The sequence below is a fragment of the Sinohyriopsis cumingii genome, unplaced genomic scaffold, assembly GCF_028554795.1.
Source record: "Sinohyriopsis cumingii isolate HCF-2022 unplaced genomic scaffold, ASM2855479v2 utg001510l, whole genome shotgun sequence".
Taxonomy (NCBI): Eukaryota; Metazoa; Mollusca; class Bivalvia; order Unionida; family Unionidae; genus Sinohyriopsis; species Sinohyriopsis cumingii.
In genome coordinates this window covers 1560721-1704899 of record NW_028316007.1, presented here as the reverse complement: position 1 = coordinate 1704899, position 144179 = coordinate 1560721, and the positions used below count along the sequence as shown (strand labels likewise).

General features: G+C 36.9%; 1 protein-coding gene and 1 long non-coding RNA gene across 3 annotated transcripts; one reads left to right on the top strand and one right to left on the bottom strand.

The window, feature by feature from the left end:
- The first annotated feature begins 25362 nt into the window (after window positions 1–25362).
- Window positions 25363–106966, top strand: LOC149772407 (catenin alpha-2-like). Of its 2 annotated transcripts, XM_089947877.1 has the most exons (22): window positions 25363–25463; window positions 29355–29479; window positions 32881–33070; window positions 38777–38943; window positions 40894–41013; window positions 47574–47663; window positions 50095–50268; window positions 52224–52427; window positions 53438–53473; window positions 62827–62907; window positions 64811–64963; window positions 66530–66622; window positions 76001–76157; window positions 79795–79995; window positions 82519–82670; window positions 83286–83346; window positions 84816–85044; window positions 88277–88382; window positions 91659–91793; window positions 92660–92752; window positions 98943–98963; window positions 102042–106966. In XM_089947877.1, exons 2-22 carry the CDS (start codon window positions 29381–29383, stop codon window positions 102204–102206), a joined length of 2727 nt encoding a protein of 908 aa, XP_089804003.1. In that variant the 5' UTR covers window positions 25363–25463; window positions 29355–29380; the 3' UTR covers window positions 102207–106966. The 2 variants fall into 2 exon arrangements, with proteins under 2 accessions (XP_089804003.1, XP_089804004.1); XM_089947878.1 differs by lacking the exon at window positions 53438–53473.
- Window positions 106967–116415: 9449 nt separating this feature from the next.
- Window positions 116416–118160, bottom strand: LOC149772406 (uncharacterized). Its single transcript, XR_016417709.1, has 3 exons — window positions 117841–118160; window positions 117344–117571; window positions 116416–117084 (listed from the first exon to the last, which is right to left on the bottom strand). It is a non-coding gene; the product is annotated as an uncharacterized LOC149772406 (long non-coding RNA).
- Window positions 118161–144179: the final 26019 nt, after the last annotated feature.

Sequence of the window (144179 nt, the reverse complement as noted above, 5' to 3'; positions counted from 1 at the left end):
GCGAGAAAACCGTCCTTGGAGAATTGTTCTCCCAGGAATTCTTCGGGTATATACTTTACTGTTCTATCCCGTGGAAATATTGTGATCACGGGCGTCCATGCGTGTTCGTTATGATCGATAATTTTGATTGGGGTTCCCTTCGATTTATACTTCGATTCGTATAATACTTCACCGGTTATCGTTGTAACGGTTATTGGAAATCTCAACGACGTTTCTAATCTCGCTATGTCGCTGATGGTTGCTCCACGCTCTTTTACGGTTAGTTCCCACTGGTTGATTTTGCTACGTCGTAAATCAGTCAATTTGTTTCCTCGACATGCATTTGTAAAATGCTCTATTATTCGTTCTGCTACACAATTTATCCCAGTTGACTGTTTCATCGGTTTCAGTTTTCCGATATCAGGTTTCTTATTTAACGGGTATATTCCATAAACAACTGCTGTTTCAGGATACGCTCGTTCATAGTATGGTTTGTCAATTCCGGTTAACAACCCCGGCTTGGAGTCGCGGCTGACAGTGACTGTTTTCTTGTCGCTGAGAACTGGTTCAAATTTATCACGCATGATCCAATCGCCTGATTCCACCCGGACAATGAATTTTACTCTGAAGAAATACCTTTTACCGTCAAGTTGTGATATTATCATTGCTGCGCGGTTGTCGTTCATGGTAGCATCAACAATGCCATCAATTCGAAATGTTGACCAACTGTGAGATGCACCATCACGTTTGAATTCATTGATACAATCGCGTATTTTACTCAACAGGGTTTTATCGTTTATTAACGCTTTTGGTGTGTCCTTGAGGACTCTATCGAGATTAAACCTAATATTTTTCCGGGGCTTAATTACTGCTAATCTCTCAAACTCATCCATATAATTAAAACAAGTATTTAAATGAAAGAATATAGTATAATGAATCACTGCAAATGGTTGATGATTGGGTCGACAACCCCGTGCAATAAATCATGTAGAGGTGAATTCTGCGGATATCATTTACAAAGCGTTCGTAATGGTTCTCTTGGCCCCCTACCGTGCTTGGTTTGCCACGTCGGTGTAAGAGGAAAATCCCAGTTGTGTATTAATTGTGGCGGAAAGCGATACAGGGAACTAAAACGCTATTATGACAAGCGAATTAAAAACGCCGTCATTGACCCCACCGCAGACTTCGTCATCAAAACTCCTCAGGACTACATTGCAAGGTTTATAATTAAACCAAATAATAAATTAGACAAGTAGTATTATTATACAAATGGACCAAGAGTTCAGACCTCACCCTGTGTTTGTTAATTACGAGGCATCTCGCGACGGTATTGTTAGAAACCGCAGACTGAAGAAGCCGGTTGGTACCGTAAATAATCACGGATACTTGCGATTTAATGCTGGGAAAAAAATCTGTCTTATTCACAGGATGGTGTATGAAGCGTTTAACGGACTGATCAACGACGGTCTCGTTATTGATCACATTGATGGATGTCCTCAAAATAACAGACTGTGTAATCTAAGAGCTGTTACACCGAGTCAAAATTCCAAATTTGGAAAAACAGGAGGGATGAGAAAGGCAAAACCCGTAAAGTCATTTGATACAATAACGCACGAGGAAAAAATATTTCGCTCTATGAATGCGGCTGGTAAATACTTCGATATTTGTAGTAAATCAGTTCTAGATGTTGCGGAGAATATAACTAAAACAGCGATCTCAAAAAAGACGGGTCATAGAATTCGATTTTCATATATAACATCAAAGGGAGATAACTCGTTTTGTGATAGCGTCGCATGACAAGAGTTACGTCCCTTGAAGTCTAATTAATGTTGCGTCCCTTGAAGTCCAATTAATGTTGCGATTAATTAATCATTTTACGATGAAAACTAATGAAATACACGCTGTTATCTAACAGCTGTATTCTTTTTTTTAATGTTTTATTTGAGTATTTGGTTTCATTTAAATGCCGTGAAACACCATTAATAAGTATTTAAGGATTCGAACGATTCAAGGGAATTCAAATTAACACACACCTTGTGACTGACGCCGCTGTATTAGTCACTTTATATATAAGATGACTCGTTATAAGCCTGGGGCTTTCGAAAGCCAATTCAACTAATCAAAACTAACCCACGCTCTTGACCCGGGCGTGTGGTTGTCTTTTGTTCACAATCATGCAACCGGGTTAATTTAATTGGGTTGCTTTTGATTGGTTGAATTGGCCGTAGAGTTCCGCCCCGCCGTTTTATGTTTGTGCTGTCTTGTGCCGTCCCATCATCCATCAATCATTTCATTGTAAATATATTCATCCTTAATTAAGTACATGTAGTGATGTCCCCCAAGCATATCTTCTGGGCGGTCTACGATGACGTTTGTCACCCTAGGCCTCCCTCCCGGAGATGTATGCTTTGGGGTTCCAAGATGTGAATGTCCTTAATTAAGTATATGTATATGCCTGTAATCTGCCACAACACTCGAGTGGAGATCTACGGCATTGTACTGTCCATGTATGCCTGCAATCTGCCACAACACTCGAGTGGAGATCTATGGCATTGTACTGTCCATACAAAAAACGGGGTCAAAAATGGCCCCAATAATTTTATTAAAATTTTTGATATTAGAAATAAGATGTTTTATAAGAATAATGAATATCGAAGACATCAATAATATATTAACTGAGATTTCAAAATTAAAAAATCAAGGAATTGAATTATCTGATGGTCTCGACAGTGAAAAAATATTATCCGATTATGAGATTATTAACGAACAGTCGAAACGGGGGCGTTTTACCCTGGCCCGCGAGTATTTTTTTATAAAACGATTACAACATACGATTAATGAGAACCTGTACCACAATGACGCAAATGCATTCATTGGACTATTTACTGCCGTTGAAATAATACGAAAAAAACTCGGACGTGTTTATGAACGACGCCGGGAGATTTCTAGTAAGATCAAAAACATTAGAAGGATTATAGACGAAAACTCCGTGGAGCTCCCGATGGTACACTCGGCGGAAAATTAGAAAATTGCGGATCAATTTACAATAATGGTAGGTGAATCACTTACTACTCGGCTAGCCAGAGAGCGGCTAGCAGCGCTTAGAAAGTTTATACCGTTACGAGACAGGGTGAGAGAGAAACTTCAAACGCGACAACAAATGCAAACTGATTTTGCTGTTGGAAGTGAACAGTTATTTGCCCCGGTAACTAAAGCGACTAAGGATGTTACGGCGGCAACTGTACCCGTTCTTGGTGCGCTTGAAAAGATAGCGGCTCAGACCGAACAAACAAAAAGGTCTTTAGAAACACTTCCTGCAAAAATAGCGGCTGCTACAACACGGAGGCCACCACCACTCGCTATAACCGAACCACAAGAACCTTATGTTACAATGGCCGACGAAGAAGAACTAGGTGCTACTGCGAAAGAACCAGAAGAAGAAATACCCGAAGAAACACCAGAAGAAGAAATACCGGAAGAAAAAGAGGGGAATATACCCCGTATTGTACTCAAGAAGAACACAATAGATCAAATTAGAGGCTTCAGCAACAGGGAAGAATTAATTAATTTTACTGCCAACAATTTTGCTAAGAACATACGAGATAAGAAGCATATCAATAGCGGTTACGAGAAAAATATAAAGTCGTTAAAGGACTGGGCAAGAATAGTGTATTTAGCAAGTAAACATAAAGATGCATTACCACATCATAGTAAATCCGATTACGACGCATTCCACAAGGAAGTTAAGATTATAACACCAAAAAAAGGAAAAGGATACTCTGTTGGTAAAGAATCCTATGGCGTTACCTGTCCTAATAGTGTTCTCAGTGATATATCACGGCTGGAAGTACTAATCGGAGGAAAACGAGCCGGAAATAACTCTACGGAAATAATCAATGAGGCCGCTGATATTTGCAAGCGGTTATTTGCAGGCGGTATTATGGACATTAATGTATATCGAACGCTCATAGACGAACTCGTGGATGATTAATTGGAAAACTGGTGTTTTTAATAAGGATGATCATACACTACAACCATGATAAACCAGTACTCGTCTACGTGGTAAACTCGCGATTGCCTGTTTACCGCGCGTACTATGGAGATGGTCTCGGTAGCACCATTGCGGGGTTATTCACAAGAATGGCTCCAAAAGTAGCGCCGTTAGCCAAACAATTAGGAATGAAGGCTATTGATGTTATTCGTGATAAGGGTATTAGTGCTATTGGAGATGTTGCCGGAAGGGCGTTTTCAGCCGCGCGGGACAAACTAATGTCATTGGTGAAATTCAGGAGAAAAAAACAGATGCCATCAACGACAGTGATGCCTGCGAATATCAGTAAAGTAATAAATAACGCCGTGGAAGAAAAACTAGAGTCGTTGGCGGCGACTCAGTCGTTGGCGACGACTCCGTCGTTGGCGACTTCGCCATCCGCCGATGCGGCAACCAACGCGCTCATGAACGCGATAGCGGGGAGTGGTTTAAATTCAAAGAATTTACGACGAAAAAATCGCAATTGAAAACATCAACATGATAAATAATAGAATGTTTGCGCGTACCGCTGATCCCGCGTTTGATATGGACGCCCCAGTACGCAGGGATGATTCTGTCCGTGATTATCAATATTATTCTTATTATGCAGCGCAACCTGACCTACGATCGCGAATTGAACTTCAAGTCCAAGATACCAGTAAATATTTTTTGCCGTGTGAAGCGTTTATCGAAATCGAGGGAGAACTCGTGACAAATGCCGCCGATAATGCACCATACGCAGATGACCATCGTGTTCGAGTTGGCTTCGTCAACAACGGTATCATGGCGTTATTTGAGAGCGCCAGATATCTTATTGACGGGCGAGAAATTGAATCAATAGAACGCGAGGTTGATGTTGCAACGACGATAATTGGGTTAGCGAGGTATTCAGATGATTATACAAGATCGGCGGGCCCATCTATGATGTTTGCGAAGGACTCCACCGATAACGCTGATCATCTTCAGTACATTAACGTGCTGGTGGAAAGAGATACCGCATTTGACCCACAAGCTGAAGCAGCCAATCCAGACCGCAGAGCAAGACCAGGCGCTGAGTTCAATATCATAAAAAGTACTAACGATAATTTTAATCTAGGATTTGCAACACGAGTAGGAATGTTGCAAAGACCACGCCGAAAGTTTTCATGCGCGATTCCACTCCATCACATATTCGGATTCTGCAGAAATGTCAGAAAAGTTGTCTATGGGGCTAAGCATACAATTGCCCTGACGCGAAGGGGCGATGATAACAATGCAATATGGCATGCTGCTGGCGTCGCTGCCGGTAAAGTCATTTTAACTAAAATGGCATTGTGGATGCCGGTGCTGACTCCATCAGTTACCACGGAAGCACGATTGTTAGCATTTATGGAACAGGGAGGGAAATCGTTGTTGAGTTGGCTAGCGGTAACAACTGATGCTAAAGAGGATAACGTCGCCGATACGTTTACATGGCACCTAGCATCAAAACAGGGTGTTTCAGCCCCGCGTCATATATTCATAGCGCTACAGAATAGGGAACGATTGGGTAATCAAGAACGCAGCCATATGATATTTGATCGATTAGGAGTCATGGAGGTTTCGCTGAGAATAAACGGACAACAGGAACCATCCGAGGATATACAGCTTAATTACGGCGACAACCATGTCGCACGTGTGTATCATCGATTGCTGTCATATATGGGTCGTGATCAAAACGTCGACACCGGTTTGCAAATATCACAACTTGATTTTAAAAACCTGTATCCGATTTATTACTTTTCGTTGGAACATCTTGATTTAACGAGACAATCCGTCGTTGATATACACTTCAGAGCTCGTATAGCCCCGGCTGGTGTTAATTATAGAGCGGTTGCTGTCATTCTCAGCGATAAATCAATGCTGCTAGAAGGTGTTGGTGGACGAATGAGAATCGTTGATGCGCCAGTGGAAAACATGTAATTGAAAGCATAAACGCGTTTACAATAAAATGTCGTATAGTGTCGTCAGTGTAGAGTTGACTGATGGTCAAGTCAAGAAATTACGATCAAAGTCGGCTAAACAATGCGGGACCACAATAACGCTGAAGCCGTCGCAGATGGCGGGTGGTAATCATAAGATATCGTTGACGGCGCGTCAAATAAAACATTTCAATGATGCGATGAAGAATAAAAAGGGTGTTCAAATAGATTTTTCAGCCGCAGCAATTAAAAACATGGAAAAGACCGGTGGAATATTTCCGCTGTTAGCTGCGATTCCGGCATTGATTGCCGCGGCCGCACCAGCAGTGGCTAAGGCGGCGGCGTTAGGAGCCGTTGGTACCGCGGCGGGGATGGCATTGAAGAAGGCAACCGGGAAAGGCTACAAAAAAAAACGACCCGTGGCCGGAAAGGGTCTAAGACTACCGGGAACCCCGTATTCATGGTACTCGGGAAAGGGTCTAAGACTACCGGGAACCGTTTATTGACTCGGGAGTCAATGACTCCTGAGTCTATGACTCCAATGTCTAATTTTGATTTAATAGATGCCGCAAACGCGCTAGCGATAAAAAACTTCAGAGGTGTTTTTATGAGGGATCAATTACCGGCGGCCCCAAGGAATACTGAAACCGGCATAATTAACCTCGATGGGTCCTCCGGAGCGGGAACTCATTGGGTTGCATACGCAATTGATCCGCGTGCGATCGTCTATTTTGATTCATACGGGTTAGCCCCGCCGAAAGAGTTCATGCGGTATGTCCGGGCGTGTTCAGCCCGGGCGTGTTCAGCCCGGGTTTTTTATTCCACGCTGCCAACACAGCAATTGAGTGACCCACCGATATGTGGCCGCGAGGTATTGAACGTACTTGCGGCGATTTCATCATCGCGAAAACCACCTCATGTGGTTGTAAACGAATACACTAGTGGGGTCGTAGAAGCTCAACGGATTTTAGAGAATAACATTTACAATAATAATGATTGATATCTGGGGACGACCGGTTTCGGCGCTGAAAAAGCCCACGGAAACGCCCGCCACCGATGACATAAAAAAACTAATTGAGGATGAAATCGCTGATACGTTGAATCTAACAAGTGTTGACCCGGGCGAAATAGTTGTATTTCAAGACCGCCAGGGTAAATTGAAATCCGGTAATGTGTCACTGAATGACGTTTTAATACGACAGCGTGATGCCGCCGAGGACACTATCGCGCTGTATACCAGCGACGGACGACTCAAACCGGGTGGACATATATCAGCGGTGACGGATAGGGTAACATTAGTCCAGGACGGTTTTACAAGGTTAGATAGATCGGTGACCGAACTTGACGCGCAGGTGAAAAAATCTGTCGCCGAGGTGAAAAAATCTGTCACCGATATACAACTCACTACCGCTAGTTTTTTTGGAACCCCGACGGTAACCGAACCGAATCTTGCAACAATAAAAAATACTATTTTGGAGTTTACGACGCTGTCGGGCCAATTTACCTCGTTACGAAAAAATGTTAACAGGATCGATGACAACTTTGATAAATTCCTTGGTAAAAAAAATGCCAAACCGGATGAAATCACAATAACTATAAATGATATCACTGCGTATGGACAGGAAATAAAAACAATCAAAACTGATGTTGCAACAAACAAAAGGAGTGTAGACGCGCATGAACGGGAAATAGAAATAATCGGCGCTAATGTTGCAACGATCATAAATAATGTAGACTCGCATGGACGGAAAATAGAAACAATCAAAACTGATGTTACAACGATCATAAATAATATGGACACGCATACACAGGAAATAGGAACAATCAAAACTGATATTGAAGCGAACAAAAAGGGTGTGGACGCGCATACACAGGAAATAGGAACAATCAAAACTGATGTCGAAGCGAACAAAAAAAATGTAGACGCGTATTGGCGGGGAATAGGATTAATCAAAACTGATGTTGCAGCGAACAAAAAAGGTATAGACGTACATACATATGAAATAGGAACAATCAAACTTGATGTTGCAGCGAACAAAAAAAGTATGACCGAGAATACACGGGAAATAGAAACAATCAAAACTAATGTTGCAACGAACAAGAATAATATAGACGCGAATTTGCGTAGAATAGAAATAATCAAAATTGATGTTGAAGCGATTAAAGACGGACTACCGAGAATAACAGAGCAACTCGAAACTAATATTGAAGCGAACAAAAAAAATGTAGACGCGTATGGAGGGGAAATAAAAACAATCAAAACTGATGTTGAAGCGATTAAGGACAAACTACCTAGAATGACAGAGCAACTCGAAAAAATGAAAACACCTCATGGGATCATCGGCAGTGGCGTATACACGGTTCAATACGGATCATTCGATTGGACTCCTACGCGTAATGCAATAGATGTCACCGCAATTGTTAAGGGCATTTATCGATTGACATTGATTTCGGCGATGCAGTTCAGTATATCATCGCCGAGTTCATCCGGGTTTAACAATACAATATCAACAATCATCGACAAGGATACAATCGAACGGTTTATAATTAAAGCCGTTGATAGCAGTCTATTTAGGGCAAACATCACATGGTATGCGGAATTTGTAGTGGATCTAAGTAATTAAAAACACTAGCTCTTTTAAAATAAAAATGACCACCAAGGAAATTGAATCAGAGGTATCACCGACGTCACATCAATATCGATTCGATACCGCAAAAGAATTTTCCGCGAACTTGAAAACGCTTTCCGAACAATACCGTGTAAAAATAAAAAAATACCGTCGTAAAATAACCGCCATCGACGCGGTCGTGTACTCGGTGTCGGGTATAATAGCCGGTACCGGTGTTATTTTATCCACGGTAACCACGATAGCCCCGATCGCTGTTCCAATCGCTGTCTCCGCAATGACAACAGTTGCTGGAGTCGCCAACGCAATCACTAAAAAGATATCATCGTGTTTTCAGAAAAAACTCAACGAGTATACAGTAAAACATCAAATAGTATCCGACGCATACTCGAAATTATCCGGGTTGATCTCGTTATCGATTGATAATTTGTTCGTATCCGATGTTGAATTCTCCACGATGGTCCAGTTGTATAGCTCCGCGATGTCAAAAATCGAGGATTTTCAACTGGAAGCCGGAACCACCTCAATGGGCTCTGGTTATTAATATTAAACACTAAAGACAACAAATAATAATAATGTCACTGAACCCCGAAGGGTTTCAATTACTTCAGCGGATCGCGGAGAACACCACTCCGGTACAAACAAATATGATATCGATAACATCAACGAAACCCGAATTCAGTGTAAACTTTCCATCACCGGTTCCAGTGAAGGAAATAGCGCTGGCAAAATTGCGAGTATATCACAGTTGGCCTAATATTCGAGCGGACGCATTTAACGGACAACAACCTAATAACTCGCTGGTTTTTGCACGGAAAAATAAACCCGATGGAACCCCAAACTGGGAGGAGGTTACAATACCAACTGGGTCATACCAAATAGAACAAATCAATAAAGAATTTCAACGCAGGATAAAATCGATCACAGGAAAGGAATCAAAAATCGCTATTACGGTTCATGAACCGACGTTATCGTCGACGATTGAAATAAGCACACCGGGGTATATGGTTGATATTTATAACAGTTCAATAAGAACCATACTAGGATGGCCTAAGAATCCACCTTATGAAAACCCCGAGGGCAAACAATCGTATCATGAGATTAATCCCAATTATCGAGATGTTTTGTTTGTTATGAAAAACTCGTCACCCCCCGACTGGTTTACATTTCAAGACAGGAATACCATGTATTGGTATTTTAGGTACGAGAAAACTCCTGGATCGGTCGTCGAGGTCGAAGTTAATTTAAATGATATCGATAGGTTTTTTATCGAGATTAATCGTATTTACCAATCACAACTAGAACAGCTACGGGAAACAAAAGCACAAAAACACGTTGAGGTGTTAAATCAACTTATATTAGACATGGAATATATCAATGAAAGAATCATCGGGGTAATATCCACTAGCAGAATTGATAATAAACAAAAATTCCTAACCGAGTATAATATCGCAGAAGCCGATTTACCCGATTTTAAGTTTCCAAGATACAACACGCCAGAACTAAGAAAGTCTCTTAATGATTTTATCGGTCCATCAACTTATATCCTCAGACACGATAACGGGGATGATGGTAGGCATATTGCTCCATACAACGTAAATATCGCATCGGTGATAGCAATCAATCTAGTGTGTGATGTTATCGAAGGGAGTTACCAGGTAGATACCAATCAATCAAATCAAGCTCAACAGGGATATATCCTTTATTCATTTTCACCAACAGCCCCTCCGGGATTTTTAATCGTTGAGAATCCGATTAATCCGGTCTATATGCGATGCCATGATCGGTTTTTAACGAGAATTAATTTTAAACTCACCGATCAGTCAAATAACCTAATTGATCTACAGGAGGAGGAGTTAGTGATCACTCTGTTTGTAAGATCATTGTAAATAACCACTTAGCAGCAGGGGGGGCGATGACATCGACGCGGTCGTCGATGTGCTTACCGGACGCTGACGACACTGGGGATCGGCGCGCAGAAGGTGTTAATTAAACCAAATGACGTCACCATCGTGTAGGATGGACCGTCGTCGTTTTTTTTTTACCAGGCGCTGACGACACTAGATCGTTGAGTGCAGAAAGTAATAATTAAGCAAAATAACGATTGGACAAAATGTCCGATTCGCCCCCTCTGCTGCTCTCCCACCAGTCCTCCCAACATGGTTCCCAAGACTCCTTTCAGTATGGGGCCTAACAAGAGAGGTAAAATGCCTCCACGTTGGACCAACATCTTCTTTTTTTGACGAATGGGAATTTTCTTTTGAACCATTTTCCGAAGAACGTGACGATGTTTGCCTAAGCATTGTTTCTGGTGTTTGGACAAAGGGATCGTGCCTTTCAAAACGTTCAAACAACATTCGCACACGGTATCGATGACCTCTTTGGAGGCCGTTTGAATGAGTTTTTTTCGTAGAGGTGGAGAAGCTTTGGACAGGACAGATAACATGTCCCCATGTTTGGCTAAACGTGGTGGTAGTCCTTTTCTTTTCTTTCCTTGGGGTTTCTGGAGGGTGACATCTTTGCTTGTGGGTTCCGGGACATTCACCGAACAGACACTAACGTCGATGACTTAACACACACCCTTTTATCTTTTTTTTGGGGACTATCGCTTTGTCATAAAGGTGACAATGTTTTTCCCAAAATCGCCAAGGAATCCTCCCCTTTGTTGACGCCTCTTTTTCTTGGAACGACTGTGTCTTTTTTTTAGGGTAACGTCGATGCTTGGCTAAGCGCTTTGTCGGATGACGCGTCTGCCTTTGTCTCTTTCTTTTGTGGCTTCTTGGAGGTGACATCTTTTACAAGTTCACTGATACCCCGACTTGGTCACAGGTCTTTTTTATACTGGAACGCGTCGCCACTGATTGTCTTTACGTCGTATCAGTTTGAGGACAGGCATGACACGTCGTGCAGGGGTACGCAACGGACTAAATCGAGCCAGTTCTTGCTTGGACAAATCCAGTAAACTTTGTAACATGCCCGATCTTTCATGGACTTTGATTTTGGGAGAAGGTACTTTGTGAGCAGCAGCCACTGCCGCTAAATTGGAAGGTCCTGCCACTGGGGAAGTTCTTTTGGGGGTCATCAACGGAGAAGTTCTTGGTGTGATCAACGTCTCCAAGTACTCTTCAGTTCCTGGTGACATCAACGGAGAAGTGGACAAACGTGAGGCTGCCGGAGACGCAGTCACTGCCGTGGCAGGTCGTGGTTTGCGAGTGTAAGGTTGCGTCCTGGCCGAGGTGCCTCTCTTTCGACTAGTTTTCTTCTGTGGACTTTTCTTTTTCTGGGGACTTTTTCTCTGTTTCTTTTTCTGGGGGCTTCTTTTCTTTTTCCGGGGTGGTGTCTGGTAAGAAGAGGGTCCTGCCACTGGAGAAGTTATTCTTCTTGGGGACTTGGACTTTTTCTTTTTCTTCTTGGGGCTTCGTTGGACCTTTGTCTTGGGGATAACTTTGGGGGTATTAGGATCCCATCTTAAGAGTGAGCGAATGATGACCCCTCCTAGAGTACCGCTCCCTCCAGGTTTCAAAATGATTTGCTTTTTGGTTTGAGTGTCGATGCGGGGATCGGCCAGTTGGACCAAAGCGACTTTGTTTCGATCGAAAAAGCGTTGGGTTTGATGAGGAATCTGAATGATTCCTTGGAGTAATTGACGTGCCGTCACCGTGAACCATCGTAAGACTTCTTTGAGACTAGCTTCTAAGACACGAGCTCGTGTTTGTGGATCTTTTTCTCGACTGATGCCATACAAGGCACGAATCAATTTGACGGGAAGATGCGACTGAAGGGACGTCATGTTCACACTGTGTGAGGCAGACGAGAAAGGGTCTGAGGTTTTTATAGATTTTTTCATGGGGAGTGAAATGAAGTCGAGGACGGAGACGTGTACAGGACAGGCCCTCCGTCTTGGCACCAGTGGTGAAACAAGTGGGTACGAAATCGCAAATCCTCGGGAGTCGTAGGTTTCAAATCGACGAGTAAATAGGCGTGTGGCATTTGAGTGGCATCGTCGTACGCCTGAGTCAGCCAAGGCGTCCCTAACTGTTTGGCTAAGACTTGCACTTGCGATTTATCTCGAGGGCTTTTAAACAAGACCACGTAATGCGCATTGAGACTGATGGTGCGATGGGCTTTACTTTGTTGAAACAAATTTTGGGTGATGTAAACGACACTGGCATTACGGTGATGCCCTTTGCGCGTGAACCACAGTTTAATTTCTTCTTCGTCTTCTCCTAACATGTCGTCGAAAATGACCAAATGGGTTAGACGGGAGTCAGAGACGATGCCATCGTCTTCTTTAGGAATGCCTTCCACAAACACGATGGAATCGCCTTGACTTTCTCGCAAGAGGCTGTACGCCGATTGCCACTCTTTGTAACACCTTACGATTCGTTGAGGGGGTCGATCGATCAAATGATGTTTATGTTCGATCAAACGTTTGACGAATTCGGTTTTGCCTGAACCGCTAGGTCCAGCAATGAGCATGTTAAAGGGATGGCAAAGATACAAAGCCTCCCAACTGGCACGATCTAAGTGTTCTTCGATGACTTTGACAGTAGAGGAAGAGGGAGCAGAGACAGCAGAGGTAGCCATTGTGTGAGAAATGTCACTTGTGACACGAAAAACAAACAAGACAAGAGTTTATATACTTTTTCAGAACACGTTTATTGAATGTTTTTTTTTTTTCAAACATGAATACGAAAGACAAAAATACGTAAAAGCCAAAGACTTAAGTACAACAATAAAAGGCACATGATAACGATGAACGTGGAATAAACACAAGTGTCTGTACAACAATCACATGTTTTGGGTAATGTTCTAACCAGTTCTATAGTAGGGGGTAAGGTCACACAAGTGTCCTCCCGAAAGGGTCTTTCAGGCCTGTCCACGACAGTCCTGTCCTGGGTGACGGGTTCTTCTGGCACCGTCACTAACACGGGTTGAAAAGTAACTTTTTTCCTTGAACAACTCTCGTGCATACTGGGCCACTTCTTGGGTCCAAGCCTCAAAACCCCATTCTTTCCAGGCACGGACATCTGTCCAATGGGGATGTAAGTCACAAGCTACACACACATCGTCATACACGTCTTGGGTAGCTAAAAGTTGACGAATCTTTTTTTCCTGTTGAGGTCGAGAAGTATCCAGATGAAATCGCAAAGCTTTGAGCAAAAGGAGTTTTTCGTGACCATTTAAGGCCATTGAGGTGGTAAGTACTGATCGTAAAGAGTCCACAAAGAATCGGCTGGTAAACGAAATCCCAAAAAACAAGTCACTAAGACACACACCACTTGTCGTCCAAAATTGAATGGATACAGTTCTTGTAATAATTGATGGTAATGATCCACGGTTTGAATATGGTCATTGAGTTCCTTCCACGGAATCTGTTGGATGACATGTGACATAAACCGTGGCATGGCAGCCTGTTTTTATATTCTCTTTTTTTTGGATGCAATACACGTACTTTCTAGCCAGAGATCTTCGTTCTCCAGTAGGGAATCTAAATCTTGCATACTGTAACCGAAACGTCAGAGTTCGTTTAGGTGTTTCCTCTTCCGCTAAGTAGATTCCACGTAACAAATGTTGGTAATCCTTTACCTTGTCTTCCTCAATGTATTGCTGTAGGTGAATCTCGAAGTAACCATAATTATGAACATGTCGATCATTAGCGACCTCAAAGTTTTGAACAATGTCTGACCATTGAAAGAATTTCTGACGAATCAGTTTTCTTATACCATTCAGGTACCAGTGGTTAAAGATCTGGTGACGTAACGGATGCAGTTGTTCTTTACGTTTCACTTGTATTTTGACCAGCTCTCGGTAAATCCTTTCTCTCAACTCCTCAGGCAAGCCCAAAATGTTCTCTTGTAAAGTATCCATAAGTATATACACTGTTTTTGGAATCGTTGGGTGGTGGCCAATAGCCTCGTTTAACTTTGTGCCTAATGTAATATCCACTCATAATCAGTCTTCTTGTACTTTGGAACATAGCATAATTTAAAAACGGACGAATCACTTTGAGTTTGCGTTTCACTTGTATTTTGATCAGTTCTCGGTAAATGCGTTCTCTCAACTCCACAGGCAAAGCACGAATGTTCTCTAGCAAAGTATCCATGAATAGGTCATACTAAATCCTCTTTGGTCTGACACAAGAAATGTACTCTTTGCACAAACATGGTTTTACTTCAGTGTCGAATTTAAATCGTTGAGTCACTAATTTGCACATTACAATTCGTTCAGAAGTTTCCTCTTTCACCAAGTTGACATTGTGTTCAAGATGTTGGTAATTCGTTAACTCTTCCTCTGGAATTCGATGCAGTACGTTTACAATGATGTAGGTAGAATCGTCCATACCAAACCAATCCTTTTTAAAACTAGAGGATCGTTCATCAATGTCTATCCGATGGAACACTTTCAATTGAATCAATCCTTGTATAGCTTTCAGGTACCAGTGGTTCAAACACCGGTGAGTAACGGATGCAATTGTTCTTTACGTTTCACTTGTATTTTGACCAGTTCTCGATAAATGCGTTCTCTCAACTCCACAGGCAAAGCACGAATGTTCTCTTGTAAAGTATCCATGAACAGATTATTATGGTAAGAAGTTACTTCAATGTCTCGGTCCCACTAAAGGTAAGTAATGACAATTCGGTGACCATCGAGCATGTTCAACGTAGGCCGAATCTTGCGGTTCCCAGTGGTGAAGTGACACACCGCAACTGAAGCACTTGACTTTATCTCCTTCGCCCAAGTAGAAAAATCCGGCTCTGGCTAATTCTTCAGTGGTCGGTCCTCCCAGATACTTTGGCCATTTTCCTTTGAACGATTGAAGACGATTTTCAAAGTCGCAGTATTCCGACAAACGCACAGGAAACGAATATTCGTCTTTCACAGGTTCGTTTCGATGAGGGTTGAGTGACATGGGTAGGAGTTTGCTCAGGGCTGGATGACATCCGTAGGGAGGTAAACGTGAAGGTCGACATTCCCCTTTAAACCCGGTAAAATGTTTAAGAGGACGAGCGGCATCGCTTTCGCATCCCTCAGGTTTGACACGCACAGCATCACTTTCCATGATAGGGGCAGTGAGAACAAAGTTCCCATGATGCTTTACGGCATCGCTCAGGTCACAAGGTACAGCATCGTATCCATCGCAAGGCTCACAATCGCACTCGTCTGCAAACTCCGTTACGCAATTACAATGGTAACCACATGGACAATCGCAGTTTCCTTCCGGACATTTTCCGTCGCAATGCATGGGTCTTATCCATCCAATATTAGTCACACTAGAGGAAGATACAACTTTTTTACAATCCCCAAACTGGAACGATGCCTCTTTCAAAGTATTCATCTTGTTCGCTCGGTCTTGGTAGTCACAATGAACTATCGATCTTGCCTAGGGTTCCTTTTTTATATACAGACCAATACCGACGTGTCCATACGGTAAGGTGAAATGATTGGGAAGTCGCACTCGCTTCTGGTATACAATTTGATAGACTTTTTCCAAGGGTCGACTGACGATGTGGTGAGTGGGTAAACGTACAATCTTGTTCGGTTGATAGGTGGTCACTTTAAAGTTTCCATCCTCTCCCGATTGCAAGGCTTCTTTCAATACCCCAAAGTTGACCACTCGACTGGTACGATAATTCAGAGTCAGTCCTTTCACTTTGCACGTCGTGTGCACTTCTCCTTGTTTGTCCCGGTATTCGTAGCCGTAATTTTGGGACCGCCACTGACGAAACTTAGAATCTTGTCGTCGGGATGCTCGTCTGTCCAGGCTCCTAAACGGTCTCCTTCGATGTCAGGGTGATGCTGAATCGGGTGATGGATGTAAATGCAACTGTCCGTGTCAAAGTACAGGACGCGTTCTTCTAACAGTTCTAAAGCTTCGTACAATTTTAAGCGAGCATGGGCTGTCACGTAAGCCGCAATGATGACGTTTCCAAAGGGGTCGTCTTGTACAAAGTCCAGATCTTCTTCGTAATTGACCAAGATTAAATTCTCTCGAACGACGTCCACGTGTTTCATGTATTTGGTTTTGTCGTGAATCATCTGGAAGTAGCGGGAAGGTTCTGTCAAATATTCCGTCTTGGGTAAACACGGTCGTTGTGCCATTTTACCCCACAAGCAATTTAACATCACTTTGGCAAACGATCGCCTGCCTTCGTTTTTCTCGATGTGGTCTAAAGAGATGCCTTCTTGTTCATAGTATTTCTCTTTGAATTGTATTTGGTCTTCGGGAGTGTGACACCAGGAAGGATAGCCGCTGGCTTCTTGTTTCAGTTTCAAAAAGGCATCCACGTAGTCAGCGAAAATGCCTTTCTGACTGGGATCACCCTTGCGGTATTGTTGCGTCTTGGGAAAGTGGCAAATTTCGTACACTTCTAACAGTTGGTATCCCATGTCCATAGCTTTGAACAATTCTACGCTGACCCAGGTTCCCGTCAAGGCCCGTTCTTCCTGACTGTGCTGACAAGGTTGGTCTTGGTTGCACGTTTCGGCACAAGTACGGCACAATGGAAACATCAGTTTGCCTTGACAATGGTGAGGTAAGACGGGATGGTATAGGTTCGTGGGAGGCAAAACTTTGCACTTGATCAAGCCTTCGTATTGTCGAATGTTTTTCAGGTCGATGTGTTCCGTCAGCAATTGCGGGTGCCCTACAGGAAAGCGACAATATTTGCACACGTAGGGATACAGCGAACACACGTCAAAGTATTTGATTTCTTCTCCTTTCTCTTCGTCGGCTTGGTACAGCAAACAGGTGGCATTGGTCCTTCCTCCGTACAAACTATCCCTCGGGTTCAGCGGGTCCATGAACTGGTAACTTTCCACGAGACGTTTAAACTCGGGATCGGTTTTCATACGGTGATCGTATTCGTGTTCCCACATTTCCACCACTTGGTATCCTTGCTGTTCTAACTTCAAGCGCCGCTGACAAGTGTCCTGGTACAGGTCTTCCATGGTTCGTTGCAAAAACTGATTTTTAGTGCCACGGTCAGGGTAACAGACGGGACATCCGTGAAATAAGCAACCGTTAAACTCGTACACGATCTTGGGGTTTTCTAAGTCCCAGCCATCGACCGAATACGTTCCGATGGTCTTTTCGCCCCCTCCGTTGCGGGCATGCTGAATCCACTTGTCTTCCTTGTCGCACAAGTAATGTAACCAACGTAGGGCTTTGACCGAGTATTGACGTTTGAGAAAGTGGGTCGTTTGAGGACTGATGACAGCCACGGTGTTTTCAGGCATGAATCGTTGTCGATACACTAAGGAACACGCTTTGGCAATGGTGCAAGCTTCTTTCAAAGGATCGACCCCTCCGTGTTCCATGAACAGTTCTCGAAATTTTCCACAGCAACGCCGTAAAATGTCCACATCGGAACGACAATACTTTAGCTTTTCTTCCTGAAAGTCGAAAGGGTCCGAGGCGTGAGCCTGGTACCAAGCGTAGAAAGCTTCTCGTTGTTCGGTACGCATGTTGTCGGGGTCGTAATAGTGAGCCTCAGGCAAATGGGGTAGAACGGCGTGTTGATTGGCTTCCGTATTGAAAAAAGTGTGGAAAGTACCCTTTAGCCATTTCTGTCATTCCAAACGTTTTAGGCATTCGACTCAAAGGCATGGCCAAATAGCTCATCGAATCTTTAAACTGTACTTGTCCCACTTGCATGAAAATGATTTTGGCTCCGTTCAAAGTCACTTTAGGACGCTCGGTGCCTTGTTCCGTATAGTACCTCAAAAGAAAGTGTCCATCGTATCCGGAGAAATTGTGAGCCATCACCGTGGCATGACGATGACAATCTCCGTAACGTTCGATGTCCTCTTGGCTCCACGTCTTGTCGACGGGGTCTAAGACCCATTGGGCAAAATCGGCTAACGTGTTTGGTCCCCGAAAGATTTTTTCACGCCCTCCGGGAATCTTGCTGCAGTGAGGGCAATGACTGAAGATAGGTTCTTGAATGCACTTCTCGCACGCTCGATGAGCCACGCAGAAATTAGGAATGTGAATGCCAGTCTCTTGCATGCATTCGAAATCGAAAAAGATGAAATTGCCTTTCTTCTTGTGACCGTCCTCTTTCTCTGGTGGGGGTTGGTATTTTTGCACGTAACATTGGTGTTCCAAGTCCACGATGTGGTGACAAATGTGACATTTTTTCTTTCCTGAACATAAGTGTGCCTTGGTATTATTGGTACGTATGACTTGTTCACACGTAGGGCACAATCTCAGCAGTTGACAAGCGCATTTCTTCTGTGAACCTTGCGTTTTCAGATGTTGTTGGTAACAGGTAGGGCTGACAAACGTGCGCAGACAAGTTGAACAAGGCACTGGTTCTTCGCTCAGACAGGGTGAAGAGGCCAAACATCCTGAGCATTTCAATCCACAATGCTTGTGTTGCTCTCGATTGTTATAACCATGGTCACATTTCTCACAATAATAAACATATCCCAGGAATCCAGTGATACTGGTAATGGTATCGAAATGTTCATCGTGATGATAAAGGTGAATGTATTTTCCGTCCTTAAAATCTTGCCCTCGAAACAACAAAGAGCCACGCATTTCTTGAGGGTGCACTTTCAAAGGTGTATCGTGGAGCTAGGACATCTTGCAATTTTTGCATTTCAGGAATGCCAAAGGGTGTGTCTTTGGACAGGCCAGCTTGTTGCAACAGGAGTTCTGCTTCGTTTCGTTGTTTGGCTCGGTCCGATTGTCGAATAGTTTTCCAGGCTCTTTTCCATTCTGCCGTGTCGTTCTTGTTGGTATAGGTTCGTCCCACCACGATGGCTCGGGCTAAGCACATCTGGTCTTGAGGGTTGTTAATTTGGACGAGACTCTTTTTGGTGCTGCGAAGGTCGTTCACCAATAACATCTTTTTGCGTCCTGTCCCTTGAGGAGGAGAGACGTGGGTCATGTCTAGTGTGGCTTTTCCATCGGTGATGTCAAACTGGTCATTAGATTGTTGTACGTGTTGAATCTTGTCCATGACTTTGGAAGCAGTCAATTCTGCAGGGGTGCTAAACTCGATCCAAACAGGGGATTTCAAACCGTCGTGTTGTATGGAAAGTCTCAAGCGATCGTCTTCTTTGGGTTGACATTGTCGCTTGTGTGCAGTGAGCAAAGAATCCCACACCCCAGTGATGAACACTTCTGCTTTCTCTAACGGCACTTCAGCCTTGAAATCTTTAAACTTCACTGTGTATTTGTAAGCCGTAGTTCTAAATTTTCTAGAGGAGCGCTTTTCCGTCTCTCGAATGGAATAGTACTTTTCAGGGTTGACTAAGGGTGGTGAACTTGGTTTAGAGGGTTCTGATTCTGGTTCACTCATGTCCTCTTCAAAATCACTGGCATGAATTTGTGCCAAGATTTCAGCCCTGGTACGAGGCGATAGATCACGTTTCTGCCTCTTACTTTCTTCTTCTTCTTTCTTCTCGAATGAATTAGATCGTTTCATCTTGAAAGCAAAAAGTCAAATGACTCAAGTTCAAACACCATGAGCTACTTTATAGTCATAGCAGACCAGCGTATATAAAAGGGTGTGTGTCTTGTCCTTTCACTATTCATTTCACTCTCAAGCCGAGCACAACGATGGAAGAGACTAACCAGATGGAACGTTTCGTCAGAGCTTTGCGAGGAGTCATTAGAAAATTCTCTTCAGACCAGCCTACGGACTACTCTCCTTCCTTTAGAGATAAAAGTCAAGATACTTGCTATATCTGTCAGAAGAAAGGACATTGGTCTTCAGAGTGTCCAGACCGTCAAAAAAGAACAAAAACAGGGACTAAAAAAGACAAAAGTCAAGATACCTGTTATTATTGTCAAGAAAAAGGACATTGGTCTCCAGATTGCCCAAAAAAGAAACAAGAGGAGTCAGAAGAAAAGAGGGATTCTTCAGAAGAAGAGAGGGATTCTTCGGAAGAAGAGAGGGATTCTTCAGAGGAAGAAGAGGAAGAAAAAAGACAATTCTATTTACAAGAGGCAAAGAAACAGGAGAAGAAGAAAAGAAGAAGGGAAGAAAATGAGGAAAAGACGGTGAAGAAATTCAAAAAACAGAGAGACTAAACAAGGAGAAAAGAAGAAATCAATGAACTTTTAATTAAAGTGTTATGTTGTGAATTGTGAATTGGATTGTAACAATGGATAAAAGAATAAATTAATGATAAAAGGTAAGTGTCTTTGAGTTTTGATTTTAAAATAAGAACGTACACTCACGCACTCATACACAGACACGTACTATAAGGGTCAAATGGGTGGGGTTTTTTTTATTGAGTTATTGGCAAATTGAAATTGCATTTCTTTTCGAGAAATGTGGGTGGCCCTGAAAAGGGCCTTTTTTCTTTATGGTGTAGGGGTGAGTTTAAGCAATCAACTTTAACTGCCTTATGCCTTTGCCACGGCCAAGGCCTACTTCTGAACTGCGTAATGTTGATGATGATTGGGTTGAAATCACTAAGGGTGGTACGGTAGGCTTAGTCACAGGGTTGACGTGTTTAGCTCGGGAAGGTCGTATTCTCTTCGGTCGTAATAAAGAAGTCTGATACATTTGTTTCAGACTTCTTAACTCCGCTAAAATGTCCAACAGTACCGTGACCGTTTGATTTTCACCCTCTTGTTTCTTTGCTGCTACTTCTTCTTGCTGTTGTTGCTGTTGTTTTTTTCTTACCTCTTCTTCTTCTTGCTGTAGGAGAAAAGCTTGTTCCGCTTCCTTTTGTCGTTGTATAAATTTCTCCAATTCTTCTTTCTGTCTCTGTCTAAAATTCTCCACTTGCGGTAATGAAGAAGGTAACGAAGGTTCCGGAACAAATTCTTGCGAGGAGAGAAAATCCACAAAATCCCAATTCACCTCTTCTGAAAGTAAGTCCGGGTTCCCTTGGGCGGTCTCCCCTGTTTGTGCACCCCATTGGATCGTTTTCTGAGTTTCCGTCATGTTGAATCACTGTCGCATAGATTGACTGCACACAAGCGCTAGCGAATCTATATAGACTACGTGACGTCACAGACTGCTCTCTTCGGATTGGATGCTGGCTGACTGAATTTTGTAACGCGTGTTCGGATTGGTGAATGAACTCAATCCGTTTCAATCCTACTTCTGCCTATAAATAAGCGCAGTTCAGTGCATTGATTCACCTGTTCTCGTCGCTTCAAGATGTGGACCACAGTTGAGTCATCCACCCTTGTGTCTTCCATGATGTTTAGGACAGACTTGCTCATGTATGTCCGATCCAAGTGGACCGTTGTCCACAGGACAAACACCAGCCTGTGGATACGTAGGATCTACGTTGAAAGACAAGGATGCCTGAAAAGAGTGCTAATTTACGGGCCAACAGTGAGACGCAGCCTAAGGACAAGAAGAAGACCAATGCGGTGCCCTTTATGTTAATGAATACATTAACATAAACCCAAAGGCCCTTTTCAGGGCCAGCCATATTTCTCGAAAAGAGATAGCCTTTCAATTGCCTACCCCTTTTTTAAAAAAAAAATTTAAAAAAAAAAAAAAATCCCATGTTCAATTCCCCTTGTACGTATATTAACCCACAATTTATTCCCATGTTAAATTTCCATTGAGGCTAATCTGACCCACGATTTTTTCTCCATGTTAATTTCCACTGAGGCTAATCTGACCCACGATTTTTCTCCATGTTAAATTTCCATTGAGGCTAATCTGACCCAAGGGTGTTTTTAATGCTAATTCCCATTGAGGCTAAAGTGACCCCCTTCACTACTAACATGCGATTGTAATCCCTATCCTGAAACCTGGAAAGGATTCGGTAGATGCAAATCCGCGCAGATCCATTTCTCTTACCAACAGTATTGTAAAATAATGGAGACGATGAAGTATTGTTTATCACCAACCACCACTCACCACCGAAAACAAAATCCGTATAAATTCACCAAGATTATATCTTTAAACCTAAATAAAATTGTAATTTAATTTGAAGAAAACTGCACAGTTCCTGGAGATTCTGTATGATTGTAAACGGGGGGAGAATTGCCCCTCCAAAATTTGGTTTTCGTTATCTAGGGGTTGACCGCCCTCGATGTTATTGCCCGGTTCGAGTAAACATAAATATAAGTGGTGAAACTTATAGGTGAAATAGATAGAGATCTGAGCAGGTATATAGAACAAACCAACACGAGCCCCCCGTACATGTAAACAAACAATTTAATCAATTACATAAAAGCACTGTGAAAATTCATTACATCAGGAATATATTCTGCTTTAAGAAATTTAAACTTTCACCGAAATACACAGAAAACGCAAATAGATTTAAATAAAATAGCCGATCTGTTTACTGATAGATTTAGTTCATCATAGGATCGAATGAACAATCGAAGTCAACGTCTTGCACGATTGCATAACCTGCTCGTCCTCAGTTTGTCTTGCTTCCTCTGTAGCTGTTCAGACCCTTGGATATCAGGATGATACTTTTCACTGCACTTCTCTCTATACTTCTCAGTGTACGCCTCAGAATAACATCAGATCATACGTCCCAGAATAATACGTCTCATACGTCTCAGGATAATACGTCTCATACTTCTAAGGACTACACGTCTCATACGTCTCAGGAGCTATTTTTCTCCCTTTTAAATAAATATAAATAGAGACAACCTAAATTTCCCGTTATTTATGAAACAGTTAATTCTTCATTATTCTCCCTCGTTATCAGATTTCACTATTAGTGCTAAACAGTCGCTAAGGCTATCAATCGACTCCATATGTCCTATAATGACCCTAGTTAGTCAAATGGCTAATTCATTACGCCTTGACCTTACACATTAACACTTACGCGAGTCCTGGGGTTCTGAGCCAGCCTCAGTTTACACAACGAATAAACAGGATACATCACATCAATCAATTACTAGATCATTTCAGTCAATACACACTTATTCTTAATCATACGTGGAATCTTCTAAATTCGGCGAATTCACACGGATTCTCGTAACCATATTAACTAGTATAATGTATTAAATTCTTAGAACATAATTCTTATGTAAACAAGACGACAAATTCAAACAATTCGTCAAACTTATCTAAAGAAGATTAATGTACGACTTCCTATGCATAAACTCAACACAGTATACTTTATAAAGCAAATTATTACACGAATGTAGAAAAAAGATTCATGCAACTACAAGTAAATAACTTCAGCAAAGCATTATATATGGCATCAACAAATTACATGGAATTGTCACACTACCTTTGCTTTCAACGTTCCTCCCTCTAATCGGTAAATTATTTCGTCGGTTCCTTTCGACAATAATCCCCTTTGGACAACAGTTCCTTTTTTTACGAGAATTTCTTGCAAATCCCCGGAGTCCTACTTTTTGTGTTTCCTCTAATAAGAAAAGCTTAGACTGATTAGAATTTCGATGTAGCGGTTTTAAAAACCTAGAGAATTTTGTGTGGGAAACACGCCCCTTATTTAATGTAACCAATCAGAATCAAATATCTCTGCCGCCTTTTTCCAGAGGCGCCAAAGTCAGGGTCAGCTTGACCTGGTAGTTTGAGTAACAGAGTTTCTGCGATCTCTCAGTTGTGATAACTTTACCATGAAAATGAAGTTTTCCTTGTCCCTAATAGTCCGCCTAGCTGCTGTATAAACAAATGTTTAATTAGGAACAAAATTCTCCCTCTAAAGGACATTACCGTACACGGTAGTATGGCGATATGATACGCGCTTGTCTCCATAAATCTAATTAATGGTTCTCTGGTCTCAACTAATGTATTCTTGTTAGATCGACATAAAATTTGCCACTTCACATAGATCAACACCTTATATGGAGCAAGCACATAGCTGAGCTAGTGAGGAGATGGGGACAAGACCATAACCTCTTAATGAACCTCAAGGGAACTGATTTTGGAGGGACAAGGTCACGCTTATTACATTATATCGGACATTTAATTCGTTCGAGAAAAAAAAAAAAGGTTATGGATGCAGCGGCCGACTCAACATTATTAAAGAATGTAGATCAAATGCAATACCAGGCTCTACCTATATGAACTGGTGCACTCGAAAGCACATCTGGAGAGCAACTCCAAATAATAGCAGGGGAACGACCCTCGGGCTTAGACGAGAAGAAGTACTCATGAGGTACGCGGAAAAGATCTCAGTCCATAACATGTCGCACCCTTTCCAGGCCTATCATCGCGAGCTGCAACAGGTCCTTTAGGCATAAATTGCCCAAAAAACCTACCAGGGGAAAAAAATGCATGACCTCCAAAGAAAACTTAAAATTTACATAATCTAGGAATAAATGATTGCATGACCATGCTGCCCTGCCTAATGGACCTGTAAAAACAAACCTTTTTGCTGTAGAGTGCCAGTAAGTACATTTTAACTTTATTTTCGTTTAACTTTTTCTGTTTATTTTCTAGAAGTAAAAAGAACTTGTGAAAAGCTTGACATACACAGCTTTGTATGAATTCAAATTAAATCTGACGGTGTGCTTGTGTTTATATATAGTCTTAATGAATCACATTTGCGTATTGTACAGAAAGTTAATGAACTCTTCCAATGCACCTGTGTGATGCATCTACTAATGATTTCTGAGGAATAAGGCAAAGGCACCTCGAATCGAAATTCTTCTCATTCGTGGCTGTTCTATTTAGTATTCCAACTGATTGTATTGCAAATAAAACAATTAATACATTAATAGTTTGCTCTTATTAATTATATATATTGACATTCATATAATGATTTAAATTTATATCATTTTATGAAGTAAATTTTGTTAGATATACACTGCAGAAGAAACGAAATGCACATTGTTTATTTTAATCAGGACTGTGAAACAAAACAGCGGAAATAGAATTAATCATCAAAGGAAAGCTTCTGATAGTACATAAACAGATAGCTGTACTGGAATTTGGTAATAAATCGACAGAGAAACTAAATTATAAGGTAAATTTCAGAATATTTATAAACAAAATATAAATATGGAGACGGTCTGTGAGTGACTGTTTTGGTATAATGGTGATTTTGTGAATAACGGATAAACAAAAATTATCCATGGACTTTAAAGTTATCAAGTTTGGAAGCAAGCTGGTTGGGGTGGGGTGTAAACCGCTTGCTTTTGCTGATAGGTCCGGGTATCGGCATCTCACGAACGATACGCAACTTAAGATGCGCGATATGTATGGACATAGCCTGTATGGACGATACACGTTTAGTGTAACTTGTGCATGTCTACCTGTAAATTGCTGTTGTGTTTGATGAATGCGGCTGGTACGTTTGTTGGTAGATTCCTGTACTTCTGTAGTATTTGCAAACCCAACCGTTTGTTTTTACTCTCCCCCTACCGAGTTTGGAAACTAAACTAAGCATCGTGTAAATTTAATAAAATGCATAGAACTTAGTCATTCATTGATTTATTATTCCTAACCCATAGATGTTAACTTTTCAAACGTCAAGTTGGGAGCTTGAATGAAAAATTAAGGAGATTGGGACCTAAAATCGGGAGGATTTTCGCGGCATTTGTTTAGCCTCGTTCAAACCAAATGTTGACCGATCTTCCAGATCCAGTATGCATGAATTTTACAAAGGACGCACAGTTTCTCCCTGTGATGTGCCTTATTTTCTCCGCCCTCTTTTCATGTTCTTGTCAGCTGTGACCAAACTGCACAGCAGTCTTAAGTAAACAAGCTGGAAAGCCAGTGTGACCAATTAACAGTTAATCCTTCTCATTGCAATTATCTTGTGAAAAGGACTGGCCCTCTGACATGATCCTAAGAAACCATGTTCTACAGTGCGTGTTATGTAAGGACCAGCAATTGATTGGCAGTAATTTGTTATACCTAGTGGTACCTAAATATGCAGTCTCATGATGCATGCACAATACATGTGGCAACTTATTTTACCACTTTTTATATTTAATTTTTGCTCAATAAGGCATTTAAGATTGTTTATTAAATAACTTTTAGTCTGAATTATTTTTTTAGGGCATGTAAGCTGTATTGTATGTTTCTCCATTCCTTCTTTTAATTTAATGATGGTAATTAACGTTTGTATATACAGTACAGTAATGCCAGGTGTTCATTTGTGTAAATTTCTTTGGTGGAAATGGAGATGCTACAATATCAGGGTGATCATTCTTGGGATTGAAACTAATTGCTGACAGTTTTTTTGTTTTGGTGTATTGTTGTGGTTTAATGTCAGATTTTATATTGTTGTAAGGTTAGAAACAGTCACAAATTGACTTGAATAATGTTTAAACTTAACATTCTGTTTACTGAAGAAAAATGTAATAATTGAAAATTGGGAGGTTGGCATGGAACGACCATAAAAATTTGGAGTTGTTTCTCTGTCAGGAGAGAGTTGACAAGTATGCTAACCTGGTTGTTGCCATGGGGTCCCTATCAGTCTTGAATTCCTGGCATTTAAACACAGATGGAAGCTCCCAATGTAATCAAGTAAACCGGTTGCTCGCTGTCCAGTTCTGGTTTCTAGAATGGTCTATTTCAGTAAAAACTGTATCGTCTTCATCCAATATTTGCAATGTTTAGTTTTCATATTTCTAAAGCAAATTGAGCAAATAAATAGGAAAGACTCTTGTATACATTTCTTCAAAGACATGCGATTCCAAAATTTACAGAATAATTTAGATTTTCAATAACGGTGAACAACATCACATAAGTTGCATGAAAACATAGACTGGCGACCAAGAAACTCCTGTTTGAGTTGAAACAAATTGACAGTGTTTGTGACCCCCAGGTGACAATCGGATAGTATAAATCAATTAATAAAGTGACTAAATTTTGTGCCTTTTTTATATCCTTGATGCCTTCTGCTTTTAAAATAGGATGGTTCCCAAAAAGCGGGAAGGTGGGAGGATTGCATTTAAGTGCCATTGTTAATGCATAATAAGTCAGTATAGGTGGGTGGTTCTTAGTCTTCATGAAACAAGATAATTCAAATGCAATATCTCAGTGGTTGATCTAGTGCTCATAAATTTCAATAGCAGTTTGCCTGTAGTAGCCTAAATAAATACATTTTACACAAAACAGATTGTCTCAGAACACTTAATGTTTTTAAATTTAATAACTGATAACTGTTCACTTATTAACTATTATGCATGATATTTGGCTATACCACACTCACCCACCATGTTAAACCTGTTTACATTACTGATAGCCCTTAAAGGATCATACTCTGTTGGTGAAGTAGAGTCATCAACCTGACACGCTGCAGTTATGATGATGCATTCAGTATTCATTGTATATTTACAACTCATCTTCCATCCACACACAAAGTAGGGGAGCTATGGGAGGCAGGCTTTGTCACAGCAGTTGTGGTTGAGGAAACCTAATCCATTGTTGGACATGAACCCAGAATAACATTGGTCAGTGGCCTTACATAGTTCATGCTTGTATGAATTAACAAATTGTAATTATGCACCTATTAATATATTAAACTGAAATAATTCCTATGGAGTGGGAAGCTGATGTTAATGCTATGTAGCTTTCTTAATTCATGTTTTGCCACATGTGGCAACTTCATTCCTGGTAGTTGTTTTACCACATGTGGCAACTTCATTTATGGTATTTGTTTTACCACATGTGGCAACTTCATTTTCATAAATAGTGTCTTCTTAGTAGCATGTATGAAGTACAATAAAAAATTTAATTTGAAGACATCCGGATGATTCAGTTAGAAGTAGAGGTTAGCAATTAAGACACTTTGTTCACTCCTACGTATTGTTTGGAATCCAAAAGATAGGATTAGAATCTAATTGGAAAAATGCTTGACTATATTAGCCATACCAACAAAAAATAATGCATTATGGCTGTCTGAAGAACATTAGTTAGGACTGGTTCTTTGTGAGCATTGCTAGTTGCCTGTCAGTGCATTTTTAAGCACAATAAAATATATCCTAGACTGCTCCAGTGACCTAAGTAGTTAGAGCATCCACCTCAGATGCAAGAAGTCAGGGATTCGAACCCTGGCCAAGTAATGCCAAAGACTTTAAAAAAATGGTACTAGTAGCTGCCTTGCTTGGTGCTCAGCATTAAGAAGTTAGTATTAGGACTGGACAGTCTGGTGGCAGGATAATGTGACTGGATGGGACATAATGCTGCATGTCAGCGGCATGATGCCCCAGTGCTAGATATCACTATAAACTGCTACACTGCAGACATTGTATCAGTAAGACCGGGAATTGTTAAAGCTACATTAAAATCCAAATCAAGCAAATGCACACATTCTGAGGGCTCACTTGTTAGGGGAGAGGGCATTTGTTTGTCCCTTTAAGATAATATGTTTGAATCACCCTATTTCTTGCGTGAATGTAGAGATTATCCTGCTTTAGATTTTAGTTGTAGAATAGACCCTGTTGAATAGTCTTAAGCCATAGCAAACATTTATGTTAGATTTTTCAGTAAGAACATGTACATTGATACTGGGTTGTTCCAGATTTTGTACCTAGGTATTCAAAGGGAACATTTAAATGCATCTGTTCCAGTAAAAATTGTATATACACTCAGATCAATTTAAAATTTGACACATATTATCACAGAACAAGTCAGTCAACAAAATGTTTACATGTAAATTACTTTCAATTTTCATATCCAGATTTTTTAAGATCCCTAAGGGCCATGAAAGGGCTTTAGTCTCAATGTAAAATATTTTCCATTCATGCAGAATGAACTGTTGTTTTAGGAATTTACTCCATAATAATTTATATCCAGTTTATTAAATTCTGTTTCCAAATGATGGGCTTGGACTCATTCCCAGTCACCAACTAAGAATCCTTGCATATTTGAACTAATTGTGGGCTTTATTTTCTTGCACTTATAGGGTAGGATACCACACAACATTCCAAAATGGCTGCTATGGGATCTTTGCAGGTAAAATGGGATCCCAAGAATCTGGAGATCCGTACAAAATCTGTGGAAAAAACACTGGAGCCATTGGTCACACAGGTAAGAGAAATATACATGTACTTTAAAACTATATTATGATATTAAAAAATTAAAATTGCCAGGATTTTTCCACAGCCCAATAGAAAGAGCCTCAACCTCTCAGAAGTGGATGAAAATCTTTTTAGGATTCCATTTTCGTAGCCATCTTCAGGTCTTGCTGTGGTTTCTAATAGTACTCATGCATCCATTGGTCATTTAAATAAATTGGAAAAGGACCAGCCATTTTCAAACCAGCTTTTAGACTCTATTTGAGTCACCAACATTTTGCACTGCTTTAAAACGTAAGTTCAAGATCCATCTTAAAAATGTTTGTATCAGATGAATACTTGAACATGAAGTAATATTGACATAGGGTTTACACTAGAAGGTGTTTTATGATGTCACATTGGTCTTAAACGAAAATGGTGCTTTTCTGATGTCCAATATGGCCACCATTGCAGCCATCTTTAAAATACTATTATCTTTACTCGACCCCAAATGGATGGCTAAATTAACATGAGATGTTCAGCAGTAGACTTCTTATGATTCCTAGCTGATTCTAAATGAAAATGGTGCCAGTTATACATCAAAATATGGCTGCCATGATGATTGTCCTAAACATCTTTCTGTCACTATTCTCCCTGAATGGATGATCATTATGACTTGGGGGTTTTCCTAGAAGAATTCTAATGCCCACTTAGACCTATATGAAAATGGTGCCAAGCTGACATCCAGTATGTGTTTCAAAGCAGCTAATTTGAAAATCTTGTTATTGCTGAAGAATATCAGAGATGATTTCCATTTTCAGCAGTTAAAAGGAAGAAATGGTCTTATCTTGAATCCCTAGCAAATCTGTTTGCACAGTAAAGCATCAGTCCCTTTGAGGTTATCATTTTAGTAGAGATAGCAGTATAATTTACATCATATGGTGTATGTTTGTGATGTAAATATTCATGCAGGTAAAACTTAAAGTCAGTACATCTGTACTCTATACAACATACAAGTGACCAATGACCATAATGGGTAAAATAAATATAAAGAAGCTGAAACTACAGGGACAGTATTCTTGAATTATAAAAATGTCACGTAAGTAGAATTATATTAACTTTATCAGGGTTTTTTAATAATTTTATGCCACATTCTGCAAAAAATTGTAGTCTGAATAAAATTGGCTGATAATATTTTTGTAAATTTCATAAGGTTTGTTTAAAATGTCAGCACCTTGAGCACTCAGCTTGAAGAGGCTAATGTTGGGACAAGTTGGCCTGGTGTCAGGATAATGTGACTGGGTGGGACATGATGCTTCATGTCTGCAGCATGATGCCCAAGTGCTAGACATTTCTTTAAACTGCTACACTGCAGACATCGTAGTGATATGGCTATAATTGTTAAAGCTACGTTAAATATTAAAAACATGCAAACACAAACACATAAAATTTCTATTATAATTATTATTATTATTATGATAGAAAACAGAGATAACAAATACATAGAGAATCAAAGAATTAATTAAAATATTCAGATGACAATAAATTCTTTTTGTTTTCAAATCAGTTATTAAAGCAATTAAAAATAGAAATAATATTGTGATATAATGCCTGATATATTATAATTTAGAATATTAATAATTTAATCAGATTTAGAAATCAATAATTAATTGAAATAATGATAATAATTTATATGTTTATCAGATATTTTAACTTATATTAGGAATTATTTGTATTGCATTTTCATTCTAATTGTACCAATAAATACTTTTACTGACTTGAGGTGGCATGTGATTCTTAATTGATCTGTGACAGACAAAAACTCGTGGAAGGAGAACCATTTCAGGCCATGTCTGCACTAAAAGACCATTACAAGGTCACACTCAGATCACACCCTCTATTTTCCAACCAGTTATTTCATGGTCAGATAGAGAAGGCCAGAAAACAGGTTGCCAAAGGGGCAAACCTTGCACCAGCCCTGTTACCCAGGACATAATACTGTGCGAGAACATCCATTTCAACACAGGTTCTATTTACAGTAACCTTCTCACAAAAAATGATGCCATGTCCATATCGTCTTCACTGTAATACCCTGGTGAGAACAGTTTTGCCCTTTACCACTGAATGGGAAATACCAGGCCCAGACAACATGTGGCCCTCCCAAGAACCCTAGTATAAATACATTCCTGTCAAAAACAACATTTGAGTTCCTTCACAACACAGCACCACAAGATCTTGCATCAGGCCGTGAATGATGATGCACATATTTTCCAATCAAATCAGGAAATATTCTATACTTTGCCAATCTTGTATCATTTTGTTCATTCTGGAAAACGTAGGCACCTTCTGATATGTTATAAACTACAGTATAATAGCTGCTTACACGCCAGGCTATGTATGTTTTCATGCAACACTAACTTTGGTGTCATGAGCAAGAAAATTTTGTGATTAAAAAAAGATTTGAGGACAGAACTCATGAAAGTGATCATCCCAGCTTTCAGAATTAGCAGTCTATGGCCCAGAACCCTCTGTTTTGTTCAAGATTTGTTCTTTTTCCTGTAGTAGCATGAAACCCTCGAGTCACATGCCTATAATTCTATCATGAACTCTGAGGGCTGTGAGAATAATCTGTGATCAGGTAATGATGAGAAACTGAAAGAAGGCAGATGTGTCAAGTTGAATTTCAGTAACTCACAAACCAACGAGTCTAATATGAAGAATTAATTTAATGGCATGCAGCCTAATTAAAGCCAGACTTTTCTGCTTTTTTGGAAACCTGGAACAACCAAAGCTTGAAGTTTTTGAAGTTGTGCTACTACATTAATAAAGTGAAACTCCTTTAGAGCACTGTGGTCAGGGTCCACAGAGTCGCACTATGCTATGTAACATTGTTCAGTAGTGCGACAAGACATTAAAGAAAGAGATACATACACATCCCATTGGCTCAACAAATGCAATGGGTGAGTATGGACATAAGAGCCTAGTTCATGCTTCGATGGCACAGTTATCTTCATATTATATAAGAAATCGTGTAGTTATCAAAGTTAAGTGATTGACTGCTGACACAATTGAAGTGAACATCCTCAAACAAAATTCTTTTAATAGCTTTATTCACAGAAAAAGATACAGTAATCAGACTTTTCTTAGCAAGAATAGAGCACATCTTGCCAAATTATTAAATCAGATTCATTTAATTTGGCACTAAAACTTTGTATTACTTTAACAAATGTATACAATTTATGTTAAATTTCAAGAGCCACTTCACGATCATGTTATGTCCAAGGTTGTGATGAAGAAAATAAATCCAGTTATAGCAGGTTTTCACTATACTTATGGCTGTGGGTTACACTTAATGTGTAATTTCACCCCCACCTCCATCCCATCCCACCCCAAAAAAAGAAACACAAAACACATTGCACCTTTTTCTCATCTCAGGTTACCACACTTGTTAGTCAGAAGGGACCTTCCAGTAAGAAGAAGGGTAGATCAAAGAAAGCCCATGTCCTGAGTGCTGCTGTACAGAAAGCGACTGAGAATTTTGTGCAGAAAGGGGAGGAGATTGCAAATGAAAATCCTGATATTAAACCTGACATGATTGCAGCTGTAGAAGAAGTGAAGAAAACAGGTAAGATGATTTGTGGTACCGAATATACTCACTTATGCACTTATGAGTCCAATTGCAAACTGCACAGACCCAGATCTGCCATTGCATAATGTGCTGACAGATCTGTGTCTGTGCAGAATGTTGGGAGTAATCAATAGAACAAACAACATAGACCCTAATCTGCAGGCACATTATGCTATGGTAGATCAGGATCTTTGTTTGGGGTTTGAATTGACTTATCAATGAGTACATACAGTGTGTAGGGTATTCCTGCGAAATTTTACAATCTCTAGACATTTTGCTTGAAACAAATCTGAAGTTGTTCATTTTTCTAATTGCTGAATTTAAATCTGACACATACTAAAAATTGTTACTGAAAAATTCTGGAACTGAAATTTTTTATTTCTTTTCTTCTCCCCATCTTGCTTCCAGTGTAGTACATTTACTGTAAAGACTTCTTGTGATTATGTGAATGTGAACTGGCTTAACCAACTGAAAACAATTTGAGACTTTCATTGTTAATTTGATTGATAATAACATAAAATTAATCATTGGATTATACTAAGTGCGATCAATAGTATTAACAAAGGATTACAGACATTAATGGATTATGGCTGGATTAGTAAAGAGCTAAAGCAGCATAAAACAATTAACATTTCTTGGATTCTTTCAGCATTGTTGGTTTGGCTTCACTGTTTAAAGTCATTGAATTGGATTATACTATGTGTGATCAGTAGTAATCAGGAAGATATGAATGGGTTGGATTAGTCATTGCTAAAGAGGTCAAATGGCATATAACAAGTCCATTCGGCTTTAGTGTTTAAAGTTTATCAAGATATCTAAGCCTGCATTATCTCAGTGCTAAAATCCCAAAATGCAAACCACCAAAATAACACTGAAAGTTCAATAATATATGGAAAGAGGAATTTCATTGGTTGGAATCTAGGGACATGAATATGCATTCTGCCTTTCCTTTTAAGTCAGTTTTAAGAAGAACTTAACAAATTAGACCCAGACAGTGCCATTCTTGAGCAGTTCTGGCAGCCAGTCAGGAACCTGAGTCTACCAACAGGCAGGAAACAATTTAATGTTCTTGGTGTACTAACATTGCCACATTCCAATGCAGACACTTAAATCCAGTAACAGTATATCATCTTCTGAGTGCTGAGATTGACAATTGTGAAGACTGACAGATAAATTCAGGCAATGGTGAAGACTGACAGATAAATTCAGGCAAGACTGACAGATAAATTCAGGCAATGGTGAAGACTGACAGATAAATTCAGGCAATCATCTGACTTGCTCAGCTTATGAGGACTGTATGGAAGGCAGCAAGTTACTGTTAAAGAATGATGTCATGAGATATATATATATTGAGATAGTTTTTTTCTCAGTAGATAGAAATTTTGTCCATTTGCATGCTAATATTTTGGTTGATAATAATCATCATGATTTTTTCAAGTAAACTCACCTAGCCAGATTTAGCAAATTTCCTGATCTGTTCTAAGGTGACCTCTTTGTTCTGTCATGTGTATGAAGGCGTCTTTGTATAAGGTCCCTTTTATAAGATGCATGTAGTCATGGGTCACATTTAATTATGTTATAGTAATATTATGTATAAAATATGTCAGGCAACCTCACCCATAAGTGAGGTGGTCCCTTTTATAAGTTAGGTATGGAGATGGATCCCTTTTCATTATTTCATAGTGCTGTTATGTATAAACTACCTCATTTTAAGGCAACCTCATCCACAAGATATTCCGCTTTTGAGGTTACCATAACTGCATTATAGTGAGAATATTGTGTATTCAGGTTTCTATTACATGAAAGAAACTTATGAAATCTTGAATAAGGGAATTAAATATTCAGAGATATGTATCTAATAAAATTATTACTATAATAGCTTTGGTATTGTCTGCATGCTAAGTCATGACTGATTTATAAAAGAAAATCTTAACTTGAAAGTTTTGTTGATATAACAGTATTATCATGCAGGTGTTTTATTTTCTGTTTTTTTATTATTATTTATTATTATTTTTTTATTATTTTTTTTTAATTGTTTTTTTATTAAAAAAAACAACTGACATTTTTAAAATCTATTTTTGGGGGTTCATTTTCCTGTGTTTTTTTTCTTCTTCTCTCTCTCTCTCTCTCTGTTTGTTTCACATAACATTTCTTTGATTGATTTGCTGCACAGTGCACCTGTGTTCACATAGAGATGCAAGTTGTCTCTTTAAGTGACCTCCCTTTCCATCTGTGTGTGTATTATCGCATTCAGTCAATGTCAAATCCAGGCTTCATATTAACAAACAAAAGCCTTGGTAAATTCTTAGATAAGAGAGCATCTTTTTTAAATATGAGAGTAAAGGAACAACACCGATATTTTTTATGTAAGTAAACGAAAAACAGCTTTTCTTGCTCCTTTTGAGATCTGAATCCTTATTCATGTCAGAATGTGAAGATGCATTGTAGACTGCATTATGTTATCTCTTTTAGGTTCTTTAGTGAATTATTGCATGTTATGCAAACTGGAAAAGAAAATTTCTTTAACCTGAAGAAACCACTTTAAATTTTGACATTTTCATTCTAATTAAAGTATTGGGTTCACCTGCCTCTTGCCATTGCTTTTGGTTCAGTCATGGGTACAAATACTGACAAACACTTGTCATTTCAGTCTGTAGTAAGCAGTGGTAAGGTTGAGCAGGGTTTGAGAACTGTACTGGCAGCTTGTGAGTAGGGATGCTTGAAAGCTGTATTGGCAGACTGTGGGTAGGGATGATTTCAGAACAGATGTCTAGGAACTGATTATTTGGAAGCTTACAACTGATATTTTTCTTACCATGGTGGAATTGTTGTACTAATAAATTATATGTGCCCTCAATTCAGAAGTTTGAGACAAACAGCTTGAGAAAATATGTCACTAGTCACTAATTAATGTGTCAGGAATGACAGCTAATATTGTTCAGCCAGCCATGATAACAGAAGTTGCAGACATCACATGCAAAACAAGATCAGTATAGATTGTATGGTGAAAGAATTTACCTCTCATAGAGTTTCATTAATTTCAAACAGTAATAAGACTTTCAGCATTGTTCATATATCTTGATTTTACATTCATGACTGTAGACGATACCAACCAATATTTCATAGGAATGTTTCAAAGTACAATGGGCAAAATAAATTATGAGTTAGCTAAATGTACAGCTGCCTGTAAGACTACAGACATGATATATTACGAATGTAAAAGATTATTTTATGGCTTTAATAACTTTAATGTAGGAATGCTGTGGGGGTGGGGGAGGATGACAGGGAAAGATACGTCTATTAAATGGTTTTACAGACCTCAAAATCACAATATCTTATTTATCCATTCTACCCACTACCTGTGAGTTGACATAAAGCTAGTGCATTGGCAGGGGGAGACTACTGTGGTGGAACTTATGTATGTTCTAAATTTAAGTTTAATATCTAGCAATCTGAAAGTGGTTCATATTTTAATTGCCTCCAGTTAGAAAAATCTTTAACTTAATTTTTTTACCTGAAATTTTGTTATTGAATTGGTATCATGTTTGTAAGTTTAATAATGCTTCGAGAATGGATTGAAATAGAGCAAGTTAACATAGATTTGCTGTTAAATGTATTGATTCTTTAAGTTGATTTGTGAATATCTCTCACAATGGGATTGATTTGTGAATATCTCTTACAAAAGAATATGTTTAGCATGGATGTGGGTAGTATGGATGTGGGTAGCATGGATGTGGGTAGCATGGATGTGGGTAGTATGGATATGGGTTGTTGTTGTTGTTGTTATAGGGTTTAACGCCATTTTTCAGCACAAGATAGGCTATACATGGCGGCCAGTATTAATGATGGAGGAAGAACCCGGGAAAACCCGGGAAAGAACCAGTGACCCACGAGAAGCTACCGGCAAGCTTTCTCACATATCCACATTGGCCGAGCCAGAGACTCGAACCCACGCAGACAGAGGTGAGATGGCAGTGATCCGTGATGGAGAGCGCTTTAGACCACTCTGCCACTCATGGATATGGGTAGTATGGATGTGGGTAGTATGGATATAGGTAGCATGGATGTGGGTAGCATGGATGTGGGTAGTATGGATGTGGGTAGTATGGATATGGGTAGCATGGATGTGGGTAGCATGGATGTGGGTAGCATGGATATGGGTAGCATGGATATGGGTAGCATGGATGTGGGTAGCATGGATGTGGGTAGGATGGATGTGGGTAGCATGGATATGGGTAATATGGATATGTTTAGCATGGATGTGGATAGTATGGATGTGGGTAGCATGGATGTGGGTAGTATGGATATGGGTATTATGGATATGTTTAGCATGGATATGGGTAGTATGGATGTGGGTAGCATGGATATGTTTAGCATGGATATGGGTAGTATGGATGTGGGTAGCATGGATGTGGGTAATATGGATATGTTTAGCATGGATGTGGATAGTATGGATATAGGTAGCATGGATGTGGGTAGCATTGCATTTGGTCATTAACTTAATCCTGCAGTAATGCATTATAGCATCCATAAAAATGTTCATCAGTTGAAAATAGTGGATTTTTATTATTTTAAAAATATTTATTTGCTGCTGAGATTAGATTGAAAATGTGGAAAGATTCTAAATCAAAATACATCGGTTTTTCAAATATGGTTGCACACTCGGGTATAAACTATTAAAGAAAAAATAGTTAATTCCATCACAAATTTGCACAATTCAGTTATAAATTTTTGTCAAGAGATGATTTCATGCAGTATCGTATATCAGATTGTACACTAGAAATAAATACATGTACAGTCTAATCTTGATTTCACATGTATTCCCATTTAGTCTTACATGCTTGATATGGCATTTGGTATGGATGTTCAGTCCGTATTTCAGTATTAAACACCCAGATTGGCACAACATGTACCTAGATGTCTTCATTTACGTCCATGCATTGATATTTTTGAATGCAGTGCTTTGAATTCTGTAAATCCTAATTCATTTTGAATTTAGGCTAGGCCACAAAAGAAAGTGCGCGTTTCCTATTGCACTGGTTTTAAAGTTGAGGTACATAGGTAGGCTTTTTTCTTAGACATTATATATGTTATAAAGATCAGCATATATAATGTACTAGGCACTTCAAGTACTGGGCAAAACCTATTCAGTTAGATGCAGAAATCAATTTTGGGATTTTTTTTCTTTTTTTTTCATCCTCTAGTAAAAAGTGCTAGGGTTGGCAATGAAAAACAGATATGGTCGGCCAACCGAAAACACATTTTTTTTGCCTTACACAGTAAAATTAAATGAGGTGGAGTATGTAATATATGTGTATTCGAAACCACATTCGTGTTTTGTTCTGAGTCAGGGGAAAGAACTCATTTGATATGGCTTATGAATACATCATGACCTGATAGCCCTCATTTGATACACCTTATGAATACATCATGGCCTGATAGCCCTGACAGATCCTTACTCCATATGAAACTTATTCTTTCCACCAACTCGGTTACAAAACACATGCCATATGGTATTTGTCCAGCATCAGTTTATACAATAATTGATTTTATACTGTCACAAATGTGAACATTTTCGGAAAATTTTGTTGAGAGTTTGTATTCATTTATCCGACAGTCACTTATTTCACAATTTTCTTGTCGATGATTTGTCAGATAAACAAGATTAGACTGTGTCTGATAAAGATAAAATATACATTTCAGGCGATGCAATGAAGGAAGCATCTGAAGAATTTGCAAGTGATCCATGCTCCTCCATGAAACGTGGAGCAATGGTCAGGGCTGCAAGGGCACTTCTTTCCTCTGTAACTCGCCTGCTGATTCTGGCAGATATGGTGGATGTTCATCTCCTGCTTAAGTCTTTACGTGTGGTACGTAGGAGGACCATGTGTGACATCATATTTACATTGCATAATTAAACATGCTTTATTTAAATTTTGTGAGTTAAAAGCTGATTTTAATAAGCACACACTTCATAGATGCCTTTAACAATTACACCAGCATTATTTCTACAAAACTGAAATTCTTTCTTTTGGATGCTTTCTGCCAAATTTATTAAATTTTTGTTGAGTGGTTTTTACGAAGTTGTTTAAAAGTTTAGATTTGGACATAAACATTACATGTATGTACAAACTAAAAGAGTTAGCTCCCTTTGTGTTTAAGCTCTTGTTGAAGGTGCATTCTCCACTTTCAGTGTGGTCATGCTGAATAAAACTTAAGTTCCATTTTTGACACTGATTTAACATGAGGCATTATAATGGTAAAATTCACACAAGTCATATTGTTATAGATAAGTTTTAGTAGCCACTTCCCTCCCATAACTCATGCTGGGATCAGGACACACGAATTTCTGATGTACATAATATAATGAAGATAGTTATGCAAGTTTTGACTGAATGTTTGAGTGTGTGCTTATCAAGGCATAGTTGAGATTTACATTGGATATATGCTAGGGCATATTTAAATTTACAAATTGTGTTTTAAATTAATATCTGTTTAGCTGACCTGGCTGTACGGCCAAGTGCTCTTCTCCTATGACCCTCCATTTTTATTCTTCCTTCAACAATTGCTATATTCAACTTTTTACAGAGTATAAAGAGCTTTCAAAATGTAAACCTTTATTCTGAAAAATTGCAGCAGAATGGGACCAGATTTAGTAGAAAGCATCTATTAGAAGGGCTTTATGTTTTATGAAAATGACATTGAAGTGCTATCCGATATGACCAGTGCTACTGTGCACTTTTTAGTGTTTATACCTATTCAGTTTGAGGGGGCGGCTTATACGTGAATGGGTTTATATGCGAGTATATATGGTAGTTGCAGGGCTTCAGACAATAAATGACAGCTTTTATTCAGTAGATTTAAACTTTATTAAAGCTGAAAAAGATTCTGTCTTGTTTTAATAGATTGTACAGTTTTTTCTTTTACTGGATTTTCATTCTGAGAGACTTTTTGTTATAGTACTGATGTGTCTGTGCTGCCAATTTTGAGAACCTCACTTAAAAGATTTTTTTGAAAATGTTAATGTGGGACCTGCCTATAGTTCACAAAGATTTTATAAGTGCAGACCTTCCAGATTTGGAAAAAGATAACATTTAGGTAAAAATGTTTACCAATTACAAAAATTCTCAGCTGTCCGGTCAGTTATGCTAGTATTCAACGAGTTATTATAGATAGCCCTAGACTGGTTTTATGTATGTTTGTTACATATGGAAAGATGTTTTGCATTGTAGTTCAAAATCATAATCTAATATCCAGTCAAAGATCATTGTTTCTTTGAAGTTTATTGTGTTATGTATGCACCAGTGATTTTATGATGTAAACCTAGTTGTTTATTCTTACTGTTGAAATCCTCAATTTTCAATTATTTAATGTATTTTAATGGAATTTGTTTGGTGCATGAAGTAAAAATTCAGTGCCCATATGCAGCTTTGCACCCATGTATTTGTACAAGCATTGTACTGTTGTTAAACAAAAATGTCCAGTTTGCCATTGATATTGATTCAAGTTTGGTCTGTTTTCTTTGAAAGTAAAATTTTGTTTATTAATTAAATTGTTCTTTAAAATTGCTGGGGCAATAAAGGTTTAGTGTTAGGAGACCACTTGCTGTAGTGGGGAAAATTATGTAATGACAAACCAGTGGAACCTGGAGTTAATAGTGTTCAGATTAATTTAAATACCTGTTGTAATCAAAGGAAAAGATTGTTTATCCATGCATACTTACATGTGTAGATGCTTTTATTTATAAATTTGTTTTCCACTTTTATGAAAATTTGAAGAGGCAAACTTGGAATTAAACTTGAGTTATATCCCTTGTGCAGGTAGAGGGTGACTTGGAGAGAATAAAAAATGCAGCCAGTCAGCAAGAATTGATGGACAGCTTCAAGAATTTTGGCAAAAGTGTGGTTGATTTATCTGAGAGAGCTGCACAAAGGCAAGCTGTAAGTAAACAATTGTGACTCCCATTATTCTGTATAGTGTACCTGTCTTCATGGATTTTAAGGATGCTATAATCCTTTAAAAAAATGTAAGGACCTAATTATACAGGACTTGCCTGAGGAAACAATATGGCCCCTTTCCAAATCCATGAATCAGGAATCAACTTGCCACTTTTGTTCATTAGCCCAGGTACTAGTATACGTTAAAAAATCAGTAGTTCCCAAAAATTTGTACTTGAAATTTGTAGCATCTGTTTAATCAGATACTTTAACCTTACAACACAGGAATCTGACAGTCTGTACTTGAAATAGGTCTAGAATTGAAAATTGTCCCAATAAATGGCTTAGGTTTGGCAATCAATAATTAATAATTAATTCAAGACCTTATTTCAATAAAGTACATTAGATTCCTGCAATCACAGTTACAGCACAAAATGTGTGGTAGCTTGTGAGGGCTGCCATTGGTAATACTCAGTAGCCAATCTGGCTATTGTCATTAAGATGCTTGAACATCATGTTTGGGCACAAAAGTCAAACATCTTGAACACCAGGAACCAGAGTTCATGAAACCCCTGTATCTACGAGACATGTCCAGTAGATCAAAGGATTTGACTGGCACATACTCTTAACAACCAGACATTGGTAATAGGAGTTCTCAAATACCATGATATCAACTTGTCTTTGATTTGTTTATCCATCTAAGACTTATTTAATCTCCTGATCAGATAAAAATTCACCATCTGACTTTACTGGAACTGCTTGTTAATCAGGTGTTACGTGTTTTGAAGTAGTAAATCAGCTTGCTGTCAGTCAGAAATTATTTAGAATAAAATATCTTTGTTGGGTGACATTTTGATATTTTTCTCTGAAAGAAAAAAATGATTTTTATAAATTGTGTTTTGAAGTAGTAAATCAGCTTGTTGTCAGTCAGAAATTATTTAGAATAAAATATCTTTGTTGGATGACATTTGATATTTTTCTCTGAAAGAAAAAAATGGATTTTTATAAATTGTGAATTTGAGGGGATGACCAGTTAATGTTGGATGGATAATTCTAACAATATGGCATCAACATATCCAGAACCAAAATGACAATTTCTAGTACATTCAATAATTAGGTATGTCAGTGTTTGCTTTTTTGGGGTTACAACTTGTTTTATCTCATTTAAATGTTTTTATATTGAATTTCAAAAATATATTGCTGGCATGTTTATTTTTGGTAGAAAATGACTGGCATGAGCCATTAGAATTTCAGGAGCTCTGCCTGGAACATAGCTGGTTATATTATGCGGTGTGAGTTGTAATTCCGTTTTGAATTTTGGTATTTTTGAATTTCAGTGCTGTGACTGAACAGACTGGATTGTATCCATTTCTTAGCACTGTTTTGTAGCTCATCTGCCGATGATACATCCATCATGTGTATTTTGCTATTTCAAACTTCTCCAAAAAGCACTGGACCTATTCCGACCAAATTTTACTCAGATCATCATGGAATGATGAACTTTCATACTTTTACAAATTAAGCTGATCTACAATCAGATAAGACAAAAATTAGTAAAAATCTTTTAAGTGTCTTCTCAAAAGCCACTGAACAGAATTTTATCAAATTTGACAAAACATCCTGGCATGTATGACTTTCAGGTTTGTACCTGTCACTGATCTCCAATCAAACTGGCTACCATTGCTATAGACAAATACTGTTGGCCAGTTGGCATATTAAAACAAAGTAATCTATGAGAATAACAAGTTTGGGGTTATGCAGTGTTCTCGTCTTCATGGAAAAATGTATTTAAAAAAATGTTTTAAATTAATTTTATGATACAGGATTTGTAAATTTTAATAAAACAAGTTATTACAGTTGGCAAAATAATACATATTGGGGATTCATTTGAATAATATAAAACTTAAAGCAGCAGAAAAGTGTCAGAAATAAAATAAGTAACATATAATATAAAAGAAATAAATCAAGGATAAAATTAGCTTAAGAAAAAGTGACGTATATCCAGTCTAGGGAGTGAATTTTTTTTTGTGTTTTATCTTGGTAAAGCACCATACTCAGGTTGTCCCAAACCTTTACCTTAAAATTGTACTGCTGCATGAAAACATTTGTTGTCTATGTGTTATTACATTTTTGAGCGTTATATTTATTCATTCATTTCATAAATTAAATGCCATTAATCAGAAAATAATTTAATTTGTATTTTGTCATTATAGCTTTTAATAACAACAAAACCCAAACCAATATGACTAGAAAGCACAATTCAGTAATGACTACCATAAACTGTTTGAAATATTAGATTACAGCAAGTCATATTAAATGCAAATTACTGAAGTAATTATGTAATAGGGAATACATATTTATTGTCTACATCATGTTGTTTAGTGACACTGACAAGTCTTTTCTCAAAGGAATAAAGTTAGGTCATGCAACTGTGCTTGACTTTAAGTGTGAATGTTTTAGTAAAAGAGACCCCTTTTTTGGATTGACCAACCCAGAAGAGCTCATGCAATTGCCATTCTCTCCAGAATCTGGCTGCCAGTCTGGCTAAACTGCAAGGAGATATACCATGGATCTTTAAAAACACATTCATTCCAGTGTCTGTTTTGATTCTAAATTAATATAGTGAACCACAGACATCCAGTATGGCCACCATTCAGCCATCTTGAAAATGATTGCTGTTACTTTTGCATGGATAGTCATGTTCACGTAGGGTTTTCATTATAAAACTTACTATGATGTCTAGTTTGGTTGGAATAAAATTATTTCTGATCTGACATATGTGGTTGCTATGGTGGCTGTTCTGAAAATCTTGTTATTGCTTCTCCTCTTGAACAGATAGTTGTATTGACATGTTCTTTTTGCTGAAAGACATTTTATGATGTCTGGTTGGTCCTATGTAAAAATGCTGGCATCCTGGAATGAATATGGCCACCATGTTATTTTTTATCACTGATTAGAAGGGCGTATTAACATGGGGATGTTTAAGACTTTTTGTGAGCTATCACTGGTCCTAAATGAAAATGTAAAATCTTATTCGAGCTACTCCTGAATGGATGGTCTGAACAGATTTTCATACTGACATTTTCTTTTTTCACTACATCTTATGAAAATGTTGCCAATCTGACATTGAATATGGTCATAATGACAACCATCTTGAAAAACTTGTTATCTCTACTCATCCTGAATGTTTATTCTATTTTCATGGGGTTTCACTAATAGACTTCATATGATGTCTAGTTGGACATAAAGTAAAATGATATTGATCGGACATGCCCTCTAATATCCAGAATGGCTGCCATGGGGTTTCACTAATAGACTTCATATGATGTCTAGTTGGACATAAAGTAAAATGATAATGATCGGACATGCCCTCTAACATCCAGAATGGCTGCCATGGGGTTTCACTAATAGACTTCATATGATGTCGAGTTGGACATAAAGTAAAATGATATTGATCAGACATGCCCTCTAACATCCAGAATGGCTGCCATGGGGTTTTTTCTAATAGACTTCATATGATGTCTAGTTGGACATTAAGTAAAATGATCTTGATCGGACATGCCCTCTAACATCCAGAATGGCTGCCATGGGGTTTCACTAATAGACTTCATATGATGTCTAGTTGGACATAAAGTAAAATGATATTGATCGGACATGCCCTCTAACATCCAGAATGGCTGCCATGGGGTTTCACTAATAGACTTCATATGATGTCTAGTTGGACATAAAGTAAAATGATATTGATCGGACATGCCCTCTAACATCCAGAATGGCTGCCATGGTGTTTCACTAATGGACTTCATATGATGTCTAGTTGGACATAAGTAAAATGATATTGATCGGACATGCCCTCTAACATCCAGAATGGCTGCCATGGGGTTTCACTAATAGACTTCATATGATGTCTAGTTGGACATAAAGTTAAATGATATTGATCAGACATGCCCTCTAACATCCAGAATGGCTGCCATGGGGTTTCACTAATAGACTTCATATGATGTCTAGTTGGACATAAAGTAAAATGATAATGATCGGACATGCCCTCTAACATCCAGAATGGCTGCCATGGGGTTTCACTAATAGACTTCATATGATGTCTAGTTGGACATAAAGTAAAATGATATTGATCGGACATGCCCTCTTACATCCAGAATGGCTGCCATGGGGTTTTTTCTAATAGACTTCATATGATGTCTAGTTGGACATAAAGTAAAATGATATTGATCAGACATGCCCTCTAACATCCAGAATGGCTGCCATGGGGTTTCACTAATAGACTTCATATGATGTCTAGTTGGACATAAAGTAAAATAATATTCATCGGACATGCCCTCTAACATCCAGAATGGCTGCCATGGGGTTTCACTAATAGACTTCATATGATGTCTTGTTAATCATAAAGTAAAATGATATTGATCGGACATGCCCTCTAACATCCAGAATGGCTGCTATGGCCTCCATCTTGAAAATCTTATCACTATTTGCCTAGAGTGGATGGTTCTTTTGACATGCGCTTATCACTAAAAGACTTCTTATGGTGTCTGGTCGTTCATAAGTGTAAATGGTGTGTACCTATGATATTCACAAGAATGCCAACCATTCCAATTTTGGAAGAATCATTACAGTTTTTAACCTCAAATTATGCCATTATGATCATTTCATTCAGATTCCAAATTTTGCGATCAGATAAACTTCTGTATAGGTGAACTACAGTTTGAACACTAGATCACTGAAATGCTTTTAATGTCTAACTGTAATTCTTGATAAGCATACCTAAGTACTTGTATCACCAAAGCAACTGAATATTGACCATTCAGCAAATCCTGCTGGCCTTTAATTAACCTGATAAAGCTGTTGAAATAAATGACCATTGAGGATTATGCCTCCTCAGAAAACAGCTTTGTGCTACATAAATTTCAAACAAGATATGGTAGACATTACAATTTTGTCAATACCATATATATTCACTTGCAAGTCATGTCAATTTGCAAACAACAAAGATCCTGCTCTGTCATAGCATAATGCGCCTGCAGATCAGTGTCTGTGTTGTTTTTTCTACTGATTACCTATAACAGACCCAGATCTTCTGACACTTTATGCAACAGCAGATCTGGATCTGTGCAGTTTGCAGTTGGATTCTTCTTATAGGTATGTATATACTGTACCTTTTCTCAAGGCACTTAAGCATGTCATATGGCAGTAAAGAAGATTGCAGGATACAGGCTTCTGCCAGAAATCATTTGGAATCTGAAGTAAATTCTTAAAATGAACTCCTGGATAACAATTTAAGTATTGTATTCCTATGTTTCTGTGAAGATTTTTAATTTTTTAAAGCAAACATTCTTTTTTAACATTGGTCAGGTTTGGCATATCTGCATCCATAATGGCCATGTATGGTAGCCATTTTGAAAGTGTTATCTCTACTCCTTCTGAATGGATGATAGCATCCACATGTTTTTTTTTTACTGAAAGTCTTGTGATATATCTGTTTGGTACTAAATGAACATGGTGCCATTCTAAGCTCCAACTGGCTTCCAAATTATTGCTTCTATATGGATGGCAGTAGCTACATGGAGTTTCACCAAAACATTTCTTATGTCTGGTTGGTCCATAATTAAAATGATGCCAATTGGTATGGTGGGTGAGGTGGCTTCTTGAAAATCTTGTTATTGTTACTGTTTGTGAGTTAATGACCATAGATATCTGAGTTTTTTTCTAAAAGATTTTCTATGATCTCCAGTTGGTACTATGTGAAAACAGTGCCGTTCTGATGTTCTGTGTTGCCAGTATGTTGACTGTCTTAAAAATCTTGTTTTATTGTCTTTTGATGAATGGATAGACATTGGTTTTTCATTGAAAGATTCTTACAATATCTTGTTCACTCTAAATGAAGATGGTGCCAATCATACAGGTGCATGCATCTCCTAAATGTTAACTCATATTTTTGTTACTGGATTTGGTATGTTCCAGTTTCTCAACAATGTCAGAGATGGTTTCAATATACTGCAGTTAAAAAGACGAAGCATAATTGGCTGGGATTCCTGGCAATTCTTTTCAGCAATTGGAGCATCTGTCCCTGTGAGGGACTCTTGTTTTGGCATGACACCATTAACATGCATGTTATTGTTTAGGAGTAAAAGACATTGTAGCAGCTTAGTACTCCAGTACAGCAACTGAATGTTCCAAACTTTTTTTTTTTTATGCCAGCAGATGAACGGTATCACTTGGGTGTCTTGTTTTATTTACTGTTGCTTTTTTTCTCTCACTGGTTTGATGTCTACAAGCAAAGTACCACTTGTCACTAAGCTCTTTTCCTAGCCATGAGCAATCAGACCATCATAAATATCAAGCCCCGTGAATTTAAGTTGCAGTAAAAAAATGTTCTTTGGCAATAACCATGAAAACTGATAGCAATGAAAATGCAGGAATTCACAGTACTAGTAAGGTTTTGTTTTTTATGTCTTAGTGGTGGTTATAAAGTTTAAACCCATGAGAATGGAGTGTGTTTGTTTAATAGAATTATCAGAGTAAAAATAAATATACATTGATTTTACATTCTACAGGATTTGAAAGACCCAAGACGAAGAGATGACCTGGCAGCTGCTCGAGCCATGCTAAAAAAAAATAGCATGATGCTTCTAACCACTTCCAAGGTAAGTTTGGTTTGTTGTGTTACTTTGCAACAAAAGTGGTTTATTTTGTGCAGAGGAGTAAAGTAGAGTGAAATTAGAATAAAATCCTTGTCTGACTCAGTGGACAGTTGTCAGTTCGGGCTGATCAAATGGTACAATTTGAACTAACACCAATTGAGTGACAAGTATGGCAGGCTTATCAATGAGCCATCATAGCTTCTGCCTTAGTTAGTCGCTTTTTACGACATGCAGAAGAGCATATCAGGACTATTCTGTGTCATCGACTCCACAGATGGGACTTACAAGGTAGTGATGTCATTGAGTCCACAGATGGGACTTCCAGGGTGGTATGAAATGAACCCTGATTAGCATAAAAGTGTGTATACAGTCTACTGGTATTTAGTGTAATGTTTTCAGTATGTTGATAATTCAGTCACCCATTTCTGAATGGAAGGTTCCATATACAGACTTTGTATGTATATCAAGTAGCATGTTCTATCTACAAGGCAGAAAATATAACATAAAAACTCCACAAACAAGCATCAAATCCATCATTGGCAAGTGGCATGCTGTATGGATGAGGTGGAATTGTGCCACTCATGTATAAGACTCATACCAGATCACGTTTACCTCAACCAGTGTGCATACCCTACCAGTGTCCACTGACAATGAAATGTGTTCTTGTAAAGTGTATGAACTTCCACCTTTTGAGACAGAATTTTTTATGTGAGCTCAATTAAGAAGCTTTTTGATGTAGTACCAGAATTTGTTTGACCTTTGAAAAGAATGGTTTATATAAAAAGGATTTACCATATATGTTAAAGATTTTATGTTGTATTTTACCCTAATCTTTCATTTTTTATCGACTGCTCTGGTGGCCTAGTGGTTAGAGCATCTGCCTCGGAATTGGGAGGTCATGGGTTTGATCCCTGGCCGAGTCATACCAAAGACTTACAGAAATTGTACTAACAGCTGCCTCGCATGGCGCTCAGCATTAAGAGGTTAGTGTTAGGACTGGTTGGCCTGGTGTCAGAATAATGTGACTGGGTGGGACATCATGCTACATGTCTGCAGCATGATGCCCCAGTGCCAGACATCCCTATAAACTGCCAAACTGCAGACATCATAGCGATATGACTGAAAAATTATTAACGCTACATTAAAAATTCTAATCACACACACACTCAATTTATATCCCTTTAAAAGAAGTTTAACCTATTTTATTGCATTTTATCTTTTAACTTGTAAGACTCAATGATTATATTTATTTTGAAGGGTTTAACTTTCTGTTTATTGCAGTTTGAACCTTTACATTTTTAAAACTTTACTTTTAAATGCCACTAAAGCTGTAGCTGTGCTGATGTGCCATTGAACCCATTAGATACAAATTCATGAATCTACTTACAGGACTGATATGCCATTGAACTCAATACACATTAATTCATAAATATACTTACAGTACTGATATGCCATTAAACCCAATACACATTAATTCATAAATATACTTACAGTACTGATATGCCATTAAACCCAATACACATAAATTCATAAATATACTTGCTGTGCTGATATGCCATTAAACCCTGTACATATAAATTCATAACTATACCTTCAGTATGGATATGCCATTGAACCCTGTACATATAAATTCATAAATATACTTACAGTACTGTTATGCCATTAAACCCAATACACATGAATTCATAAATATACCTTCAGTATAAATATGCCATTGAACCCTTTACATATAAATTCATAAATATACCTTCAGTACGGATATGCCATTGAACCCTGTACATATAAATTCATAAATCTACTTACAGGACTGATATGCCATTAAACCTAATACATACAAATTCATAAATATACTTACTGTGCTGATATGCCATTGAACCCAATACATACAAATTCATAAATCTACTTACAGGACTGATATGCCATTAAACCTAATACATACAAATTCATAAATATACTTACTGTGCTGATATGCCATTGAACCCAATACATACAAATTCATAAATCTACTTACAGTACTGATATGCCATTAAACCCAATATACATAAATTCATAAATATACTTACAGTACTGATATGCCATTAAACCCAATACACATAAATTCATAAATATACTTACAGTACTGATCTGCCATTAAACCCAATACACATAAATTCATAAATATACTTGCTGTGTTGATATGCCATTAAACCCTGTATATATAAATTCATAAATATACCTTCAGTATGGATATGCCACTGTACATATAAATTCATAAATATACTTACAGTACTGTTATGCCATTGTACCTAATATATGTATGTTCATAAATATACTTGCTAATAATTAGAGATGAGCTCATGCTTTCCTAATGCAGGGGCACTAACTTGTAATATTTTGATTGAATTAGGTGTAAAACTAAAACAGTGTCATGCGTACAAAACTGTTTTATTCCCAGGCCTATGTACGTCACCCAGAGTTGGCACCGGCCAGGGCTAACAGAGACTGGGCATACCAACAACTTTGTGATGCAGTGAATATGATATCTGGGGTGGCTCAGGCCACAGGCCAATCTGATGCTCACCCGTATGAAGGTGCAGGAGAATTAGCTGCTGCCCTGGATGAGTTGATGGTAGGTATTACATGATATATTTAGTTTCTAATTAGGAAGGTATTACATGATATATTTAGTGTCTAATTAGGTAGGTATTACATGATATATTTAGTTTCTAATTAGGTAGGTGTTACATGATATATTTAGTTTCTAATTAGGAAGGTATTACATGATATATTTAGTTTCTAATTAGGTAGGTATTACATGATATATTTAGTTTCTAATTAGGAATGTATTACATAATATATTTAGTTTCTAATTAGGAAGGTATTACATGATATATTTAGTTTCTAATTAGGTAGGTATTACATGATATATTTAGCTTCTAATTAGGTAGGTATTACATGATATATTTAGTTTCTAATTAGGTAGGTATTACATGATATATTTAGTTTCTAATTAGGAAGGTATTACATGATATATTTAGTTTCTAATTAGGAAGGTATTACATGATATATTTAGTTTCTAATTAGGAAGGTATTACATGATATATATAGTTTCTAATTAGGTAGGTATTACATGATATATTTAGTTCCTAATTAGGAAGGTATTACATAATATATTTAGTTTCTAATTAGGAAGGTATTACATGATATATTTAGTTTCTAATCATGTCTCCTCAATTCATTTAAGATGAGGCTTAAAATAAAATATGGTGAATTCATTTCCTTTTTGTGGATATCAGTTTTAATTTTATTTAACCGAAGATTTTCTTTGGTATTTAGTTTAAAAAAAAGGAAAAGATCTTGTTTCAAGAAATGATCATTCTTAATTGGGTATTGAAATTCATGGTTTGTTTCCATCATGAAGTCCATGAAAATTGCAGATTCAACGATATATAGGAGATTAAAATCCTTAAATTCTATTCGCTGTATTTATATCATAGGTTGGTAAAGTCATAAAATTTTAGCAGTTGCTTGTGAAAATTCACTGAATTTTATACATTTGTTGAAAGAAAGAAAAGGAAAAACCCAAGAATGACATTTATGTGATTATTACTATCATCTTTAACCATAATACATAGTTATTGTTGGGTCCATAAGTTTCTATTATACCCAGGCTTTACAGAACATGATTGCAGAATATTGTTATTACTTATTATTATTATTATTAGTAGTAGTAGTAAAATATTCATTATAATTGTTACAAGTACCAACTACACTTATCTAAGTGATGTTGTGATCACAAGAATTTTGGCTTTTTGATCGAAGTGGCCAATTTATGGAGGATTGATTATTATTAGGACATAACAGTTTGTAACCTGGAGCTGCACCACCTAGTTGCTGAAGAGCCAATTTTGGTCAATTGCACTTTTTAAAAAAAATAGTGTCACTTTATTGGTTGTTGGTTTGAAGTGATTTGAATTTCTTCATGCTTATGGCATTTCATTTTATGTTACCAATAAAAGTAACATTTTGATCTTACTAAAATTAGCAAGAAAGTATAGTCAGTAGCCTTTTAAATTAAGGGAGGTAACTCAGCATTACGAAATGATTTGGTCTGATAGTAATCACCTCCTGGATATTGTTTCACTGATCTTAATACTTGAAACAACAGAAGAAAAGGTTTTCATAAAGAAATCAGAATAATTTCTCAAAATTTAATAAAAGGTCTCTAGAAACCATAAAGAAAAGAATGCTTTGGAAACATATTTTATAGATTATATGTAACAGTACGCTGATGATAGTTAAAAGGACCACAGATGGTAAAATCTTTGAAGTTATGTTCTGTAGGTGGCACTTTGCAGATATTATGTACTTCTGAGAGAGAGCTACTCTGTAACCCCAGTTATACCCATCAATCATGCACTAAAATAAAGGGAATTAAAAGTTAGTTGAACCATACCTAAGATATACAAGGTCTTGTTTTAAATAGTTCTGATAACCATTGAGGAAATACATATCAGATTTGTTGCAGATTATTATTACTTTAACCCTACATGCCATCGGTGATTTTATTTGGTTTTATTTTAGCAAAAGATCATCATGGATCCCTTGACATACAATGAAGTTCGGACACGTCCATCTCTTGAGGAGAGACTGGAGAGTATAATCAGTGGAGCTGCACTAATGGCTGACTCATCTTGCACTCGGGATGAAAGACGAGAAAGAATTGTTCAGGAGTGTAATGCTGTCAGGCAGGCACTACAAGATCTGCTTTCGGAGTACATGAGTAATGTAAGGACCACTGTCTTATAAATGACCATGGTCATTTTGATTTATGTTTAACAAATTGTGGTACATTGGCATCATTTTCTTTCATCCCATCTGACCATAACACAGTGCAGTTCCAGTTATCAAAACCTCATTTTTCAGAAACGTGTTTTCCACCATCACAGTGTTCTCAAAGACCAAGAATAGAACAGCTAAGTTACCGATATATTCACTTATTAGTCGTCAGACTGCAAATAGCAGTGATCCTGATCTGGTTGCCATTGTGCCTGCAGATCAGGGTCTGTGTAGTTTATTCTACTGATTACTCCTTACAGACTGAACAGACCCAGATCTTTTGGTCTGCAGGCGCAATTATGCAACAGCAGATCTAGGTCTGTGCAGATTGCAGTTGGACTTGTCTTATAAGCGAGTACAGATGGTACATATTTTCTATATTATATGTATTACTTACAATTTATAGTTTATGTTAATGATACATATTTATTTTAATATAATGAGACATTCATTAAGAGTGAACTCTAACCGTTTTAATTTTCTCTCACCATATGCAGTTTAAGCACACCTGAAGAAGTTATGGGGTAGGTGAATAATTAGCAGTACTGTATAGCAGTAATGGGGTGGGTGGATAATTAACAGTACTATATAGCAGTTTAGGGGTGGGTGAATAATTTACAGTAGCATAAAGCAGAATGTTAAACTTAGAAAAAGAACAAATAAAAACTTTGTTCTCTGCCATGATTATAAAAGGTGACATGTTATATGCCTTACATATTTTTTATGCAGGACTGCATGAATAAAAGACAATTTTATAGTACAAATAAGTAAGCATGTATTTTTTCAAAAATTAATAGATCAAGGTAAATAGCTGTTTCTGAGATAACCCTTCTGCACTTTTTGGATGATTCATTATTTCCCCTACCTATATTGATGAGAAAAAACATTTTATCACTTTATCTTTCTCTTGGGCTATGCTCTCAAATCTTTATTTATTTTTTGTAATTCTTTCAATATAGTGTAAAGGATCATATCTCCCAATTCCACCCAGAAAGGTAAAATAAAGTTTGGTCATGCAAAGTTCTTGAGCATGATTGTTCATGTATTATATATTTGCTTTTTAAATTTATTAATTGAATGAATATTGGCTGCCTATTAATAGAGAATATACTTACTGATTTTATTTCAGGGAGTCTTTTTTTTATACTGGACATCAATGTTTCATCTATACAGGTATAGTCGGGTTGGGCATCCTGCCGCCAGCTCTGTGCCCAGCCCTTATTTGCGGCCTTAAACATTTTCTTATGTCATTTGTGAGATTGCCACCCCATCTTTCCTTCTCATACCATGTCCCTTTTGGATCATCATGTGGCCTCTGTACCATGTTGATAACAGTGTGAGGTCAAAAATACATTTTAGCATGTGCCAATATGGAACACTAAGTTTGAGACTTTCCAGACTTTGATGAAAACAAATGTTTGCATATGAAAATGACTTTATGTATTAAGATGAGAATGAACATAATGTGTTGTTTAAGGCCTTATTAGTCATGTGATAGTCATTTCTATGCCTTGGTTTCAGAACATTTCAAAGCAGATTGTAGTAGACTATTGAAAATTAACTGTTACGTGTAGAAAAAAGCAGTAGACTCGATCCTGAGAAATCTCTTTAGATTGTATTCTAAGATTATTTCAAGTTTTATGGAATGCATTCATAGGATGCAGTAGGTTAAATAGTCAAACACTCTTGTATCTAGTGGCAACAGACATAACAAATTTTTAGAATTATTTTTTTCACAAATGATGATTATAAATGAGAACAATTAGACCCCTTTCCCTAATCAACAGATAATGATTCTAAATGGAAACAATTAGACACCTTCTAATTTAAAAACTATGATTTTCAGTATAAATATCCAGACCCTTTCCCTTATACACAAATAATGATGATCCATGGAAACAAAAAGACCCATTCCCTAATACACAAATAATGATGCTCCATGGAAACAATTAGACCCATTCCCTAATACACAAATAATGATGCTCCATGGAAACAATTAGACCCATTCCCTAATACACAAATAATGATGCTCCATGGAAACAATTAGACCCATTCCCTAATAACAAATAATGATGCTCCATGAAAACAATTAGACCCATTCCCTAATACACAAATAATGACGCTCCATGAAAACAATTAGACCCATTCCCTAATCCACAAATAATGATGATCCATGGAAACAATTAGACCCATTCCCTAATACACAAATAATGATGCTCCATCGAAACAATTAGACCCATTCCCTAATACACAAGTCTAAGCAACAATGAAAATTTGCTATTTTTCAAAACCACGAACATTTATACCAAGGAAAATGAACAAAATTAAAATATGTACTTGTACAACTAACACATTCAAAAATAATTGATTTTCCAATATAAAGGTGTCAGTATGAATTTATGTGTTGACAGACTGGCAGGTTGACAGATTTGCAGCTAATTTATTCATGGCACATGTATATACTCCCATTTGAGGCTTTTCATAATGAGTTATGGATGAATAGTTTCAATTTTTTCTGCATTTTCTGAGTTTTCTTTAAGAACTATTATGCATTTGCATGTTAGTGTTTGTGACTAACATAATGTTGTAATGCCTTTAATGAAAAGTAATCATCTGAAAAGAATTTTTTTATTGATATTTGCAACCTATCAGTCATATATTTACTTTTACTGTTGAGCCATATTAGTGGGAAGCAAGACATAGAAGTCACTTTTCTGGCAGAGGCAACATCCTGTTATGATTTTAGTTAACATTTTCAGCAATGCTTTAATCATTGGTTCAGAATGAAGGCCCTAGCTTTTTAGTTTTACTTTGCATATTAAGCACTGCCCCCATCTTGGGCTCAGCATAGAACTTGTTGGACTAACCGTACCTATGAAATATTTGGTTGTCCCATGATTATGTTCTTTCATAGTTTGTATGTGGCATTGAATATTTAGCTTGTTTGAATCCTTTTCTATGACAAAAGGATGAATGTTTGTCCTTTTTGTTTGTTTATTTTCATTTTTGAGTGTCCGTCTAAGGACATTTATTTGTTTGCTGGGAAGTGTCAATGACGGACGTCTCCTTTATAATAAAATAGTCTTTCAGACATACTTATGGCTTTCTTAGCAAAGTTTGTCAAACCCACTTCTGGCAAACCATCCATTTCTCATCTTGTCCTTTTCATTGCTATTGCATCTCGTGTTGCGTATGAAATATAGAGTTATCTAGTGAAGATGTTGTTTTGGTGATTTTGGATGTAATGGCATTGTTTGATTGATTCTTACATTTCATTAGCATGGATTCAGCGGTTGTTTCAATATTTGTGTATATAATGGCATTGCTTGATTGATTCTTACATTTCATTAGCTTGAATCTTGGGTTTTTTTCTTCTTCAAGTCTACATATAACTCATAAATCTGTATAGTCTTAAAGAGGTAATTAAGCACATGCACTTATGAAAAATTTGGCTAATAGAGCAACAAATATCTTTTTACCGAATCTTCAAATCATGACAAATTAACTCTAAGAGTACTTGCCTACTTTACCCTTTTTATTTTGCATATGACCTTTATTTAAATTATTGTGACTGTCATCAAGCAGAATTTATGATAATGATTTTGTGACAATGTTTTTATGAGGTCAAGCTTTTTGGTCTTTTATCGTTTTACTTCATCTTCCCTTTATCTTGTATTTAATTGCCATATTTCATGTAATTTTTTTGTATGTGAAAAAATTGCTTTTCCCTTGAAAGTATCAAAACAATGTGTTGAAAAGTTAATTATCATTTTGGGGAAGAAACTTTGAAAAAATAAAAGACCTGACTTGGAAGACTCACAAATATCTACATGATCATTATTATTAAATTCATTTGCATTATGCACAAGTACAGTATATTTGACTTTGCTTATATATAGATATGTTTATATATAGATATGTATTGGAATAGATAAGTTTAAAAATGGATAACTGACATATATATATATATATATATATATATATATATATATATATATATATATATATATATATATATATATAGGTATCCCATCATCACATCTTTATTTTTACACTTTGTGTTATAAATAAAGTAAATGCCGCAATAGGAAAGACAAGATTTTCAGCCCTTATTCCTGCCATCTTGGTCATCGTGCCTTTAAATGACCCCTTGAGCTAAAGCCTTCTGAAAGAGAAAAAAGTTATAAAATAGTAAATAGAAACAATAAAAAAAATATATTCCATACTCCCAAAGATTCAAAGTTGAGTTTCTTTTTATTTAAATATTCACAATATTTATATCCATATAGACTCCATTTTAGTTTTAAATCCCATAATGGTTATTTGGAATGTTGTTTTTTTCTCTGCATGCTTGTACAAAGAAGCACATATTTAAAAAAATAATTCAAAATCAACGCATTGATTAGTAAACAGTATTAATTACTTTTAAGTTTTTGGCCTAGGAAATAGGATGGGACAGAATGTGGATTCTGTAGAAGACAAGATTTAAACTGGGACTGTTGCCAAGAATTCACACAGACCTTACATATTTATACTCGGATATCATCACTCAAATGAACATTGGGACCAGATTGTTTCCTTCTTTGTGTTCACTTGCAAGGGACTTTGATTTCCATGACATAAAGCTCATGTGTACAGAATTGTCATCTCATTGTGAAAAAAGGGTACAGACTGACCTGTAGTAATAGAGATTATTTCATTATGATTTATATAAAGATTTGCAAATTGGAACTCATGAACTGCTGTAAATAGTTGTCAACACTTCATCCAGATTTAGATCTCTGAACATTGGTACATGTTTTTGCGTAATTGGAAATATCAGTACCTGATGCACAAAAGGGCCAAAGGTATAATATGAATGCAGCTGCAAACTACACAATCAGATCTGTTGCATAATGTGCTGGCAGACCTGGGTCAGTATCTAGGCAATCAGTTGAACAAACAACATTGACACTGATTTGCAGGCAATCAGTTGAACAAGCAACATTGACACTGATTTGCAGGCAGTCAGTTGAACAAACAACATTGACACTGATTTGCAGGCAATCAGTTGAACAAACAACATTGACGCTGATTTGCAGGCAGTCAGTTGAACAAACAACATTGACACTGATTTGCAGGTGAATTATGTGATGGCAGGTCAGGATCTTTGTTGTTTGTAGTTTGACTCAACTTAACGAGCAGGTATTGTAATTTCAGTTTAATATGCATTCTGTTGAAAATAGCTGGTTTCTTTTGTATATACTCTTATTGGAGAAAAAAATCTTGAAGTATAAATACATGTACATGAAAATATCAGGCATTATAAATAAGTAATTTATAGAAGAGATTTTCAATTTTAAAAAAAAGCTATATTTCTGCTGTTTTTTTCTACAGAATTTGTATTTATGCTTTAATTTTCTAATCCATAGATATTTAGATGTTAGACTTTATTTGTATAAAACTTTGTCATAAAACAAGTTAAATGTACAAAAATAATTGACTTTTATGAATCAACAGTTTGCAAACAATTAGAGGGTACGAAACGTTACATGAATTACAGTATATTGTCAATTATTTGTCCAGATGTTCTTGCAGTGTTACATTTCTTTTTATGAATGTGTTGCAGTAAGCATTTTGCAGCAATGTTAATTGATAATCATCACAAATTGGATCATAAGGTTAAAAATTGGCTTTAAATTAATCTGCATTTGCAGCCAAAAAGATTTTTCTTGGAGTTTTTATGCACAGAAAATTTTCTCAGGTTAATGTGCATATTTATACATATCCAGCATAAAAGTAGATGTCACTGCAAAATTTCATTTTGTCATCTTGTGCATGGAACTAAAGTTGTTAAAATGTTTGATCCTTTTGAAGATCAGTTACTGGTCATAGACCAGAAGATCTTATAAGATGATATGTTGTCCATTTTCTATCTATCCATTTGCACAAGTTTGTTAGCTCAACTTCTCCTATACTTCTTGAGAATTGCTTTGAAACTTTACATTTACATTCATCCCATGGTCTAGTTGGTCCAGAATGAATGTGTCGCTCCTCAAACATCTGATATGGCCCCAAATCACTGTCTTGTCATCTTGTTATTATTACTCTTCATGATTGGATGATCATGTCAACACGGAATCTCCACTAAAAGACTTCTTGTGATGTTTAGTTAGTCCTAAATGAAAATGGTGTCTTATCTGGCATCCAGTATGGCCAACACAGTGGTCATGTTGAAAATCTTGTTATAACTATTTTTCCTACATGGATGGTCATATCAGCTTTGTGTTTTCACCAAAAGACTTCTTATGTTTAATTGGTCTTGAAGGAAAATAAAGTTGATCTAACATTCATTATGCCACCACTGTGGAGAATATTGTTATTGCTACTCCTCCTGAATTGATTGCCTTATCATCATTGGGTTTTCCTAAAAAAGACTGGTTCTAGCAGGTCCTGAATAAGAACGGTGCAGATCTGAAATCCAGTATGGCCACCATGACGGCCAGCTTAAAAGACTTGTTATCACAACTCCACTTGAAAAGAAAGTCATATTGACATGGTGTTTCTCCAGAAGACTTCTTATGATGTCCATTTTGGTCTTAAGTGATATTGGCGCTGATCTGATTTTCAGTATGACTTCAAAAGCAGCCATCTTGAAGATCTTGTCATAAGGAATAAAAATAGTACCAATCTGACAACCAATATGGCCACCATGGTGGAGAACTTAAAAATCATATTAAACTCTACTTGGACAGAATGTCATATTGACATAGGGGATTTCACCAGAAGACTTCTTATTATGTCCTATTGGCCTTAAGTGAAATTGGTGCTGATGTGAAAGCCAATATGGCAACTGCAACAGCTATTTTGAAATTCTTGTTATTGACACTCGCCCTAAATGGAAAGTCATATCTTGAAAATATTATCTCTATACCTCCATATGAATGGCTATTTCATCAATAAACTTCTTATGATACCTAGTTGGTCCTAAAAGAAAATGGTGCCAGTCATACATCCAATATGACTGCTACAAAGATGTCTTATAAATCTTCTTGTCACTACTCCCCCTAAATGGATGATTATTATGTCATGTCATTTTCACCAAAAGACTTCTAATAATGTCTACTTTGTCGTAAACACAGATGGTGACAAGCAGGCATCAATGTGTTACCACAATAGCTAATTTGAATATCTTGTTATTTCTGAAGAATATCAAATAGTTTCAACCTGCAACAGTTGAAGGAAAGAAATGGTCATATCTTGAATTCATACAAAATTCTTTTTGCACAGTAGTGTATCAATCCTTTTGAGGGACTTGTGTTTAGTTTTAACTGTTGTAAAATAATATTTTTTCATTTTCATTAACATAGAAGCATTTGTAACCAGACTAAACTGAGATTCTGTGTATAATTTATTGCATGATATTTCTCAGATGAATTATATTTCTGACTGATTGGCATGATGTGAAATTTATTAATGTTGCATTCAACTGTTAGTTAATAATTTACTTGGTTGTATGGTTTGTCTCCATGAAGCACACTTTCCTTATTATTTTCATCCCTTAATTGCTATTTTCATCATCATGTGAGAACAACTGCAGACAGATTTAATCAGATTTGACAGAGAACATGTGGTATCAAGGGCATTCTGTAAGGAGAACTGCACTGTCATTTGTAACCAAATGTGACAGAGAACATGTGATATCATTGCCTTTCTGTGAGAACAACAGCATGTTTAGTAATAACCAAATTGAATCAGTTATCACCAATTTGAAATGTGGTTTCCAATCCTTTCTGCAAGACCAACTGTGCTGTCATTTGTAACCAAATTTGACAGAGAACATGTGGCATTAAGTCCTTTCTGTAAGGGGAACTGCACTGTCATTTGTAACCAAATTTGACAGAGAACATGTGGCATTAAGTCCTTTCTGTAAGGGGAACTGCACTGTCATTTGTAACCAAATTTGACAGAGAACATGTGGCATTAAGTCCTTTCTGTAAGGGGAACTGAACTGTCATTTGTAACCAAATTTGACAGAGAACATGTGGCATTAAGGCCTTTCTGTGAGAACAACAGCATGTTTAGTAATAACCAAATTGAATCAGTTATCACCAATTTGAAATGTGGTTTCCAATCCTTTCTGCAAGAACAACTGTGCTGTCATTTGTAACCAAATTTGACAGAGAACATGTGGCATTAAGTCCTTTCTGTAAGGGGAACTGAACTGTCATTTGTAGCCAAATTTGACAGAGAACATGTGGCATTAAGTCCTTTCTGTAAGGGGAACTGAACTGTCATTTGTAGCCAAATTTGACAGAGAACATGTGGCATTAAGTCCTTTCTGTAAGGGGAACTGAACTGTCATTTGTAACCAAATTTGACAGAGAACATGTGGCATTAAGTCCTTTCTGTAAGGGGAACTGAACTGTCATTTGTAACCAAATTTGACAGAGAACATGTGGCATTAAGTCCTTTCTGTAAGGGGAACTGAACTGTCATTTGTAACCAAATTTGACAGAGAACATGTGGCATTAAGTCCTTTCTGTAAGGGGAACTGCACTGTCATTTGTAACCAAATTTGACAGAGAACATGTGGCATTAAGGCCATTCAAGTTTATTAGCTTTATTCAGAGCTACCCGTCAAATATTGCAGCCCCCAATAAAAGAGACAAAAAAGGTTTCTAACTAAAAGCCATGTCTTTATAGACTATGCAGTGACTGTTCAATGGGTTCTGACAAATTGTAAATTGTGTTCTGACGCAAAGGCTTTAGAAATTTATCCATTATGCTGATCTACAGTCATCAGTGGCAATAGTTACTAAATACAGACAAGATTTTCAGCTTTTTTAAAGAACTGCCTAGAGGCCCTGAGTGGCCGAGTGGTCTAAAGCGCTCACCGTTATGGATCACTGCTATCTCACCTCTGTCTGCGTTGGTTCGAGTCTCGGATTCGGCCAATCTGGTTATGTGAGAAAGCTTGCCAGTAGCTTCTCATGGGTCGGTGGTTCTTTCTGGGGGTTTTCCGGGTTCTTCCTCCACCATTAATACTGGCCGCCATGTATTGCCTAACTTGTGTTGAAAAATGGCGTTAAACCCTACAACAACAACAAAGAACTGACTATAGATTTAAACATTTTGGACCAAATTTTATAGTTTTAGTTGTTTTTCAGACCATTGTAAGCAAGATGAGTGATTTCTGGCCAGCATGGCTCTTTTGTTTTGGCTTTTCATCTTATACTTTTGCCTTATGTCAATCTCAGACCAGATTCTTCAGTTTTAAAAAGCTGCTCATATTCAACTATTGGGAATGCTCTTCATATTTTCGTATACCAATTTTGAAATTCTTTGATATAATGGCTGCTCTTCATATTTTTGTATACCAATTTTGAAATTCTTTGACTTAATGGCTGCTCTTCATATTTTTGTATACCAATTTTGAAATTCTTTGATTTAATGGCTGCTATAATTTGCAAACTTAATTTCTTTCAGAAGCATATTCACAAATATGTAATCTCTTGCAAAACTGGAAAAAAATGCACATGAACATAAATTTACAATTTATTACAAAGTAGTTATATCATTGATGTTGATATTTTATCTAAGATGTTTCTGTTTTTGTTTTTTTTTAACCAGCATTTCCTTATATTACTTCAAATTAAATTATTTTACTGTTTTTTAATTTATTGTAATATTATAATAATGGCTTATAAAAACGTTAAGTTAGATTAATTTAATGTTTGATGATTTATTGCCACACTTTGATATTCTGTCCATTTAAATGCGACTATGATATAAACTGCAGTGCAGTATTTTATACATTTGGTTATTATGTAAAGGATATGACCCTAGCAATGGTATTACATACATATCATTTATGGACATTTTTAAGTCCAAAAGGCAAACTGCTTAGACCAGGTCTGCTGTAGCATATCTGGATCTCTAGTTTGTTATGAATAATCGGTAGAATAAACGACATAGACCCAGATCTGCTAGCACGTTATGCAACAACGGGTCAGAATTTATGTTGTTTGCAGTTCAAATTGACACTTTTATTATATAGGCCACATTTAAAAAATACAAATCAAGATGATCTGTAAATCTGTAATTCCACTAGGGCTTTAGTTAGAAATGGCATCCCAAAACTTATATGTAACCTTGAAATATTTCCTACCAGTGTCAGTGAGTAACATGTTTAGCATATACATGACAAATTGTATAGCAAGCTTATGTATGTTAGACATCAGAGATAGGAAAGTCACTGGAAAACACAATATGCCACTCGGTGCAGATAGGTCGTCTGATGGAATGTTGATCTGTTTCATCCAGTACAATAGCCTCTGCTAACCTTCACCTTTCTTTCTTTCTTCAGGCTGGTAAGAAGGAACCAAGTGAGGCCCTTGATAGAGCTATTGACAATATGGTAAAGAAAACAAAGGATTTGCGCAGACAGGTGAGTCAGCTTACAAGATTCTTTTGGTAAAATTGTTTCATTGCCTTTTGAAAGAGTATTGGTTGGCTGAGTGGTCTGAGGCCTTTACAGATTATTCACACATTAAACTATTGTCTGTGTGAGTTTGAGTCCCTGCTTAAACAATTTGGCATTGGTGTGTATGTAACAAGGCCTGCTTCTTGGATGTCTTTTTTTCCTGGGTTATTTGTTTTTACCAGGTTCTTTCTCCACAAAATGTACTGATTGTCAAGTATAGCCCGTCATTTACTGAAAAATGGCATTAAACCCACAAAACCAAACTATTCACCTTTTAGACTTGCTTATATTTTTTTCTTCATTTATCTAGCAAACATTTTTATGAGACATAAAAAATAATGCAAATCCATGCTGTTTTTCTGTTAATTTTGTACAAATCAGTTTCTAGGCTACAGTAGTCTATTATTGTAAGTAACTATGCCTTAGTGATGATACAACATTCCAACAAAAGTAGATCTCTGTGACCTAACTTTTGTGTCTTAGTGACTTAGTTATTTTTTTAATTTTTGGTAGCCGAGTCATACGACAGAGTGTGCAGATGAATCAGTCTGAGTATAATGTGATTCCACCAAATGTAGACTGTGTATGTGTTTTTGGATTTTCAATGTAGCTTTACAGGTTTAATCATGCTGCTTTGATATCAGCAGTGCTGCAGTTTATAGTGATGTCTAGCACTGAGGCATCATGTGGCAGCCATTTAGTATTATGTCTCGCCCAGTCATATCCTGACACCAGGCTGACCAATCCTAGCACTAACCTTTTAATGCTCAGTGCCAAGCAATGCAGCTCCTGGTACCATTTTTATAATTCTTTGCTAGGACTCGGTTGGGGTTCAAGCCCGTGACCTCAGACATCCAAGGCAGACACTCTAACCACTTAGGCAACTGGAGCAGTTCCAGATCTTGTATAATATGATCCCACCAAATGTAGTTCGATCTGGTGGAACATTTATATTCCAGTATTCTCAGATTTTGCTAGGTTATTGTCGTATTTTTAATTATTGTAACTCACAGCTAAATAAAACAGTTAAAAAGAGATAATTCATGCTATCTCTTGTTTTCTTTTTTCTACACTTTGACATGACTTTAATATGCTGCTTTGCATTGTTCAAGTAGTATTCTGAAATTGATGATTAAGATTCCATTTATGACAGTGTTCTGACCTTACTCTTCATAGCAGAATCATGTATCAATGTCAACTTCCTCATAAAAATGGCTAAATTTTGCTGGATAGATTGTTGAAACATGGATACATGATTTTATTGGAAATAAAAGATTATATCATTGTATTTTTAATATTAGTTCATCCAGTGTTGTTCTTGGAGAGAAAAATTATATGAAAAATATCACAGTAGGTTAATGTCATGTTGTAAAAATATAAGTATTCCACATTAGATTATCATCAACACCTGATAACTAAAAAGGAATAATAACACTGTATATCTTATCACTCATGCTTGATTTATCAGTAATAATTAATAAAATATAACAAGCATTTTAAACATCAGTATGTGTTTGTTAAGGATGGTAAAAGATGAATAATTTGAGTGAAATGCATAAGTAAAACAACAACTGCAATTTTATGTGAAATAGGAAATGTTACAGAGCTTCAAATCAGGGATAATTTAGCTAAATGCAATACAGATTTGCTGAAAATCAGAACAGAGCTTCAAATCAAGGATAATTTAGCTAAATGCAATACAGATTTTACTGAAAATCAGAACAGAAAGGAAAGGAGACTACTGATATGTAATATAATTTGCCGGTTTATGGACCCAAACAAGATTATGATTTAAAAGTTATGAATTAAATATCACAGAGATTAAGCGTTATGAATTTGAGTGACAGTATTCATTGACTAATTTCAGTTGAGGAAGGCAGTGGTGGACCATGTCTCAGACTCATTCTTGGAAACCAATGTCCCACTCCTGGTTCTCATAGAAGCAGCCAAGGCTGGGGATGAGAAGGGGGTGGAGGAATATGCCCAGGTCTTTGCTGAGCATGCTAACAAGCTAGTAGAGGTAAGATGTTGCTCCTTCCTTATTGCATGTCAGGTATTCAGTGTGAATTCATCCTTGTTTAGTAACTTCATTGTCTGTCCATGATTAGTGCTTACTTCTAGATTCACATCTTTTGTAGAACTATTTTTTTTTTTAGAAATAAAATGCTTCCAGAGAGAAATCCTGTAAAATAATAGGTATAATAGGTTTTAAAGCTGGAACAATTTGGCAGCCTACACTTTAAAAAAAAATAAAGGCTAGATTTTTTTTTCCTGTTTCTGAATGTGCAAAAATCCCAAAAGGTTTAGAGGCATATGCAGTCACTAAAGCATGAATATTTTAAGTCCTTTAACCCAAGGTTTTTGTTGAATCAGTGTTAGAGTGAAGTGAGACGCATCCATACATGCCAGCCATTATGCTTTTGGCATAATCATTATGCTTTTTTCAAACAAATTATGTTTACTGTGAGTCTCCATTTGGATTGCACTTTTTTGCTACATTAAAAACTTAAATAAAAAATAAATCAGCAGGAAGTTGTTTTTATCATTTTTTTATCATCTCTTTAATTTCTGTCATATAAATTTGAGAATATCCTTAAAAAAGGTGACTGCTGCATAAGAATAGCATAAGAAGACTTTCTTCGTGTGCTATTTATAGTAATTGTATATGATCCCATTTCCAAGAAAACAGATGGGTGTCTTTAAAAGTGCACTTTGCCTAACAGATTCATTGTATTGATAGCTTAGAAAGGTAGTGAAACCAGGGTTTTTCCAGGGTTCTTCCACCACCAGTTATATAGCCTATCTTATGCTGAAATATGGCATTAAACCTTACAACAACAATAACAAGTAGTGAACCAGTCTATATTTTTTAAGACAATGGTGCCAGATGTTAAGTGAAATGCTTTACAGTGTTAGTTGTGGATGTTATATGGTGGAAAATGTTAGAGCAGATGGATCTTTTAAAACTTCAAAACATGTCAGATAAAAAAAAAAAGTGACAAATCAACACCACTTTACAAGCTTTAAAAGAATATGAGAGTAGTGTAATACAGCACTATGAAGCACCTGACCATGATCAATGCATAATTCCAGTTCTTGATCATTCAGCGAAAGTTACAGATGTAGACTAATTGAAGTGAGTGCTGAATATAAATAATTTTTCGGTATATTTTGTGTTTGTATTCTGGTTCTAATCTATATGGATTTTGTCCTTTGTGACAAGAATTTTGACCAGTTGCAGAATTAGGTTGTAAAAATGTATATTTTCATACATGCTGTAATTCTGGGATGTAATATAATGATTACACTTTTTATGCCCAAATTAATCTTTTTTGCCACTTATAATAGCAATAATTATGCTTATACCTCTTGAGGGGTTGGCTTGTATGTGTATCTGTTACTTTTCCTGCATCAGTGTTTCCCCCTGTTCTGTTAGGTTTTGGATAATTGTTGGCTCGATATGCAGGCTGATCCATAACTTCTTACTCAATTTTGCTTCAGTAACACTAGACTTCATCATAATTTTGAAATTATTTGATAGTCTATGAATAAACAGTATCCACTCTAAACTGACTTTTTTTTGCAGGTGGCCAACCTGGCTTGCTCAATGTCCAGTAATGATGAAGGGGTGAAGCTGGTCCGTATGGCTGCAGCTGAAATAGAGTCTCTTTGTCCACAGGTATATAAAATGCAACACATTGATTAGAAGCCATTTTTGAATTTTAAAATGAGCTTTTCTTTACCAGAGTTTCTCATAGATCAGCATTTTTACTGTTAAATGTGCAGTTATTAGCATGAAGCATGTAATTGGCTTGCAGTATGTGTTAATATGGTGCACTGAGTTAATTTAATGGCCTTAATTGTCAAGATGAGAATAAAATGTATGTTTCGCCAAGTACAGATCCGGCATCCGATAATTTGTTGTCTTTTGGGTCGTATTGGTTCTGAATTGTATATTGGCATTTTATGTGAGATGAGTAATCAGTTGGTTTGACCCAAGCTTCCATACACTAGTACCTGAATATATTTAATCTCTGTTCAGTATCTTGTTCCAGTTTTCAACATATTCAAGACCACTCTTGCATTTAAACAGTTTATTTTTATTTTGAAAGAGTTCATATTTTAAATGAGATGTAAACTTTTGCTTAATCAAGATGTCACTCATACTCCGATAATATAGAGTTTATACTATAAATCAAGATATTGCTCAAAGATAGGGCCCCCGAGTGGCCGAGTGGTCTAAAGCGCTCAACAGATCACTGACATCTCACCTCTGTCTGCGTGGGTTCGAGTCCAAGGCTCAGCTAGTGTGGGTATGTGGGAAAGCCTGCCAGTAGCTTCTCGTGGGTTGGTGGTTCTTCCCTGGGTTTTCCAGGGTTCTTCCTCCACCAGTTATACTGGCTGCCATGTGTAGCCTATCTTGTGCTGAAAAATGGCATTAAACCCTAGAACAACAACAACAAAATCACTCAAAGATAATACAGAGTTTATACTATTACTTAATTATATCACTCATACAAAGATAATACAGAGTTTATGCTATTACTTAATCATATCACTCATACAGAGATAATACAGAGTTTATGCTATTACTTAATCATATCACTCGTACAAAGATAATACAGAGTTTATGCTATTACTTAATCATATCACTCATACAAAGATAATACAGAGTTTATGCTATTACTTAATCATATTACTCATACAAAGATAATACAGAGTTTATGCTATTACTTAATCATATCACTCATACTAAGATAATACAGAGTTCATACTATTACTTGACCATATCACTCATACTAAGATAATACAGAGTTTATGCTATTACATGATCATATCACTCATACTAAGATAATACAGAGTTCATACTATTACTTGACCATATCACTCATACTAAGATAATACAGAGTTTATACTATTACTTAATCATATCACTCGTACAAAGATAATACAAAGTTTATGCTATTACTTAATCATATCACTGGTACAAAGATAATACAGAGTTTATGCTATTACTTAATCATATCACTCGTACAAAGATAATACAGAGTTTATGCTATTACTTAATCATATCACTCATACTAAGATAATACAGAGTTTATGCTATTACTTAATCATATCACTCATACAGAGATAATACAGAGTTTATACATACAGAGTTTATACTATTACTTAATCATATCACTCATACTAAGATAATACAGAGTTTATACTATTACTTAATCATATCACTCATACTAAGATAATACAGAGTTTATACTATTACATGATCATATCACTCATACTAAGATAATACAGAGTTTATACTATTACATGATCATATCACTCATACTAAGATAATACAGAGTTTATACTATTACATGATCATATCACTCATACTAAGATAATACAGAGTTTATACTATTACATGATCATATCACTCATACTAAGATAATACAGAGTTTATACTATTACTTAATCATGATATCCCTCATACTAAGATAATACAGAGTTTATACTATTACTTAATCATGATATCCCTCATACTAAGATAATACAGAGTTTATGCTATTACTTAATCATGATATCCCTCATACTAAGATAATACAGAGTTTATGCTATTACTTAATCATGATATTACTCATACAAAGGTAATACAGAGTTTATGCTATTACTTAATCATGATATCCCTCATACTAAGATAATACAGAGTTTATGCTATTACTTAATCATGATATCCCTCATACTAAGATAATACAGAGTTTATGCTATTACTTAATCATGATATTACTCATACAAAGGTAATACAGAGTTTACAGAGCTTAATCATGATATCACTCATGCAAAGATAATACAGAGTTTATACTGTTACTTAATCATGATATCACTCATACAAGGTAATACAGAGTTTATGCTATTACTTAATCTGATCAGGGTCAAAATGGACCGGTACCAAAAAGGTCCACAACTAAAATGGACCAGCACTTAAAAGGCTGGTCCAAAAAGGCCCTACCCCAAAAAGGCCCATTTATGTATCAATTACTAATTACTAGTTTCATGTATACTAAAATTAATACATAAATATCAAATCCTTGTTTTACTGTGAAATATCTGTAAATAACGTGCAGTAGAGAATTATTGTGTAGTATGTCACAATCGTAAGTGAGTGATCATGAAATTAATTACAACAGCTACTACTTGTTCTTTGTAAAATAAATAAAGAAGAAAATAACGTAAGTTACTGAATGTGAGAAAATTCAAATACAGCAACTACTAATTGTGAAAGAAAACATTTGAAGTTAAGCAAATCAATGATATCTTTGTTATAATACTGAACACGCGTTAGTGTAACCCACGTGTGGCTTGTTCATGCCAATTTTGTCATGGTAATGCCCAAATTAAGTAGTGACAATTCCATTAATGATGGATAAATATTTTCATTTGCAAAGACTGTTGACTCTTTTCATGTTTTAGATGCATTCAGTATCATTAATACATGTGTATGCCTAGTTTATTTTTAATGATACAATTTCGGCTTTTAATAGACGTTAGCTGTATTGTGTGTCTTGTAGGCACCGTTATTGCATAGTGGTTGCAATGAAGGTAATATCAGAATTAGAAAAGTTCAGGGGTTATTTTATTTAAACAATATTACAGTGGGATAGATGGACAAGAAGAAAAGATATAATGTCTAACTAGCATTAGGAACAAAAGACAAAATAATGCTGACACAATTTCAGATTTCTAAATCTATTAACAATAACAACAATTAGTGATAATACATTAATATTAAATTCTAATATAATATCAAATTCTACACATACACCTTATGCTACAACAATATTGCACATAATGACCGTCAAATATAACAGTACAATATATTATATAATTGTAGAATAACTGCAGCAAATAAGCACTGAAATATAAAAACATGCATACATAGATTTTCACTTTTCAACAAGAAACCATACCACTCTGGTGGCCTAGTGAATAGAGTGTCCAACTTGGATGCAGGAGGTCATGGGTTCGATCACCGGCCAAGTCATACCAAAGACTTACAAAAATGGTACTAATGGTTGCCTCGCTTGGCGCTCAGCATTAAGAGGTTAGTGTTAGGACTGGTCAGCCTGGTGTCAGTATAATGTGACTGGGTGGGATGTCATACTATATGTCTGCAGCATGATGCCCCAGTGCTAGACATCACTATAAACTGTCACACTGCAAACATTGTAGCGATATGACTGAAAAATTGTTAAAGCTACATTAAAAATCCAAATCACACACACACACACTCAACAAGAAACCCTACACCAAAAAAAATTGCACACAATGGCTGTCAAAGTTAATAGTATAATATAGAATGCAATCCTAGAATAACAGCAGCAGATAAACACTGAACTATCAAAACATGCATACTGTAAGAACATGCATACAGAAATATTAACTTTTCAACAAGAAACATTACACAACAACAAAATTGCACACAGTGACTGTCAGAATTAACAGTACAATTTATGATGCATTCCTGGAATAACAGCACACAGTTGTTTATAATTTCCATGCCTTTGTTTATCCTAGTGTAGATTCTGGGTAAAAAATAATGTTGTAACACAGTGTTACAACTCGTTATCAAATATGTGACTCTCAGAAAGTCTCATAAGAATAGAAGAGTTTATTGAACATTCAAGAAAAGAATAGTCACATACAACTTGTAAGTACATGCTTAAAGAAAACGTTTAATTATGGAACTGTACGTGTGATGCAAAGTTCAAACATTTTGATTTAGTACTACATGTAGGGCCAAATTTTGTGATTTCAGTTTACTGTAATATTGTAATATATGAAAGTAATTGAGCTTCTTTCCACTGTTGGTCCAAAAACCATAATGTGAGATGTATGAATATTGCACATTCATTCATTTTCTCTGTGCCAAAAAAAACCTAACTCATTTTAGACACGAGTAATGGTTGAAATACCAATTACATACTTTTAAACAAAATGGCAATGCTTTCGATATATAAGTACATAATCCAAGGTTAGTATTTTCAAAATCTTTATCCTTGGATAAAGTCACAGGTGAAAACATTTCTATATGAACAGTAATTTGAAAGATATATAAATTATTCATGTAGAAGATATTAAAAATATCAGAAAATGGGAAATAAGGCACATTCACAGAAAGATATATGCAATGGAAAAAAGTTTAAGTGATGATGGATAAAACATTATGAGTGAAGGGAAGAAAGAGGCACAAGTACCATATACCTGAAGCTTACCGATAATCGCGTGGGGTAGTTCAGTCAGGAGTGTCTCAGTAATCACTACAAAAACTGTTCACATTGTATGACACATCAAGCTCTGTTGAGACTGGAGGCATGGGAAAGAGTGTGATTGCAGAGACTTGTATTCTAGTCTCAATTGTGATTATCAATGTTTCCCGACATATTAAATAAGTCTGAGACAGAAAAAATGTAAAGGAAGTGCGAAATGTACAATGCAATCGCTGATTCTTTCATGATACCAGTACTGCAATCTGAATAATCTGTAAAGGTCTGATGTTTGCTGTCAGTCTAGGTGTTAATCCTCAATGACCAGTGCTTCATTTTTTGCAGCTTAATGTTTTAGCAATATATGTAAAAATGTCATGGACTAAGAATAATGTGGTTATTGTAGAAAAGCTGTCATAAATGGATAACTGCATGTACTTCTTCTTCTTATTATTATTAATCAATTGTTTAAAAGGTCCTTTTTAATCCAGGCCTTTTCTGTCCTGGTCCTTTCTGACCTGTTAGCAGCCATTCAGGACCAATCCTTTTCAACCCAGGCCTTTTCCATACCGGTCCTTTCTGACTTTTTACTATTTAATCATTATATCACTCATACAAAGATAATACTATTTATACTATTAATAACAGTATCATTTGTACAAATATAATACAGTTTATAATATTAATCATGATATCACTTGTACAAAGATAATAGAGTTCATGCTATTAATCAAAATATCACTTGTACAAAGATAATACAGAGTTTATACTATTAATCAAAATATCACTTGTACAAAGATAATACAGTTTATACTATTAATCAAAATATCACTCATACTAAGATAATACAGAGTTTATACTATTAATCAAAATATCACTCGTACAAAGATAATACAGAGTTTATACTATTAATCAAAATATCATTTGCACAAAGATAATACAGAGTTTATACTATTAATCAAAATATCACTTGTACAAAGATAATATAGTTTATACTATTAATCAAAATATCACTCATGCTAAGATAATACAGAGTTTATACTATTAATCAAAATAACACTTGTACAAAGATAATAGAGTTTATACTATTAATCAAAATATCACTCATGCTAAGATAATACAGAGTTTATACTATTAATCAAAATATCACTTGTACAAAGATAATATAGTTTATACTATTAATCAAAATATCACTCATGCTAAGATAATACAGAGTTTATACTATTAATCAAAATAACACTTGTACAAAGATAATACAGAGTTTATACTATTAATCAAAATATCACTTGTACAAAAATAATACTGTTTATACTGAAGTACCAGTATGTTTCTTAAATAATTTACATGAATAGATTTTAACAGTTAAATTCACCTTGATAACATAAAATAAAATGTAATTATAGGTATAACAAAGTTGAATATACTTTTTTAGAAGTTCAATCTGCGAGATTTGTGGAGACTGGCTCTAAACTTCATTACACCACCTAGATGGGGGAATACAGCTTTTGGGTTTTCCATTTGTGGCAGTGTCAGTGGACTTTTTTTGTTCACAAAACTTTTAAGTACACGTAGTGCAGTAAACCCACCCCCTTATCCAGTTTACTTTATATTGAACTCACTTGTACATAGTAGTAGAGAACTGTTGCATTGGCTTTGGCAAGAGCTTTCAGCCTTCAAACAGATTAAAGCATAGACATAAAGTAAGACACACTGCATCACCAGTAGCTTCTCGTGGATTGGTGGTTCTTTCCGGGATTTTCCTGGGTTCTTCCTCCACCATTTATACTGGCTGCCATGTATACCCTATCTTGTGCTGATCAGTGACGTTAAACCCTACAACAACAACCACAACTTTATTTTATGTCATAGGCAACAGTTTGGAGTGGGTTTCATAGCACTTACCCATAGGAGAGGGAGTTAAGATGCTAGGTTTGTACATACAAGTAGTTTAGTTGGTTTGGTTTTGCTTTATGACACAGCACACAAGTCATTATTTTAGTTCAAGATAATTAGAGCAAAGTGTCTTCCCCAAGTACCCAGGCTGGTCCAGTGGCAGGATTCAGACCTGCACTCTTTGGGTCACAAGTCTGGTACATTAATAGTACATTCTTGTTAAGTTTTTGTATTTAGCTACAATTTTTGCAAAGCTGTACACATTCTTATACCTGGAATCACTAAACTTGATGAGTACTACACCTTCATTACAAAAGTAGCTCACTGTGACCCATATTTAATGCTCGACTATTTTGGTTGAATTTTGTGTCACAGGTTTATTTCTCAAACTCTCTTCATGCTAGAATCATCAAACTCGATGATTATATTTCTTTCTATTAGTACTAACCATTACAAACAATAAGGTCACTGAGACATAGATTTCACATTTTTTCTAGCTCAGAGGTTAAATTTTTGTTATGTATCTCAGGACCAAATGGGATTTTGGACCCTGTGTTATATGATAACCAAAATGATGCCATTTAATCAGAATGATTTGAGACTTGATATTCCTCAGATCTGCATATTAGGCTTTCTGTGGATGCCAATGCCTGCTTAAACATTATTTCTATAAAATAGGATGTCACATGTTTATATCAACATTTCACATTGCAGCCTGAATTTTACTGGTATTACTGACAGGATGTGATAGTATTTGCCCAGAAAACAGATGTGAAAATGTCTGCCAGATATCATTGAGCTTGCAGTTATATCATTTGCTTTACATTCATCCACTCTTAGTACTGTAGCATTCAGTTTGTAAGGTATGTCTTTGTTGAACATATCGGACAACTTACCATCCTTTGGGTCATTGCTACATAGAGGGATGTAAATGGTGAAAAATCGATAATAAAGTTGCGAGTGCCTGGAACATTTACTTACGACGCTACTGTAGGATCTACAAAGAAATTGCAGTGGCTTACAAACTTTAAACAGTGTTTCTTTAAAATAATAGGTTAATCATCAAAAGTTATGTTTAGAACATATTTTACAAAGGTAAATAACATAGAGTACAAAAATTTGTCAGCATTATTAGTATATCAACCTGATATATAATGTTGTGTAATGTGTGGAACAGCCTGTTCTTATAAATTTTGACTTTTTACTAGCATTGCCACATGCAATGTGAAAGTCATCTGTATTTTAAGAAACTAAACAGTCATCTTAAATAGAGGTGTCAAAATATATAAATTAATTCAGATGGATAGTTTTTGAGTCACATACATATTCATTTACACTGTTACTGATTTTGTAAATATTTACAGGCTGTAAGTTAAAGTAAGCAGTTTGGTAAATATTTACAGACAAAACTAAAGTAAGCATTTTTGTAAATATTTACAGACAAAACTAAAGTCAGCATTTTTGTAAATGTTTACAGGCTGTAAACTAAAGTATGCAGTTTTGTAAATATTTACAGGCTGTAAATTAAAGTAAGCACTTTTGTAAATATTTACAGGTTGTAAATTAAAGTAAGCAGTTTTGTAAATGTTTACAGACAAAACTAAAGTCAGCATTTTTGTAAATGTTTACAGGCTGTAAACTAAAGTATGCAGTTTTGTAAATATTTACAGGCTGTAAGCAGTTTTGTAAATATTTACAGGCTGTAAATTAAAGTAAGCAGTTTTGTAAATGTTTACAGACTAAACTAAAGGAAGCATTTTTGTAAATATTTACAGACAAAACTAAAGTAAGCATTTTTGTAAATGTTTACAGGCTGTAAACTAAAGTATGCAGTTTACACTTGTAAACACTGCAGCTGTATACATACAGAAATTCATGTTTTCTGACTTAGGTTTAGTCTGAAGCACTATTATTGCCGGAATCATCAAACTGGATGACTGTATGCATCTCTGTTAGTAGTGCACCCCATAACCTACATTTTAAATTTTTCTGACTTAGGTTAAGTTTTGCATTGAGCTTGTAAATTATGTATTTGACTAATTTATCATTAGGTGCTTGATTGTGTACTGCAGTATAATGAAGCAAATTTTTTCCATGTGATGTAATGCAGTTTGTCTTAAGAATGACTAATCTGTTCACTTCGAATATTTTATTTGTTTATCAGAATTATAGACAACTAAAATCAACAAATTTCAGCACATCAGACCCATGAGTGCTCATTTGGGAGGTTTAGGTTGGAAACTAATTTCTCCATTAGGAACCCTATTTGTGAAACTAAGCTTTTCATGTATAGAGCTCCTTTTGCTTGTTTCCTTGCCATCCCTGATCACATTTGCAAATGGGTAGGATAAACCTCTGATTAATGTTAGATATTTTAATCATGTTATTTACATGATAATGTTAAAAACATTGTATAATTGTCTATAGTAATGGGCAATCCTTGGATTCAGGTATTTGCATCACTTATAAGTCAAGTCCAGATGCAAACTGCACATTCCTAGATTTGCTGTTGCATATTGCACTGGAAGATCTGGGTCTATGCAGTTTGTTTGGACTAATCAGTAGAACAAACAACATAGACCATGATCTGGTGGCATATTATAGGAGAGCAGATTAGGATCTGTGTTGTTTGCAGTTGGACTTGACACACAAGTGAGTATAGATGTCTGGGTAAGATGATACACAAATACTTTAATCCTATCTACTGTATATCTCCAAATTTGAATAGGTATTGTTTTAAATCTGCATTGAGCAAGATTATGAATTTGTGAAAGAATTTAAATAGGAATAACTACAATGAAAGGTGGAATATAAACATGCCTTTTTTATAAATTTGAAAAATGTATAGCATATCCGTTACAGTGTTTCAATTTATCCATTGAATTATATTCAGAATTCAGTGTTTTCTGTACGCACAGGTAATCAATGCTGCTAGAGTTCTGGCTGCCCGCCCTAAGTCTAAAGTGGCCCAGGAAAATATGGATGTTTTCAGAGAAGCATGGGAAAGACAGGTTAGACTCCTCACAGATGCAGTGGATGACATCACCACCATTGATGACTTCCTTGCAGTGTCTGGTAAGGAGTAGTCACCAGATCATTGTTTATTGTGTACAAGTGGACATTCAAAGTAATACGTTTTCAAGGAGAGTTACAACTAAGCTTCAAAAAGTATACTTGTACATTCATTCTGGCAGTTAATGCATGATAGAGGTCAAGTATGATTTTCTCATATATAATAAACAGGGCTTTTTAATCCCTGTTTGAAATGAATTGCTTCTTATTTAATTTCAGTAGGTTTGATTTATATTCTTGCATCAGTCTTCCTGGGCTTGTCTTCCTTATCTCCTTCCATACCTTGACTGCTGGTAATGGTCAAAATCCTGCAGATTTTGTCCACACGTGAATATTTCAAAAGTATGTCCAAAGCCCCCCTGAAATAATCCTATAGCCATCCATTGTCAATTTGCAACTGTTATTTATAGCTGCTTCCCAGAAACTGCATCCCCAATTTGCTTACGATTTTACAGGAACCATCCTTGCATTTCCTTTCAGAGTTCTTCAGATGATGAAGACTTTAAGACTTTTCTTCAGCTGATGCTGATATGCCTTCAAATATGGCCATCGTTACTAAATTTAGAAAAACCTAGAAATAACTTATCAAAAATGGCTCAACAGAAGTTTGACCAAATTTCAGCAGAAAGCACCATAGCATGAAGGTCTTTTCAGTTTTGTCAGTCTATCATATCAGACTATGAATGCAGTTGCTAAACAATCAAACAGCCAATAAACATTGCAAAATTTGTTCTTCTGAATTACCTAAAAATTGACAAAAAGCATCCCGACATAGATGGCTTTCAGTTTCATACAGGTGATGCTGATCCTTCATCCAATACAGTCTTTGTTACTAAAATTGAAAAACCTAAACATGTCTTCTCAAAAGTAACTCAACATAATTTGACCAAATTTGACAGACAGCATTCTGGCTTTCAGTTTTGTGCACATGATGCCAGTCTGTTATCAGATATGGTTGCCATTACTAAAAATAGAGAATTCTTTCAATTGCCTCTGCTGGAAACTATTCAGCAGAATTTGAAGTTTTACAGAAATTATCATGCCATGCAGGCCCGTTATGCCGGTACAAATGATGCCAAGCTGTTGTCGGATGTGACCACTGTTAAATAGGGAGAAAAAAAACATGAGAGACTTAGAAAATACTCAGCAGAAGTTGATAAAATTGGAAAACAAATTTTAAACACGTTAAAATATTAAAACAATATACCAGTTGCAATTAAATATTACCCCCATTACTAAAATATAGAAAAATATTTTGAATGACTTCTCAAAAAAAACACTCAGCAAAGTTTAAACAAATTTGACAGAAAACTTCTTGTCAAAAAAGTTCAAGTTTGTGCAGATGATGCTATCTGCCATCAAATACAGCTTCTGCTACTACAAATATAAAACTTAAAAACATCTTTTAAAGTGCCACGACAGAATTTTACCAAATTTGAAAAAGTGTCCTAGTGTGTAGGCCTTTCAATACATGAACAATTTGGTGCTGATGTACCATTATTGATGAAGGTATAAAGACTAGAGAAACTTTGAAATGCTTTTTTCATAACATATGAAATCCACAGCAGTTAAAGAAATTAATTTTTTAATGCTTGAAATCCACAGCAGTTTAAGAAATTTCTTTGGAAAGATCCTACTGAGCCAGATTATTTTCTTAAAACTGCTCTTGTATTTGATCAGTAAGGCTGATGTCAGTAATACAGGTCATCTTGGATTCCCTTGTGCCTAAAGGTTTCCTAGTCTGTTCAGTTTGCTATAACATCTTTCACATTCAAAACTATTTACATGCATTCACTTAGGTAGAGCTGTAAAAAGATGAAAGTTGGGAAGAATTTCTTGGTGTAACAAGAGTTCTTTTGCACAATTGTTTTGTGTCTAAGCTAGTTATGTCCCCTTTATAATGCTTCTCTACCTTGGCCATTCAGCTTACAGCTTTCAACATCCTGTTCTCTCCACTGTTCCATCCTTAAGGTTCTCTTCAAGAAGCCTAATCATCTTTTCTTAATTACAGAATTCCCCAAGATGTTTTGCTTGACCTGATCATTCTCAAAGATATCAAGTACTATCAAAGGTTCCAGTACCATGCTAAAATTTCAGACAGCTGGTTATTATCATGTCCTAATCTTTCCTTCATGTTCTTCTGCAACATTTTCATGTATTTCATTTTCAGACCGCTACACATTGTACTATCATCATGTCTGTCAATACTAGACTTTAGTATATTGGGTGTCACCTCACCAGCCCAGGCATTGGTCATTTTAGCATCAGCACTTCATGTACATTTCAACCTCCACTTTTTTAAACTTGAGGCAGGGATAATGATCTTTCCACTTCAGAAATGATCTTTTTTCATGCAAGCATCAATAATATCTGATACTATTTGATGCGCAGATATCTCCGTTTTGTTATCATCCAGCAATTTTTATAAATATACTAGTTTTATTAAGTTCCAGTTTCTTACATCTGCAAGCATACATCTACAATTTGCATAGTGCCAGCAGATACCTTTATTAGTCTGGTTTGCCTATCAAATCTGATTACCAAATGTACATTCATAGTAACAGTCAATGCCAAAAATCTAACATGATACCAGACTGGATCTTAATCATCCAGATGTTTCCAGTGCTTTTGGGAATGCAAACAAAAGAGGCTGGGAACCAGACTGATTACGGGTACACTTAATTATGTGACTTTCTTTGGAGAGCATTCTCATGTTTGATGCAGGGTGTTGAAAGGATCAGATGTGCCATTATAATAAAACATTTACTATGCTAAAGGCAAGAAGAATATGATGAGAACTTTGGACTAAATGCATTAAATTAAAAAAAAGCATAATTTGAATGCATTAAAAAATTCTTTTTGCATTTGTATTGAATTTATTGACATAAAATATGCATACATGCTGTTTATCTGGATCCCTGCTTTCCATATAAATAGCAAGCAGTTATAAACCTATGTATTCTCGTGTCCAGCAGGATGAGTAACTGTGTATAAATGTTTTTAAGCCGCATTTAAAGTAATGTAGAGAAGTAATATATTAAAGGCAGTGTGTTATCTAAAAGTCAGACTGGCAGATTTGTGTACTGGCATTAACTATGTACATGTTTCAGCTGAAGAAATCTGTAATAATATTATTTTAAAGGTCATTAATATACTAATATGCATGTAGAATCTGTAATGTGGTTGGTTTATAATGAAGTAACTTGCACATGAAAGGTTAGACAAATTCCAGTGATTTATAAATTCTATGTTCAAACCAGAATGTCATTTATAGGTGTCATGATGACCCTCACTATTAGAAAATTAAGGTCATTTTTGGGGTCTGTGGAACCAGAGATTTTAATTGAGTGAATACTGAATGAGGTCAATACATGAGTGCATCACAGCTACACTTTCTGAAATAACTCACTGACTTGTATTTTTATGTTGGTGCAAATGATGCTGATCCATCATCTGATTAGTTACATAGGAAAAACATTGAATGGCTTCTCTTTTAAATTAAAAGTTTCCTATTTGATTTTAAAATGTTTTTAGACACAAGGAACCACCACAATTTAAATTTTATTGCATAAAAAATATTCTTTTCTTCATTAGTTTTTGTATGCTTTTTGTAAAGATTTTATTTTTTGGCCTTTTTCAGAGAGCCATATACTGGAAGATGTGAACAAGTGTGTATTTGCTCTCCAAGAGGGTGATGCTGACACCCTGGACAGAACTGCAGGGGCTATTAGGGGTCGGTCTGCCCGTGTTTGTAATGTTGTTAGTGCTGAGATGGAAAACTACGAACCTGGGCCATACACTGAGAGAGTGATGGAAGCTGTTATTCTTCTCAGAGACCAAGGTAATTGATAGTGTATCTCACACTAGGTATTTTCCTCATATATTCACATTAGACATTATTTCAGGCAAGAAAGAGCTATCTAATTTGGCAGATTTACATCTGTATATGGTACATGGATGAAGAGTAGACAGGAATAACCCAAGTTTTTATAATTATTTCTTCTAGATTGCAGAGAAAATATAATTAGTTGTGAGTTTTTGTTTGTAATGGTGAATGACCAGAAGAGCTTATGCAGTGGTAACTTGTCATGTCGTATTGATATTATGCATCGAACAGTATTTTATTATTGGTCAGGGAGTAAAATTTTTATACTAGCAGTATGGTTGCATTATCACACAGTATCTGAATCATTATTAACCAGGGTATCATTGAATGTAAGTCTGCCTTTGGTAGGCCTTGTGGAACATTTTGCACTGAATGTCTTGGTGCCATATATGTTTGAGATTAAGTGCAAGGTCAGTGTTAGTATGGACAGTGTTAGTAAGGTCAATGTTGGTATGGTCAGTGTTAGTAAGGTCAGTGTTAGTATGGTCAGTGTTAGTAAGGTCAGCTGGCTACCTAGAGGTAATTATATATGGCTACCTGCTTGGCAATTCTCAATTTAAGTAATTTTGCAAATGAAATTATACTTGGTCCATTTACCTGTTGATATAGTTGGGTCTCACTTCATAAACCTTTACTGCTGTTATTTTGATAATTTTATTTGGTATTAGTCTGAAAGGAGGTTTAAAATTTAGTTTTACTGATTTTCACTCACTGTTGGAATGGGTGGGTGTGACAATAAAAGGGTGATATAACCTGAAGAAGTAGTTGTTGTGCAAATTTACCATTTCTTTGTCCTATTACAATATGTGCTTATTAATGTTTGCATTGTATTGTATTGTAGTTTTTGGATTTTCATCCAGCATGGTATAAACAGGCTGATAGAGCTAGTCCAATACTGTTCAGTGCTACCTAAATAAAAAATCTTGTTTCCAACATGGTCACCATGGTGACCATTTGAAAACATTGTTTTTAGTATTTGCTTTAAATGGATGATCATAACAGTGTATGGTTTTCACTTGAAGACTTTTGATGTTAAGTTGGTCTTGAATAAAAATGGTACTGACCTGACATCCGATATGGTCAGGAATGAAAATGTTGTAATTGCTACTTCCCCTGAACAATATGTTCATATCAGCATGAGCTTTTCTCTGATAGATTTTTCATGATATTGATTATGAATGAAATGGTGCCTACCATATGTCTAACACCTTGAAAATCTAATTATTGCTACACTTAAATGGATGGTCAATATCAGCATTTTGGGTTTTCACTAAAGGACGACTTCTGATTAGTTGGTCCTAAGTTAAAATTGGTGCCAATTAGATCTCCACTGTGGGCACAATGCCAGTCAGGCTGGTCTGGGTAGGTATCAAGTCGACAACTCTTGGGTTACAAGTCAACCGTTTATTGTTGGCAGTAGTGGTGGTCTCTCAAGAAAGGTTTTACTGTACCATGAACCATCATTGTTTGGATTTAGTGCCATTTCACAGTGCAAGATAGGCTAGACATGGCAGCCATTATAATTGATATAGAAAGTATTAATAAGGTAATCTTGCATCTGATTGGCTGAGCAAGTTTCCACTCTGGAAGACACAATTCTTATCCAGTTCGGGTAAGACTTGGAGTATGTCATCAGTAAATACATGTTTTATTAGGACCAAGATTGTACATGTTAATGAACTGATGTTGCTTATGATTGTCTCAGTTTGTTATCACTCTGATTGATCATATTATTGCCTTGATTATGATCGAACTTTGAACATATGCATTCAGTAATAAGTAAAATCCTAATGAGATGCTCTTGTAGCTGATTTGCTGAGCTTTTTACCATTCAGGAGTCTGTATTTCTGATTTTATTTTGGTCAGACATAGAGTATATGTTTACATAATCAAGATCTTGGACAAGATTGATGATGAGTAAGACACACAAATATTAATGAAGTGATCTTGCATCTAATTGGTTGAGCATATTACCCTTCTGTGAATAAATTTCTCATCCAGTTTTGATTGGATGTGTTCTTATCAAGATCCTGTATTGTTTTGATAATGATTGAAATCCCTGCATATTAATAAAAAGTGTTCCTGTAAATTATCATCAGCGATCAATCCCCTAGTTCCTTCAAAGGACTCTTGCTTAACACGTCTTCTTTTATGGTCCAGAGTCTATGTAAATTTGTCAAAGGAAAGTGTAAGAAATTGCAGTGAAAATGACAGGCATTCTTAACAGGCATGCTGTCATGTGAAGTTTGTTTACTCACGGGATTCCATTCATTCCATTTTAAATCAGTATCATTAACCTTGGATGCATATGTTAAAGCTTGCTTGGGAATTTGACATAGCTTCCAATAAATGGACAAGTATTGAGAAAACATAAGGCACATTAATTGAGTTATTTGCCTTTAGCATCATACCACTTTGCATATATATGCTTTGACTGTTTCATATCCTATATAAATTATGTGTGTATCAACTTGACAGTGATGCCAAACTTTGCTGAGAAGGTTGAAATGGCAGTAGATGCCCTTAGTATGATGCCGCCTCATGATGTAGATGAGAATGAATTCATTGATGCAAGCAGACTTGTGTATGATGGAGTTAGAGACATTAGACAGGCTGTTCTTTCTATCAGGGTAAGTTGCCATGGTGTTAAAATACTATAACAATAAATGCAAAATTGTAATAGGCCTTTGTTTTATTTAGATACAGTGATATCTATTTTTACAACTATTTTAATTGTGACATTATTCTAGTCAAAAGTCCTATTTTAGAAAGTCACTGATGACTGACCTATATTAAGTCACTTGTAATTTTCTATACATTTCTCGTGTGTATTCATAAGCATTTATAGTATTAATTTCATATGAACACGTAGTGCCATTTCATTTGTACAGAATAATGCACACAAGATACAAATGGCAAATGTTAATGAAAATATGTACTGTCCTGACTGCAGGATATGAAAAACAATCTAAGTTTGATTTGCGAAATAAATTCTTAATTATGGTTTGACACAGAAGTGGACAGAGGTAGGGATGGACATACTGTGAATGACTTCTGATTGACCAGCCTAAACTGACCTTCACTTTGTAAATTAATCGGGAACCAGACTATAATTTTCAGTTTCTGTCACTGATTGAGCACAAACAATGTTTGTTACAACATTGAAAAGTCCATCTGTATCTAAAATACCTGTTGACCACATATTTAATTAAAAGTTTTTCTTAATTTTGATTTAAACATTTCAGACTCCTGAAGAGATAGACACAGACACAGAATATGAGGATGAATATGAAACAAGAAGTAGATGTAAGTCTTTAATGAGATGTCTTTAAAAACATTATGGATTAGATACTTATTATATCGTTACATGAGGGTAGAGTAGTGTTCACTTTTACAGATCATTCAAACATCTCACCGCTGTCCATGCAAGTTTGAAATTCAGCTTGATCAACAAGGGTATGTGTTTAAGCTTCCTGTGGGTTGGTGATTCTTCGAGTGGTATTCCCAAGGTTTTCGTCCTTCATGTATACTGGCTGCCTTATATATGGCATGTGCTAGTTAGGCTATTAAATGGTCCCAAACTATCTAAATTTACAGTAATTTAGGTACATTACCAAGACAGGAATTTAGGTATAGTAATTTTGGTAGGTACATTACCAAGACAGGAATTTAGCTACATTACCATGACAGTAATTTAGGTTTATTACCAAGGTAGTCATTTGGGTACATTACCAAGACAGTAATTTAGGTTTATTACCAAGGTAGTCATTTGGGTACATTGCCAAGACAGTAATTTAGGTTTATTACCAAGGTAGTCATTTCAGTACATTACCAAAGCTGTTAGTTAGGTACATTACCAAGACAGTAATTTAGGTACATTACCATGGTAGTCGTTTGGGTACATTACCAAGATAGTAGTTTAGGCACATTACCAGCATATCTGGATTCTCCAAGCCTCTGTTAATGTATTTCATTTTGCTGGCTCTTTTGTGAGTGAAACAAAATTTGCATTGATCACAACAAGCAGCCCATCTTTCACCCATTTGCTTTGTCTCAAGCGCTAGCCATTGGAAGATGGACAGTAGGATTGTTAGCCTAACTCTGACCTAATACTTCCTAAGGCTTGCCTTATTAAATGCAGCCATGGTTAAGTTCGCTGAAAAATTAGTAGTTTCTATTCTGCTTTACATTCATACAGATATATAGTTCAGGAGCAAACTTTGTTCATCCTTCCATAGCCACCATATGAAAATATTACCCAAAATGAAAATATTACCCAGAAAATATTACCCAAAATGAAAATATTACCCAAATATTACCCAAATGAAAATATTACTCAAAATGAAAATATTACCCAAAATGACAATATTACCCAAAATGAAAATATTACCCAAATATTACCCAAAATGAAAATATTACCCAAATGAAAATATTACCCCCAAAATGAAAATATTACCCTTACCCAAAATGAAAATATTACCCAAACGAAAATATTACCCAAAATGAAAATTCATTGTCCAGTTAAAGAATATCCTGTTGCTATTCAAATTACGGCAGCCATCGAAGTTGTGATGGGTATGGTTGAATTACCCTTCTGAAAAATCCGTAAAAACTCAAATGTACCCTATTTGTTAACTAATGAAAATTGATACCTCATTGTCTTGATGACTTAAGTATCTGTGTGTCATTTCAGACTAGTGTAATATGACCTAAATTGTATTTTATAACTTAAGTGTAAAAAAAAGTAATTATCAGATGGTCTTTACTCCAAACAGCAAGTCACATAACAGACCAGGATGATATTCATGGTAAGAGCGACCGTGCCAGAATGCGAGAACTTCCAGAGGAGGAGCGTGAGAAGATTCAGCATCAAGTAGAGCAATTCCGTATGGAGAAGGCCAAACTGGAGCGTGAAGTTGCCAAATGGGATGACAGTGGAAACGATGTTATTGTAATGGCAAAACAGATGTGCATGATCATGATGGAGATGACAGACTTCACGAGGTAATAATGCTGTACTTTTGCTGAATTTTTTTAAACATTTAAGGCAGAAGAATTTGGGCCGAAAAATTTATTACCTGAGAAAAGAAAAACCAGATTTTAGTTTTGGGCAACCAAGTATATAATAATCACTTTTCCTTTAGCCACCAATTCCTAGACCAGCTTGCACTTTGATTATAGTTGTTTACAAATTACTCCATGCGGATCACCTTTAAGTTATTGCTTTATGTAGCATAAATGTGTCTGTCATCAAAAATCAGTTATTTATTCATAATTATGCTGATACATTACTATAATAGATACATATTTTAAACTAATTCTGTTTTTCCTGATGTTTTATTTTTTTCCCATTGGTATGGAAAATTAAGTCAGGGGAGATAATTCAACATGCACGACTGGCTTCTGTCACTTGCATGATACGTTCATATGCAGTTTGCAAAGAATAAAATTCCAGGAGATAAAATGAAATAATGTTGAAGCAGCTAAAATTACAATGTTACTAAAATAAAATCTACACAAAGTACTGGCATATTACCAAATATTTGTATGAGAAAAAAAGCTTAATTCCGTTCTTAAAAACATATTGGAAACTATTTGTGACTCTGACTTTGTGGCTGTATTCAATATTTAGGGAAAGATTTGACCTCAGCATTTGAGAATTTAGAAATGTTGTGTATGTGTATGTTTGTGTGTGCATGTGGACAAATTAGTATATCTGAAAAATTCATTTATTTTCATGTGCATCATTTTTTTTACTTATTTTGTTTTGTGAAAAAAAATTACATTTTCATCAGTAGTTGATTTTGTGGACTGCAAATGGGTTCCTATTGTTCTGGCAGAATAATCCCTACTCATTCTGTCGAAAAGTTCCTAGTTGATGGCAAACTTGAAATCCACAAAAACTGGTATCTGACAACAAATAATGAATTCATAGTAATAGATATTCAGAATGATTTCTATTTAAGAACTTTCGGATTGGTTATTTTTGATCTGTGTTTGAGTTCCTTTCAGATCCAAGAGCTATCTGGGGAATAGATGCATCATGTAGTTTTAGCTCTACTATTAAAAGAAGGATTCGGCCAATGTGGGTATGTGAGAAAGCTTGCCAGTAGCTTCTCGTGGGTCGGTGGTTCTTCCCGGGGTTTTCCTGGGTTCTTCCTCCACCATTAATACTGGCTGCCATGCATAGCCTATCATGTGCAGAAAAATGGCATTAAACCCCACAACAACAACTAGTAAAAAACAAAAAGAACTTATGGGATGCTCTTTATTTATCCATCCATTAGCACAAGTTTGTTAAAACAGTGACTGTCTTCAAAATCATGTTATTGCTACTCCTGAATGAATGAATGGTCATATCAACCAGAGGTTTTCACTGAATGGATGGTCATATCAACCTGAGGTTTTCACTGAATGAATGGTCATATCAACCAGAGGTTTTCACTGAAATGATGGTCATATCAACCTGAGGTTTTCACTGAATGAATGGTCATATCAACCTGAGATTTTCACTGAATGAATGGTCATATCAACCTGAGATTTTCACTTAATGAATGGTCATATCAACCAGAGGTTTTCACTAAATGAATGGTCATATCAACATGAGGTTTTCACTGAATGAATGGTCACATGAACCTGAGGTTTTCACTGAAAGACATGCTGTCAGGTTTGGGCTAAATGAATATGGTGCTGATCTGACATATTTCATGGTCTCCACAAAGCCATCTTGAAAATCTTATCACTACTTCTATATGGATGGTCATATCAACATCGGATTTTCACTGAAACATTTCTTATGATGTCTAGTTGGTAATAAAAATAGTGCCAATCTGACATACAATATGGCCACTTTGGCAGCGATCTTGAAAATCCTTTTATTGCAGCTCCTCCTGAACAGAAAGTCATATTGATGTTGGGTTTTGCACCAAAAGACTTTGTATAAAATCCAGTTCATTTTAAATGAAAATTTTATGTAGCTGACAGCCAATATGGCCATCATGTAGTGGCCATCTTGAAAATCTTGTTAATGGTACTCATCCTGAATGGAGGGTCATATCAAAGTGAGGTGAAAGACTTGCTATGATGTTTAGTAGGTCCTAAATGAAAACGATGCCAATCAGATGGCTTGTTTGGCCACCACATCAGCCTTCTTGATAATTTTTGTTTTTACTACTAATCCTGAATGGATTGTTGTGTCAACATGAGGATTTCACTAACTGTCGGCTTATTATTTTTATTTGGTTCTAAATGAAAAGGTGATGATCTGATGTCCAATATGGCTGCCAGTGCAGCCATCTTCAGTATCTTGTTATTGCTGCTACTAATGAAAAGTAATATTGCCATGGGGTTTTCACCAGTAGACTTATTGCCATGGGGTTTTCACCAGTAGACTTAATGCCACGGGGTTTTCACCATTAGACTTATTGCCATGGGGTTTTCACCAGTAGACTGCCATAGGGTTTTCACCAGTAGACTTATTGCCATGGGGTTTTCACCAGTAGACTTATTATGTTTGTCCTAAATGAAAACAGTGCTACTTGTGCATCCAATATGGCCATCACAGCAAACCATATGAAAAATTGTTTCACTGCCTCTCCTGATTGTATGGTCATATCAACATGGGGTTTTAACTGAAATACTTGTTATAAAGTATAATTGGGTGCAGATGAAATGGTGCTAATCTGATGTACAAAATGGGGAAAAGTGGCCATTTTAAAACTCTTGTTATTGGTCCTTCTCTTAGATGTCTGTTGATATTGATATTGTGCTTCCACTGAAAGATGTATTACAATGTCTAATTGGACCTAAATGGAAATGGAGCCATTCTAACGTGGCAACCATGCAAGTCATCTTGAACAATATGTTTATCATTATTCTACCAAACTTGAAAGTCATATATATTAACATGGAATTTCTACTTAGAAGACTTCTTATGATATCTTGTTGGTCCTAAATGAAAATAATAACAGTTGGACATTAAGTATGTCCACCACAGTAGCTAGTTTAAAAATCTTGTAATTGCTAAACAATGCCAGAGATGATTTCAAGAGTCAGCTGTTAATATAAAGTAATAATCTTACCCTAAATTCCTATTAATTCTTTTTGTCTAGTAGGGCATCAATCCCTTTGATAGACTCTTGTCATTACTTAAAGCATGACCTCATGATTTCTGTATAAAAACAACAACAGTAAAAGTATTCAGTATATGCATATTGCAAGAACTATATTTCCACAGAGGTAGAGGACCACTGAAGAGTACAATGGATGTGATTGCAGCTGCCAAGAGAATCTCAGAGGCAGGAACTCAGCTGGATAGTCTCGCAATGAAGATCGCAGACCAGGTATTTTTTTGTACAGTCAACTTTAAAGTAGATACTGAAATTATTTAAACTACCAGTGTGGCATTGTTAAAAATAAGCAAAAGATGTACTGTACCACCACACACCTAACCCATTCAGGAAATCTAACTGTTAAGAGCAACTTGCATTTCACACTGCAGATGTCACATAGTTATAAAAAGTTTTAAAATTTGACTTCATGCAAACTTACTAGCAAAACATATGTTAATATTACTTAGATAGGAAATTGTTTCATCCCATATTACCAGTGACACTACTTTCTTCCATCTACAAGATTATGTGCCTTCCACATTTGTATGTTTCAGAACTTTTTTTGTTCATCATTACTGTTACGTTCATGTAAAAAATCTTTGATTTAATAAATTGGTAAACATTTTGCATTGTTCCTTTGGAAGAAATTATTGAAAATGTGTTGGTTTATTTACATAATTTGAAAATTATGATTTTACTGGAAAGATTTATCTTCATTTTACATATTTAAGATCAAGCTTTACAGAAATATAATATTTATAATGGTAATGTCAAGTATTGAAAATATTCTATATTTTTATTTTATCAGTTGTATAAACCCACCCACCCCCTTGAATTCTTATACATGCCAGTTTAATCTCTTTTTCCAGTGGTTATACAAGATTACTGTATTTATCTGGAATGTGCCTTCAGCTAAAAAGTAGTGAATGGAACTTTACTTCTGTGACATTCAAACAGCAGAGTCTTGACAGGCACCATATTTGCATTTATGCAAATAAATTTATGAAAGATGGATAAAGAATTGTTTTAATGCATACAAATTACATAAAACATTTCCATTTTAAGCATCGAATCGAATGTTGTCATTGAATTTTTCCTGCCTTAAGGGTCAGCACAATATTTTGTAGTTTCTTTTTGTTGATGGATTATAATAATACATTCTATGAAAAGATGTTCTAAGCATATTTGCAATCATAGTACTCAATGTTGGTTAGAACAGTCATCATAAAATGTGGCTATTTTAAACAAGTTGGTCTTTGTCATTAAGCCATTTGATGATTTCACTCTGGTATGAAAAATGTCTCCTGTGAATTTTTTTATATCCAAGCCATGGAATCCAAGCCATCAAAATCTATAACTCAGTTTTATACTAACTTTACAGGAGTACTTTACAGGAGTTCTTCAGATGTTTAAACTGCAAATGTTTTTAATTTAAAGCCTGCATGATCAAGCTTTTGCTTATAACATTATCTGGAAATGTTTTCCCGGAAATGAAAATAATTTGATGGTGATAGGCACAATTTGCCAATTAAACACTTCAACCAATCAACACAGATTCTTTTGGGAAGAAAGGCAGAAAAGGCAACAGTTACATGTATTCATCGTCTTGTCGATTTAAGAACTGCTTATGGCGGGAGAGATGATTGTCGCTGCCACATGAAATGTAAAACGTTTATTCAAGTTGAGAGCTTGAGCAAGTCATTGACCTCCAATAGGCTTGGAACTGCAGTTTCTGAATTGTAGTCTTTTATGGTCCATGTGTACTTGACAAACTCTTTGCTTGACAAACTCTTTGCTTGAATATAATGATGCCTTCACAGCATCAGATGCACTTGTGATCTATTCAAATACATGTTTTCTTGATCAATTCTAGTTGTACATGGTATCTTATTACACCTAGCGAAAATTGGTGGAAAACTATTGACTGCCTTACTAAGAAAGCCTTGTTAGGGTTGGCAGGACTGGGTAAAGAAGAAGCCTATTAGTTTCTGGACCAAAGGTCGAGGTTACTGTGACTGAAAGAAGAAAAGGGTTCCTATTTATGACATTGGTTCTGCATCACATTTCTGGGTCAAAAACATTGTGAATGGCTTGCGTTGAGAGTAAGGAAGAAGCCTACTGATTTGGGGCTTTAAAGGTCAAAGGTTATTGTGATTGAAAGATGAATTTTCTTCTGCAAAATAGCGTAAGTTTAACATTACAGAACTGGATCAAACTTTGTGAATGGCTAGCCTTTGTGGTAAGAAAAAAGTATATTAATTGTTTAATAAAAAGGTCAAAGGTGAACGTATTTGACTGAAAGCAGAGAAATAGTTTCTACACTTAAAGAAGAAAGCTGTTTCCCACACAAAAACATTGATTCTATATCACAGACCTGGGCCATTCTTTGTAGATGGCTTGTACTTGAGATAGCAAGGAGTCCTTTAAAAAATGTGGGGTCCAGTGGTCAAGGTCACTCGCAGAAAGAAAATGGCTTCTGCACAAAAATTCCAGTTTATGACCATGTACCTTGACCAAAGTTTGTGGATGATAGGAAAGAGCACAGTGTACTAATCTTGTGGCTTTCAGTTTTTATTATTGAGAAAGATGTCAAGAAAGCTTTGGGTCCAAGGTCAAGGCTACTGTAACCAAAAGAAGAAAAATAGTTTTTGCTAACAACTTCAGATTTTATGGATATTTGTATAAGTATCAAAAGTCATGGTCATTGTGGCATAAAGAGAAATGGGTTTTGCTAAATAACTTTTATTCTATGGAAAGTTCTTTGACCAAACTCTGCAGAGGGCATGCACTTAAGGTAATAAACAAACCTATACATTCTGGGGTCTAAAGGTTTAAGGTCACAGTTAAGAAAACTCGTTCTGCCAAGCAAGTTTCATTCAAGACCACATACTTTTACCAAACTTCCAGGTCAACCATGCCCTACATGTGTCGCCATAAAGACCAATTAAACACAGGATGGGCATGCAGTTGGCTGTTAATTACCTCCCACGGTATTCAGTTCTAGAATAGACTTAAGTATACCTTATATGAAGTGATGGTCAGTATCAATGCAGCCCATATTGCACACTGCCCATTTACAGTTAAGTATATCTTACTAGTCATTCCTGTATTTGTTTTTCATTTCTTGGTATTGTATAAGGAAGTATTTGATAAATTGATGCGATTTTAATAAACTACCATATGTACCTGCTTATAAGTCTAGTTGAACTGCAAAGGTCCTGATCTACTGTAGCATAATGCACCTGCAGATCAGGGTCTTTGTTGTTTGTTTTACTGATTATTCCTAACAGCCTGCACAGACTCAGATCTGCCAGTGCATTATGTGATAGCACATCTGGGTCGGCATAGTTTGCAGTTGGAACTGAATTATCACCAAGTTAAGAAGTTTTTACTTTTTTGTAGATATATTTTGGAATATACTGAGTGATTCTCCTCAACTTTTTTTGGCAGTAATAATCATGATGCCATTTACTGAAATTGAATGTGTTGTTATAATTTGTTGTTCAGTGTCCTGACTCCGCCTCCAAGAAGGATTTGTTGGCATACCTGCAGCGTATCAAACTGTACACGCACCAACTGAATATCACTAGTAAGGTCAAAGCTGATGTACAGAGTGTCAGTGGAGAACTGATTGTATCTGGGGTGAGTTTGTAATTCTTGACATTTTATCAAGCATCAGTTTTTAGTTCTTAGAACTCTAGTACTATAATTCTTGACATTGTATTTGTGGAAAGTCTGTAGTTCTTGGAATGTTAATTCTGGGGGGGGGGTCTTTTGACATATTGTCTGGCATAAATCTGTAGTTCTTGGAATTGTATTACTTTATGGCAGGTTATTTTGACATATCTGGGTTAAGTCTGTACTTATTGGAACTTTAATACTGTATGTCAGGTTATTTTGACATAATAACTGGGGTAAATCTGTAGTTCTTGGAACTATAATACCATATGATGGGTTATATTGACATTATATCTGGGTTAAATTCTATTGTTCTTGTAGTGTTAGTTCTGTATGGCAGGTTATTTTAACCTTGTCAAATTTTACACTTTTGTAATATTAAGTTTTTATGATGTTCTAATTTCATGTTGCTTTCAGTCATACATTAACTTTATATTATTTAGTAGCAAAAATTTTTACAAAGTAAAAGACTACTGTTAACAAATTCTGTAATTCTATATGCTAATTAAGTTTAAAAATGACTGCAAGAAAATATTGTGAATTAAAAATCCTTTAGAAGCATAAATTTCTTGCATTCAGCAAGGCAACAGAGTTCAAATTGATGTCTGTCACTTCTTACGTGTTGTGTTTGTTTCATTTTTGTCTCACCTGCATAGGTGTAATATTTCTGCCAAGGTGGCTTTAACAATAAAGATTTGTGTTAAAGTTTTTGCAGATCATGTGCAGGAGATACATAATTTCAAGGATGGAGGTGAGACATTCCTTTGTATGGAACGTTTGTTTATTGTCAAAAGGAGTTATACATTAATGTGATTATACTGTATTTACAGCTTGATAGTGCCACATCCTTGATCCAATCTGCCAAGAATTTGATGAATTCTGTAGTTCTGACAGTAAAGGCTTGCTATGTGGCCTCTACTAAGGTTAGTTCATACCACAAGATTTTTGGCTTGTTGAGGTTTCAGTCTCTCCATTGCTGTGGTTGTGTGTCCATTTTCTTTTATCAAATACAGTTTATATGACCAATAATAGTAACAACCTTATTAATGAAATTACAGAGCCATGGTAGCTAAGTTGTCGAGTGTTTGACATGTTATCCAAGGATCACAGGTTCGATAATTGTGCATGCCAGCCTGTGTCAGCTGCCTCTGTATTTACTTGGGAAAGGCACTTTGTTTCCATGATAAAGCCAGTAATGTGTTAAAAGTACCATTAAAACTAACCAAAGCAGACCAAATAAGCTTTCAAAATTTTTTAACAAAATTCTGCAACTGGCTGTCTTTAGATCCTTTTTTTATGTCAGGGGAGGCAATTCAGATTCAGCGAAATGATAGACCTGATATCACTTATTTCCATTGGACAGCGTTCCACTGATGATAGTACTTGAAACAATAGTAGGAAATGCTTTGTGAAGGAAAACACTACAATCACTATTTCCTCAATAAAACTTCTAATATTAATAGAAAGTATTATGTCTAAAGAAGACTGCTCCGATGGCCTAGTGGATAAAGTTTCCACCTTGGATGCGGGAGGTCCTGGGTCTGAGCCCCAGCCAAGTCATAGCATAGACTTTTAAAAATGGTACCAACAGATGTCTTGCTGTGTGCTCAGCATTAAGAGTTTAGTGTTAGAACTGGTCAGCATGGTGTCAGGATAAGGTGACTGGGTGGGACATGATGCTACATGTCTTTGGCATGATGCCCCTGTGCTAGACATCACAATAACCTCCACACTGCAGACTCTTAGTGATATGACTGAATTTGTTTTAAAGCTACATTAAAAATCCAAATCACACACACACACACACAAATTTAGAGAGAAAAAAACGTTCGTAAAAATGACCATAAATTGGCAGTATTTCTGGACATTATGCCATTTGATTTTATTTAGTTTCTTATGACTTCCAGCTCTATGCCATAAGCATTTTCAGTACTTTGGTTTTTATAGTCACTGCTTTTTTATATTTTCTATCACCAACCCTTTTCCTAATGCAAGGGAAAAATGTGATACCTTAAATATTTTATCCTGATTTTGTGCACACGTGTTGTGTGGGAACTTTCTAGGATCATTTCAGAACTCTAGATAAACTGCATATCTATGTATTTTAAGTGCATATATTGACTAATTGCATACCAAAATGTTTGTCAAGCCTGTCTTGGTAAAAACATCACATAACATCGATACATCCATCCATTGATACATCTGTCTACACCCTTGAATAACCTCATGTGTATATCCATCCACTGATCATCTTTCCACACCCATGAGAAACCTCATCTGTGCATCCATTTATTGATGAATCTACACATTCTTGATTAACCTCATCAGTAGATCAAGTCATTGATAAATCTGTACACACTCTTGAATAACCTCATGTGTATATCCATCCACTGATACATCTTTCCACACCCATGAGAAACCTCATCTGTGCATCCATTTATTGATGAATCTACACATTCTTGATTAACCTCATCAGTATATCAAGCCGTTGATAAATCTGTACACACTCTTGATTAATCTCAATGGTTTAGATTAACCTTATCTGTACATCCATAAGTCAATAAATCTATCCACATACAAGATTAACCTCATCTGTACATCCATCCATCCATCAGTACATCTGACCATACATAATTAACCGCATCAGTACATCCATCAATTGATAATCTGTCCACACCATTGATTGGCCTCAGTGTTTTCGATTAATCTTGTATTTATATATATCCGTCCATTGAAATAGCTGTCATCATCCATGATTAATCTTGTTTGTACGTCAATATCTATGGCTATGACTTTGATTAATCTCGGTGTAGAAGTTGGAATAATCTCATCTGTACATCCATCCATTGACACATCTGTCCACACCCATGATTAACTTCGTTGTTAAAGTTTTAGATCAATCTCATTGTTTAAAAGTTTTTTTACGTCACTAATTTAACAGTGGGATTAACAAAGAAGTGGTTTTTTGTTTAATCATTTCAAAAGGGATCTGCACCTGCCTTAACTGCAGTCCAAATGTTCTGATGGTGCATTCAGTCAGTATAATCTATGCTATTAGGAAATGTTCCAGATGTTCTGTGCACAATGATTATATATGATTATACTGAGATCACTCAATTAAAAGAGCCGATCAAACACACCTTGAATTTCTTTCATTCACCAAGTTTTTTATGCATTGTAAAAACATGATTAATTCTTTCATAATTATGAACCTGTCCAGTATCATAAGATTGTGTTTCGGTTTGAACAAAATGTCCAGTCAAATTTTTAAAACACCATTAGTTCTAAAGTAAAATAACTAGTTTACTTAATTTTTATATGGAGCTTTGTAATTGATAATTTGGTCTGGGCCCTCTATTTAGAGAAAGAAAATGACCCATTGGTCAGGAGTAAATTTCTAAAATGGTGAATTCTGCAGGATTTCTATTTTGTCATACTAAGTGCAGGGGACTGTGCTGTTCCCCAGTATTGTAGTCAGTAACAGCCGTTGCAGTTGTCATTAACAAATTTACACCTTTTTATGTTCAAGTCAAAATCACAGATACTTTTTCAGTGATGATGTACACTTATGCTTAGGTCAGTTTGTATGGCCTTGAAACTTAAGACATACACACGTTAGGGAGTACTACATCACGAAAATTATATACCTAATTTTGGTTCATGTATGCTGTTTCCATTTGGGTCAGATTTTGGAAACCACTGTTGGTACATTCATTAAAGTAAATCTGTGTATATACCTTGATGAATATGAGAGAGTGATAGGTCACATGTTTTAATTGTCAACTTTTCATGTTTAGGTCAGGTCACCAGCTTGTAAAGTCGTGATACCTGATGTGTGCATGCATTCTGAGGAATACTTCATGATATCAAAAGTATATCAATAGAATTGCTACATTATGCATGTTTCCTGAGGAGTACCACACTATATCAAATTACATTACCATGTCTGCTTTTGACACATTGCTACATTATGCATGTTTCCTGAGGAGTACCACACTATTTCAAATTATATTACCATACCTACTTCTGACACATTGCTATATTATGCATGTTTCCTGAGGAGTACCACACTATTTCAAATTACATTACCATGTCTGCTTTTGACACATTGCTATATTATGCATGTTTCCTGAGGAGTACCACACTATTTCAAATTATATTACCATACCTACTTTTGACACATTGCTACATTATGCTTGAGAAAGAGATTAGAACAGTTTTTTCTAAAGAAAAAAATGGGTGCTATGTCATGTGCATGTATATGTTTGATATCTATGTCTATCAGACTTTCTCCCACCCCATAAATTGTATACATTTTTTTCAAAGGGAATGAAAATGCATAAACGTATTGATATAAAGTTTTGTTTGCAAAATAACAAGAAGTAGGTGTATGAGATGTAGATATCTTTTTATGGTTGTGTTATTTCTGTGGAATTTCTTTTTTGGTCTTACAGTATTTTGACATAGAAAGAAGCAAAGGTTATGTAATTTGGAGATCACCAGGTGTAAAGTCATGGTGATTATAACAAAATGTATTTAATATTTGTCCATACAAAATCATCAAATGCTCAAAAAATCTGATAGCCCAATGTGCAGGGTCCTTCTAATTTTAGTTTGGGCCCGTCCTGTAGTCCAAGTGAGATGCCCATTGGGCTTGTCGGGAAAAAAAATAGTTTGCCTGAGGAAATTTTGATCGTGCTGATGAATTGAGTAAATGCACTTTCAGGTTTTTGACATACATGCCATAACATGGGGAAATCTAAATCAGATTACCTCTGTCCTACGTGAAATTGAGATATGATTTTAATCAAATGGAAGCTTTGCTACAAATACGATTTTTTTCTCCCAAACCCCCTGACAAGGTCGTGTTTTGAGAAAACAACTTTTAGTAATCTTTAAAAAAAATATTTTAGAAAACTGTTTTTAAAAAAACTTTCAGTCTATGCCTGTTACATGTAGTATGTACAAACGATAATCTGTAATGATTAGAACTAATATAAAACTATCCCTTGGGAAGTTTAAATAGAAGCAATTAAAGGAAAAGAAGTCGGGTATGCAATCAAAGTTTTGTATTAACTGGCTGACAATAGCTAGTGAGATGTATTGAAGGTTGCAGTGGGTGAATCCATTGTGCTAATTTGCATAGGTAGGATCAAGAAGTGGAACAACCCATTATAGATAAATCAAAGAGATGATAGATGCATGCACAAGAACAAAAGTTATTACATATTATTGCCTTGAATGAGAATGTTTAAGCCGCTATGCATTATATATTTGACAAGTTTGTGAACAGCAGCAATGTTAATTTAAGTCAGATTTTACTGCATATGTAGAATGCAAAGCATGATCATTTCAGTTATAGGATCAGTGTTCAAGTGTAATTGATTTTTATTAGATTTGTATTTGAAAAATTGTACCTATTGCAATGTTGTTTGACAATATTAAAAAGGGGAAATTTTGGGCTTGTGGAAATTGGAGTCCGGCATACCTGTCAACTTTTCAAAAGCCAAGTAGGGAGAATAACGAATAAAATAGTGAGATTGGGACATAAAATGGGGAGGTTTTTACATGACATTTTTTAAGTGCTGGTTTCAATAAGTATTACCGATCTTTCAGGTCCAATAAGTGAAATTCTCAAAGGATGCAGAAACTTGGGGGGTTTGGACAGGTAGTGGTCAGCCATGAAATTGTATGGATGTAGGCCAAAACACGTTTGAAGGTGAAATGGGGGAGACAACTATTGCCCCCACCCCCTTACCCCAATCTGCGAGTGCCCATGAGACGCACCATTTCTCCCTGTGACACGCCTTATTTCCCTCAGGACAAGACCCCATTTTCATATTTTGGTCAGCTGTGGCTAAACTGCATAATACCTAAAGGTTAGACTCAAGTACAAAAGCATAAGGCCAGCGTGACTAATTAACAGTTAATGCTTATCTGTGCATTTATCTTGTGAAAAGGACTGCCCTTCAGGCATACTCCAAAGAAACCATGTGCTACAGTGCGTGTATATAAGCACCAGCAATTGATTGGCAAATAGACATTGCCTTATTTTGTTGTAAATTACAATCAATGCCTAGGACTTCATTTTAACAGTTCAAATCTGCAGTCACAAGTTACCGTACATGTGGCAACTGTTTTTCCCACGTTCTATATCCCACCTTAGATTTAACTCTTAAGGCATGTAACACTGTTTACTAAATAAAAATATATACTCTGAATTAGTTCTTTGGGGGGCACATATACTGCATGGTATATTTTGTTTAATTCCTTCTTTTAATTTACTCATGGTAATTAAAGTCTACATATATCTTAGAGGAATGCCCGGTGTTTACTGGCCGAGTTTCTTTGGCAGAATCGGAGATGTGATTTTGTTTGCAGAGAAAATTACACAGAATTCACAGTGATCATTCAGTGGGTTGAAACTAACTGATGAAATTTTTTTTTACTATAGTACTGTTGTAGGGGTTTAAAAAATCTGAAATTTACATGAATGATGTTTAATCTTAACATTCTATTTACTGAAGAAAAAACTTTGTAGTGTGATATTAATTATTTTGTCACAGCAGTATCCACATGTGATAAAATAGAATATGGCATCTGTGGATTGCATACGATATATCTATTTATGTATGGGGTGGGTTTTTTCTAGAAATACAAATTGACAGACATAATGTAATTATCTGGAGTTCTCTGCAAAAAATCGGGAGATATTATGAGACATGGAAATACTTCCAAAATCATGAAGTTTTTCTCCCGGCTTGAGAGTTGACAGATGTTAACTGTCTGTGCTTGTGGAACTTCAGTCAGGGCTTGTGAGTTTATTCAAGAACCCAGCCCAGGGTCTGTGCTTAAATAAAATTTTCTTTGAGCACTGTTGTCCCTTAAATCACCAGGTGTAAAGTCATTGCAATTATAACAAAAAGCTGAATAGTCTTGGTCCATATGATACAAAATCGTCAGAGTTAACTTTATAGCTTTTTATATATACATTTATATAGGAGCATGTAGATTTGGGATCTGGAATTTGTTAAGCAAATCAAATGAGTAATTTATTTTAATTTTACTTTTGCTCTCACATTGATTTTTATTTATTTATCTTTTTTATTCTAGTACAAGACACCTGGACAGAAGGTATGTATCAATATTTGTCCATATTCTTTCAGTTTTAGAAATCTTGCTCATTTGGGGCTACTTTTGTTAGATAATGTGTTCTGCATGTAAAAAGATTGGGAAAATTGTATTAGCATTATCTGTATTAATTTTTATTATTAATAAGATGAAGAAAAACTTTTACCAGCATTCATAATTCAGAATTGTACTTGTACACCTGCGATTTCACATACACTCTAGAATGGCTTAGTGTTTGGCATACTGGACTCATGACCGAAGGTACAAGTTTGGATCCCTACCATTGCATCAACCCAGGTTGTTACCATGGTGTGTTCATGGGCAAGGCACTTTACTCCAATTGCTTTGGCACTAAATAACATACTTTTGTCACAGTGCTTTAAAAACACCAAACCAAGCATGCCTTCTGTATATTCTCACAGGGTTATGGAAAATAAATGAGCATTATTATTTTACATATTTGACCTTAATTAAAACTGACAAGGTACCATGTCTTGTTTGAAGAAACAGAATTCTGTTCTTTTCTACTGGATGGAGTAGTTGTAGCTCAACTGAATGAGCATTGGAATCCATGGGTTGTAGGTTAGATAACTCCCCAGACAAGCCAGGGTCAGCTTCTTTCATTTTCCACGAGAAAGGCAATTAGCCCACATTGCCTTACCAGAAGTGTCATAAAAAAAATTAACCAGCAATCCCATTTACTGATATGTCACCCTTACTAACTTGATGTTATGATGTTCAAATGTTTCTGCCACAAGTTTAAGAAGTCCACCAATTTCAGCAACTTCCACCCTCAGCAGATTTGTTTTTTCAAGTTAAGCTGGCACCTACTTTTGTTTCTCAATGAGTTGTAAGTTTTGCTCCAATTTCCAGACTCAGAAAGTTTCACAGAAAACAGGTTACATGTAGGTCAATTGTTTACCAATGATGAATCCTCAGCTTTCAGTCTGTTATGCTTTAACTCATTCATGTTTATTGTCATTACTGGTCTTTATACATTTGTTACCTAAGAAAATGCTCTTGATTGTGCCAGTCTGGAACATAATCCAATGACCAGTTAAATCATTGTTACTTACCACCAGTTGTTTTGAATACTGGTATTGATCAGTGATGGTATGGTGCAAGCTTCAAAATAACTTAACTGCTTCTTTTAATTGTTGAAATCCAAGTCTTAATTTTGTTATGAGTCTGTAACTTCCTTGTGGATAAAGTGCATCCGCCATAGAAATTTAAGCTGGACCAAGACAACATTGTGTGCACTTTGTCTTTATATGTGTTTATATTTAGACAGTTTGTTAGGAGTCATCAGTAGAAAAAAAAACACAGACCTTGATCAGCCAGCTTATGATGTGACAGCAGATCAGGGTCTGTTTTGCTTGCAGTTTGACTTGACTTTTAAGTGAGTGTACATAGACTTTAAATAAAAGGTTGGAGTGAAGAATATATTTGTTTCCTGTCAAATTATGCAGCAGTATAAGCATGATAAAGACTCTTATTAAATTTTTCACAGTGTATTGTTTTCTTGCAACCTTCCTGTCCATTCAAAGATTTTTCTCAGTGTATTGTTGTTTTCTTGCAACCTTCCTGTCCGTTCAAAGTCATGGGATTTACTTTGCCTTTTCTCCAAAACTTCTTTTAAAACAGAAGTTATGAAACTCAACAACAACAAAAAAATTAATGTAAAATGTATGCTAGTCTTGGATAAAAAAGACTATTGACAGCTGGTGCCTGTTAGATTTTGTTTAGATACATTGAGTTTTCTCCCCTACCTTTTAATGCTGTTAATGTTATATCTTTTATAAAAAGTTGACACATCACTTACCAAAAATGTGCAGACATTGATTATAGATGACACTGTCTTATTTTATTTGGAAATATTTTTAGTTGATGTAACTACTTTACAAGGAAAATAGTATGTAAGAGCGCAATCTACGTATAACATCTCACTAAAAGAGAAATAAAGTCACGTTGACAATCCCGCAAGTTTCATTTTAAAAAAATTGCCATCAATTAGTCCTGCACTTAAGATATGCACCCTAATAGTTATGTTGTTTGAGTACGACATCTTCCCATCTTTTTGGAAAAGTGTCATTATCAACTGCCATGTATGCGAGATATTCCTGAAAATTTGGCCTCTGGTTCTCTTGTATAAAGAATGTATTTTTAATAGGAATTTGATCAAACTTGATAACAGATTTATGTCATAAAGAGCTTGGTTGAATATGATTAGGAGTGAAATTGATTTATATTAAAAATGTAGACTTAGCATGTAATTGGCTATGCTTGTCAACACTCTTGCAGCTGCATTTCTGATCCGACTGTGATCAGACATGTTAATTATTCGCATATTATCAAGATTTTGCATGAATCTAATTATGTGCAAGATCTGTGCACGTTATTGAAGTAATCCTTTGTTGGATTGGTAAGCTTTTCACCACTCTTGAGAAGTTCCAATCAGATGTTGCTCCAGTTTAGTAAATATGCTTAGATTATTATTGCTATAGACAGGTTCTATAATAAGTGAGATCTATAAATATTATTGAGGTACCTTGCAACCAATTAACAAAACTTGTTACCTCAATAGACATTGAGACATTTCTCATCCAGTTTCTATAAAACTTTGTCCGTGGGTTTAGATCATCAGGATCTTTGATGACTGTGTATGATAAATTCGTTTATCTTTTGTAAGATCAGATATTCATGGTTTGTGAGATGTTATACGTAGATTGCACTCTTACCAAGCTAGACCTGTAGATTTGATATGAATATTTACATAAGCAGGGGACTCTGGTGTGTCATCATACTATTTCTGTGTTATCTGTGGGGTGGGATAGAGGAAAGGTATGTAATACCTGAATAATGGCAAGACAAATTTACTGGTATAAGAATTAAAGTATAATGAAACACTGCATCGGAGCTGGCTTAAGTTGCACATCTGTGACTATATTTCAGACTCACAGAGAATTGGATTCTGCACAGTGTTTAATGGTGTGTTTATTTACATGTGAAACATACAGTTTCATGAAAGAAATATGTCAGTTAAATCAATGGATAAATATAAACATTTTTTGCTCATTTCAGACTATTGTCTTGTGGAAGATGAAAGCTCCAGAAAAGAAACCTCTGGTCCGACGTGAAGATGCCCGAGATTTTGGAAAGATCCGAAAAGGAGCTGGAAAGAAGAAGATAGAACCAGTCAAGTTACTCAGTGAATTCCAGGAAGTTACTCCAGATAGTTTTTGCTAATCAAAATATATTATTTCTGAGGGACCTCATTTTCTCATATTCATGATGCATGTGGAGAAATTTTGCATGTTTTAGTTTTATCAACATTTAACTAGTCCGGTTCTGAGAAGTTACTTACGTCATGGAACAAATAATAAGAGATTTCATAGAGGAGTCTGAAAATTAAAACCAGAGGAACTTTCCAAACTTATGAATTTGTTTGAATTCAGCTTTAAAGATGTCATGTCAGAAGGTAACAAAAATTTTATGCTGGAAGATGTATGATTTTTATTCCCCCGGATATGAAATAATGGGTGATGTTTCTAATGCGGTGTGTGTGTGTGTGTGTGTGTGTAAATATCTAGTATGGAACTTCAGAATGCTGGGCCATGTAGTACTATTAGTAGGAATTATTGCATAAGAGGGAAACCAGTATGATGTGTCATCTCCAAATGTCTTCTGTTATCAATACTTCAAGAGGATTTTTTTATATACTTGAAATGGAATAAATGTTTGCTGATATTTCACGTCATGTATCAGTAGGAACAATTATTTAGATATTACTCAATGTTCAGTGACACTTTGTATGCCATGCTTATTTTCTTATAAAGAATAACAGATCTGTAATGTATTAATAATCACATGTTACAAAACTCTTGTGGTACTTGTAAATCATTTAAAACTGCATTGATATTTTGTGCTGATGAGTGATTTCAGCTTTTAAGTATTTTTTACAAATTTGGAAAATTATTGTTGCTTGTACTTTAAAAATATTGCTTGTAAATCTGAAATACATGATATGGGAAGTTATTACAGTAATTATGGTTGTCAAGCTGTAATACATGATATGGTGAATTATTACAGTAATTATGGTTGTTAAGTAGTAATGCATGATATGGGGAGTTGTGACAGTAATTATGGTTGTAAAGCTGAAATGCATTATATGGGTAGTTATTACAGTAATTATTGTTGTAAAGCTGTAATACATGATGTGGCAAGTTATTACAGTAATTATGGTTGTCCAGTTGTAATACATAATATGGTGAATTACTACAGTAATTATGATTGTTAAGTAGTGCATGATATGGGGAATTGTCACAATTACGATGGTTGTAAAGCTGTAATACATGATATGGGTAGTTATTACAGTAATTATGATTGTGAAGCTGTAATACATTATATGGAGAGTTATTACAATAATTATCATTGTATAGCTGAAATACATGATGTGAGTTATTACAATAATTATGGTTCTTATTTAAAAACATTACCCAATCATAATACCTTGGGAGAACTACTACTAGGGTGTAAATCCAGCCCTCCAAGATACTATTTTAGTTATAAGTGGTCTGCCGACCTATGTAGCGGTAGGGCAGAGTGATCTCCCCTTAGATATAAGACTTGGTGGCAAAGCCTAAGAATATATTACTTATTACTTTCGCTCATGCCAAGGAGCACTCTTGTCATGAAAGACCTTGCAAAAGCCAGAATCTGCTTGGACGATATACCATTACAAGTTGGAGGAGTTTTTCACTTCTGAGGAAAGTATACTCCATCTATATTTGAACACTTTTGTTTTCGCCACACATTTAGGTACTTGCACAGGGAGCCTATGTGACTTAACTTTAAGTTTGAGCTGTAATTATTTCATGTCCGTGCAAGTCTCTAGCACTTATAAAAAGTCCTAATGTATGTGTAATGCCATTATGAACAGATACACATTGGTACTTTAATAGAACAGATCCTTTATGTCAAGGGAGATCACACCTGTTTCTACTTCCTATAAAAGGATAGGAGGATATATCAAAACAGATTAAGTGGGTTATTCACTCGACATATAGAGAAATAAGCCCAGCTCACCCTTCCTGGTCAATTGACAGGCCACCCTTCCAGGTCAATTGACACCGTCTTAAGACACAGCTGCACGACTTCCACTGGATTTGAGTTGAGAATTTTTTTCCCTTTATGAAAGTGTGCTCTGACAGATGGAGTCCCCTCCAGTCAGTTTACCCAGAAACTGACTCATATACATTAGGGGACCAGGGATGATATCTCCAGGGTAAGGGAATGTACCTCCCTCCAGCTCTTACCTATTCTGCTAAGGTATTTTGATTGGGTAAAGTATTTAAAAAAGAAACCTAATTTTCCTAGTAAAATGTTTCTGTGAGAATACTTACCCAATCATAATACACATACACCCTCCCAGCCACCCTGCAGTTACATCCATAGAGAGTGTGCCTTCTGCTCCAGTAGTAACTGATAAATTCTTAAGCTTTGCTGCCAAGTCATGTACCTAAGGGGAGATCACTCTGACCAAATGCCAAATAGGTCGGCAGACAACTTATAGCTACCTTTAGCTCAAAGTAGGATCTGGGAAGGCTGGATTTGTGAGGTAATAGTAGTTAAGGTGTAATGATTGGATAAATATTCTCAAAGAAACATTTTACTTGGTAAAATGGTTTGTCAAGCTGTAATACATTATATGGCAAGTTATTACAATAATTATGGTTGTCAAGCTGTAATGCATGATATAGGGAGTTATCAGGAACATATGCATCAGTATTAAGTACTACACTCTTCATTATTGTAAATATGTATCTTAAGAATGTGTTGGTATTGAGGGACTTAACCTTTCCATCTCTTGTTTATAGTTGTAAAAACTATTTTGCAATTTCAGTTTATAAAAATGTATGTAACTGTTTTTTAAAAAGACAAATGACAACAGGTAAACCTTAGAAGATTTAGAAAGCTGGATAATGGCCAAGTTCTATCAATAGATTCTCATCTGTTTGATATAACAGACAGACGATTTTTCAAAGAGATCATATAAAATATAGAGATAATTCAACAGTTTAAATTGTCATTTCTGATAGAAGGAAAACATTTTGACAGCTGTCACAACATTATAGGAAACAAATTGATAACTTTGCAGCATAATTTCCATTCAAGGATACAAAAAGATATATAAACAACAAAATTCCAATTTCATTTTCAATGTCATAACCAAAATTATTAATGTTTAGTAAAGTCGTTTATTTTTATTAAAATTGGTACGCAAACCATCATAGTTTACAAAACATTTGCAAACTTTCATGTTCAGTATTGGCTAAAAAATATGAAAATCAACATTAATTACCAATAGATAACATGATTGGCAAAGGTGCAAATTTAGTTTTAATTTCAAAGAATTATCCAGATGTCATTATTTTGAAATTTCATGAATATGGATGATTTGATTGACTTATTTCTACTTATTCTACTATGTTTTGTTAAAATTTGTATCCACTCTTTACAGATTAAAATTTTTTTAATTTAAATTAATTACATCATTTCTTCAATATGATATTTTTGAAATTCCATGGATATATCATATCGGTGATCAAACTGGTCATGACATATTTACACTGATGTGTATGAATTTGTTTCATTATTTGATTATAGAAAGAGTGCAGTAGTTAAGGGTTTGTTGTTGGAGATATTTATTGCTTTTTTTTCTAGAACAGATCTGACATCACTGTATATAATGTGTATTGGAAGTAGATTTAACTTAGATATTTTGTAGATGGGCTAAACATGGGTGTCTTGACATTATCAATCACAGTTAGAATGTCATGAACAAACATTACAACTGGCATTGGAATGGTGACATATCAGTTTTCTGTATTGATCAGTTCTATGTTGATTTATATTAATGCATCAGTAGCTTTGATACAGATATTACAGGCTTACCATAAGTTGTACCCTCATTTGTCTAAATGCATATTCATAACATTGTGGACAGGTGAGATGCCTCATTCTACAAAACATTTGTCTAGTGTAAGTGCATATTTGTCAATTTATTAAATGTCATATCTGTCAGAAACTGAATCGACTTCAAAATATTTTCATTATTACCCATATTGATAAGCCTTTTGCTCTTTTGTGTTGGAAATTGACAGCAAGTGTTAATGCAAGTAGACATTTCATATTTGATGTGCAGCAGCACATTGTTGAAGGAATCATTTCATTTCTTCTTAACAAAGATTGTATACTTTTCCTTTTTTTAATTTTTCTATACCTGCAATATTTAGCAGTTGAAAAAAATGAAAACAAAAACCCTAATCACTACATAAGAAGAATTGGTAATGGTTTTATTGGTACAAAATTGTATACCATAATTCATATACAGTAACAGACATTTTGCATTTTGTGCTGATTCTCTTTCATTTACAACAAACACAGCACTTAAGAATTGTGCCTCAAGTACTTTTTGATTATTACAAGCTCATGTGAGATCTACAGGCAAAATATTCTATTCTTTATCATTGAAAGGTTGTGAGTTTTTTTAATTATACCTTTCTTTTCCTTTATTTTTGAGAAAAATGTTTTTGTGAAAATAAGCAAATTAGTGTCTCAGGTCTTCCAACAGACTTATAGTTAATGAATCAGACCAAATATTGTAAAGTTTGTTTTGTAATACAGTTAGAATCAGTGAGCAACTGATATAAAATTTTGTAAGAGAGATAGCTTTCAATATTTGATCTGTATTACATATTTCATAATTTTTTTGTGCTTGTCAAGACCTGTTTTGTGTATTGTACTCAGATGCTTTTCAGTATGTGTATACATGGTGTGATGTTGGTTGTGAATTTAAATTAATTATATTTGTCCTTTTTTCATTATAACAAATCATATACATTACAGTTAGTGTTGCATGTTGGTGTCTTTTTCTTTGAAAAGGATTATTCATTGATTTACACATAACTAAAATTTTTAGAAAAATAAATTTTTGTCAAAAAAGATTGGTAACATTGTCATTTTCTTACATTTGAATTTATCCTTGCCTGAAAGGCAGCAAAAATCAGCCTTGCAAATACTGGAATATTTTGTATTCCTAAAATCACCACATAAGATATAAAATCCCTTGAATAAGATTTGCTATCCATCAGTTTAAAAGTCATAAGCAAATCCTCTTGTCTCTCTATGTAAATTTAAAGGCATTAAAGCCTGCTACAGATGGCTTAGCTGTCATTGCAAAACCTTGTGGCTCCATTTTGAGCTGTTTACCAGGTCAAGTTTCCATTTTCATCACAAAAATTACAACCACACTAAAATCTTTGCTTATATTGAAATAGCTGAATGAACAGATCTCATAATCTCCTTCTTCCCAAACCACACAGAAAGCAATTTAAAACCTTAAATTTGACAACCCGTTTATATATCCCATATCTTGCACATTTTTTGTTCTTATTATATGCTCATTTTTTTCTGTTTACATTGTCAGAATTGTTCAGTATTTTACAATATTGCACACCTGCACATTGCACTCATGTGCAGGACACGTGTGGCCAGTAGTGTATTAGGAACTACTTTGTAAACAAATCATGTGCACTCATGTAGCAGACGCTTTACGTTTTGGTTGATTACATTTGTTTCTGAATGAACTAAAGAAGATGTTTCATGGACTGCCACATGCCAGCTGCTTTGCTACATTCTGTGTTAACTTTTTTGATACAGTGTTTTGGATTTTGGTGATAGACGCCAGATTTCATAAAATTGCTGGGTACCTACAAATAACATGCAAGTTACAAGACATAAACAGTCTCCTTTAGCTGGTAATAAGAATGGCAAAAAATATACTTACCGTTTTACATCCTGAATTTCCTTAAAATGTACTTTCTTAGTTCTGCAAATCTGAATTACATGAGCCATGTCGTGGGTTCTCAAGCTTGATTATGCATTTCGAAATTGTACTGTTATTTTGACTATATTCCAAGTTCAATAACATCCTCCTTACTGTACTCAAAATGAAATAAACATTATATTTCATAGTCTTTTTGATAATTGAAATTGAAGGACTTCATATTTTTCCCATATTATGATTTCAAATATTCAGTGGCAGAACAGAAACACGCTTGCAGATGTCAACATGCTGCTCCATCGCCGCTGAAATACAATGTACTTCATGTAGAATTGGCACATAAATCCAGTCCATAATCACGAAATTTTGTAGAAACGACAAAAATACCAAAATCTATTCATTCCAGATCAAATGGAAAAGTTGTTGCAGTGCACATTCATTCACAATATGACTCCAAATTTTAATTTTATTTAGACCAAAACGGCATTTTCTTTCGAAAGTTATGTCTAGCGTGCGACTAAGTTCAAATTTATCGGGGCGGAGTTAAGTGCGCATTAATAATGTTGTTGTGTAATGATGAATCTGTGTTTGTGTATTTAGTTTGGTATACAGCATACATTCAGTTACTTTGTTTTGTGTAGTGTATTTTTGTTTACATAATTAAGCCTTAGGTAGAATAAGAAAATGAGCATATAATAAAAAGGTTACTGCATTTGTATGGGAAAAAATGAACGCATTTGGTCAGATGGCTATACTGCTCTCCCAACGTCGTGCAGTATTTCCATCTAAAAAACTAGTTCATATTTTCCCATACAAATGCAGTAACCTATAATTACAGTATGGAAGAAGCATTAATGTAATGTTACTGCCTAGTCACCATGGTACTAAGATAACGGAAGGAAAGATAAAGGCAGACACAGTTGCCCTGAACTACATCACCAATTTCTGAAGCAGAAATTCCATATCCTGACGTAAAATAATAGTGTATATAAGTTAAGAGGCATGAAAATCTTACCTGCATAGGAGCTAGCAGCCATGGTCATGTGTTAGGTCGACTCATTTCAATTGATCATTCAAACACTGTTGTAAATATTCTTATGTATATGTAATTAAACTACCTTCAATTAACCTACTCATTCAAAAATGCAATAAAAAATAGGCAACCGAGCAAAACATGTTCTTGAATAGTAAATATTTTTGGGTTTTTTTTATGTTTAACAGATTTAATAATGGAGAAATAAGTTTGAGTTTGTAATGAATTTAAAAGTCCTGAGTGGGGCTGAGAGATTTCCTCTTGGATCAGAATAAGTTTCATTATTACTTGCAATGAAATCTCGGCATCAGTACTGTACTAATGGAACAATTAAGAAATCAAGTTTCAACGTTGAAGGTTGTTTCACAAAATAAATGTCCTTAGTTTTTTAAAACAAGGAATATTGTTTTCTTGTGAATTAATACCAACAAAAGGCAATTATATAATACAAAATGTTTTGGTTTACAAGTAATGGCTATTTAAGCTATATGAAGTAATGCTTTTATTTTGATGAGGTTGGGTGTCTTGAAATAAATGTAATGGAATAATTTCATCAAATAAATCTTTATTGAAAATTATTCCCAGCATGATTATAAAACAAGTATTCAGACATTAAACAGCCCCATCTGCCTCCCCCCTTTTTTCCCATTCTCAACTGGGAATGGCATACATTCGTATTTTTTCATGGACCTTTGGTAACTCACACTCTTGCTGATAGTACATGTATGATTTGGACCTGTTGTGTATTTATTATTGAGAGAGAGGTATACTTGAGATGACTCATTCTGAATTTTAACACAATGCATTTGGTGACATGCATGCTTGCCCTTTGAACTTGGGGTCAAGGTCACAGTCATTGAAAAATTACATTAAGGCATTTGGTTCAAGTTTTCTCATAGGTTTATGTTGCCTAAACCCATTGATGTATTTCTTCATACTTTGAATCATTATGATGCAAAACCAGTTCAGTATGATAATATATGATCTTGTCCTTTTAAGGTTTCATAGAAAATTTTCATTAAGGATTTTGTTCAAGTTTCGTCATTTGCTTTTATTTGTTATTTGCTTTTATTTGTTAAACCCCTTATGGATTTGTTCTTACATTGGATGAATTTGTTCTGCAACATGCTCTGTCTCATTTTAATTTTGGGATCAAGGTCACATTGTACAACAGTGCACTGATCATGGGCTTGACATACAAGCTTTGGTCTTGTATTTTGAACCATTATCATTTCATTTATATATCTTGTACAGAAATGTAACATCTTGACCTATGATCATTTTTCATGTTTATATTCATCTGAAGGGTTTAATCTTTATAACTTATGGGGGTCAATTCTTTCCATTCTTTTAATACCTGGCATTTGATCAGCAACAAATAGCCACACACACACACACACTCAACCTCTTTCTCCATTCTCACATACCCTCATGCATTGTTTTGTAAGTGATTTACCTGTGCCTAATTACCCCCATCATCTAGGGTGCCTTGTGTAAATTGGAAATCACATGAAAGAGACGCTAGTGGCTCATTAACTGGTTTGATTGCCAGATTATCTATGGACCATTACATAACTCGGTACAAGTTTGCCTGACCAGGTAGTACAAATTGGAAAAATGTACTACATGACATATATAAATTCCACTCTTTAATACTTGGACATTTTTCATCCAGTTTTCCCAAAACGCTTTACACTGTACTTAAGAATATCATATCAAACACTGAAACAATTTTAAAACCTTCACAAAAATTGCATGTTTAAAAAAAGAGATTTTTGCCAAAGAGTGTGCAAAGCATTCTATATTCTGAGTAATTAGCTTGTTGCATGTGCTTGAAGATATGTTTAAGTGTTTATACCTTTGAAGGCATGTGCTTGAAGATATGTTTAAGTGTTTATACCTGAAGGCATGTGCTTAAAGATATGTTTAAGTGTGTATACCTGAAGGCATGTGCTTGAAGATATGTTTAAGTGTTTATACCTGAAGGCATGTGCTTGAAGATATGTTTAAGTGTTTATTCCTGAAGGCATGTGATAGGAAGATTGTTTTACTAAAAGTAACATTGGACTATTTGGTACTCAGGCGTTTCTCTCTAGCTTTGACAGTGTGATATATGTATGTAGAGTTACATCCACTTCATTACCACAATGATAGAAAAGACAGGTCAGGACAGATCAACACTGAGAAAATTTGGTCAGGAGTTTTGACCTCAGCATGAAAATTGGCAAAAATTACAACTTTTGAACAAATTTACATTTTTTAGATATTAAAATAGGGCAACAGGCTTTAAGGAATGCCATATTAGATTAAAAGTTATTTCTTCCAGGGGAGGGGGAGTGGGGGAGAAAGTCACAATTTGCCTAAGGCACCGACAGCTATTACTAGATCCAGGTTTACTTGCGAGTGAGCCGGAATTTTTCTCAGAATGGAAAATATCCTTTTTAGTGTCTGCATTGAAATGTCAGTACCAATCAGCTGATTCCACAGAGAAGTTTAAATTGTTTTGTTTTCAGCATGTGGGTAGACTCGAATTGATAACTGCCTGCCGGAACTGCTCTAGATTGGTACTATCTGGAGCTGATGTTGTTTTAATGTCAGTAAGATTCTTCACATGATGCACTTTCCCATGTATTATACGATCACACCCTTGGACTCCTAATTGGCAGACTGCTTTATTGTTATCATCACTATCACTACTGTTTAATAATGACATTGAAATCCAGAAAACGATAATCACTTGTATTATAAACTGAGACAAAGACCCTATTCATCACGGATTACTATGGCAGTTTAGTCGGGTCTACATTCATATTTGGAAAGGATTAAATGTAGGTCAGTGGTGTTTATATCAGTTTTTCCAATTCAGTCTAGCGTGTCGAACGCAGATTTTGCCAAACAAATTTGGATCGCTGGTCGCGTTGCTGATGGTCACTCACGAAAGATTATGATCAATATGGAAAGCCATCGCCACCAAAAGGATTTAGTAAGTAATAAGTATTAATTCAAATTAACCAAAACAAACTTAAACAAGCATGTTGTAAAATAAACAATGTTAAAGCTCAGACAATAAGATACATAGTCAATAAAACAAACAAGGCACAAACGAAAACGACTAAAGTTAAAAAAGAGCAAACAAAATACAGTGAACAAAACGCCAAACGAAATAAACGGTATTTAAAGCAATTAAATCAATACTCAGATAAAACAAACATGCCACAAACCAAGCAGGCAAATGTAAAAAGAAAACAACAAAATAAGAAGGAAATGCGAAAACGCAAAACGAAATTAATGGTATTTGAACAAAACACAAATCAAGATGGCTAAGCTAACATACAATGAAACAAGAGATACAATAGAAAATTCCAAGAAACAAATATACAACACCATGTGCACACACTATCAACAAACGAACGAAACAATAGAAAGGTACTTATAATAGAGGGCGCCCCTACGTAGTAAGAAAGATTAGACACATCGAGCCAAAAGCGCACAACATTCGAACATGGCGCATCAGGTGAGATAAAATGATAAGCTAACACTGCAAGGCTGGTATAATAATAAGCCGTTTTGTTGTCACGCGCCATAAAAAGCAATACTGGTGAATCGATTCCACCGTTGCCACTCGAACGACATCAGTGTAGACGGACATAAAAGCATTTTACCAGTGATTTCATTAAATTCTGAGCAGGCCCGGCCTTTTACCTTGTGGGTCCAAAGGCGGGAGAGAGAGAGAGAGAGATTCTGGTTTTGCTTCACATACTAGCCACAAGGATGATTGATTTTTCATTGTATATCTCGTCTGTCTATATAACTTGTTTTCGTCTTGAATATAATCATCCCCTTGTCAAATAGGTTACACGGTTTTGCCAATCTAACATTTTCATTTTATCGAGGGCCCCGAGTGGCCGAGTTGTCTAAAATGCTCGCCTTTACCAATCACTGCCATCTCACATCTGTCTGCGTGGGTTCGAGTCTAGAGCTCGGCCAATATGGGGGTGTGAGAAAGTTGCCTGTAGCTCGTCATGGGTTGATGGTCCTTACTGGCGTTTTCCCGCGTTCTTCAGTTATGGCCATTTCTCATCAAGATAGACTATACAGGCGGCTAGTATAACTGGTGACAGTTATACTGACCGCCTGTATATATAGTCTGTCTTGATGAGAAATTGTCTAAACCGAAAACAACATCTATACAATTGTAACCAGATTCATCCTCACATGAGGATAACACGTTTGTATCTGTTAATAATTTTTAGGCTTTCAATGTAGAGACACACACAAAAAGTCTATAAAGATGACTGTATTTTCGTCCTCAAAATAATCGTTACAAAAATAAAAACATAGACTATGGCAAGTTTTTCTGCAATTAAATTTCCAGCCCCGCTACCTCACCCCCAGAAAAGTAAATAACTACAATAAATCAGAGAAACAATCTAAACGTTTCATAGAGTAAGTCTGATGTTGAAAAGTATACACTAGAAACAACAGGGAGCTTATCCTACTAGCCCCCAACAAGGTCCATCCCAAAGACCCTACACAGACTCCGTGCCTTCTTTTTTACGACCCCTCCCCTCCAGCCCCACCCGCAGCAATTTTCTCGGATCCGCCCTTGCGCAAGCTAAACTTGAAGTCGATGTCACTTGAACGCGCCCATGGTCATTTTATACGGAATAATAACAGGATACATAAGAAAAAATTAACATGAATCTGAGCAAGCAGTTTTTAATAACACTGAATATAGCTGGTGTCCTGAAAACAGACCAGAATCACATAGGGCATGATAACATCAAGCTGTTGTGTCGGATATGGATTTGGGGTCCTCTGAACAATTGCAGAATACCGGTCTCTACTCTTTTCATTGGGAAGGATTTATTGAGACTGAGACTGGAAATTGGTAGTGATGATGGAGGGGGTTTGGGGGACTCAGCCGGCACTTCTAGATCACTAATATAAATATTTTCTAATTAATTGTAGAATCTAGGCAAATAAAATCGCAAAGTCTCGATAAAATTACGATCAACAATGACCAGTAAAATGCAACGTATCATAACCCAATATACGTTGTTAATGACCCTGAAGTTTGCGATTAGTAAAACAGAGGTGTACCTAATATATGTTGATCAATCCGTAATTCTGTCTTTCTTTTTCTATTGACACCGTTGCCCGCGATATCGAGGAACCCTTTGCCTGGTATGATAAATCAATACCCCCTATCTGTGTTGATACTAATGGATGATATGTTGTTCTTATGTCACCTGTTTATTAAAATGTGCAATTCTGCAGCATGAAAATCTCTCCGGAACAAGCGTGCGAACACTTTAGACACATACCGGTAATTGGTAACATCCATATCTAGCGGGGAATTCAAAATGGCCACAGATCAGAAGGTTGTGCTATTCCACATGGATTTACAAACATACGATTTGCTTCGCAATTATTATGTACATGCCACCAAAAAGAACCCTTTAGCCGAGGTAGTTCCACAGCCGCGAGAAATATAGGTAAGTGTATAAGATACACACCGATGTGTCCAGCCAAAACTGGCTGCGGATTTTTGCACGTTTTAATGAATTGGTGATATCAGCTACTAAACTACCAATCAATATCATCACGGGTGAGGGGCCTATTTGTCGGCCTACCCCTTGCCCTGGACTGACTCCTGTTTACAGAGTTCATTGGCACTAGCTCATGGACACTTCTCTGATGATTTTGACATCCTCGGGCTGTTAATTCTTGCAGTCGGACATCCGGGGAATTGTCACGTGACATTCATCACAACGCGGCCGCCATATTTGTTTGGGGGAAAACAAGTAATCACAATCCATTGTAAAATTCCTAAGAGCTGTTGTGCACCAGGTTGTCATTCCAACAAGAGGAAAAATCAGGCTCAAAAGTTTTATATCACACCCAATCAATCCTCACGAAGAGAAAGATGGTTACATGCAATCAGCAGAGCAAAGCTAAATCCTGACGGCAGTATTAATAAAAATAAACGCTGGTCTCCAAGATGCGGACACTGTTACGTTTGTTCAGCACATTTCATTCCTGGTAAGTATTATGCTAATTTATATCCCTTCATTTAAACCGTTATCTGATTTACTGTAAATGATGAGAAATGGAATTAAATTATTTATAATATAACGTGTTCTACCGCACCCTGAAGTCAATTTCGTTTCACTAAGTACCCGTTCACAACACTAAAGTGGAGTTTCTGCAATAAATGTCTTGATAGTGCAGAAGAGAGAGAGAGAGAGAGAGAGAGAGAGATTTGTATAAAATGTGCACACAAATTTACAAAACATTGGTACAAGTTTGTATATTGTATAACTTTAAATTAATCAAGATGAACAATTTGGTCAATAAATATTGAGATTTGTGAAAGTTCATAACGTTCACATAAGTAATATATATATGCTTCTTTTAACAGTGAAATTGGCTGAACCATGTCAGGCAACGAAGAAGTTGAAGTTAATGGATGACAACAAACAAATGGATATACCATCTTGTTACTTCAGATGACAATGACACAGGAATCACAACACCTGGAAACAAAGTCACCTGAAGTTGAGTCAGTTTCAACTGCACCACATTTTATGCCAATGAAACAACCATTGGAAAAATCTGAGAGAGAAATGCTATATATGGAAATTGACAATCTCAGAAAAGAAAGAAATGATGCCTTACAGAAAACATCAAGTCTGGAACATATAATTAGTGCTACCTCTCTTTCATCAGCTTCTGTAGAGGGAAACAATGATGCCTGCCAGATGATGACTGGCCTTAGCTGGGATATAATTTTACAGCTATTTACTTTTTTAAGTACATGTATTACCAGTAAATGGTCAAATAAAGCCAGCCTGCCACTAAAGGAACAACTGTTTTTAACACTTGTGAAACTACATCATAATGTGTCTCAAATCAACAACAATTGACTGCTTCTGGAAATGGATTGATCTCATGCATGCAAAAATTGGATTCAAGATCAAGGGGACTGATAGAGAGACAATATTCAGCACAATACCTCCAGTGTTCAAATCCAAATTTCCTCGTCTGACTTCAATAACAGATTGTTTTGAAATATTCATTGAAGCACCCAAAAATTTATTGGCAAGGGCACAATGTTATAGTTCATACAAGAAACACTGCACAGTTAAAGTTTTTATTTATTGTACACCTCTTGGGTCCATCAGTTACATATCTAATGCATGGGGAGGCAGAGAATGTGTGATCGGATAGATGAAAAATAGATTTACTGTATTGAAAGGGACTTTACCAATCAGATGTGTCAAAAGCATTAAAGATGAAAGCGTTGAATCGGTGTTATAGAGTTGTGACAAAATAATAAAGGTGTGTGCTGCCCTAATTAATTTGTGGACTGGGATTGTGTTTAAAGAGTAAACTGGATCACAGAATATATGTTTGAGATTTTTATTTCAATTGTTGCATTTCATGATGACATGTCAAATACATTATAAAAGAAATTTAAACATAATCCATGACAATAATTATTTACATGTACATGTATACTGTGACACAAATATTACAGAAATGTTATTTTAATGCAATATTTTTATCATTAAACACACTCATATATGTAAATTACTACATTAAGCTGTTTTATTATGTCAATACATTAATCACATTGAATACATTGAAATTCATTGACAAAATGAAAAGAAATGCCTCATGAGTTGTTATTTTTGTACACAGCTGACCGTATTTACATGCATCATAGTTTTGTTCATTGTTATTAAACAAACTTAATAGTAAATTGTTGTCTGTTTCATTTTTTTGCCAATTTCCATAAATTGAATCACACATCTTGTTTAAATCGACGCCTTCAATTTTCTCATTTTTTGCCGAATAAAAGCTTCGGAAGGATGGTGACAACTTACTAGATGTTGGCTCAGGTCCAAGAGAAACAAACCGACCACTGTACTCTTTAAAGGCACTCAAACCAACACAAGGTTCATCCAAACTAGCCAGTGCTTTCAGAAATCGATTCTGCTCTTCAGCGGTTGCTGGTTCTGGCATCTTTCTCATCTTTTTCTTAGATCTTTTTAGGGCCTCTTTGGCAGCAGTCTTATAAAATTGTATCTCAGCTATGTTTTTTGGGTTCTACTTTCTTCACAAAACATGCATTCCATTCACATGGGTGGTCTGTGCAGGTGCTCGATGTATATCCCAGTCGCACTGCAGTTTCTATTTTAAACAGTAATGCACCAATGTGGGAACAAGTCTCTCCTAACCTATAATAAAGCAATGAAATGTTTTGTTAACATTATGATATAATATACTTAATTTGGTGCAACTATAGTCTTAAAATATGCATATGTATAACTATAAGGTTACAGATTTAGATTCTTTCTTTAAATTTATTGGGCTGTTTACAGAGTTCAGCATTTATCCCAGAATTTCCAGCATACAATGAAAAGAAATTGTTTGAGTAGGTGACAGTGTCCTTATTGTCTAAATTTATGTCATGGTAACTAAGTTACATGTACTTACCCAGCCATACAGTTACAATGTGCTGCAATAACAGGTCCTGATTTTTTTAATGCAACCCATGGGTGGTGGGGTTCTTCAGTCACTCTCCAAGAAGGTTTCACATCAGCTTTCAAAACATAATGTCCACTGTCAGTCTTCATGTGGAAAACATTCTGAACCCACCCTGACACAAAAAAATGTGTGCCTCTAGAGACCTATAGTTCTCCATTGCCTCAGCAGAATAAATACCTGTAAATGAAAATGATAAGTTGTTTTAAATTTGAATAATTATGTAAAAACAATTAGTTGAATCTATTAAATGAAAATGTAAAAGATACATAGACAATACCTTCTTTCTATTCTGCAAATTCGTACACATGGTATTTACAAGCACCACTATTCACTATTTACAAGCATCAATTTATTGTAGTTTACCGTTATTTGCAACATTTAATAATATTATTATTTACATTCAAAGAAATACGTTAATTCACCCGTCAAATAAAATAAATGCTTACGTGGATGTTTAATCAGGTAGTTATAAACATCGTGGTATTCAGTAGCTGGCCATTGTTTCGGGTCATTGATCCAGGTATCAGCGGGCACCTTATAAGGACAAATATCCATTGCAATCAACTTCAGTTTTACCAAATACCTCTGTTGTGCGTCCAAAGCCAAATTGTCTTGATATTGGTAAGACATTTCAATTAAATTTAACAATTAATCTAATATAATAACTGAATTCTTCGAATTTCGATCTTTCACAACGGTGTCCCCCAAACAAATATGGCGGACGAGTTGCTATGTTGAGCACGTGACTCGATGACGTCAGTCCGACTGCGAGAATTTTCTGATCGGCATCGATACATAATTTACTCGCTGTCGAGCTACTCTTTTGTGAGTTGAGTTCCACTTTCTCCCACTTCATTGGCAAATAATCACGGGTTTTAATTATTCTGCAATGATTTTGAAACATAATTTACAATTTTATTTTTTAAGGGCTTCAATAGATGACCTAATATTTTCAAAACCCTTCCAATGTGCGCCCATTGTAATCAAACATATCTATTATCAGAAATTAATTGAAAGTTGCAATTAACTCTATGTAATTGTGTAAGATGTTGTGCTTAGAGTTCAAGGTCAAAGGGCCATGATCACCTCTCTGAAGACATTTCAAATGTTTTTTTTTTTTTAAATAAAATAATTAAGTAACGAGAAAGAGCGAAAATCAACAAGTTTTAAAAAATTAAACAAATAAAAGAGACTTAAATCATCAAGGTCTCGTACAATTATGAGTAACGTCCAAATACATTAAGCGTTAATCTAACGGCTTTATTTTGTTATCAATTCTTTTAATCAGATTTTGTGACTTTGCTTATATTGTTATGTATATCTTTATTATGTGTCATTTTTCACGATTATAGATTGAAAGGGTCATTTAGCATTTAAACATTAGTTACTCATTTATGCTTTTTTTAAAAATTTAATAATTAATAATGGAGTTTTAGAACATTATAATAGGTTTAAGAATCAACAACAACACGGCATCAAATACTCTACAGTATGTGTGCCTCGTTAGCTCGTAACCGACAAATTTAACGTGTAGGCCTGGTGTCGACTGGCGATTGCAACTATGTATCATTGATATTATGAACACTGTAGATAGATCCCAAGGAAAACATACCGTTACGACGAAATAGATTACTGTAGGTTACTTTGTACATGTTCAGTTTTAATGTTTTCGTCCAGCGCTACGTTTTTCTCTCACTCCAGATTTTTGCTTCTTTTTTTTTTCTTCTTTTTTTGTCCTTTACGCACGAGAGGAGAGAGGAATGGGAAAAAAAAGGATTCCGATGAAATTTTGTACCATTTTAATTTCATTTAGAAAATAGGGACTATTAATACCTTTTATCATTATTTTCATGTCATTTATGATTATTGAATGAGTAGAAATTCAGCATTGATCTATAGGCATGCAGTTGAAAGAATGTTTATATATTCGTATTATTGCGCCATGGAGGGATCACAGTTTGATATACCAATATTATTGATATATCAATTTGCTTGATACCAACACTTTAAATGCCGTGTTGTAGGTTGTGTGTCTTTTTAGTTGTTTTTTTTTAATGTATGTGGTATAAATTGATATATCCATCTTGCATTGATGTACTAACACCTCATTACGTCATAAATAACGTTATAACATTGTGCCAAGTAAAGGTATAGCGAACAAGGCATCTTAATGCAATTAAAAGTAATTTCAATAAACTATTATGAGGTTTGGTCAAATAAAATACATATTTGCCTCATGCAATATACAAGGTCTTATATTTTTGTTCTTCTTAAATTAGTTTTATGAAACTTGCAAAAATGAAATTACTGTACCCATTTCAAAGATTTTGTTTGAAACACACACTCTCTCTCTATCTCTCGCTCGCTCGTTCGTGGGTGTATCTCTCTCTCTCTCTCTCTCTCTCTCTCTCTATATATATATATATATATATATATATATATATATATATATATAGAGAGAGAGAGAGAGAGAGAGAGAGAGAGAGAGAGAGAGAGAGAGTGAGAGAGAGAGAGAGAGAGAGACAGAGAAAGAGAGAGGGTATATATATATATATATAGAGAGAGAGAGATGATGATGATATTCTTTTATTCCTCCATTTTCTGAAGATTTTAAGACAAAAAAGAAATGCACTTAAATACATAGAATCACAAAAATAGTAGATTCGTTACTTATTGAATTATTTCCAATAGCAAACGAATAAATAAATTAAAATCATTACTAATCTAGATAGAGATATATATACGATAAAACATTTGAAAATGTATCCTCACAACAAAAATAGTTTCCTACTCTCTTTGCAATCCAGTACAAGTATTTCTTTCCTTATATTCTGTGTGAGTTCTCTATTGAATCGAATATATAATATCCTTTATCTTAATGAAATACTTGGTAGATAGTCTGATCATATTTAACCATGCCTCAAATTCTAAACGTTCTGATATATCATTTAAACCACCAAGTAGTATAATCAGTATAACATCATCGATCTGATCACAGAAATCACGGTAAATCACTGGAGGCATATACGAAAATAGACTTTCCATCAAGTGGTTTCTGTCGTCTGAGGTTAAGGCACAATTCATCGAAATGTGCAAAATACGGTCATGACTCATTTTGCCACATAGGGGACACAGTCCAGGTCTTGCTTGCATTCCTCCAATACGAATTAATGTCCCATATTCCATTTTTCTGCTTGAGTCAGTGTAAGCTATTTTCCATAGATGATGCATTTTTAATCCTGGATTAATTTTTAAAAATCTACCAAATCCCTCTGATGGATTTCTGATACTCATTTCATGTTTTCTCTCCTCTAATATCTGTATTCTTGTCCCAATTAAGTTTTTCCATGTTATTTTGTCTGGAAATTTTCCAGTGAAAATAAAGTCGTTGAGATAGTCTTCTAAATCATACTTTTTTAGTACAGTATTTACATCATATATAAAAGAGTTGTAGCTATGTTGAGGGTCAAAAATAAAATTTCCAACAGCCCAGAGGAAAACCTTTTTAGCCGTTAAATTTGCTGATGTTCTACACATGCGACCAAGGAATACGAGTTTTTGCTTATCTATGCGAGCTTCCATTGATATCATCCCCAAGCACGATGTCGTAGATCCAGTAGGCGATCTTTGAGGGAAACCTTGTACTCTCCGGGCGAAATATCGTTGTATTTTCTCCATTGATTCAATGCCCTGATATGACATATTAAACCAGAGTTCTGAGCCATACAAAGCAGATGGCAATATAACTCTTTCCCAGACTTTCACAGAGACTATAGGATTCATTCCATTTGCATTTAATCCAGTTGAGTATAGTGAGTTTGTTACACGTTTAGCTTTATCGTAGGAATAGATTATACGATCATTAGTTTTCATTGATTGCGAAAAGGTAACTCCTGCATATTTCACTTTTTTTGCTCTAGGAATATTCTGTGATCCCAGAGTAATTCCATTTGATGAGTACACTTCCTTTCTTTTACTAAATATCATCCAATTACTCTTGTTAGAGTTATATTTCAATTTCCACTTCTGTGCATACTGATAAGCTGTATTCACGAGTATTTGCAATCCATTCAGCGTAGAGCTTAGTAGAGTAGTGTCGTCTGCCAAAAGCATGCCAGGTATGTTCATCTGATTCACTGTTATCCCGCAATTAGTCATTACTAGCTCATTCAATAGGTCATTTATGTACACGAGAAATAAAAAAGCCGACATTACACGCCCTTGACCAACGCCTCTCCGTAATGGAAATGTGTTAGATATACATCCTCTACACGCTACACAGGCACTTGACTGTGTGTAGGAATGGGCGATTATTCTCCATATTTTTGCATTAATTCCTAATATTTTTAGTTTTTTTAATAGTCCACAATGCCACAGTCTATCGAATGCCTTTTCGTTATCCAGAAAAACAGCATATACATTAGAGTTATGATTATTAAAGTACATCAAACATTCTTGAAGAGTAAAAGCAGCGGAGATAGATCCAGCCTCCTTACGAAATCCAAATTGATAAGGATGTGGAAAGCTTATTTTGTCTAAATACTTTTGAATTCTAGTCATCAATATTTTTTCAAACAATTTTCCCAGACAAGATGTCAATGTTATACCACGATAATTCACTGGATCCTTTTTATCTTTACCATTTTGTTTGTATATCGGTATAATCATCCCACATCTATATACATTAGGCAAATACTCATACTGGATCATGTAATTAAAAAGGGCAGTTAAATGTCTGATTAAATATTTTCCACCATACTTTAAGTGTTCATTCGATATGCAATCAATGCCTGGTGATTTTTTTGTTTTTAGAGACTTGATATGCTGCAACACTTCTTCCTCTGTAATATTATTACATTTTATGTTATCAGTCTCTAGTTTGCTTTCTTCGTACATATTCTTCATTTTGTCACAATCATTATGTTCCTCATCTGTTGTACCACTTAATTCAGAAAAATATAGTTTCCATAGATTGACACATTCATCCAAAGTATTAGATTCTACTCCTCGAAATGCAATATTACCAATGTCCGATTTATCTTTTCTATTTTCCCGTATGACTGCATAGAATTCGTCTATTCCCATTTCTGCACTCTTTTCTATCTCTTCAAATATACACTCTTTATATACCTTTTTCTCTTGCCTATGTTTCTTTCTAAACTTTCTTTTCGCGTCCTTGTATCTTCTTTTGATGCTACACTCTGTGCTTCTATTTATTCCTGCTTTGATCCATTCTCCGCGCGCTTTTCTCATATTCTGATGTAAATTTTCAAGCCCACTTTTCTTCCAATATGGTTTCAAGTGCGATTTGAATTCGGACTTTGGAATATATCGGTCTGATGCAGTTATTACACTCTTAGTTATCAATTCATTATACTTCTCTATATCTTCTACCTTTTTACACTCATAGGTGAAATTCAAGAATGCACTAACATCAGATTTATACATGCTCATTTCTAATGGATTTGCCAAGTTCCATTTCATTCTTGGAGATACACATGTCTTTTTATTTTCCTTCAGTATATCTTTTGCAAGTGCCGCTGTAATAGGTAGGTGATCCGATATTGAGAAATCGATTTTGTCATTTACTATGTGTCTTTTTACAGCACCTCTAATTATTTCAGGTATTAATATATAATCAAGTGTGGACGTTCGTGACATGTCTTTTGATCTATACGTGATGTAATGTTCATGTGGTTTTATCACCAGCGTAGCAACTATGTTTCTCTGTTCTATTCTTTTTTTGAGAGCAAGATCTCTTCTTGATGGATTTTTACACACAAGATCTGCATTCATGTCGCCCGTAATTATGCATATATTTTCAGCAGAATACCTATCATACACATCAAAAACATTTTCACAAAATTTGTCATATGCATCATCAGTTCTAGTTGTCGAGGGAAAGTAGGTTGCAATCAAAATTATAGGTTCCAAGTCTCTCACTAAGATTTTCACCGCCATAATATTTGGGAACTCATTTTGTAAGGTGCTTGCTTTGCATAGTGATGATCTATAAAATACGGCAACCCCGCCACTACCTCTATAGCATTGTTGTATCTTTTCAGTAGGTAGCGCAACTACTTTGAAATCATCATGTAATTTATCTAAATACGTTAGATTCTTTGTACAAAGCCAATGTTCAGTGATAACAAATATATCTGTGTCTGGTAACAATTCAATTAGTTTCTGCGTGCTAGACATTATACCACGTACATTCCATGTTGAAATAATGATCATAATTATAATTAAGAAGCAATTACTAGTCATATGGTTATGCTCATTAGGAATATATTTTGTAATTCTCATGCGAGTAGTGAAGGGGGGCACTTTACGGACAATGGGAATTAGCATTAAAAACACCCTTGGGGCACTTTACGGACAATGGAAAATTAACATGGAGAAAAATCGTGGGGCACTTTACGGACAAGGGAATTTAACATGGAGAAAAATCGTGGGTCACTTTACGGACAAGGGAATTTAACATGGGAATAAATCGTGGGTCACTTTACGGACAAGGGGAATTTAACATGGAATTTTTTAAAAAAAATTTTAAAAAAATTTTTAAAATTTAAATTTAAATTTAGGCAATTCAAAGACTATCTCTTTTCGAGATATATGGCTGGCCCTGAAAAGGGCCTTTGGGTTTTATGTTAATGTATTCATTCATTAACATAAATGGCACCGCATTGGTCTTCTTCTTGTCCTTAGGCTGCGTCTTACTGTTGGTCCGTACATCAGCACTCTTTTCAGGCATCCTTGTCTTTCGACGTAGATCCTACGTATCCACAGGCTGGTGTTTGTCCTGTGGACAACGGTCCACTTGGCTCGGACATACATGAGCATGTCCGTCCGGAACATCATGGAAGACACAAGGGTGGATGACTCAACTGTGGTCCACATCTTGAAGCGACGAGAACAGGTGAATCAATGCAGTGAACGGCGCTTATTTATAGGCGGAGGAAGGATTGAAACGGATTGAGTTCATTTACCAATCCTAACACGCGTTACAGAATTCAGTCAGCTCGCATCCAATCCGAAGAGAGCAGTCTGTGACGTCACGTAGTCAATATAGATTCGCTAGCGCTTGTGTGCAGTCAATCTATGCGACAGTGATTCAACATGACGGAAACTCAGAAAACGATTCAGTGGGGTGCACCAGCAGGGGAGACTGCCCAAGGGAACCCCGACTTACTTTCAGAAGAGGTGAATTGGGATTTTGTGGATTTTCTCTCCTCGCAAGAATTTGTTCCGGAACCTTCGTTACTTTCTTCATTACCGCAAGTGGAGAATTTTAGACAGAGACAGAAAGAAGAATTGGAGAAATTTATACAACGACAAAAGGAAGCGGAACAGACTTTTCTCCTACAGCAACAGCAACAAGAAGAAGAGGTAAGAAAAAAACAACAGCAACAACAGCAAGAAGAAGTAGCAGCAAAGAAACAAGAGGGTGAAAATCAAACGGTCACGGTACTGTTGGACATTTTAGCGGAGTTAAGAAGTCTGAAACAAATGTATCAGACTTCTTTATCACGACCGAAGAGAATACGACCTTCCCGAGCCAAACATGTCAACCCTGTGACTAAGCCTACCGTACCACCCTTAGTGATTTCAACCCAATCATTATCATCATCATCAACATTACGCAGTCCAGAAGTAGGCCTTGGCCGTGGCAAAGGCTTAAGGCAGTTAAAATTGATTGCTTAAACTCACCCCTACACCATGAAGAGAAAAGGCCCTTTTCAGGGCCACCCACATTTCTCGAAAAGAAATACAATTTCAATTTGCCAATAACTCAAAAAAACTCACCCATGTTACCCTTATAGTACGTGTCTGTGTATGAGTGTGTGAGTGTAGCTTCTTATTTTAAAATCACAACTCAAAGACACTTACCTTATATCATTCATTTATTCTTTTCTCCATTTTTTACAATCCAATTCACAATTTATAACACAGCACTTTAATAATAAGTTCATTAATTTCTTCTTTTCTCCTTGTTTAGTCTCTCTGTTTTTTGAATTTCTTCACCGTCACACTCTTTTCCTCTTCTTCCTCCTCGCTTTCTTCCCTTCTTCTTTTTTTCTCCTGTTTCTTTTTCTTCACCTGTCTTCTTTCTTCCTCAGAAGAATCCCTCTCTTCCTCTGAAGAATCCCTCTCTTCTTCTGAAGAATTCCTCTTTTCTTCTGACTCCTCTTGTTTCTTTTTGGGGCAATCTGGAGACCAATGTCCTTTTTCTTGACAATAATAACAGGTATCTTCACTTTTGTCTCTTTTAGTCCCTGTTTTTTTTCTTTTTTGACGGTCTGGACACTCTGAAGACCAATGCCCTTTCTTCTGACAGATATAGCAAGTATCTTGACTTTTATCTCTAAAGGAAGGAGAGTAGTCCGTAGGCTGGTCTGAAGAGAATTTTCTAATGACCCCTCGCAAAGCTCTGACGAAACGTTCCATCTGGTCAGTCTCTTCCATCGTTGTGCTCGGCTTGAGAGTGAAATGAATAGTGAAAGGACAAGACACACACCCTTTTATATACGCTGGTCTGCCAGGACTATAAAGTAGTTTATGGTGTTTGAACTTGAGTCATTTGACTTTTTGCTTTCAAGATGAAACGATCCCATTCATTCGAGAAGAAAGAAGAAGAAGAAGAAAGTAAGAGGCAGAAACGTGATCTATCGCCTCGTACCAGGGCTGAAATCTTGGCACAAATTCATGCCAGTGATTTTGAAGAGGACATGAGTGAACCAGAATCCAAACCCTCTAAACCAAGTTCACCACCCTTTGTCAACCCTGAAAAGTACTATTCCATTCGAGAGACTGAAAAGCGCTCCTCTAGAAAATTTAGAACCACGGCTTACAAATACACGGTGAAGTTTAAAGATTTCAAGTCCGAAGTACCGTTAGAGAAAGCAGAAGTGTTCATCACTGAGGTGTGGGATTCTTTGCTCACTGCACTCAAGCGACAATGTCAACCCAAAGAAGACGATCGCTTGAGACTTTCCATACAACACGACGGTTTGAAATCCCCTGTTTGGATCGAGTTTAGCACCCCTGCAGAATTAACTGCTTCCAAAGTCATGGACAAGATTCAACACGTACAACAATCTAATGATCAGTTTGACATCACCGATGGTAAAGCCACACTGGACATGACCCACGTCTCTCCTCCTCAAGGGACAGGACGCAAAAAGATGTTATTGGTGGACGACCTTCGCAACACCAAAAAGAGTCTCGTCCGAATTAGCAACCCTCATGACCAGATGTGTTTAGCCCGTGCCATCGTGGTGGGACGAACCTATGCCGACAAGAACGACACGGTAGAATGGAAAAGAACCTGGGACACTATTCAACGTTCCCATCGAGCCAAACAAGGAAACGAAGCAGAACTCCTGTTGCAACAAGCTGGCCTGTCCAAAGACACACCCTGTGGCATTCCTGAGATGCAAAAATTGCAAGATGTCCTAGCTCCACGATATACCTTGAAAGTGCACCCTCAAGAAGTGCGCGGACCTCTATTGTTTCGAGGGCAAGACTTTAAGGACGGAAAATACATTCATGTCTATTATCACGATGAACATTTCGATAGCATTACCAGTATCACCGGATTCCTGAAATACAGTTATTACTGTGAGAAATGTGACCATGGTTATAACAATCGAGAGCAACACAAGCATTGTGGATCGAAATGCACAGGATGTTTGGCCTCTTCACCCTGTCTGAGCGAAGAACCAGTGCCTTGTTCCACTTGTCTGCGCACGTTTGTCAGCCCTACCTGTTACCAACAACATCTGAAAACGCAAGGTTCACAGAAGAAATGCGCTTGTCAACTGCTGAGATTGTGCTCTACGTGTGAACAAGTCATACGTACCAATAATACCAAGGCACACGTATGTCGAGGAAAGAAAAAATGTCACATTTGTCACCACATCGTGGACTTGGAACACCAATGTTACGTGCAAAAATACCAACCCCCACCAGAGAAAGAGGACGGTCACAAGAAGAAAGGCAATTTCATCTTTTTCGATTTCGAATGCATGCAAGAAACTGGCATTCACATTCCTAATTTCTGCGTGGCTCATCGAGCGTGCGAGAAGTGCATTCAAGAACCTATCTTCAGTCATTGCCCTCACTGCAGCAAGATACCCGGAGGGCGTGAAAAAATCTTTCGGGGACCGAACACGTTAGCCGATTTTGCCCAATGGGTCTTAGACCCCATCGACAAGACGTGGAGCCAAGAGGACATCGAACGTTACGGAGATTGTCATCGTCATGCCACAGTGATGGCTCACAATTTCTCCGGATACGATGGACAGTTTCTTTTGAGGTACTATACGGAACAAGGCACCGAGCGTCCTAAAGTGACTTTGAACGGAGCCAAAATCATTTTCATGCAAGTGGGACAAGTGCAGTTTAAAGATTCGATGAGTTACTTGGCCATGCCTTTGAGTCGAATGCCTAAAACGTTTGGAATGACAGAAATGGCTAAAGGGTACTTTCCACACTTTTTCAATACGGAAGCCAATCAACACGCCGTTCTACCCCATTTGCCTGAGGCTCACTATTACGACCCCGACAACATGCGTACCGAACAACGAGAAGCTTTCTACGCTTGGTACCAGGCTCACGCCTCGGACCCTTTCGACTTTCAGGAAGAAATGCTAAAGTATTGTCGTTCCGACGTGGACATTTTACGGCGTTGCTGTGGAAAATTTCGAGAACTGTTCATGGAACACGGAGGGGTCGATCCTTTGAAAGAAGCTTGCACCATTGCCAAAGCGTGTTCCTTAGTGTATCGACAACGATTCATGCCTGAAAAGACCGTGGCTGTCATCAGTCCTCAAACGACCCACTTTGTCAAACGTCAATACTCGGTCAAAGCCCTACGCTGGTTACATTACTTGTGCGACAAGGAAGACAAGTGGATTCAGCATGCCCGCAACGGAGGAGGCGAAAAGACCATCGGAACGTATTCGGTCGATGGCTGGGACTTAGAAAACCCCAAGATCGTGTACGAGTTTAACGGTTGCTTATTTCACGGATGTCCCGTCTGTTACCCTGACCGTGGCACTAAAAATCAGTTTTTGCAACGAACCATGGAAGACTTGTACCAGGACACTTGTCAGCGACGCCTAAAGTTAGAACGGGAAGGATACCAAGTGGTGGAAATGTGGGAACACGAGTACGATCACCGTATGAAAACCGATCCCGAGTTTAAACGCCTCGTGGAAAGTTACCAGTTCGTGGACCCGCTGAACCCGAGGGATAGTTTGTACGGAGGAAGGACCAATGCCACCTGTTTGCTGTACCAAGCCGACGAAGAGAAAGGAGAAGAAATCAAATACTTGGACGTGTGTTCGCTGTATCCCTACGTGTGCAAATATTGTCGCTTTCCCGTAGGGCACCCGCAATTGCTGACGGAACACATCGACCTGAAAAACATTCGACAATACGAAGGCTTGATCAAGTGCAAAGTTTTGCCTCCCACGAACCTATACCATCCCGTCTTACCTCACCATTGTCAAGGCAAACTGATGTTTCCATTGTGCCGTACTTGTGCCGAAACGTGCAACCAAGACCAGCCTTGTCAGCACAGCCAGGAAGAACGGGCCTTGACGGGAACCTGGGTCAGCGTGGAATTGTTCAAAGCTCTGGACATGGGATACCAACTGTTAGAAGTGTACGAAATTTGCCACTTTCCCAAGACACAACAATACCACAAGGGTGATCCCAGTCAGAAAGGCATTTTCGCAGACTACGTGGATGCCTTTTTGAAACTGAAACAAGAAGCCAGCGGCTATCCTTCCTGGTGTCACACTCCCCAAGACCAAATAAAATTCAAAGAGAAATATTACGAACAAGAAGGTATCACTTTGGACCACATCGAGAAAAACGAAGGCAGGCGATCGTTTGCCAAAGTGATGTTAAATTGCTTGTGGGGTAAAATGGCACAACGACCGTGTTTACCCAAGACGGAATATTTGACAGAACCTTCCCGCTACTTCCAGATGATTCACGACAAAACCAAATACATGAAACACGTGGACGTCGTTCGAGAGAATTTGATCTTGGTCAATTACGAAGAAGATCTGGACTTTGTACAAGACGACCCTTTTGGAAATGTCATCATTGCGGCTTACGTGACAGCCCATGCTCGCTTAAAATTGTACGAAGCTTTAGAACTGTTAGAAGAACGCGTCCTGTACTTTGACACGGACAGTTGCATTTACATCCATCACCCGATTCAACATCACCCTAACATCGAAGGAGACCGTTTAGGAGCCTGGACAGACGAGCATCCCGACGACAAGATTCTAAGTTTCGTCAGTGGCGGTCCCAAAAATTACGGCTACGAATACCGGGACAAACAAGGAGAAGTGCACACGACGTGCAAAGTGAAAGGACTGACTCTGAATTATCGTACCAGTCGAGTGGTCAACTTTGGGGTATTGAAAGAAGCCTTGCAATCGGGAGAGGATGGAAACTTTAAAGTGACCACTCACCAACCGAACAAGATTGTACGTTTACCCACTCACCACATCGTCAGTCGGCCCTTGGAAAAAGTCTATCAAATCGTGTACCAGAAGCGAGTTCGACTTCCCAATCATTTCACCTTACCGTATGGACACGTTGGTATAAAACATTGGTTGTAAGAGGATAGTTACCCCACCAGAAAGATGACTTCGCCACAGCAAGAATCGAGTGAGAAACCCGATGAGAACTCCAAGTTCAAACCCTACCATTTTCCAGTCTTCTTACCTGACTATTGTGATTGTGCCCGTCGATTGGACACGTTTCAGAAATGGCCTACGGATAGGGAAGGATTACCTTCTTCGCATGTTTTAGCTAGAACAGGATTTGTCTACTTGGGACCTAAGTCAGGATTGGGATACGAGGTACAGTGTTTCGCTTGCGGACTGAAGTTACGAATGGATCTATGTATCTATAAAGATTCAGCTATTCTGGAGCATACTCGATGGTCTCCGCACTGCCCTTACCTTTCTATGGCCTTTCCACCCATTACACTACGGTACAATGTTGACGGTACCTTAGAGACGGTACCTTCCAGAACAGGACATAAAAAACTTAAAAAAGGAAAGATGTACAAGTTGGAGACTGCATTGAGACTAGTATAAAAAAGGGGCTATGGTCAAGATCGATAGTTCATTGTGACTACCAAGACCGAGCGAACAAGATGAATACTGTGAAAAAGACATCGTTTCAGTTTGGGGATTGTAAAAAAGTTGTATCTTCCTCTAGTGTGACTAATACTGGATGGATAAGACCCATGCATTGCGACGGAAAATGTCCGGAAGGAAACTGCGATTGTCCATGTGGTTACCATTGTAATTGCGTAACGGAGTTTGCAGACGAGTGCGATTGTGAGCCTTGCGATGGGACCGATGCTGTACGTTGTGACCTGAGCGATGCCGTAAAGCATCATGGGAACTTTAGTGCTCCTACCCCTGTCATGGAAAGTGATGCTGTGCGTGTCAGACCTGTGGGATGCGAAAGTGATGCTGCTCGTCCTCTTGGACATTTTACTGGGTTTCGTTTTAAAGGGGAATGTCCACCTTCACGTCTACCCCCTTACGGATGTCATCCAGCCCTGAGCAAACTCCTGTTCCTGTCACCCAACCCTCATCGAAACGAACCTGTGAAAGACGAATATTCGTTCCCTGTGCGTTTGTCGGAATACTGCGACTTTGAAAATCGTCTTCAATCGTTCAAAGGAAAATGGCCAAAGTATCTGGGAGGACCGACCCCCGAAGAATTAGCCAGAGCTGGATTTTTCTACTTGGGCGAAGGAGATAAAGTCAAGTGCTTCAGTTGCGGTGTGTCACTTCACCACTGGGAACCGCAAGATTCGGCCTACGTAGAACATGCTCGATGGTCACCGAATTGTCATTACTTACCTTTAGTGGGACCGAGACATTGAAGTAACTTCTTACCATAATCATTTGTTCATGGATACTTTACAAGAGAACATTCGTGCTTTGCCTGTGGAGTTGAGAGAACGCATTTACCGAGAGCTGGTCAAAATACAAGTGAAACGTAAAGAACAATTGCATCCGATACGTCACCGGTGTTTGAACCACTGGTACCTGAAGGCTATACAAGGACTGATTCAATTGAAAGTGTTCCATTGGACAGACATTGATCAACGACCTTCTGGTTATAAAAAGGAATGGTTTGGTATGGACGATTGTAGTTACTACATTGTAAACGTATTGCATCGAATTCCAGAGGAAGAGTTAACGAATTACAAACTTTTTGAACACAATGTCAACTTGGTGAAAGAGGAAACTTCTGAACGAATTGTCATGTGTAGATTAGTGACTCAACGATTTAAATTTGACACTGAAGTGAAACCATGTTTGTGCAAAGAGTACATTTCTTGTGTCAGACCAAAGAGGATTTAGTATGACCTATTCATGGATACTTTGCTAGAGAACATTCGTGCTTTGCCTGAGGAGTTGAGAGAAAGGATTTACCGAGAGCTGGTGAAAATACAAGTGAAACGTAAAGAACAATTGCATCCGATACGTCACCAGATCTTTAACCACTGGTACCTGAATGGTATAAGAGAACTGATTCGTCAGAAATTCTTTCAATGGTCAGACATTGTTCAACACTTTGAGGTCGCTAATGATCGACATGTTCATAATTATGGTTACTTCGAGATTCACCTAGTACAACGCATTGAGGAAGACAAGTTAAAGGATTACCAACATTTGTTACGTGGAATCTACTTAGAGGAAGAGGAAACACCTAAACGAACTCTGACGTTTCGGTTACAGTATGCAAGATTTAGATTCCCTACTGGAGAACGAACATCACTGGCTAGAAAGTACGTCTATTGCATCCGAAAAAAAGAGAATATAAAAAGAGGCTGCCATGCCACGGTTTATGTCACATGTCATCCAACAGATTCCGTGGAAGGAACTCAATGACCATATTCAAACCGTGGATCATTACCATCAATTATTACAAGAACTGTATCCATTCAATTTTGGACGACAAGTGGTGTGTGTCTTAGTGACTTGTTTTCTGGGATTTCGTTTACCAGTCGATTCTTTGTGGACTCTTTACGATCAGTACTTACCACCTCCATGGCCTTAAATGGTCACGAAAAACTCCTCTTGCTCAAAGCCTTGCGTTTTCATCTGGATACTTCTCGACCTCTACGGGAAAAAAAGATTCGTCAACTTTTAGCGACCCAAGACGTGTATGACGATGTGTGTGTAGCTTGTGACTTACATCCCCATTGGACAGATGTCCGTGCCTGGAAAGAATGGGATTTTGAGGCTTGGACCCAAGAAGTGGCCCAGTATGCACGAGAGTTGTTCAAGGAAAAAAGTTACTTTTCAACCCGTGTTAGTGACGGTGCCAGAAGAACCCGTCACCCAGGACAGGACTGTCGTGGACAGACCTGAAAGACCCTTTCGGGAGGACACTTGTGTGACCTTACCCCCTGTTGAACTGGTTAGAACATTACCCAAAAGATGTGATTGTTGTACAGACACTTGTGTTTATTCCACGTTCATCGTTATCATGTGCCTTTTATCTTTGTACTTAAGCCTTTGGCTTTTATGTATTTTTGTCTTTCGTATTCATGTTTGAAAAAAAACATTCAATAAACGTGTTCTGAAAAAGTATATAAACTCTTGTCTTGTTTGTTTTCGTGTCACAAGTGACATTTCTCACACCATGGCTACCTCTGCTGTCTCTGCTCCCTCTTCCTCTACTGTCAAAGTCATCGACGAACACTTAGATCGTGCCAGTTGGGAGGCTTTGTATCTTCGCCATCCCTTTAACATGCTCATTGCTGGACCTAGCGGTTCAGGCAAAACCGAATTCGTCAAACGTTTGATCGAACATAAACATCATTTGATCGATCGGCCCCCTCAACGGATCGTGTGGTGTTACAAAGAGTGGCAATCGGCGTACAGCCTCTTGCGTGAAAGTCAAGGCGATTCCATCGTGTTTGTGGAAGGCATTCCTAAAGAAGACGATGGCATCGTCTCTGACTCCCGTCTAACCCATTTGGTCATTTTCGACGACATGTTAGGAGAAGACGAAGAAGAAATTAAATTGTGGTTTACGCGCAAAGGGCATCACCGTAATGCCAGTGTCGTTTACATCACCCAAAATTTGTTTCAACAAAGTAAAGCCCATCGCACCATCAGTCTCAATGCGCATTACGTAGTCTTGTTTAAAAGCCCTCGAGATAAATCGCAAGTGCAAGTCTTAGCCAAACAGTTAGGAACGCCTTGGCTGACTCAGGCGTACGACGATGCCACTCAAACGCCACACGCCTATTTACTCGTCGATTTGAAACCTACGACCCCCGAGGATTTGCGATTTCGTACCCACTTGTTTCACCACTGGTGCCAAGACGGAGGGCCTGTCCTGTACACGTCTCCGTCCTCGACTTCATTTCACTCCTCCCATGAAAAAAATCTATAAAAACCTCAGACCCTTTTTCGTCTGTCTCACACAGTGTGAACATGACGTCCCTTCAGTCGCATCTTCCCGTCAAATTGATTCGTGCCTTGTATGGCATCAGTCGAGAAAAAGATCCACAAACACGAGCCCGTGTCTTAGAAGCTAGTCTCAAAGAAGTCTTACGATGGTTCACGGTGACGGCACGTCAATTACTCCAAGGAATCATTCAGATTCCTCATCAAACCCAACGCTTTTTCGATCGAAACAAAGTCGCTTTGGTCCAACTGGCCGATCCCCGCATCGACACTCAAACCAAAAAACAAATCATTTTGAAACCTGGAGGGAGCGGTACTCTAGGAGGGGTCATCATTCGCTCACTCTTAAGATGGGATCCTAATGCCCCCAAAGTTATCCCCAAGACAAAAGTCCAACGAAGCCCCAAGAAGAAAAAGAAAAAGACCAAGTCCCCAAGAAGAACTTCTCCAGTGGCGGGACCCTCCTCTTACCAGACACCACCACCATCACCCCGGAAAAAGAAAAGAAGCCCCCAGAAAAAGAAACAGAGAAAAAGTCCCCATAAAAAGAAAAGTCCACAGAAGAAAACTAGTCGCAAGAGAGGCACTTCGGCCAGGACGCAACCTTACACTCGCAAGCCACGACCTGCCACAGCGGTGACTGCGTCTCCGGCAGCCTCACGTTTGTCCACTTCTCCGTTGATGTCACCAGGAACTGAAGAGTACTTGGAGACGTTGATTACACCAAGAACTTCTCCGTTGATGACCCCCAAAAGAACTTCCCCAGTGGCAGGACCCTCCAATTTAGCGGCAGTGGCTGCTGCTCACAAAGTACCTTCTCCCAAAATCAAAGTCCATGAAAGATCAGGCATGTTACAAAGTTTACTGGATTTGTCCAAGCAAGAACTGGCTCGATTTAGTCCGTTACGTACCCCTGCACGACGTGTCATGCCTGTCCTCAAACTGATAAAACGTAAAGACAATCAGTGGCGACGAGTTCCAGTATAAAAAGACCTGTGACCAAGTCGGGGGTATCAGTGAACTTGTAAAAGATGTCACCTCCAAGAAGCCACAAAAGAAAGAGACAAAGGCAGACGCGTCATCCGACAAAGCGCTTAGCCAAGCATCGACGTTACCCTAAAAAAAGACACAGTCGTTCCAAGAAAAAGAGGCGTCAACAAAGGGGAGGATTCCTTGGCGATTTTCGGAAAAACATTGTCACCTTTATGACAAAGCGATAGTCCTAGAAAAAAAGATAAAAGGGTGTGCGTTAAGTCATCGACGTTAGTGTCTGTTCGGTGAATGTCCCGGAACCCACAAGCAAAAAATGTCACCCTCCAGAAAACCCCAAGGAAAAAAAAGGAAAGGACTGCCACCACGTTTAGCTAAACATGGGGACCTGTTATCTGTCCTGTCCAAAGCTTCTCCACCCCTACGAAAAAAACTCATTCAAACGGCTTCCAAAGAGGTCATCGATACCGTGTGCGAATGTTGTTTGAACGTTTTGAAAGGCACGATCCCTTTGTCCAAACACCAGAAACAATGCTTAGGCAAACATCGTCACGTTCTTCGAAAAATGGTTCAAAAGAAAATTCCCATTCGTCAAAAAAAGAAGATGTTGGTCCAACGTGGAGGCATTTTACCTCTCTTGTTAGGCCCCATACTAAAAGGAGTCTTGGGAACCATGTTGGGAGGACTGATGGGAGCAAGATAAAAAGGCCTTCGGAAGTCCCAAGATCTCAGAATTCATCCCTGACAACCCCATGGAAGGACGAAAACTAGCTTTAGTGCCTTACAAACGATGGATGGAATACCATCGGTGGCAAGAACAACGCACCCCGCATTTACCTCCCAATCCCAATTTGAGCGAGATGTCCCAGTTACAACACGAATTGCAATCCTTGATGGATCGCCAAGATTTGTCCGAAACAGAAAAATCGCAAAAGTATGGTCAACTCTTGCAACGACTGCAACTCTTTCACCAGAAAGCTTTAGACGAAACAGCTTTACCCACTCTAAAAGATTTCAAGACCTTGATGAAAAGTCCAGCACCATCATTACCACCACCACCACCACCACCACTACCATCCCCAAGGGTTACCAGAGATGCTACCCCACAAAGACCTGAGGAAGAAGAGATGCGCGAAGTGTTTCAAACACCGTCAGCAGCTCCCATTTCGAGTAAGATTGCAGGATCCTTGTTGACCCCGTCCCCCACACCCCAACGAGAAGAAATGAAAGCTTGGGTTAAAAAGATGATGTCCACGCCTTCTTCGACAGAAGTGAAAAAGAAAGAAGGGAAACCAGAAGTGAAAAAAGAAAAGAAAACCAAAGTCATTCCATTGCCACCTCCACCTCCACCTTCGACTTCTACTCCCGTAGCCCATCGGACACGTAAATCCGTTTCCAAACCACCCTTTCGTCCCACCCAAAGTAGCATCACCGAAGAGTGGGTGACTTATTAACACACAAAATAAAAAATGGAAAAAGTCTTAGCCAGCATTTACTACGATCCCTCGCATCCTGCAGGTTACGCAGGAGTTCAAAAATTGTATCGTGCTGCCAAAACGCGGCTGAAAAGTCTCCGTTTACCTCAAGTACAACGATGGTTACAAGAACAAGCTACCTACACTTTACACAAACCCATTCGACGCAAGTTTGCCAGAAGTCGCACCCGAGTGGAAGGCATCGATCATCAATGGCAAGCCGATTTAGCCGATGTCTCTCACTTGGCCAGCTACAATCGTGGTTACAAATATTTGTTTTGTGTCATCGACGTCTTTTCCAAATTTGCCTGGGTCGTACCCTTGACTTCCAAATCCAGCAGTGAGTTAGTGCGAGCCCTGCAACGAGTGCTGAAACAAAGCGGTCGTCACCCTCTTCGATGGCAAACGGACAAAGGCACCGAATTTCTGAACCAAGCTTTCCAAAAAGAATTAAAGAAACGTGACATTCATTTTTTTACCACCGAGAATCCCGAAACCAAAGCCAGCATCGTGGAACGTTTTCAACGCACTTTGAAAGAACGCATGTGGAAATATTTTACGCATCACCACACTCTGAAGTACATCGACATCTTACCACACCTGGTGCAAGCGTACAACCAATCTTACCATCGAAGCATCGGACGTGCCCCGCAAGACGTGACTCCCGACAACGAAGTGCTGGTGTTCGAGCGCCTGTTCGGTACGTCCCCGACGAGGGCTGTCCCCAAGAAAAGTGGAGAGTTGACCGTGGGAGATTGGGTGCGCATTGGCAAAACCAAACGCACTTTCGACAAAGGTTACTTACCTAACTGGACGACCGAACTGTTTCGCGTCACTGGACGAGTACATGGCCGTCATCCTGCCGTCTATAAATTGGAAGACATGAACGGAGAAGTACTCAAAGGAACGTTTTATTTGCCCGAGTTACAACGTGTCACCAAAAAAGAAGACGACGTGTACGACATCGAAAGCATTCTCGAACGCAGAACCCGTAAAGTGGGCAAACGACGTGTCAAAGAAGTCAAAGTACGTTGGAAAGGATATCCACCCAGTTTCGATTCTTGGATCGACGCTTCGCAAGTTATCGACTATAAAAAGAAGAAGTGACCATCATGCCCTTTCACACAGCAGCAGACGCAGCTACGTCGACCAGTCCTTCTTCCCCTAGTTCTTCTGTGCAAGATTTACAAAAACAACCCTTGTGGGTGTGGTGTGGAGAACGTGTGCCTAAAACGCAAATCGTCTTTTTCTGCCAAATCTTCGTGGTGTATTGTGTCATCGGGGCAGCCATCGCCAATTTGAGTTTGCAACAAGGAGACAAACAATTGTGGACCATTTTATTGAGCAGTTGCATCGGTTACCTGCTTCCCAATCCCTCCCTGAAATTCTCCTCGAACGGGAACGTTGTGTCCAGTGCCAGTGCCAGTCACCACTCCAACAACCACAACCAGAACCCCATTTTGGGCGGAGACACACCTCTGACATCCACTAATATTCCCTCGGACAGCCACAGAACTCTGGAATTATGAGTCACCAAAACCAATTTTACTTAACCTTACCCAGTGACAGTTCCATGGAGGTGTTTCCCCACAACACGTTGTGCTGTTACACGGCCAAATTACCTCAGGCCATCCCCTTAGATCACGAAGCCCATTGGGAAGTGGCTTTAGTGGAAATCATTCACCCGACCCAAGTCCTCAATGTCATTCCCAATCAAAATTTTTTTAATGTGGAAGTTCATGACGAGTCATTGCAACAGGAGTTGAATAAGAAAGTCACGTATGACAATAAAATCTATAATGAGAAAACTCAAAAATGGACCTACCACTTTTTAATTCCCCCAGGTTATTATTTCAGTGGTCAACATTTGGTCAACGTCATAGCTGCCAAGTTTAATGGCGTGTTTGGGAAAGCTTTGGAGCATGCCAAAATAAGTGTCACCATGGAGTACCACAAAGTAGCTCGTCGCTTCTCGATGAGATTTGAGCGGAGTAAAATCATGTCCATTTTATTTTGTCCTGAATTGTTTGACATGTTGGGCGGAGACATGAACCTGAGAATGAGCATACTCAAGAACAACGAATTACCCATCGTTTACGACAACGAGTCTTTTAGCAAGTTATTTCGTACCCCAGTAGAACTGAACCAAGGACTGAATTTGATGTTCGTGTACTCCGATGTGGTGGAATACAACGTGGTGGGACACACCTCCGTGCCGTTACTGCGTGTCATTCCTTTCAAAGTGGATTCTGCCGCAAACGCTGACGAGGAAGGTGGAAACACTTACCACGTTCACCGCGAATTTGTCCATCCTCATTATTTGCCGGTCAGCAAGTCGTATTTGGACACGGTCAACATTACTATAAAAGGAGATTTGGGACAAAATATTCCATTCACCAAAGGAAAAGTCACGGTGAAACTCCATTTTCGAAAACGGTTCTCTCACGATTCGTAAGCAAGTCATGTATCCAGTGTACCAAGGGGTTGCACGACAGCGAGGACACGGTTTAGGAGACATGTTAAAATCGGCCTTTCGTTCGGTGGCTCCGGTGTTGAAACCGATGGTGACACGCGGATTGCACGCCTTGAAAGATGCGGCACTGACGCAAGGCAAAGAATTTCTCCAAAATGTCATCATCGACAAACAAAACCCTAAAGAAGCCTTCATGAGGGCAGGCAAAAATGTCCTGCTGCAAACGGGCAAAGACATTTTAGGCCGACGAGACACACCTATAAATGCCCTGCACGCTACCGAGTCAGGCATTCAGCAAGGACAAGGCAGAAAGAGACGACGAAGAAAACACCCTTTCACCAGACTTCAAGCTAGAAAAGCCAAGAAAAGAAGAACCGTTCGAGACTTAGACGTTTTCGATTATTGAGACACAGAAAAAAATGATGCACCGAGAGTCATGTGCTTGTTCCAAGACGGAACTGGATATGTTTGCCATGCCCCCCACCATGATGACGATGCAAGAATCCCAGTGGGTGGAATTTCATCCCGTCTCCTCTTTGACGGATTCCGCTCCCATCGAGTTCGAAATCAAAGGACAACCCGAAGATTACATCGATCTGAATAGCAGTTACCTGTATTTGAAAGTCAAAGTGATCAAAACTGACAACACCAATCCTGGAGCCAATGATAGGGTAGCGCCCGTCAACAATTTCATGCATTCCTTGTTCAGCGAAGTGGACTTGTACTTGAATAACAAACTGGTCAGCAGCAGCATGGATACTTACCCATATCGTGCCTACTTGGAAAATCTCTTGACGTACGGAAAAGAAGCCAAGAATACTCATCTGGATGCTTGCGTGGTATGGAAACCTGACACGGCAGGTGCAGGCACGTTTAGCGACACAGCCCTGACAGAAGATGACAATCCTCACAATGTGGGGTTTAACACACGTAGAACTAAAATTTTGCAAGGACGTAGTTTAGAACTGATGGATCGTTTGCATTTGGACATGTGGTTACAAGAAAAGTATTTACTGAACGGAGTTGATATTCGCCTGAGACTGAATCGTAGCACTGCCGCTTTCCATTTGATGGCCCATGCCAACGAATACAAAACTGTTATCCAAGAAGCCAGACTTTACGTACGTCGTGTGGAAGTGTTACCTAAAGTGGGAAACGACATCAGTCAGACGTTGAGCAGAACGACCGCCAAGTATCCCATACGAAGAGTGGAAGTGAAAACGTTCACCATTCCTGTTGGACAGCGATCCATGATCGAAGATCATCTGTTCCAAGGACAGTTACCCAAGCGTTTGATCGTTGGTATCGTCAGGAATTCAGCTTTCAATGGACTTCATAACGAAAATCCTTTTGAGTTTAGACACTCTAGCGTGTCCAAAATCGAAGTCAGTCGTGACGGCAAGACCTTGTGTACACGACCCTTTGAGCCTAACTTTGCCCAGAACAATTACTTGAGATCGTACTTGTCCCTGTACGAAGCCACCGGACAGTTAGGAACCAATACCAGTCACGGTATTACGTACGAAGATTATGCAGGAGGCTATGCTTTGTGGGCCTTTGATTTCACTCCAGACCAAGGCAGCGACGAGGGACATTTCCACCCTATAAAATCTGGCCAGATTCGTGTGGAAATTCAGTTTGCAAATCGAGACCCTGCTGATCCAACGTTGAACGTGATCCTGTATGCAGAATTTGACAATACGATAGAAATCAACAGTTTGAGAGAAGTCATTCTAGATTACTAGAAGCCATGGAAGACTGTTATCCCTCTTTACCTAGTGAAGAAACTTTGGACATGAAATGTGAGGAGACCGTGGAAGGAGAATCCCAAGACAAAGACGAAGAAATTGTCATGATGAAGTCGAGATGGCCAGAACAAGAAGCCCATTTAGTCTCCTGTTTTGCCAAACACTTGGTCGACAAAATGACGGAATTGATCAAGAAAAATTGTTATGGATGTCAAAACGATCATCCCAGTCAAATTCAACACGATAAATGCCTGATGTTGAGTCAAGAAGAAAAATTGGACGAGTATCTGGACGAAGCTTGGAGTCTCATCTCAAACAAAGACGTGTTGCACCAGTGGTATAAAGACTTGCGTGAACATTCTTGTCCACCATTAACCACTCAAGAGATCCATCGTATCGAAGCTCTCCTGAATCAGAGTGAGGAAACAGAACGAATAACCGTTTATTCGTCAGACATTTTCAAGCAAAAAGTCAGGATCGAATTGACGACTTATTATTACCTGTGAAGAAGAAAAAAAACACAAATCAATGGATACCTGGGAACTTTATTACCTTTTGAACCATAGTTCGTATACGGCTTCTTGGAATCCTGTCGTCTGTGCTAAAGATGAACTCCCTCATCGCAAACCTAAAGACCATCAAGCTTACGTGATCAACACGGACGAAAGTCATCTCCCAGGAACCCACTGGGTAGCCGTCTACTTTCCTCAAGAAGGATGTGTGGAATATTTCGATTCGTACGGATTGCCCCCTTTGGAAGACGATATCATCGACTTTATGAGAAGAAATGCTCAAACCACCCGATTCAATAACGTGAAATTACAAGGCACAGATTCCTTGGTGTGTGGACAGTACTGTGTGTATTTTCTGCATCATCGCAGCCTGGGCTATTCCTTAGAACATTTAGTGACTCATTTCGATCCTCGTTCTTCTGCTAGAAATGATGTGAAAGTAGATCGATGGTTTTGTGACCATTATGCTTATCTTTTGTCTCAAGCTAGGAAACGTAGTGTCCATCAATGGCCTAATGATTTCCAACAGTGGAAATCACAATTTCATTCACAACGTTGTCAGCCTTGTTCAAAGTAGTTAGTATTTGAAGAAAAAAATGTTTCTGATTTGAAAAAATTTGTTTGATGTTATAGTGTTGGATTATTGTTAAAAATGTTAGAAATGTTGTTGTTTAGTGTTAAGTGATTTTTGAATAAAAAATGTTGTGTTTTGAAAAAAATGCCTTTGTGGTTTGTTTAGCTATAAGAATATTGGATTGATGCTCTTTCATTTCTTACTATCCCTCTCATGAACGTTGCGGCTCGAAAACCGTGTGGGGAATGTTTTCCTTCACGTCCGCGCTTTCACTTTAAGAACTGGGTTGTTCCCAGTCTAACCATCCATTGTCGACTCATCCTCCTAAAAAGATGTGCTCCAAACTAGCTAAGCTCAACGAAGCCTACGTGAATTTGCATAGGGTCAGACACAGTCTGATACCGAAGCCAGAAGAAATAGAGAATGTGAGAATGTTAAAAATCACTGAAGACCTGATAGAAGAGCTCTTCAGAGAAGAAATGAACAAGGAGAGAGAAGAATGGACAGAGAAGTACAGACTTCAGAGACAGCAGCAACAGCAGCAACAACAACAGCAGCAGCAGCAACAACCTGAAGCTGACAGAGGCTTTGTCGATTGTCGTATCGACACCAAAGAATTCTTCTTCTCTTTCCGAAGAAGCAGACCTATTGCCAGAAAGTCTATCCTCAGAGGACATCGCATTCTTAGAAACTAAAAAGAATGCCATAGCAAACAAAAAAAACAGCCCTTTTCAGGGCTACCCAATACTCTAGAAAAGAAATAACGATCGATTTGCCAATGTGTGAAGGTAGAGTAGTGTGAAAATAAACACTAACTCTTTTTAAAAATGTGAGGGTATGTGTTGGTGTGTTTGTGTTTGTAAGAGCTCAAGTAAGTTGGTGGGGATAGTAGATTAAAATGATATCTTTTCTTAGTGTTTGAGGTGTATATTTGAAGTTAGATTGAATTGCTTTGCGTATGTGGATAGTCTATTGAAGTGATGGGTAGCATAAAAAAGTGAGCGAGTGTTTCTTTTAGGTCCGCGCGTTGTTGATGTTTTTTGGTCATGATCTAGGTAAGATGAATTTTATGTTTTTTAGGGGATGTTTTCCTTCACGTACGCGCTTTAAGTATAAATTGAAACTCGTTCGGCAGTCCAGCTACCCTTGTTGATTGATCAACACAGCCAGAAGAATGAACACGAGACTTGAGAAACTGTTGGAGCTTCATGTGCATCTGGAATATGCCAGGCGCATATTAAATGAACTGGCCGCGGAAGCCATTGTAGAGGAGGGAAGGGTAAGAGAGGAGGAAAGAAGAAAGAAAGAAGAGGAGGAGAGAAGATATAAAGAAGAAGAAGAAAGAAGATATAAAGAGGAAAGAAGAAACAAAGAAGAGGAGGAGGAAAAGGAAAGAAGAAATTTCAAAATCCCAGAGAGCGAAAATTGGGATTCTGAAGCGACATATCCTGCCTCTGCTCTCTGCCCCCCAAAAGGTAAAAAGTAACTGGGGGATAAGATGTGTATGTGGCGCCAGGCCTGGAAGGTGCCACCATTAACCAGGTGTCCATGAAGTTCCAAACAAAAACAGCCCTTTTCAGGGCTACCCAATACTCTAGAAAAGAAATAACTATTAAATTGCCAATGTGTAGGTAGAGTAGTGTGTATATAAACACTAACTCTTATTTTAGATAGTGTGAGGGTATGAGTTTGTGTGTTTGTGTGTTTGTGTTTGTAAGAGCTCAGGTATGTTAGTGTGAATAGTAGATTATGGGTTTCTTAGCGTATGTGAAGAGTATAGTTAGGGTTTCATTATATGAAATGAGAAAGTAGGGGGATGTTTTCCTTCACGTACGCGCGATGTTGGGTCATGATCTAGGTAAGATCCATTTTATGTTTTAGAGGGATGTTTTCCTTCACGTTCGCGCTTTTCGTATAAGAACCCACAGTGCTCGTTGTTCAAACCATTCTGCAAAGAATACAAAGAAGATGGCTTCTAACCAAATGGACAAAATGGAAAAATTGCAAAACGTCCTCGACAATTTAGGAATGATAGAGCAAATGCTGGTTAACCTAAACGAGGATCACTATTCATATAGTCCCCATCGAGTGAAGATGGAGATAAACAATTTACGAAAAATGAAGGTAATCATCAGTGATCTGTTGAAAGAAATAAAGGAGGAGAAGGAGGATGAAGAGGAAAAGATAAGAATAAGAACATGGAACGAAAAAATTGAAAAAGAAGAGGAAAATGAGAAGAGGAAGAAAGAAGAAGAGGAGGAAGAGAAGAAAGAAGAGAAGGAGAAAAAAAAGAAGAGAAAGAGTGTTGGAGATAAAATAAGAACTTGGTGGAGGAAAAGAAGAAATTAGAAGAAGAAAACCCAAAGGCCCTTTTCAGGGCCAGCCATATATCTCGAAAAGAGATAGTCTTTGAATTGCCTAAATTTAAATTTAAATTTTAAAAATTTTTTTAAAATTTTTTTAAAAAAATTCCATGTTAAATTCCCCTTGTCCGTAAAGTGACCCACGATTTATTCCCATGTTAAATTCCCTTGTCCG

What these genes read in the sequence shown, in the direction of transcription:
- LOC149772407 (XM_089947877.1), top strand. Translation starts at nt 29,381, where the DNA reads ATGGCTGCTATGGGATCTTTGCAGGTAAAATGGGATCCCAAGAATCTG. An exon ending in ATGCTAACAAGCTAGTAGAG is followed by an intron (nt 64,964 to 66,529) that starts GTAAGATGTTGC and finishes TTTTTTTTGCAG; the next exon opens with GTGGCCAACCTGGCTTGCTC. An exon ending in TGACTTCCTTGCAGTGTCTG is followed by an intron (nt 76,158 to 79,794) that starts GTAAGGAGTAGT and finishes GGCCTTTTTCAG; the next exon opens with AGAGCCATATACTGGAAGAT.